This window comes from Canis lupus, chromosome 24, assembly GCF_011100685.1.
Source record: "Canis lupus familiaris isolate Mischka breed German Shepherd chromosome 24, alternate assembly UU_Cfam_GSD_1.0, whole genome shotgun sequence".
In the NCBI taxonomy this organism is placed as follows: domain Eukaryota; kingdom Metazoa; phylum Chordata; class Mammalia; order Carnivora; family Canidae; genus Canis; species Canis lupus.
This window is the reverse complement of record NC_049245.1, coordinates 16,822,843-16,966,086: the sequence shown is the minus strand read 5'-3', so window position 1 is coordinate 16,966,086 and position 143,244 is coordinate 16,822,843. Positions and strand designations below refer to the sequence as shown.

General features: G+C 44.0%; 3 protein-coding genes, 2 long non-coding RNA genes and 1 pseudogene across 11 annotated transcripts; 3 read left to right on the top strand and 3 right to left on the bottom strand.

Annotated features, from left to right (window-relative positions):
• Positions 1-18,856: 18,856 nt before the first annotated feature.
• On the bottom strand, positions 18,857-28,470 carry TMEM230 (transmembrane protein 230). Of its 7 annotated transcripts, XM_038571688.1 has the most exons (6): positions 28,159-28,320; positions 27,738-27,829; positions 26,139-26,259; positions 25,694-25,772; positions 24,689-24,811; positions 18,857-19,894 (listed from the first exon to the last, which is right to left on the bottom strand). In XM_038571688.1, the coding sequence occupies exons 3-6, from the start codon at positions 26,156-26,158 to the stop codon at positions 19,754-19,756; spliced, it is 363 nt and encodes a 120-aa protein (XP_038427616.1). In that variant the 5' UTR covers positions 26,159-26,259; positions 27,738-27,829; positions 28,159-28,320; the 3' UTR covers positions 18,857-19,753. The 7 variants fall into 7 exon arrangements, with proteins under 7 accessions (XP_038427616.1, XP_038427612.1, XP_038427615.1 ...); XM_038571684.1 differs by lacking the exons at positions 25,694-25,772; positions 28,159-28,320 and adding an exon at positions 28,336-28,460; XM_038571687.1 differs by lacking the exons at positions 25,694-25,772; positions 28,159-28,320 and adding an exon at positions 28,336-28,346 and having other exon boundaries at positions 27,818-27,829.
• LOC119865628 lies at positions 28,438-29,078 on the top strand. Its single transcript, XR_005377644.1, has 2 exons — positions 28,438-28,537; positions 28,741-29,078. It is a non-coding gene; the product is annotated as an uncharacterized LOC119865628 (long non-coding RNA).
• On the bottom strand, positions 29,010-36,191 carry PCNA (proliferating cell nuclear antigen). Its single transcript, XM_038571681.1, has 6 exons — positions 35,775-36,191; positions 34,617-34,714; positions 34,381-34,448; positions 33,297-33,491; positions 30,245-30,368; positions 29,010-30,161 (listed from the first exon to the last, which is right to left on the bottom strand). The coding sequence occupies exons 1-6, from the start codon at positions 35,993-35,995 to the stop codon at positions 30,082-30,084; spliced, it is 786 nt and encodes a 261-aa protein (XP_038427609.1). The 5' UTR covers positions 35,996-36,191; the 3' UTR covers positions 29,010-30,081.
• Positions 36,192-39,903: 3,712 nt separating this feature from the next.
• Positions 39,904-45,256, bottom strand: LOC106557696. The gene is made up of 3 exons (XR_005377643.1): positions 45,121-45,256; positions 44,304-44,783; positions 39,904-40,634 (listed from the first exon to the last, which is right to left on the bottom strand). It is a non-coding gene; the product is annotated as an uncharacterized LOC106557696 (long non-coding RNA).
• Positions 45,257-45,480: 224 nt separating this feature from the next.
• Positions 45,481-107,467, top strand: CDS2 (CDP-diacylglycerol synthase 2). The gene is given in 14 exon segments (XM_038571680.1): positions 45,481-45,666; positions 85,236-85,372; positions 86,611-86,707; positions 87,463-87,560; positions 89,894-90,033; positions 91,537-91,595; positions 92,394-92,476; positions 94,456-94,543; positions 95,092-95,160; positions 96,091-96,108; positions 96,110-96,244; positions 97,712-97,831; positions 99,174-99,277; positions 99,522-107,467. Coding segments are annotated over 14 exon segments (1,338 nt in total). The 5' UTR covers positions 45,481-45,609; the 3' UTR covers positions 99,655-107,467.
• Positions 63,564-64,435, top strand: LOC106557695 (annotated as a pseudogene).
• Positions 107,468-143,244: the final 35,777 nt, after the last annotated feature.

Here is a 143,244-nt window from a genome sequence, read left to right as displayed (position 1 = left end):
ATCCAATAATATATAATGATGTCAGTGATGACATCACAGTGTTGCCCCAGCATACATTCCCCCTTTTTCTTTTTTGTTTTTGTTTTTGTTTTTAGATTTTATTTATTTATTCACGAGAGACAGAGAGACAGGCAGAGACATGGCAGAAGGAGAAACAGGCTCTGTGCATGGAGCCCGACGTGGGACTCGATTCCGGGTCTCCAGGATCATGCCCTGGGCCGAAGGCGGTGCTAAACTGCTCAACCACCCGGGGTGCCCACATTCCCCCTTTTTCACCTGCACCAAATTTTCCTTGGTTAAATTGTCACTCTCTCATTCTCAGGCATGCAGCTTTGGGGGAATCAATCCCTATCTGAGCTCCCACATGGACCCCAATTAGTTTGAGATAATCAACCTACTCCATTTTCTAATTATAGAGATTAGTTTTGTTGTGGGCAGGAAACCCAAACTGATCCAATGGGGACCTGAGGAGGCATCTGCTTGGGTTGCCAGGAAGGAAGAGGCTCCTGTCCCAAGGCCCAGAAAAAGAGGGTGGGCTGGTGGTGCTCTTGCCTATCTAGGAAGGGACCCAACACCCAGGGACAGAGCTGAGAGGTGAAGGAAGAGAAGCTAGGTCAGGTCACATCATTAGAGCCCCCTGTAGAAGAATGTTCTGTTATGGAGTCTCCAAATTTCTTTTTACTATCTAGCCAATTTAAGTTGGATTGTTTTTCTTTTATTTGCATCCTTGAGAGCCCTTATTTGCACCTTAATGATTCATTGACTGTTTCTGGAAGTGGCCCTATTTTGAGATTTAGAAGTTCCTTACACATTCTGAAGGGTGAAGTAGAAGAAAACTTTCCCCTGGGGGAAGGAGGGAAATCGTGTTTAATGGGTCTAGAGTTTCAGTTTTGCAAGATGGTGGAAGTGTAATGTGAGGCAGAGCAAGGAGGAAATTGTTCCGGGAAGAAAGGGAGGATGCAGAAACATCAGTTACATAGGGCCAGGACAAGCTTCGTGGGTGTGCGATCTGTGCATGTGTAGCCACACAGAGACCCAGGCTCAGAAGGACCCCATGCATGCTTTAATGCTCTGCTGTCACCATCTTGACCATTTTTAATAGTTTTTCAATACAGGACCTGTGTTTTCCTGTATTTTCTTTTTTTTTTTTTTTTAAGATTTTATTTTTAAGTCATCTCTACACTCAACATGGGACTTGAACTCACAACTCTGAGGCCAAGAGTCACATGTTCTTCTGACTGAGCCAGCCAGGTGCTCCTTAAGGGGCCTGTATTTTCATTTTGCACTGGGGTGCACGGATTATGTAGCTGGCCCTGTATAGAGCACTTTATTTATTTATTTTTATTTTTATTTTTATTTTTTTAAATTTATTTATGATAGTCACAGAGAGAGAGAGAGAGAGAGAGAGAGAGAGGCAGAGACACAGGCAGAGAGAGAAGCAGGCTCCATGCACCGGGAGCCCGATGTGGGATTCGATCCCAGGTCTCCAGGATCGCGCCCTGGGCCAAAGGCAGGCGCCAAACCGCTGCACCACCCAGGGATCCCTATTTATTTATTTTTAAAGATTTTATTTATTTATCCATGAGAGACACAGACAGACAGAGAGAGAGAGAGGCAGAGACACAGGCAGAGGGAGAAGCAGGCTCCATGCAGGAACCCAACAGGAGCCCAGCAGGCTCCATGCAGGAATCCAACAGGAGAAGCAGGCTCCATGCGGGACTCGATCCCAGAACCCCAGGATCACGCCCTGGTCCAAAGGCGGACACTCAACCGCTGGGCCATCCATGTGTCCCTAAACAGCAAAGGTTTATTCCCCTCTCACACTATGTACTCCTCGTGGGTCAGCTGGGGAGCTGGGGGCTCTGCTGTGCGTCATCTTCACTCCCCGACTGGGGCAGAGGGAAAGTGAAGACATGGGAAAATATGTAATGGCTCTTAAAACTTCTTCTCAGAAGTGACACCCATCTTCTGAGATGGAGCCCCACATCCTCTCCCGGCTGGATGTGTATAGAGCCTGCTTAAGATTCTCTCTCTCTGCCCCTCCTCCTCCCCGCAAAAAGTGACACCCATCACTCAAACTCCCATTTCATTGGCCAATGCTGATCACATGACAACATCCAGCCTGAAGGGAAGAGGAAATCCAATCCAAACAGGGAGGGGCCCAGGAGAATTAGGCAGATTTGTTAATCTGTTGTTTGGACACCATTTATTAAATAATCCATCCTTTCTCTCTTAATTTTCATGGTCTATTTATCACATACTAAATTTTTTTGATCTTCAGGCCTCTTTTTGGATTGTCTTTCTGCTCCACTGATTTCCCTTTCCATGGCTGTGCAGAGTACTGTTTCAATTTCCATAGCTTTGTAATGCCATTGAATATTAAAGAGGGTAAGTACTTCTCCAAGGTTCTCCTTTGACATTTTTTCTGGCTATTGTCAACCTTTAATTTCTAGACTGAGTTGAGAATCCCTTTGTCAAGTCCTCTTTACCCCTCCTGTGTGATTTTGATTAGAAAGGGATTGCATTGGAGACAAATTTGCATCGCTTCACAACGTAGAGTTACTAGTAAGAAAATCTATCTCAGTAAGGTCTTAATGATGTTTCCCAAGAATATTCAGTCACTTTCCACTAATTTGACCTCTTAGCATTTTGTTCCATAGTTACTGTGAATGAGACCCTTGCTATATTGTTTTCTAATTATTATTCTAGCTCAGGTGAAGGGCTCTTGATCTTGATTTTCTTTGTAGCCATTTTATCCTATTGAACTTTATTACAAACGTTTTGTAGGTTGTAATCTGTTTATTTATAAATTATGATTAATCTCTCACTTCTTCATTAAAACACCAACAACAACCCAATCTTCCTTCTCATTTTGGCAGCAAGAGAGAAATATGCTGCATGAACTGATGCAATTTTCGTTTCCACTATTTTCTGTAACCTTATGAGCACTTCTCTCCAGCCTGGCAGCAGCTAGGGTGTTCTGTGCCCGTTGGCTTAGGGAAGGGGTGACATAGCAGAATGCACGGGAAAGGGAAGTCAAGTTCTTGGAATTTTTTTAAGACTTTATTTGAGAGAGAGAGAGAGAGAGAGAGAGACCGTGGGTACATGAGCGCATAAGTGCGGGAGGAGGAGCAGAGGGAGAGAGACAAGCAGACTCCCTGGAGCTCGATCCCATGACCCAGACCCCAAGATCATGACCTGAGCTGAATCCCAGAATTGAACCAACTGAGCCACCCAGGCGCCCCAAATTTTTGGAATTTTTGTTTTGAATGTCTTGACCAGATTTAGAAGAACAGAGGAGGAGGTTACTAAGCCTTTATACCAGGTTCCTCAGAGAGGCTTCTGAGCACTGCTGGCCCATGAGCTGGTTGACGCTGGCCCACAATGAATTAAGTACAGATCATTTAGAAACTTTTATTTTTATTTTTATTTTTTTTTTCATTTAGAAACTTTTAAAGCAATCTGATGTCATCACGATACCCAGATCCAGACCACTGGCTTCCTTGAGCGGTGTGTTGACAGCAAATACTGATCCATGACACCCAGAAGTAAAAAGAAAGATTCTTCAACATGAGTTGTTGCTCTTTAGATTTGCTTCTTTAGTTGATGTGCTATAGTTTAGTGCTTCTTTAACCAAAAGGCTCCAGATGGAGAGAAAAGAAGAGAGTTGGAGGGAAGCAAGTGGGTCTGGAGCCTCAGTGTGTGGCTGTATCTGACCCCCACCCCCAGAAGCACTGCCCCCCAGTAGAGGGGGTGGCGGGGTGGAAGAGGAAAGCTGCCAGCAGGAGAACAACGGAGATCCTTGACAGCCTGGGCAGCTGGAATTGGAAGGGGCCCCTGCCCTTTTCTAAGGAGGGCCTGAGAAGCAGCAAGATTCTATCATTTCTTTGAGCAATGAAAGGGCTCTCGGCAGAGCCAGACGGTTGGACTGGAGACAGCCCATACAGTTCCCACACACCCCAGCATGCCATGGGGAGCAGGGGAATAATTTACTGTAAGTCCAGAAGGAGCCCAAAGGCAGTGGAGAACCTTGAGCACTCCCACTAGGTAGGCACCAGGGCCGCCTCATGTCCTCATGTGCCCAAATGGGGTGCAGAAGGGGCTGAGCGAAGAGACCTTAAGAACATATGCAAGGGCACCTCAGTAGGTAGAGCGTGCAACTCTTGATCTCAGGGTTGTGAGTTCAAACCCCACGATAGGTGTAGAGATTACTTAAAAATAAGATCTTTGGGGTGCCTGGGTGGCTCAGTCACTTAAGCATCTGCCTTCGACTCATCGTTATCCTGGGGTCCTGGGATCGAGTCCCACAGGACGGTCCTGCTGGGAGCCTGCTTCTCCCTCTGACTATATCTCTGGCTCTCTCTGTGTCTATTATGATAAATAAATAAAGTCTTAAAAAAGAAAATATGCAGCTGCTACATTCACGGCAAGCATTGCATGATGCATAGAATTGTTGAATTGCTATGTTGTACAACTGAAACGTTGTGTGTCAACTACACCTCAGTTTAAAAAAGCAAGGAAATGTGCAGCTAAGAACAACGGACAACACCACAGCTACATGTAGAGACCAACACTTAATGACTAGACCAAAGTACATCTCGGCAAATCCTATGTTGAAACCCCGGCCACCTGCTTGCCCTCCCTGGAGACTTTGGCACTCTGGACACTCCCCTCCTGCAACTGAGATGGTAAACCCTGGCAGCAAGGAGGCTCCCGTAATGGCCAAGAGTAAACTTCAATTGCCTGGTGAAATGAGGACTCACTGCTAAAATTCAAGGGGATTATTTAAAAAGCAGAAAAAAATTGAGCATGCTACTTCCTGCAAACTTTAGTCAATGGATGGAGATCCATGCCCATGTTCGTTTTGTTTAACCACAATGACAGGTGTTAGTGGATACCTCTCCCTTGCTCCTGATTTTAATGGGAATAAATCTGGTATTTGATGGTTTGGCATTTGCTATTGGATTCTTCATGTCTTTAAAGATCTTTTCATTTTTAAAAAGATTTTATTTATTTATTTGAGAGAGGGCAAGAGATCATAAGCAGAGGGAGCAGCAGAGGGACAGAGAAGCAACCCCTCATCCCCCGAGCAGAGAGCCCAGGCTCGATCCTAGGATGCTGAGATCATGATTCGAGCCAAAGGCAGATGCTTAACCGACTGAGCCCACTCAGATGCCCCAAAGATCTTGTTTTTAAGTAATCTCTATGCCTATCATGGGGTTTGAACTCACAACCCCGCGATAAAGGGGTTGTGAGTTCTACCCACTGAGCTCTACCCACTGAGCCAGTTAGGTGCCTCCTCTTCAAAGTTTTTTGTAATGTTAAGGTTTATCTATTTGAAGATGGCTTTAGAGTTTTGTCATTAAGTCAGGAATAGATGCTGAAGTCAGGGACGCCTGGGTGGCTCAGCAGTTGAGAGTCTGCCTTTGGCTCAGGGTGTGATCCTGGAGTCCTGGGATTGAGTCTCGCATTGAACTTCCCACGGGGAGCCTACTTCTCCTCCCTCTACCTTTGTCTCTCCCTCTCTCTGTGTGTTGCCCATGAATAAATAAATAAAATCTTTAAAAGAAACATTCATTTGGGGACACCTGGGTGACTCAGTGGTTGAGTGTCTGCCTTCGGCTCAGGGATCCTGGGATTGAGTCCTACATTGGGCTCCCCCATAGGGAGTATCTTCTCCCTATGCTACTCTCTTTCTGTGTCTCTCATGAATAAATAGACAAAATCTTTTTAAAAAAATCATTCATTTGGACAAGCTGTGATAAGGGGGTTATACTAGGTTTTTTTTTTTTTTAAGATTTTAATTATTTATTCATGAGAGACAGAGAGAGAGGCAGAGACATAGGCAGAAGGAGAAGCAGGCTCCATGCAGGGAGCCTGACATGAGACTATCCCGGGACTCCAGGATCACACCCTGGGCCAAAGGCAGGTGCTAAACCGCTGAGACACCCAGGGATCCCTATACTAGGTTTATAACATTTTCTCATGCTCTAGATTCTAGAATGTAAAAATTATCAACAGCCTTTCTTGAAGATTAGCTACATTTCCATACTATTGTCCATCTGGGTCCAAAATTTGGGTAAATAAGACCTTTGAGGACCTTCCTCCTATCCTCTAGAGTTAGTGGGTTTATTCGGGTTTTCCATTTCCTTTTGAGTCAATTTTAGTAACTTAAAAAAAAAGATTTTTAGAAATGTTACCCATTTAAGAGAGAGAGCATGAGCAGGGGGAGGGGCAAAGGGAGAGGGAGGAAACTTCCCACTGAGCAGGGAACCCCACTCGAGGCTCTATCCCAGGACCCCAGGATCATGACCTGAGCCAAAGGCAGATGCTTAAGCAACTGAGCCACCCAAGTGCCCCCAATTTTAGTAACTTACATTTTATTCTAAAAGGACATTTCATTTTCATGTTTAAATCTCACATCAAGCTGTACCTAACATTCTTGGGGCACCTAGCTGGCTCAGTTGGTAGAACACATGACTCTTGACTTTGGGGTTGTGACTTCTTTAATAATTAAGAGACTAATTTTTTTTTTTTTATTAAGAGACTATTCTAAAAAATAAATTAAGGGATGCCTGGGTGGCTCACCGGTTGAGCTCAAGTCTGCTTTGGCTCAGGATGTGATCCCAGGATCCGGGATTGAGTCCCACATCGGGCTCCCTGCATGGAGCCTGCTTCTCCCTCTGCCTGTGTCTCTCCCTTTCTCTCTGTGTATCTCCCATGAATAAATACATCTTTAAAAAAATTAAAATAAAAAGTTATACCTAACATTCTCTTTCCTGAGTGCCTACCTCTGAGTCCTGAGTTCATCTGAAAGCAGTATTCCTGGACTCCAAGTGGCCCCTCTGATGTCCTCTCCAATCTCGCCACAAACATGAAACTCCTCTTGGCATACATTTCCCGTTACTGGAAGCAATGTTCCTCTCATTTTCTCGCTCCATTTTCTTTTGTGTTCCCAAATCTTTTCATCTTTACCTAAAAGAGTCTGTTTTTATCCAGTGTCAGGAGTTTTATGTGCTTGATCAAAAGCTGGGATTTTCTATTCTAATCTTCTAGCCTCAGAGAAGGAACATCATACTTTCTGTGGGTTATTTGCCAGATTTAGAAGATGAGCTGAGAGTGAAGAGGAGGGCTGGACCCCTATCTGGGGTCAGAGATGGGAGGCTCCCCTCTTTCCCCTGGCACAGAGGACTCTCCAAGATCTCACCTGCCTGCATCCCTTCTCAGGCCCCTCCTATTACAATGTACCAGCCATAACGGAGTCAGGTGGTTCTCAGGCAGCACCTGCTTTGCCGCCTCTCACCTTGCTGTCAGGGCTGCCCCCACTGCCCAGGATGCTGGTGTGGCTTCCTGACTTGACAGGTGCTTCCCTGAGTTTTTGATTTATGATTATCTAAGCCATACATTTATGTTTTGCGTGCTTTTCTGTACGTTATATTTCACAATGAAAAGAGTTGAAAAAGAATATTTATGTAGCTTTATATATGCACTTTTTTTCTAAAAGAATACAATGGCAAACTATTAATGGGGGGGGCGTTTTTTTATTTAATACAGCTCCATACTTAAATAAATTAGTTTTTCAAAGCCTGGGAAATGACCAGGTAGCCCAGAAACCCCAGGTTGACCCCAGATGACCAGAGACACTCTCACAGTCTTGGCTATGTCCAGACAGATTTCAACATGCAGCTGTCTCCTTCCTGGACTACAGACAACCTACAGACAAGCAGCCTTTGACCTGCTGCCTTCTACCCTCATTGCAGACTGTCAATTACTCACCATGTTTTGAACTTCAGGACCTAATCTTTGCCAGGTCTGGCTCTATAGGGCTTTCTAAGGATCTCAAAGAGCAACAAGACAGCCTTAGAAAAGAAAACCAAAAAAACCTTCAAATACAATTAGTTCTCATCCAATTTCCCTTAGAAAAGAAAAATGAGTCCTTTCCAGGGTAGAGATTTGAAAAGGAAGGAAGCTATTCTGTTTGAGAGTGTCATAACATATATTTATTGAGTACGTTTGCTAGACAAGTCAGTGAGGGAAGTGGTGCTCAGGTCTCCTGACTTGGCGAGGTCAGAAGTGTGAGCAAAGGCTGGACAACCGGGTCTAATAATAGCATGATTTTATGCAGGACCCCTCAAAACACATGGAATTGGTGATGCCAAGGACCTCTAAAAGTAGGGACAGGGATCCCTGGGTGGCGCAGCGGTTTGGCGCCTGCCTTTGGCCCAGGGCGCGATCCTGGAGACCCGGGATCGAATCCCACGTCGGGCTCCCGGTGCATGGAGCCTGCTTCTCCCTCTGCCTGTGTCTCTGCCTCTCTCTCTCTCTGTGACTATCATAAATAAATAAAATAAAAAATAAAAAATAAATAAAAGTAGGGACAGAGGTCAAGCGTACATGAGTGGACTGGCTAAAAATCTAGTTAAGAATTAGACTTTAGGGATCCCTGGGTGGCGCAGCGGTTTAGCGCCTGCCTTTGGCCCAGGGCATGATCCTGGAGACCCGGGATCGAATCCCATGTTGGGCTCCCGGTGCATGGAGCCTGCTTCTCCCTCTGCCTATGTCTCTGCCTCTCTCTCTTTCTGTGTGACTATCATAAATAAATAAAAATTAAAAAAAAAAAGAATTAGACTTTAGAAAAAAAATAAAAAAAAAAAAAAGAATTAGACTTTGGGGCAGCCCAGGTGGCTCGACGGTTTGGCACTGCCTTTGACCCAGGGTGTGATCCTGGAGACCTGGGATCAACTCCCACGTCAGGCTCCCTTCTTGATTCTTCCATAGCAAGTGTCGCTTTCTAACTTGCTGATTTTATTTATCTATTATGTGTTTTTTCATCATTCCATTCCACTCCGTCACTCCACCCTACTTAGAAGGGCAGACATTGGGACACCTGGGTGGCTCAGTGGTTGAGAGCCTGCCTTTGGCTCAGGGCATGATCCTGGAGTCCCGGGATAAAGTCCCACATCGGGCTCCTGCGAGGAGCCTGCTTTTCCTTCTGCCTGTGTTGTCTCTGCCTCTCTCTCTCTCTCTCATGAATAAATAAAATCTTTTACAAAAAAAGAATTAGACTTTATGTGTTTATGGAAATACAGCAAGCTTTTGACTTGTGTACTTTTCTGTATGTATATTATACTTCAATAAAAAGTAAAAAAAAAAAAAAATTAACCCTATCTCTCTCCTCCCTGGCCCTAAGCCACAGGGCAAAGATCACTCACTCCCAGTATTCTGGCGGAAATCTGGAAGCCTGAACTTTGGCGAGAGTTTGTGAAATCGGGCTTTTTGATGGAGAGGCAGGGAGATAACCACTCACAGCCGAGGTGGGAACAGCAAACTGAGAGCAGGGCGCTAAGTAGAGTCCACATACTGACTGTCCAGACTCAGACTCATGGCCTTTGTTGCCAAGTTGGTTCTCAGGCAGTGGTGGCCAACCCTCTCTGAGAAAGACCAGCCTCAGGGAAAGATCTGAAGCTACCGACCATGAGTATTCCCCAATGAATGGCCCACGTAGGTGACTCTCAGAGGATTCATCCCATAGTCAATAAGGCCATTCCATAGGCATAGAGTGGCACTGGGTTTTATGTCCTTAATCTTTAGTATGAGCTGACAGCCTAGATAACCTGAAAGATAGAGACTGAAGCAAAGAAGTAGAAAAAGCAACCTAGAGAAAAGACCAGCATGCAGGGAGAAGGAAAGTTCAAAATCAAACCATGAAAATTCTTTTTTTGTTGTTGTTTAAGATTTTATTTATTAATGAGAGACACAGAAAGAGAGAGAGAGAAGCAAGAGACACAGGCAGAGGGAGAAGCAAGCTCCGTGCAGGGAGCCCGATGTGGGACTTGATCCCAGGTCTTCAGGATCAGGTCCTGGGCTGAAGGCAGTGCTAAACCACTGAGCCACCCGGGCTACCCAAACCATGAAAATTCACAAAGACATTCATTCATTCATTCATTCATTCATTCATTCATTCATTCATCTTTTCACCTAACAAAGACTAATGCTGCTCTCTGTGCCAAGCATAGTTCTAAGTTGCTGGGAACATCGGTGAACAAAACAGATGCCTGCCCTTCTTTTTTTTTTTTTTTTAAGATTTTATTTATTTATTCATGAGAGAGAGGGGGAGAGAGAGAGAGAGAGAGGCAGAGACACAGGCAGAGGGAGAAGCAGGCTCCTCGCAGGAGCCCGATGTGGGACTTTATCCTGGGGTTCCAGGATCATGCCCTGAGCCAAAGGCAGGCGCTCAACCACTGAGCCACCCAGGTGTCCCAATGTCTGCCCTTCTAAGTAGGGTGGAGTGACGGAGTGGAATGGAATGATGAAAAACACATAATAGATAAATAAAATCAGCAAGTTAGAAAGCGACACTTGCTATGGAAGAGTCAAGAAGGAGGAGAGAGGAGGCCAGGAGAGCTGGTGCTCTAGGCATGGATGGGACATGGTCTTGAGCAAGCTGCAGTATTACACGTGGAGGCCGGGGCAGGCCTTACTGAGAAGATGCAAGCTGAGCAATGTCTTGAAGGAGAGGGGGATTCTGGGCAGAAGGAACAGTTATGGCCGAGGTGCTAGGGTGGGAGTTTGGGCCTGGAGAAGTCAGGGAGCACTGAGGGGCTGGTGTGGCTGAAGCAGAGTGAACAGGAGGTAGAACAGCTGATGCCAGGGAGGCCCAGGGGAGGAGAGATCACACTGGGCCACCGCAGCCACTGCAGGGACAAAGGCTTCTCCTGTTGAGTCAGATGCAGAACCACTGTGGTGTTTTTTTTTTTAATTTTTTAATTTATTTATGATAGGCACAGAGTGAGAGAGAGAGAGGCAGAGACATAGGCAGAAGGAGAAGCAGGCTCCATGCACCGGGAGCCCGACGTGGGATTCGATCCCGGGTCTCCAGGATAATGCCCTGGGCCAAAGGCAGGCGCTAAACTGCTGCGCCACCCAGGGATCCCACCACGGTGGTGTTTTGAGAGGAATGACAAGATAGGACGTATTTTTATTTTATTTTTTTTAAATATTTTATTTATTTGCTCATGAGAGACACAGAGAGACAGAGACATAGGCAGAGGAAGAAGGGGGGTCCCTGTAGGGAACCTGATGTGGGACTCAATCCCGGGACTCCAGGATCATGCCCTGAGCCAAAGGCTCAACTGCTGAGCCACCCAGGCATCCTAGGACATATTTTTAAAGGTCTATTCTGACTGCTTTGCTGATAAGTAAACACTTATCTCTCTCTCTCTCTCTTTCTTTTTAATAAGTTCTACAGACAATAAGGGGCTTGAACTCAGGACCTAAGGTCAAGAGTCACATGCTCTAATGACTGAGCCAGCCAGATACCCTGATTCAGTGAATACTTATGTTAATATATTGAGATAAGAAAATATGTTATGGCCCCAAAATTAAATTTTATTGCCATAAAAAGAACACCCAGAAGATTAAAAAGAGTCCTTGGATATTAAAACTATGACAGCAGAAACCCAAAAAGTACAACATTAGAGTTGGAAGACAGAGCTAAATAAGCCCTCCATAGAGAAGATCAAAAAGACACAATATGGAAAAAGGGCAAAAATGTGAAAAATAGGAGAGAAAAGATAAAGACCAACACCTAAAGAAATAATTCCAGAAACAAAAACCAGAGACCTTAGAGTGAAGGAAATTATCAAAGAAATTAATTTCAAGGGTAGTCTGGGTTGCTCAGCGGTTTAGTGCCACCTTCAGCCCAGGGCCTGATCCTGGAGACCCTGGTTGGAGTCCCACGTCGGGCTCCCTGCATGGAGCCTGCTTCTCCCTCTGCCTGTGTCTCTGCCTCTCTCTCTCTCTCTCTCTCTCTGTCTCTAATGAATAAAATAAATAAAATCTTTTAAAAAGACATGAGTTTCCAGAGTACTTGTGCTGGAGAAAAATAGGCCAACAACAAGACATGTCACCGTGAAATGTCAGAACACTGAATGCAATCCTACAGGCATCCAGAATGAAAAAATGGTAGCAAAGCGAAGAACCCAGAATCAGAGTGGCCCCAGACATCCCCACAAATGTCACATGGGAAAGGTGAAGGCTCTGCAGTCACATCCTCACCTCTGGGGGTACAAAAAGCAGGTAGAGGACAGGGCAACAGGCTCGAGAGAGAGTTCTCCATGACATGGACAGAATACCAGGGGATACATAAAGAAATGGCAGAATCTGAATGAGTGACAGTTGCAAAGAAAATCACAGAAACAAACAAAATAAGATTGTCAACTCCAGGGAAAACTAAAAGTTGTGCCAGAAGGGAGAAGTAAGTCATAATATGTCCTGGGTAAGCTGCAAATAGGGTTTATATATTCTTAGTCATTTCACAACGTTTAATATTGATCTAACCAAAATCACACAATTATATGGAGAAAACGGAGGGCCTGCGAGTATGTGAATAGGACAGGAGACAGAGAAGGCATGGAGCAAAATCACCATTTTCTAGCAGATAAAGTTCATTTAATTAGGCCTAGTACTGAAAAACTGTGAAGTGGTAATATGTCATGTGGAGATTCAGGGTCAATACAATGAGATTCAGCTGGAAGAACAAAAGGTTCTTGGTTTGTCCCTTGGGGAATGAGGGAGAAGGGGTTGCTAAGAACTACTAATTTTCATAATGAGTTTGATGTAACTAACTTTTATGATATGTGCACCGTTTCAAGAAAAATAAAACAAAATTTAAAAAGAAAACTACCACAGTTTCCCATTCCTTAGCTGGTCACAACCTAGGCCCATATAACCTAGCAACCTTAATTCCCAACTCTCCCCATGCCCTGCCTGGACACAGCCCCCATTACCAGTTGGGGGCCAGCCCAAGTTCAACCAATTTCCCTCCTGCCCGTCCTTGGTCTAGCTCAAGTCCTGTCTCTCCCAGACCTGTGCAGAGCCTGCTGAGCCTCCTTTCCTCCCCAATCCCCTTAGAGCAACAATTTTCTAAATTATTCATAGATGACTATCACTTACTACATTTAACTAGTTCAGATATGGGTCTCTTCTCCCTAAGTAAGTTGCAAATTTCGGGAGGAAATGGATGATTCCTTTTTGATGTCTGGCAAATGTCTATAGTAGGTGCCCAAAAAACATTTCATGAATAAACTTTTTTATTTTTTTCATGAATAAACTTAAAAGTAGAATGCAAGGTGAATTAACAGACAGATTTAAAACAAAGTCTGGAGATAAAACTAAGGTTAGATTAAAGCTGTAACTGGTAATAGTTAAGGCATCTAGCGGACCTAACTGTATCAAGATAGAGCTGCCTTCAAAGCGCTGTGGCCTACTTTTTTGGTTAATGTTTAAGTTGAGTTGTTTTAATAAAGAGATATTTTCCACCCAAAGTACTCTTCAAGTTTCAAGTTTTGGTGACCTGGGCCTTGGAAAGTAAATGTACTCTACCCTGCCAAAAACTTAAGTGACTTTGGAGACTTTGTGTCTGCCTTGTTTTTCTACAGTGCAAAATCCTAATCTCTGCGCTTTGAGAAGTTAACTTCTTTTACTGCCAATTGATGAGGCCTGGCCCCTTGCTGGAGGTGGGATGCAAACATCTGGGAGAGCAATATGGTGGAAGACTATCTTGGGTCATGTTCAGAATGAGCAGGAGTTCTTGATCTTGGGCCGGCACCATTCTATGCTCTTTGGTCCCACTGTGATTTCACTCCCATTAAATGGGGAAAATACCTGGCATTTTCTGATATCCCCAAGAAGGGGAACTTGGAGCTGTCTGCAAGTACCCTGTCAATATGCTCTTAAGTCTTTTTTTTTTTTTTTTTAAGATTTTATTTGTTTATTCATGAGAAGCACAGAGAGAGAGGCAGAGACATAGATAGAGGGAGAAGCAGGCTCCCTTTGGGGAGCCCAATGTGGGATCCAATCCCCTGACCTAGGATCACGCCCTGAACCGAAGGCAGATGCTCAACCGCTGAGCCACCCAGGGGTCCCCGACATGTTAATTCTTAAAATGTTCAAGGATGTCTGCCTTCGGCTCAGGTCATGATCCTGGGGTCCTGGAATCTATCCCCGCATCGGGCTCCCTGCTCAGCGGGGAGTCTGCTTCTCCCCCCCCAACCCACCATCTGCTGCTTCCTGTTTGTATGCTCTTTCTCTCTCTGTCAAATTCTTAAAAAACAAAACAAAACAAAAACACCAACTTAAAAGTTCAGATCATGGCTACAGTGACAGAAACCGTAGCTATATCCAGAGATCTGACTCAGCCCCAGCTCCTCATGCTTACAACTCTTGCCTGGTGCCAGTCGTCTTCCCCATTCTGCCAGGCCACAAACCCTCCTAGCTGTGTTGGTGATTCTATTGTCACCTTTTCAGTCGTAGGGGCATAGCGCGCCTGAGGATGATGGTCTCAGAGCCAACTCTGTGGATATTAATCCTAGAGAAAACCTTCTCAAAGGATTAGCACCTTAGCCAAGACTGGAGCATTTTCTAGTTGGCTCTTTTCCAGTTAGTGAGAAGAATGAAAGAATGGGGTGCTTAGGTCCTCTACCTTCCCCTCTTGCTCCACAGGACTAGAGCATACAGCATCCCAGCTGCATGCTGGCAAAGGGCCAGGGGCTGGAGATCTTCTTATCCCTCCATTCTGTCAGCGAAGGGGGCCCTGCCTTGGCTGGGGCTGACTGCCATGCTAGCTCTGGCCCCGCACTCCATGGTGGTTCCACCACGGACCAGCAGACTCTTCAGGTTGGCCCCAGGGATAACAGATGGGCTCTCTCCCCTCATAAACTTCACCCGAAGCACTAATCCCTGAAGCCAAAGGAATGACAGTCTTCACTTTCTCAAACAGCAGCTTTCATTTACTGAGCGTTTTCTAGGTGCTGGGCTCTGTGTGAAGCACACTTCCACAGTTTTATTTAATCTTCACATTTACCCTAGGAGGTAGAACTGGTTTACCCCCACTTTATAAGGAAATTGAAGCTCCAGATGTAATTTGCCCAATGCCTCAAGAGCTAACAGGACTCTACCTTTCCCACCCTGGCATGAAACCATAACTAGTTTACTTGAGGCCAGGAGGCTGTCTAGGAGATGGATCATGTCTAGGAGAGAAGCCTCAAGATAGTTTAGATGACACAAGACAACTAACTAAGGTGAGTTAATTTGGCTTATACCCCTTTGACGGTCAGCAAAAGGTCAAAACTGTTGTCTTTCCACCAGCTTCCCTCACTGAACCAGTAACAGAAGGCTCTTCCAGGCCAGCTGACTGGGACACTGGAAGACCCCGTAGGAGGGAACGTGCAGACGGTTGTGAATTAGGTGCAGTGGCCTCAGTAGAAGGTGCCAGGCAGAGACTGAACTCACCAGGTAGCCCCAAATCTGTTTGAAGGGGAGCAGCCTGCCAGGCAGCTGGCGGGAGGGTCATTTAGGAGCATCTAAATCAAACGGTACCAGCCCAACTGTCCATACCTCAAAGGAACAGAACTAGCATCCTGGGATAGAAACGTACTTTCAACTTTGGTTCTTCATCTAATAGCCTGAAGTGTCCACCAACACTGTGCTAGACTTTGTGGGACCCTAAAACACACTCTTGCCCTTAATGAAAACAATTAGCAGGTTAGGCACAAAGGTAAAGCAACAATAAGAACTTTGGTGAACTGGAGAATTCTGCTCCAGTTGGTTGTAGCCTCTCAGTAAGGAAGAAAAATATACTGAGTTTCCAAGAAAAGCCCCAAATCAGATCATTGAACTTTTCCATTTTTAAAAACAAAATGCAGGCCAACATCTGTGTCCACTAGTTTGCAACCTCTGCTACCCGCTGATCATGCTCAATTTTTCCTGTTATGCCTTTAGCACCTAACAAATCCTGGCAGAAAGGAAGCAGTCGATATGAGGCTGGCACAGACTGGGTGAAGCTTATCCAGGGGCAATGGGTCTGAATTTCCATCATAGGTAGAACAGCTGATTCAAGTGGGGATGATTTTTAGCCTTGAAATGACTATTGAAAGGTGTAACAGTTGTTGCAAATAAGAAAATCCTTATAAAGCTAGAGCACGTGGTTTGGCTAACAGTAAGGGCAGGGAGGGAAAAGGCTGCTTTTACATAAAATATACATTTGACAATTGACCTTGGTCCCCACCACAGTTTATGGCTCTGCCTACCCTCACCCTACTTCTTTACAAATGTCCAACCTAGGGTAGCCCGTGTGGCTCAGCAGTTTAGCACCGCCTTCAGCCCAGGGTGTGATCCTGAAGACCCGGATGGAGTCCCACATCGGGCTCCCTGCATGGAGCCTGTTCTCCCTCTGCCTGTGTCTCTCATGAATAAATACATAAAATATTTTTAAAAAACTTTACAAATATCCAACCTATTACCTAAGAATATCATCCAACTCGGTGTTTTTTCCAAGCATTAAAATGAAAGTTATGTAATAAAAGTGCTTGGTACATTTGACAGAGTTCAAGAAACATTCACTATTATGAAGGTTTGGGTGTTTTCTATAAAGAACCAAAATAAACATTTACTGGCAGTGTAGTTACAGGGAGTCTGATTTTGTCTTAATAAATAATACCTGAGGGGTGCCTGGGTGGATCAGTCTGTAAAACGTCCAACTCTTTTTTTTTTTTTTTTAAAGATTTAATTATTCATGAGACACAGAACAAGAGGCAGAGACATAGGCAGAGGGAGAAGCAGGGTCCATGCAGGGAGCCTGATGCAGGACCCAATCCTGGGACTCCAGGATCATGCCCTGGGCTGAAGGCAGGCACCAGGGATCCCCGGGTGGCGCAGCGGTTTGGCGCCTGCCTTTGGCCCGGGGCATGATCCTGGAGACCCGGGATCGAGTCCCACATCGGGCTCCCGGTGCATGGAGCCTGCTTCTCCCTCTGCCTGTGTCTCTGCCTCTCTGTCTCTCTCTGTGTGACTATCATGAATAAATAAATAAAATCTTAAAAAAAAAAAAAAAATGAAGGCAGGCACCAAACCGCTGAGCAACCCAGGGATCACCTAAATGTCCAACTCTTGACTTCAGTTCTGGTCAGGATCTCAGGTTCATGAGATTAAGCCCCACATTGGGCTCTGTGCTCAGTGTGGGTGTGCCGGAGATTCTCTCTCATTCTGCCTCTACCCCTTCCCCTGCCACTCTCTCAAAATAAATTTTTTTTTAAATAAATAAAATCTTAAAAAAAAAATCAAACAATTAATAACAATCCCACCTGGAATTAGATTGTAAGTGTGAATGTTCAAATAGAACAGCAAGGACCACTCATTAGGGGACATCAGAGAGGGAAGGATTAGAACTTTATGATCTCTGCTCTTAGAACCCTAAGACTACATGCACAACATGAAAACTATATTCTAGTGTAGATTTTTAAAAAGGCTGTGATCTTCATGTATATGGAAAGATACACCCAACAGAATAACTGGAAAAAAGGGAAATTATAGAACTATACAATGGGAACCTGAGTTTGTTTGTTTTTATTTATTTTTTTTAAAGATTTTATTTGTTTATTCATAGAGACAGAGAGAGAGAGAGTCAGAGACACAGGCAGAGGGAGAAGCAGGCTCCATGCAGGGAGCCTGACGTGGGACTCAATCCAGGGTCTCCAGGATCACGCCCTGGGCTGCAGGCGGCGCTAAACTGCTGCGCCACCCGGGCTGCCCGGAACCTGAGTTTTAAGAAGAAGGATATATATGTTTATGTGCTTACAACACTTCTGGATAGGTGTCTAAGAAACTTCATTAGACAACCTTAGAGACTGGATCAGGGAGTAAATGTTTACCTTCTACTGCAAAACGCCTACTTCTCATTTTATAACCATGTTCCATTTGAGTGTTTTCCCCTTACCAGGGACACGATTACCCTTATAAAAAGGACCAAATATGGGCAGTGCCTGGGTGAATGAGTCAGTTAAGTGTCTGACTTCGGCTCAGGTCATGATCTCGATCCTGGGATTAAGCAAAGTATTGGGGGGGGGGGTGTCCTTGCTCAGCGGGGAGTCTGGTTCCCCTCTTCCTCTGCTCCCTGCCCCCTAGCTTGTTCTCTCTCTCTCTCTCAAATAAAACCTTAAAAACAAACAAAAACAAAAAATTTGGTTTGGTTAAAGCCTTCTGGTCTGAGCTTTACTTTAAAAACAGTTCCCAGGGGATCCCTGGGTGGCTCAGTGGTTTAGCACCTGCCTTCGGGCCAGGGCATTATCCTGGGGTCCCAGGATGGAGTCCCACATTGGGTTCCCTGCATGGAGCCTGCTTCTCCCTCTGCCTATGTCTCTGCCTCTCTCTCTCTCTGTGTCTCTCTCATGAATAAATAAAATCTTAAATAAATAAATAAAAATAAAAACAGTTCCAAGGATAATGCTTTACAGATCTCTTTTACATAGGAACTTCAATAAGAGTACTGGGCTTCCCAGCCTGCTCTCCCATTACCAAATGAACTTAACTTTGGAGGTTGCTTCAGGTCAGCCCTCTCTGTCCCTCACTTCGTGAGTCCTAATTTTTTTCCCATATGCACTCACTCTGTGAGTGGTATCATCCAGTTTTTAGTTAGTGTCCCAACAATGACTCCCTAATTTCTATCTCGGGCCTAGACTCCCTCCTGAACTTTAGATCCATGCTTTGCAACTGCCTACTCAACAGTCCCATGTGGATGTAAAGTACAGATCTACAATTTAACACATCTGAAAGTGAACTCACCTTCCCCAATAAACCTGTTCCACCTACAGCCCTCCAAATCTCAGTTGATGACCCTTCCTGGCTTTTAGTCACCTAGGTCCATAAGCTCACAGTAAGAGGAGGATTGAAAAGCAGTCTGACCCATATGGTCAGTTATCTAAAAATGAAGTTGGTCCTGAGTATTGGGATCAAATATATCATATAATCATTAAAATGTTTTCTGAAATATACTTAAAATTAATTCACTTTAAGTCTAGGATTTAGATTTTGGCATTTTAATTTCTTTTGAATATGTCACTTTGTGCAAGCTAGGAAGCAGAATCAAATTAAGGCAGTCTGGTCCACCTAGGGATCCAGGCTGAGTCTTGCAATCTTCAGCAGAATGACATCATAATATAAGGTGCTAATAAGAGGTTTATAATCTCTAAGTAACAACCATTTATCTACATTTTTTCCTTAGGAAACAGCCAAAGTCCAGTCCTTAAAGGCATGATATACAGAACACCTTGATCTACAAAGAACAGAATGACCCAAATTAAACACTGGTCAACTTACTGGTGGACCAAATCAAAGCTGACCAAGGATTCCTGAGCAGAGAAAATGTTTACCTTTTGGAAACTTGCTCTGAGATTTAAAAAAGTCCTGGCTATTAATGAGAAAGCAAGTAAAAAATATTACAGATGCACCCACACTGACATTTGATTTTGCCAAGGTCTTCCACTAGAACACAAAGTTAGAGGATGAGTGTAGGGGTAAGATACTTAGATGTTTTCAAAATAAATTACTAGTAATATGAAATTTGACATATTGAATTCTTCCATTTGCCACCAAAACAAACTGACAATGAGGACTATTTAAAAGAAATGCTGAACTCTAAAAAGGGTGGCAGCAGTAACACCTTCCGCTATATAATAACCTCCTGCTTTCCCACACCATTAACATTGCTATTCTTCCAAGATAGATATTTGTGTGGAAAAAGTTGTCAGCTTTTGCCAGGGCCAGTTAATTTGTAATTGTATGCTCGGTTGACATCCTGAGGGTGGACCTTTAAATCTGGCCATTCTTTTGTTTAACTTCTGCAAACTACAGAATTCCTTAGCCAGTTTCTGTTCTCAGTCCCATCTGTGTTTCTTCTTCTCAGGGTTGAGGGTGGGCGCTAGTCATCAAAATCTGGAATGTCATCGTAGGAGTAACCCCGGTAGCCTTTGGAAGCATAGTAGGCAATGCGCAGGTGGTAAAATCCTGGCAGGAACACCAGAATGCCAATGATCAGGACAGGAACGGCTCGGTCTGCCCCCTGGTGGCAAAAGGAGGCAAACACATTAGTAAGATACAAATTATAAGTTGTAAAATAAAACACAGCCATACATCAGGGTTTTACAGTCTTTGGAGCATTTCCTTTGGGTAGTATGCTACCAAGGGAACAGGTTTACATCTCTTTTTCCCGATTATAAAATGCAGAAAAACTGCAAAGCACTAAAAATTAAAAAGTCAATTGTCCATCTTCACCCATATTTTGCTTATTTCCTTCCGTTTCGCCATTGTAGTTTCCAGTTGTGAACACACCATACCCTGTGCCTTGTTTTAGTCTCTTATTACAAAACAAGCAATTGCCAAAATACTATGAAAAGTTCTGCACTGGGGGGTGGGAGATAGGCAAAGGATGAAGACAGACAAAAGGTACAAACCTCCAGTTACAAAATAAGGAAGTTCTGGAGAAGCAATGTATAGCATGGGGACTATAGCTAATAATACTGTATTGGATTAGCAAGTTGCAGGGAGTGTATATCTTAAAAGTTCTCACCAGAGGGAAAAAACAATGTAACTATGTAGTGCTAACTGGACTTCATTTCCCAATATATACATATATTGAATCATGTTATACAATTGAAATTAACAGGTCATAGGTCAATTACACCCCCCTCCCTCACTGTTAGATACTTTGGTTGTCTCTCACTTTTTGTAACTGTACAGAATACCACAATAACCGTCACTGTTTTTCCTGGCCTTTCAGATTATTTCTTTAGTGTATATTCCCATGAGCACAATTCACAGGTCAAAGAGGAAGAAATGGTGTTTAATGTTTTTATCAGTAGGGCTTCAGGTATTTGGGGAGGTCCAGGAGGGCAGAGACTTTGTTCATCCCTATATCCCCAGCTGTGCCCAACATATAAATGTACTAAATAAATGAATCCACTTTTATAAAATTGCTCTGTCTTTAGGTAGAATTTTAAATGGTTATATAGTTAAACTTATCCTCCTTTTCTTTTGTGATTTTTCCCATTTTTTAAAAATGATTTTATTTATTTATTTGACAGAGAGAGTATAAACAGGGGAAGTGGCAGAGGGAGAGGGAGAAGCAGACTCCCTGCTGAGCAGGGAGCCTGATAGAGGGCTTGATCCCAGGGCCCTGGGAGCATGACCTAAGCCAAAGGCAGATGCTTAACCAACTGAGCCGCCCAGGCTCCCCTTTATCACAGGTTTTAAGCTTTTCCTCATCTAAAGATTTAAATCCAATCTAAAAATCTCCTTTTAACAGGGCTAGTTATACAGCGTACATTGTTAGGTTATCTTATGCTGTTTTGTTTTGTTTTGTTTTGTTTTTAAAGATTTATTTATTCATGAGACACAGAGACACAGAGATACAGGCAGAGGGAGAAGCAAGTTCCTCGAGGGGAGCCTGAAGTGGGACCTGATCCCAGGTCTCCGGGACCACACCCTGAGCTGAAGGCAGATGTTCAACCACTGAGCCGAGCCACCCAGGCAGCCTTATTGTTAGGTTATCTAACTCAGTATAATTTTGGCTGTTTCACTTACAAACATAAATCAAAAGAAATTAAGTTCTAATTAACTCTACTCTTAAATTTACACTGGAAATTGTTTTCTAAAAGATACCTATTTCCTGATTCCATCACAGAAAGGGCCTAGAAACAATGAAAACCAAAGCAGGAGCACCACTAATGCCCAGTCTGTGATCTCTCTAAATCTACTTCCTATAAAGAAACTAGGGCTCTTCAGAGAAATGGCTGTTTACAAGCTGGGAGACAGGAAATATATAGATGAGCCTGGGATAATTTGCTGTGCCAGAAAGCAAGAAAGCTATCAAAGGCTATATGGGTCACATTTAAAGTCACATTTAAAAGACATAGGAGTAACACGAAGGGGTCCTACTGATCAAATATGGAACAATTTAGGTATTAAAAAGAATATGGGGGGCACCTGGGTGGCTCAGTCAGTTAAGCATGTGACTCTTCATCTCAGCTCAGGTCTTGATCTCAGGATTGTGAATATAAGCCCTGCTTTGGGTTCCACGCCCAGCGTGGAACCTACTTAAAAAAAAAAAAAAAAAAAGAATATAGACTATGACTGAAACACAAATATGTGAAAGAAAAAATAGTTTACAATGATACTCACCATTCTCTGACCCCTTTTAAGATTGCTAGATATATTTTTATACAAGTTGTGAAACAGAAGTAAACATATTTCCTATTTTCACTATACACATTATATTTTGGGGTAACTAGATGGTAGATTTGAGAAAGTGCTTTATACTGGAATTTCAGCTAATGACTACAGAAAATGATAGAAATGCATTCATTAGTATAAACAGTGATGGGGGGGGGGGCATCCCTGGGTGGCTCAGCGGTCTAGCACCTGCCTTCGGCCCAAGGCATGGTCCTGGAGTCCCGGGATCGAGTCCTACGTTGGGCTCCCTGCATGGAGCCCGCCCACTTCTCCCTCTCCCTGTGTCTCTGCCTCTCTCTCTCTCTCTGTGTCTCTCATGAATAAATAAATTAAAAATCTTAAAAAAAAAAACAAACAGCGATGGGGAAGTTTATAATAAATGAATTAAGCTGAAGACACTTAAATCCAGCAATCTATCTTAGTATCAACTAAAAAAACCCTGAATCTAAGCAAGTCCCTAAATCTAAAAAAAAAAAAATATGAAGAACAAGGTCAAAAATATCAATACAGCACCCCTAAACTTAAGTAAAAACTGTTATAGATGCATACTGAAGATGCACACTTAAGAATACCAGCAAAACAGAGGTACCTGGGTGGCTCAGATAGTTAATATCAGACTCTTCATTTCAGCTCAGGTCACAAGCTCAGGGTTGTGAGACTGGACTCCGCATGGAACCTGCTTAAGATTCTTTCTTTTTTTTTTTAAATGTTTTTTTTTTTTTTTAAAGAATTATTTATTTATTTATTCATGAGAAACACACACAGAGAGAGAGAGAGAGGCAGAGACACAGGCAGAGGGAGAAGCAGGCTCCATGCAAGGAGCCTGATGTGGGACTCAATCCCAGGGCTCCAGGATCACACCTTGGGCTGCAGGTAGCACTAAACCGCTGCGCCACCAGGGCTGCCCAGATTCTTTCTCTCTCCCTTTCCCTCTGTCCTCCATCCCACCACTCTCTCTCAAAAAAAAAAAAAAAAAAAATAAATGAACATCAGCAAAATGTAAATTTGGTATTTGGCTTCATACACAGAAAAAACAGTTGGAATACACGAAACAAAATGTTTATAGCTGTTGATGATGAATGGTAAGACACACGGGGGTTTAAAATATTATTTCATTTACTTCTGTTTTGTTTCAAATACCTGTAATAAAAAGTAAAAAAACTTCACAAAACCCAAAACTTATTAGTGATTTTTAAAATTAACATATTTATCCTTATTTAAAGAGTAGTCTTTTAGGGGATCCCTGGGTGGCGCAGCGGTTTGGCGCCTGCCTTTGGCCCAGGGCGTGATCCTGGAGACCCGGGATCGAATCCCACGTCGGGTTCCCAGTGCATGGAGCCTGCTTCTCCCTCTGCCTATGTCTCTGCCTCTCTCTCTGTGACTATCATAAATAAATAAAAATTAAAAAAAAAAAAGTAGTCTTTTAGGGATGCCTGGATGGCTCAGTGGTTGAGCATCTGCTTTCGGCTCAGGGTGTGGTCCTGGGGTCCTGGGATGGAGTTTCAAATCAGGCTCCCAGAAGGGAGCCTGCTTCTCCCTCTGCCTATGTCTCTGCCTCTGTTTCTCATGAATAAATAAATAAAATCTTAAAAAAAAAAAAAGTAATGTTTTATAAACCACACAAAGTAAAATGGTTATTTGCTGCATGTGGATCTCACCTCTACTCTCAATTTTTAGAATATAATTAAGAGTCCTCTGGGATTGATACTGCAATGCTTCAATTAAGGTTAACCAAAGGCACAGTCCTGAAGTTAGGTGTTCAAACACAGACTATACCAAGTAAGTATCTGGTGACCATATAATACTTTTAAATAGATAGGGACCAAAGGCAAATCAGATTACTTCTTAAAAGCCATATACAACCATTTTATTATAACAGTGCTACTATTCCTAATTTCTGTCATGTCCACAGTTTTTCAGGTCGTGGCTGTGTTCTCTGTGTAGAACAATATGACCATCATCCCCTGACCTGGTGTGTGTTGAAGAACACACATGACTTAAGATCATCATTACTAGTTCAGATCAACATGGATGCTGTTTATTACTGTATGTATATAGCCTGAGAAAAAGAACCACCAAATACCACTTTAGGTTTTGAAGATAACACTTTGAAGCTCAACAAGAATTCCAACCAAACCTAATGTAAGAAGGATCAGACTCATGAGTCACAAGTCCTGGCTTAGTTGGTGGCTCCAGACCTATACAAACCTCACTGCTTCTCCCCAAACCTGGAATAGTATGTCTGTGGCACTGCGAAATTACAGTAACACATTCTACTCCAGTTACAGCCATTACCAATCAGGAATCCTCAATTTTAGGCTTGGCTTTGCTGTTTCAAACCATGACCGGGAAGGTTGCTCTACATCTTGGAGGGAAAATGTACCTACCTGTCCCCACCCACCTAGAAACTGTGGGACAAGCATGCTGTTACTCAGAAGAGGAAATGTATTTGTACAAAACGTAACAAAACGTATTTTGTCATCTGAGAACAAAATCTAAAAGAAAACTCTTTTCTTCTTTCTGCTAGAGTGTACAGGAATCATACTAGACATGAATATAAAACAATAGAGCCCAGACTCACACTTTAAAGATCTCATGGCACATTCCCACAAACCCTTCAGCTTACCCCTTTGCTGATATAGCCAGCCAGAAGGAGGGAGCCTATGATTATGAGAAAGGCACCAATCAAAAACAGCACTGTAGCAAGCGCAATGGCCTTATATGGGATCTTAGGAGGGCTCTTCTTAAACTGGAGGAGAAACAAACAAAGAAGGCAGAGCATTGTGAAAATACCAGGACTCAGATACTTTAAAACAAGGACAATAATAAGAACCAACCTAGATGCTTTGTGTGTCTTGAAGGAAGTCCTACTTACCCACGATAGTTCTGGGAGAGAAAGGAAAGGGACAAGCCGGAGGTGAAGCTCCAGTTATTGCTCTAACAGTCTCCAGAGGAGTCCCAGCAGAATGTTACTCTTTCTACTTCTAATCTCATTCCATACCATTCATTGTACCATAAGAAAACTTTTTTTTTTTTTTTTTTTTTACAAAAATAAAAGACACTTTATGGTCATTCATTGATTAGACATGTGTTTATTAAGTGCCTGGCACATGGAAGGTTGTACTAATCTACAGGAATTCAAGAGTGAACATCATGCTCTGGAGAAGAAAATATGTGATTTTTGGCATTCAAAGTTAAGCCAGCACATAGTCAAAGGTCTTAGAGATAGCTTTTTCTAAAGCATTAGTTGCCCACCCCCTGGATCAAGTAACCCGACTTGTTAATACGTTTGATTCAAAGTTAAGATTCAGAGACAAGCTTTCTAAGATTTGCCTCATTTCTGTATCTGACCTAACTGGCTGGAAGCTTCCCAGATGTACTTTCAAAAAAAAACCCCCAAACTTCTCTCCTTCAAATAGGAGTCCAAAGAACACAGAGTAATTGATTTGTTTATATTTAAAGGGACGGGTTCCTGCTTTTTCCTCCTTGGCCCTGGGTCCACCTAAACTATCCTAAGGGGAAGTGGGCAAAAGGAGATGCTACACCATTAAGAATTTTATAACTAATGATCAGGGTAGGATACAAACTTAACAAATATTCTGTTTTACTTACTGTTTGCCACAAAGAATACCTTTAATAAATTGGATCTCATGACATCAGGAAAGAAGGAAGATTCCCACAATTTGCTGGCTTTAGCAGTTAGTTTCTCCCTTAAAAGATGAACTGGCTTTGACTAAAGTGTAAACGAACCAATGACACAGTCCTTAAAAAAAAATTCTACTTAACAAAACACAATCTGAGTATTTTCCAGAAAAACCAAATATAATTTGTAATTACTGGGCTTTGGCATTACAACTAAAAACTCTTAGAAATGAACAGTATTTATATCGGTTTGAAACTGCTCTACCAAGGTCCCTCCTTCAGCAAACTATGGTTGAAAGGGTCTCAGAGCTTAGTTTCCTTCTTGTTCCTTCTAACCCCTAGGGACAGTTAGCAGAACCTCTGCCTGGAAGGTCTTCCTGCTAACTCAACAGAAACAGAGCCAGCCAGTCTCACCAGCTCCCTTCCGCATCTACCTGAAGGTCAATGTAGCCATCGTCTGTGCTGGAGAGCCTTGAGTATTTCACTTTACTACTGGGGATTCCAGTAGCCAGGTTGGTACGAGACGGCATCATAACACACTGACAGAGCTATAGCCTAAAGAAAAAGAAAACTGTTATTGTTGCAAGTGACAACAGTGTGCTACATATATTGGAGTTTTGAGCCTGAGATGTCATACTAAGCAACTGGCAATTAATGTTCCATTGCACTTGAAATATGGTATTTCTCTGACAGAGTGAAAACATTCTCATGTATCTACCTTGGTTTGTCCTTGTAGAATGAGAATCAAAACATTTGCCAAGAAACAGGCCTCATATTTGTCTTGTCACCAATGTTCCCTTGCCTCCTAATTTTTCCTGCTTTAGTACTGCCTGGCCCCAGTCCCTGCTTCGGGAAAAGGCATGAGGAGCATATGCTCAAATGATTCTTTTATTTGCCAGGGAGGAAGTTGGGTGGGATATGGAATACACTCACATCAGCATTTTGTTGATTCCCTCTAATGGCATCATTCTTTTAATGCAAAATATCTGTAGAGCTTCCTGTAAATTTGGCTGTCAGCACTATCAGTACTGGTTATCAGTCAGCACGGTACCAGTGCCAATCTGCCTGCCTCTCTGCCCCACCCCAAGCACTTAAAGTAGTGATTTCATTTTCCAGATTACTATTATGGTTTCCTTAAAAGAAAAAAAGAAAGGAATAAAACCTGTTTTTTGTTCAAAATAGTCAAAGTCAACTTCAGTAATCAAATCACAGTTATTTTGTCACCAGTTTAAGAGATAGTAGGGAAGATTAAAAAGCAGTGACATTTAAATCAGAAAACATTTGTAATTTGTGCACTTTTCCTCCATTAAATCACAAAATCATGATTAAAAAGTAAATCTATTTTGATTGTGAAGCTATTTCTAAAGGTGAAGTATAGGGGCAGCCCCGGTGGCTCAGCGGTTTAGCGCCGCCTGCAGCCCGGGGTGTGATCCTGGAGACCTGGGATCGAGTCCCACATCAGGCTCTCTGCATGGAGCCTGCTTCTCCCTCTGCCTGTGTGACACACTCTGCCTCTCTCTCTCTCTCTCTGTCTCAATAAATAAATAAAATCTTTAAAAAAAAATAAAGGTGAAGTGTATCTGTAAAAAGAGAAAATTACGTATTTTACAATAAGTGCAACATTAAAAAAACAAACTAACCAGAAACTATAAAGACTTTGCCTTCCTCTGGTATGACACTTTGGAAACACCATCATCATTATAATAACGTCAGTTAATAATTACCCAGTGTTGGTACCTACCAGGTACTATTATTCTAAGTGCTTTCTATATATTTTATCTATAATATTAATGAGCTGTTTCCAGTGGCCTGTAGTCAACCTCAAATAACTAGCATTATGATGGAATTGGTGCTAAATGCAAATGTCCCTTTTTAGCAATTATACACCAGTGCAGAAATCAAGTACTCAATCGAGTATGCTAATTTATATGCTTTTCTAAAGTTAGCTCAAACTGCATCTAATACTAGATTTTTAAGTGTTGCGATCTCGGTTTCATGATAATCTAAATTTAACTCTATAAAGTCCAAATTACCGGTATGTGGGAGTTTGAGGGCATTTAATCACTTCAGATTTGTATTCTTTTCAAAAAAAGTTTCCGTACTTTGCCATTACCTATTCCTACACCTGCATCAAAACATAAAAAAGCGCTGGGTGTAATAAGGAACAAGGGAGACGAAAGCTTACTGGTGTCAAAGAGTAAGAATTCTGCAAGAGAAAGGAAAAACGTAAATCGAGGTTTTCAAAGTAGCAGCCCAAGTTCCCAAAAGGCTTTTTTTTTTTTTTTTTTAACCGGTTGCACCACAACCTGCAAACTCCCTGCCCACGCCAATGTTGCAAGACCTTGAAAGCATCAGTGAAGCAGTCAGCGCAGAGCCTGGCATCACGTGCCTCCACACACACACTACCTTCCTGCCCATCTCCCGACCCAGCCAGGAAGACAAAGAAAAACCGACACGAATTTAGGCGGAAAACAAACAAAACCGGCTTCTGGGAAGAGGCCAGCATCGGCCGGTCTGGCGAACGCTCCACATCCCGGACGCGGAGCTAGATTTCGACGGGCAGCGCAGTCTCGGCCCCGCCGGCGCCTGAGGGGGGCGCTTCTGCTCCCGCCCGCCGCACGCACGCCTTACCGGAGCGCCGCGCCAGGCCGCCCGCGCGCCGACGGCTCACTCACGGTTGGCAGCGGAGGCGCCCGAGGCCTCATGGCACGCCTCGCCTAACTGTCACCCCGCCCCACCCGCCCAGCTCGACGCCGGAAGCGATGCGCCGAAAGGCAGCGCGCCGGAAGCGGCGTCACCGGGAGCGACGCCCCCTCCTTCCGCTCTCTGGAAGGTCCGGCTTTGGCCCTGCGCTCGGGGGAGCGTGCTGCGGAGGCTCCGGGAGCTGGGGCGGGGGAGGGGGGCGCCGGTGGAGTCTCGCCCTGTGAGGTCGCGGGAGTCGCTGCTGCGGCTGGGGCTGCGGCCCGGGCTTGCTGCCGGCCACTCCCGCTGGGTGTCTAAGGTGACCGGCCGCCCCGTTTCTTTCTCTGATCCCAGGCGCAGTGTTGGGAGCTCAAGCGGCACCCCTGGGAGACGGAAACCCCGACAGTGCAGCAACCACTGGAATGCCGAGCCGCCTATTCACTGCCCGGGCTGTAGGCCTTCCTCGCCCTTCCTCGCCGTGCCGCGTGGGCTCTGCTGGTCAGTACCCCACCACTACTGTCGTGGCCCCACATTCTAGTGCTGGTTTCCCTCTCTTCTCGATCAGGATGTCGATCCTTACCCAGATAAGAGGCCCGCCCACAAGGGACATTTTGCAGCACATGAAGCTTTGTAAATGTCAGATTTATTAAAGTATAATTTACATACAATAAAGCACAATTGGATGAGTTTGAGAAGTGCATACAGTCTTGGAACCATCACCAGTCATATAAGTTACATCACTCCCAAAACCCGTCAGGCCCCTCGGCAGCCAATGTCCTTCCCCACCCCCAGGCACACAGAAGGTCCAGTAACTAGAACTCAGTCCAGGTATTACAACAAAGAAACCTGTCATTTAAACCACCAGCACAAAATACACTGGGATAAAGGACTTTAATGAAGCAATTCTCAACGTGTACTATGCCAGTTTGTGACCCAATTAGTAACACTTCAACAGTCTGTTTCACAACTACTAGTCCCAAAAAAGGCTATTTATACTAGAAAAATCATTTTTGCACAAACCTATTGCTTGGGCCCTATCAAATCTACTAAATCTTTCAAGATTCTTTTAAAAGGCTCCCTAGGCTAAAGAAACACTGGCCTATAGCAATGCTAGTCTTCTAAAGCCCACAGCTTTGGATACAAAAAGCTTCTGAAAAAAGTGTTAGTTTTTGCTAAAAAAATATATAGGGTTTGGTCTACTCCCCTGTTCATTTCTTGAACTCAAGTTAGAATACCAAAATAAGTTTGACAAGTGAATCCCCAAAAATATCTTGTCACCTACTGTATTTGGAATACTTCATTTACATGAAATGGTAGCTTGAACTGAATTCCTTAGGATACTTGCAACAGTCCAAATGAAGGCACGGTCTTCTGATATTTGAAATTCAAAAAACCTTTATTTAAATTGAAAAAAATTATTTAAACTGCATTTAGAGTCAAAACCCTTTTGTTATGAAAATCACGAGAACTTTTTAGGTAAGGCAGAAATATTTCTAGGTTAACAAGTCCAGATTTGATTTTGTTCTTTAAACAAATTGTAAAGAATGAAGAAAAAATAGGTTATTTACAGAAAATATCTACATATGTACTCAGAGGTACAAATTTGATGACAGAAGAAACATAAGTACATGTTGGCATCTCAGAAGCAGTTCTTAAAGAGCTTAATTTTATTTTCTTGGATTTTAAGAAAAATATCTAAGATCCTTCTTCATCCTCAATCTTGGGAGCCAAGTAGTACTTTAAATGTCCCATATCAGCAATTTTATACTCTACAACTGAAAGAAGACAGGAACATAATTATTGAGAAGTACCACATATGCAATCTACAAAACAAGATTCAACAAACTGATTATCTTACCAAGGGGTACATCTGCAGACATACTGAGTGTTACTGTAGGAGAGAGCGGAGTGGCTTTTGTAAAGAAGTTCAAGTATCTCAGTGCAAAAGTTAGCTGAACTGGCTCATTCATCTCTATGGTAACCTGAAAGAGAAAACAAAAGATTAATCATATTGAAAAACATCAAGAAAGTTACAACTCATTAGTTTGGAATATACATTTATTTTTAAAGATTAGAGAGCAAGAGAGAGAGAGCGCATGCATGCAAGAGTGAGCAAGTGGAAGGTGTTAATATTCAAACACACTCCCAGCTAAGTAAAGAGCCCAAGCAGGGAGATCATGATCTGAGCCAAAACCAGGAGTTGGGAGCTTAACCGACTGAGCCACCCAGGCACCCCTAGAATATACATTTAAAAAACAAACAAAAAAACCATGTATTAGTTTCATATCATTCTTCAAAGTAGCCAATTTTGAGTAATGGTAAATAAAGCAAAAGACTCAGGTATTTAGTCTTTCCCATTTGAACTATATATAGCTCAGGTAAACAAATTACGTGATAAGAGAAAGCTCTTTATGGGAATGCTTTTAATAATTAAATCAGCTAATAAATGAATGAAATATATTATTATAACCCTAATGACCTAATGATTCTAAATGATTATTATGGCTAAGAAAATATATGTACACACCTCACACCTACTAGAGGTACACACACCACCATCTGTAGAGTATTCTTGCTCTCATTCCCAAAACAAAGAAAACACTGAATATCATCAAGCCTCCGGAGCTGTGGCTACCAGTTTATAGGAAATACAGGTTAGATAAACATATTAATTGACATAGGGATACAATGGGTAAAATCCAGACTTTGGGAAAACTCAGTGACAAAGGACTTGCTTCAACAATTGTAATGGGGGAGGGGGGCAGAATTGAATGGAGAACCAATGAATTAAAAGAAATCTGAGGGATGCCTGGGTGGCTCAGAGGTTGAGGGTCTGCTTTTGGCTCAGGGCGTGAATCCTGCAGTCCAAGGATCGAGTCCTGCATCGGGTTCCCTGCATGGAGCCTGCTCCTCCCTCTGCCTATGTCTCTACCGCTCTCTCTGTGTCTCTCATGAATAAGTAAAATCTTTTTTCTTTTAAAAGATTTATTTATTTATTTATTTATTCATTCATTCAGAGAGAGAGAGAGAGAGGGGCAGAGACACCGGCAGAGTGAGAAGCAGGCTCCATGCAGGAAGCCTGATGTGGGACTCGATCTGGGGTCTCCAGGATCACACCCCGGGCTGCAGGCGGCGCTAAACCGCTGCGCCACCGGGGCTGCCCAAATCTTAAAAAATAAAAGTAAAATAAATTAAAAAAGAATAGAGGGCAGCCTGGGTGGCTCAGTGGTTTAGCTTAAGCCCAGGGCGTGATCCTGGAGATGAGGGTTTGAGTCCCATATCAGGCTCCCTGCATGGAGCCTGCTTCTCCCTCTGCCTGTGTCTCTGCCTCTCTGTCTCTTGTGAATAAATAAATAAATAAAATCTTAAAAAAATTTTAAAAAATAAAGAAATCTGAGGGTCTATCAACAAACTAAAATGTATAGTGCCTATTAAAATCTTGATTCAAATTTCTGAAATAACCAAGAAAATAGGAAACACTGCTAAATTTCTTTTTCATTTTATATTTTTGCTAAATTTCTTAATATCAAATAATGAATGTCATTAAATGCTTATCCTTCAGATATAAGACTATTTAAAAAAGAATTAATTTGATTATAACAAAAAATCGGTTGGCAGGTGAATTACAATGTGATTTAGGAGACAGATAATGCAGAATTAGCCTCTGGACTTTTGCTACTAATATTTTTAAGTCTTTATTTAACCTGAGGGTTGACTACTTACGCAAGGGACAAGAATATCTAATATAGTTACCGTAAACTTAAAATGCCAGACACAATAAATAAATAAATAAATAAATAAATAAATAAATAAATAAATAAATTAAAATAAAATAAATAAATAAAATAAAATAAAATAAAATAAAATAAAATAAAATGCCAGACACTACGTTAGGCACTTTGAATATGTTACCACATATTTAATCCTAATAATCCTGTGAGGTTAAAACCATCAATTCACTTTCATTTACAAAATTAGCTGATTTTTAAAAAATTTTTATTTATTCATGACAGACACGAGAGGCAGGCTCCATACAGGGAGCCCTATGTGGGACTCAATCTGGGACTTTGGGATCACACCCTGAGCCAAAGGCAGACACTCAACTACTGAGCCATCCATGTGTCCCAGAATTAGCTGATGTTGGTTCAAAGGCTACAAACCTTTTAAAAAATGCAATTACAAAATATTAGCTTATAAATGAGGATCTGAAAAAAGCACTTGAGGAACACGTGGGTGGCTCAGCGGTTGAACATCTACCTTTGGCTCTGGGTGTGATCCTGGGGTCCTGGGATTGAGTCCCACATTGGGCTCCTTGCAGGGAGCCTACTTCTCCCTCTGCCTATGTCTCTGCGTCTCCCTGTGTCTCTCATGAATAAATAAAATCTTAAAAAATAAATTAATAAAGCACTTGATTATATTGGAAAACCTTAATTGCCCCCTACTGGGCATACAGTGTAGAAAGCTAATATAAAGATTTACCTAAGAGCTCCTAAATGGTAGGTTTTTACCTCCAACTAGATCCCTCTGTTGAGTTGCAATTATCTTGCTATAGACTGAATGTTTGTTTCCACAAAAACTCATGTTAAAACCAAATCTTCATGTGATGGTACTTGGGAGGTAGGGCTTGGGGGGTTGCTTAATGCTATACCCTTCTAAAAGAGACCCCAGAGAGCTTCTTTGACCCTACCTGTTGAGAAGCCCACTGTCTGTGAACCAAAAAGCAGGTCTTCATAGACCCTGACTCTGCCAGTTTCCCAGCCTCCACAACTGTGAGGAATAAACTTCAGTTGTTTCTAAGTCAGTGTCTATGGTATTTTGCTGTAGCAGGCCAAAAAAACTAAGGACAACCTAATGTTAAACAGGGTCAGAATTCTCTTCAAAGTATTTTGTTTACTTAACACACTACTTACAGCTTCCTCCTCCTTATCGACATTACTTGTTTGTGACAACTTGATATTTCCATTTCCTAGTTCTCCACTTGCAGAAAATTTCACTCCATCTTTTGCGCAGGAAATTACAACAGCATCTCCGATGTGACTCAGATCTCGGCATATACGTGCAAATTCTCCAGAAGGCATCTTTACCACACAGCTATATTCTTGTTCCTGTTAAAATGAAAAATTAGAGTTCACTTGCTGGAAACTAAATTTGGCATTCTCATTTTTCTGAAGCCTCAGCATTTAGACAAGAATTCAGAATTTAAGGTTTTCTGATTACTTTAAAATATCACTCATTGTGTATTTCCATAACATAATCTCTAACTCAAAAAATAAATGCAGATATAAAACAAGTATGGGGATCCCTGGGTGGCGCAGCAGTTTGGCGCCTGCCTTTGGCCCAGGGCGCGATCCTGGAGACCCGGGATCGAATCCCACATCAGGCTCCCGGTGCATGGAGCCTGCTTCTCCCTCTGCCTGTGTCTCTGCCTCTCTCTCTCTCTCTCTCTCTCTCTCTCTGTGACTATCATAAATAAATAAAAATTAAAAAAAAATTTTTAAAACAATATGTCATAAGAATAATCATACTAAGAAAACTAAAATTAAAGTTTAAATCTTTAATGATAAATGCACTATCCAGGAGAAAAGAGCCTCCCCCTAAATCCCCCTCCAGGGCTAAATCAAGAGGACATTAGGGTATGGCCTACAAATGATGATGCGTGTGCAAGCAGGCCCAACTGCTTACCAAAACAAAACAAGAAGATAAGATAGTAAGGATTTTAAACATCTCAACATTTCTTATGTTGATAAACCTCACCTGAATGAATTTCTGCTAACACAGCTTTATTTTTATTTTTAAGATTTTATTTATTTATTCATGAAAGACACAGAGACAGAGAGAGAGGCAGAGACACAAGAAGAGGGAGAAGCAAGCTCCATGCAGGGAGCCTCAATCCTGGGACTCCAGGATTATGCCCCTGGCGGAAGGCAGGTGCCAAACCGCTGAGCCACCCAGGGATCCCCTAACACTGCTTTAAAGTCTACTCTTAATACTCACTGGAATTCCAAGTTGTTCAACATCTAAATCCATTAACTTCATTTCATAGTCTGAAACTTTTTCTTGATCTACCAAAAGAAAGCAGATTGAAGAAAAGTATGTAAGTTTATAACTATGCCATTAATAAGCTTTACAATCATTAGGAACATTTTCTTAAGTTTTTCACAACTAAGAGAAATCTTTTACACTGCATTTAAATTTCCTCTAATATAATTTAGTAGAAGAGTATCACCTACTTGGAGCTTCAAATACTAGTGCCAAGGTGTCCGCATTATCTTCAGCCCTTAGTGTAATGATGTCTTCATTGCCAGCACATTTTAGTATTTTGGACATGCTAGAACACGGAAGACACAGGATTTAAAATTGCCACAACGTTCTCAGAATCGTTAAGATTTCTGACCCAATTAAAACAAGGAGTTACCATCTTTATTTACCAAGGTCGTCTGAGGAATTGGTGAGTGAGGTAAACTAATCCGGCCATTTTGTAACCCAATTTGGCAGTATTTATTCTTAAACAGGCACACAGCCTACCATGAGCAATTTCACTTCTAGATACAAATAAAAGAGCAGCATTTCACGCATTGCAAATTGCAAATCCCTTTGGTGCGCGAAGCAAATTATTGGGTCCTGACGGTCAAGAAAAATGAGCTAAGATACTTATTAATACACACTGCATGCAGTCGAGGTCAACTATTTCTCATAAGCCTCATATTTGAACATGTTTTTGGAAGGCGGGGTGGCTCAGTGGTTGAGCGCCTGCCTTTGGCTCACGTCGTGATCCCGGGGTCCTGGGATGGAGTCCCACATAGAGCTCCCTATGTGGAGCCTGAGGGAGCCTGCTTCTCCCTCTGCCTGCGTCTCTCACGAATAAATAAAATCTTTAAACATGTTCATGTACTAGACATGTAGTGATCAAAGAGTTGAAAGCCACTGCCCTGGAGAAATTTTAAGTCCAGGAACTTAGGGTGCTCACTGCAACTTCCTAATAATAAAGGACCAGAATCAACCGATGGTCCCTAGGTAGGGTGACGTAACTCGGGCACATTATAAAGCGGTTAAAGGCAGTCAAGCCAAAGGGTTCTCATCCAAGGCCGCCGGCACTTAGTGGCCAAGGTGCTGTGTAAGTCTTTTCCCGGCACCACGAAGAAGCCCGTCATTTTCCCGCCACCACCCGCTTTGTGACTTTGGCGCGGAAAACGCCGGTTCGCGCGGCTGCCAGCGCGGGCTTTCGGAACCGCGCGCTCCGCTAGATCCCGCCCCTGGGCGCCGCAGGCCAATGAGAAGGCGCGGGTCGCCCACGCCAGCCAATGAGGACCTAGCTCGCAGGCGCTCCCGCCAAGAGCCGGAGGTGGGGGTGCGAGAGAGCCCGGCCCTTGGCGACCCCAGGGGCTCACCTGGTGAGGTTCACACCCATGGCCAAGTTGCGGTCGCAGCGGTACGTGTCGAAGCCCTCGGAGCGCAGAGTGAGCTGCACCAGGGAGACGTGGGAGGAGTCCATGCTCTGCAGGTTTACGCCGCTCGAGCTGATGTCCCAGCAGGCCTCGTTGATGAGATCCTTAAGCGCCTCCAGCACCTTCTTCAGGATGGAGCCCTGGACCAGGCGCGCCTCGAACATGGTGGCAGAGTCACAACGACACAGCTGCAGGCGGAGACGAAGAGGAAGTTGTAGCCGGCTTGGCGTCACGGGGTACGAGCGAGCTGGCGAACGCAGCGGCGAGGGCCGGGGAGCCGGGACGATCACCGCCCGCCCGCTCCGCCTGCAACCGTTTAATAGCGCCGCGTCTGCTGGCGCGCGCGCTCCGCCTCTGCGCCGCGCGTGGCGCGTCACCACGTTGCCCCGCCCACTCCCTGGCGGACGGACTCCGGGGCCAATAGTGTCCTTGGCCTCCGCTCCAGCCCGTCCTCCCTGAACGTCCACTGAAGGGTCGGCCGCAGGGGCGGGGCAGGGGCGGGGCAGGAGCGGGGCGCCTCCGCCTCCCGCGGGACTGCCTTCTCCACCCCGCTCGCGACGCCGGGCGCTGAACAAGTCTGGGCTTGTGACGGCCAGACCCAGGTTGGGGTTCTTTGAGTTACAGCCTTGTGCTGCCTCCTCAACCTCCCGCTTCAGGACTAGAAAGGCTTTGGCCGTGAAAGTGAAAGGCAAATCCAGCCCACCGGGAGGAAGACGCCTGGCGGCCCGAGGAATACAGCTGTTTTAAAAGTGCATTTTATTTTTGCTATCGTAGAAGTGATGTGTTGATAAATGTTGCTAAGCTGACCACTGAAAGATTGCAATCTACAATATTTTCCTAAATACAGATATCAGCAATCTTGTTTTAAAAATCTAAGCTTATTTGCGTGAAAATTCTGATCTGCATATTAAAAACTTGTTACAGGGGGCACGTGGGTGGTTCAGTCAGTGGAGCCTCTGCCTTTGGCTCAGGTCATGACCCCAGGGTCCTGAGATCTAGATCCAAGGTTGGCTCCTGGCTCCGGGAGGAGTCTGCTTCTACCTCTCCTTCTCCCTCTGCCCCTCCCCAATATGTTTTCTCTCTCAAATAAATAAGATTTTAAATATTTTATTTACTCATGAGAGATACAGAGAGGCAGAGACGTAGGTAGAGGGAGAAGCAGGTTCCCTGCACAGAGCCTGATGCAGGACTCAATCCCAGGACCCCGGGATCAGGCCCTGAGCCAAAGGCAGATGTTCAACCACTGAGCCACTCAGGTGTCCCCATTTGTAAATTTTTTTTTTTTTTTTTTTAAGATATTCGTGAGAGACACACAGAGACAGAGAGAGGCAGAGACACAGGCAGAGGGAGAAGCAGGCTCCATGCAGGGAGCCCGACGTGGGACTCGATCCCGGGACTCCAGGATCACACCCTGGGCTGAAGGCGGCGCTAAACCGCTGAGCCACCTAGGCGTCCCCTCCCCCCACCTTTTTTCCCCCACCCCCCCCCCTTTTTTTTTTTTTAAACAGGTTCTTTTTTTTAATTTTATTTATGTATTTATTTATTTATTTATGATAGGCACACAGTGAGAGAGAGAGAGGCAGAGACATAGGCAGAGGGAGAAGCAGGCTCCATGCAGGGAGCCCGACATGGGATTCGATCCCGGGTCTCCAGGATCCCGCCCTGGGCCAAAGGCAGGCGCCAAACCGCTGTGCCACCCAGGGATCCCCCCCCACCCCCTTTTTAAAAAAGTTTTTAAAGTCACTTTGAACAAAAACAAGAAAGCAATTCACCCATTTCTCCCACTCCCACCTCTAGTAACCACCCATCTGTTCTCCATCTGTGAGCTCCGGTTTTTGTTTTTGCTTTTGTTTTAGGTTTCATATAGAGATCATATGGTATTTGTCTTTATCTGATTTATTCACTTAGCATAATGCCCTCAAGATCCAACCATATTGTTGCAAATGGCAAGATTCCATCCTTTTTTTGTGGGTGAATAATATTCTGATGTGTATATGTGTGCATATGACAATTTCTGTATCCATTAATTCATCAATGGATGCTCAGGTTGTCCCTATAGCTTGGCTGCTGTAAGCAATGCTGCAGTGAACATGCAGATATATTTATCTTTTCAAGTTAGTGTTTTCATTTTTTTAAAATTTGTTTTGGTTGTCAAATTCTTTTTTTTAAAAAAAGATTATTTATTTATTCATGAGAGACACACAGAGGAGACAGAGGCAGAAACACAGGCAGAAGAAGAAGCAGGCTCCATGGAGGGAGCCCGATGTAGGACTCCATCCTGAGTTTCCAGAATCACACCCTGGGCCGAAGGCGGCGCTAAACCGCTGAGCCACCAGGCCGCCCCTGTGTTTTAATTTTCTTCGGATTACTATCCCAAGGTAGAATTGCTGGATTACATCGTAGTTCTATTTTTAATATTTTGAGGAACTTTCATACTCCATCATGAACTTTCATACTTCCATCATGGGGGGCAACCATTTACATTCCCACCAAAGTGCACAAGGGTTCCCTTTATTCATCTCCTTGTCAACACTTATTTCTTGTTTATTTGATAATAGATGTGAGGTGATAGCTCATTGTGGTTTTGATTTGCATCTCTCTGATGGTTAATGATGTTGAGCATCTTTTATATGCCTGTTGGCTATATGCATGTCTTTGGAAAAATGTCTATTCAGATTTTTTGCCCAATTTTTAAATTGGATTGTTTGGTTTTTGCTATTGAGTTATGTAAGATTAGCCCCTTATATCCTTTATACGATTTGCAATTATTTCTTCCCACTTAGTAGGTTGCCTTTTCATTTTGTTGATGGTTTCCCATTGGTAAATTTTGATAGGGGGACCTTCATGTTTTATGTATGATCAACTATCCTTTGCATACATTTTAATATCAAAACATAATAGTTTTATCCATCTTTATTTTCCTTTCTTAGTTCTCTTGGAGTCTCCATTCCTTTGCAAAATGTGGAATCTGTTCATTCCAAGGAGGAACATTTGCTTCACTAATAATAAATGTATATTTGGCTACTCTATTTCTTGGTTTTTTGCTTACATAATTACATTTTGGTTTAATGCTAGATCTAAGTGTAATCAACTTGAAGACATTTTAAATGGTGATTAAACTCCACCCATATGGTACCCACATTGCACATGGTCAGTTGAAATGAGGATATATGAAGGGCAATGACTGTTGTAGAAGGCCCTCTTAGGTAGTAGGATTTTACCAGAAAAGCTAGCTGTCTGGAGAGTGGAAGAAAGAGTATTCTGGGCTGAAAGAATAATATGTTGAAAAAGGACAGCATGTTTAGAAGATGTGCAGATAGTACTTCATTTTAGAATTCGAAGATATTTTTTATGGGTAATTTCCCTCAGTTTTATTGAGATATAATTGACATATAATAGAACTCAAAGATTGATATGTCTGGAACACATTGGTAAAAGGGGTACTGGTGCAAGGTGAGGTTGCAAAGGGAAGTAGGAGAGCTTGTAGGACTTTGCAAGTGTGAGAGAAAATTATCAGAAGATCTTTGACATGATCTAATTTGTGTTTTAAAAGGATCACTTTAACATCTGGTAAAGGTGCTATTCCAGTCAGTGAGAAAAACAATGTATTAAGTGAATTATCAAAATTGATTAAATGTTTAGGAAATAATAAAGGTATAGACTCTTCCTAATAACTGTTCACCAAAATAAATTCCAGATAGATTAAAGAATTAAAACTCAAATAAATAAATTCAAAATTCAAATCCATACTGGCTCAGTCAATAGAGCATGTGACTCTTGACCTTGGGGTTGGTCCCTATGTTGAATGTAGAGTTTATTTATAAATAAAATCTTAAAATTTTTTTTCAAATAAATATAAACCCAATATAATGTGTGAAAGTCTTTTGGTAAATATCCATGAGATCTTGCTATGGGCTTCTAAACATAAAAGGAAAGCCTCCATAAAACTAAGGAATGACTACATACGTTTTATTTTATTTATTTATTTTTACTACATATTTTTTTTTAATTTATTTATTTACGATAGTCACAGAGAGAGAGAGAGGCAGAGACACACAGGCAGAGGGAGAAGCAGGCTCCATGCACCGGGAGCCCGATGTGGGACTCGATCCCGGGTCTCCAGGATCACGCCCTGGGCCAAAGGCAGGCACCAAACCACTGTGCCACCCAGGGATCCCCACTACATATGTTTTAAAACTCAGTATGGCTAAGAGCATTGTGTTGGTTAGTACAGTTTAAGTTTCATGACAGAGAAGCTAAGTCAAACTGATCAAGAAAAAAGAGGACTTTATGCATCAAACAAAAGCCAGAAGTAGCTAGCTTGCAGTGTCCAAAGCTCAGTCTTAGTAAGTATATGAACAAAATGGTTAGCCACATTAATATACAAAAGTAAGTTAATGGGAGACAGAATTTTAATCTACCAAATTAATGAAAATTGTGTCAACATTCATTGTTAGAAAAAAAAAAAAACATTCACTGTTAGGAAGAAATCAAGGAAGGGGACACTTTCATGCATTGAAGATTACAGTATAAATTGTAATTTTTCTGGTGGGAATTTGGTAATGTGTATGAAGCCTTCAAATTTTATTTATTCTTTGACACACAAATTCAACCTCTAGGATATTTTCTTAAATAAGTAATTAGAGATACTTACCAAGATGAAGCACGTTTAAGAATATTTCTTATAGGGGGGGATCTGTGTGGCTCAGTCAGTTAAGCATCCAACTCTTGATCTCCGTTCAGGTGTTGATCTCAGGGTTGTGAGTTCAAGCTCTGTGTTGGACTCCACGCTGGGCCTAGAGCCTACTCACAAACAAACAAACAAAAGAATGTTTCTTGTAGAATTATTAAAAATTCCTCTGAAATTGGAAATAACCCTGAGGTCTAACAAAATATTGGTAAATTATGTTAAATCTATAACATGGAATACTAAACAGCCTTTCAAATACCATTCTTAGGGCAGCCCGGGTGGCTCAGCGGTTTAGCGCCGCCTTCAGCCCAGGGCCTGATCCAGGAGACCGGAGACGGAGCCCCATGTCAGGCTCCCTGCATGGAGCCTGCTTCTCCATCTACCTGTGCCTCTTTCTCTCTCTGTCTCTCATGAATAAAAAAACAAATACCATTCTTAAAGGGCACTGAATGATAAACAGAAAAGTCAGGTTATGAAATGTTATAAATAGTAGTATTCCAATTTTCTAAAATTGTTATACTAGGTGCAAGTGCATGGAAAATAGAAGGAAAATGCAATAATGTAAATAGTAATTAATTACCTGTGGCTGATACTACCATGAATGATTTTAATGTTTTCCATTATGCTTTTCTGCATTTTCCAAATTTTCTTCGTGGGACATGTATTGATCAGAAAATGTTAATGAGGTACACCTGGGTGGCTTCTGCCTTTGGCTCAAGTGGAGATCTCCCCCGCACCCGCACCCGGATTGAGTCCCGCCTCACACTCCTTGTGGGGAGCTTGCTTCTCCCTCTGCCTATGTCTCTGTCTCTCTCTGTCTCTTGTGAGAGACATTTATTTATTTAATTTATTTAATTTATTAAATTTATTAAATTTAATTAATTTATTTTATTTATTTAATTTCTTTTATTTATTTATTCACAAGAGACAGAGAGAGGCAGAGACATAGGCAGAGGGAGGAGAAGCAGGCTCCATGCAGGGAGCCTGATGCAGGGATCACACCCTGAGCCAAAGGCAGATGCTCAACTGCTGAGCCACCCAGGCGTCCCAAAATAAAATCTTTTAAAAAAAGAAAATGTTAATGAATGTTTGGAGAGAAAATGCCGTAAACTATTTTATATGATTTCTGGCAACTTTCCTTATAAGGTGGTATCTGTTAGAGTGATTTTTTTTTTTTTCTTTTTATGATAGTCACAGAGAGAGAGAGGCAGAGACATAGGCAGAGGGAGAAGCAGGCTCCATGCACCGGGAGCCCGACGTGGCATTCGATCCCAGGTCTCCAGGATCGCACCCTGGGCCAAAGGCAGGCGCTAAACCGCGGCGCCACCCAGGGATCCATGTTAGAGTGATTCTTAAGTCTAGCTGCCCATTAGAAACACCTGGGGATGAGCCGGTGGGTGGCTTAGTCAGTTAAGTATCTGCCTTTGGCTCAGGTCATGATATCAGAGTCCTAGAATCCAGTCCTGTGTCGAGCTCCCTGCTCAGTGGGAAGTGTGCTTCTTTCTCTTCCTATGCTCTCCCCTATTAGTGCTCTGTCTCTTCAATAAATAAAATTTTAAAAAGAAAAAAAAAGAGAAACACCCAAGAAGATTAACAGCAAAAAAGCCTATTTTCTCTAGGCTCCATCTCTAGAAATTCTTATTTAGTTGGTCCATTACTATCTTTTAGAAACTCCCCAGATAATTCTGATAAATAATCAAGACTGAGTAGTACTGTTTCATGTGGGATCATGTGGGATCAATAGATGAATATTTGCTTAAAGCCACCTGCGCCCCTACATAGACTATTGGTTTGAAAAAATGAGACCTAGAGTTTTGCCGACATCTAGACTCTAGTTTAGATGGACTAATGATTGAGTACGTCTGTAAGTTTGTGGGAGGGCAGGATTTGCATTTTTGAAGCTTTAAGAAGTTTGACAATTCTGCAGAGCACACTCTCAATTCCATTTTGTATGTTGCCTCATTAAATTGAGGAAGTTTAGTTATCTGAGAACATCTGTCAAAGTAAATACTGAAAGGGCAATGTTGAAGGGCAAGATAAAAAGCAGATAGTCTGTTTATGTTTACTGACAATTTTTAAAAAAGATTTTATTTATTTATTGGAGAGAGCATGAGCACAAGAGCAGGGCCAGAGAAGCAGACTCCCCACTGAGCAGGGAGCCTGTTGTGGGGTTAGATCCCAGGACGCTGGGATCATGACCTGAGCTAAAGGAAGATGCTTAACGGAATGAGCCTTCCAGGCACACCTATTTATTGACAATTTTTATTTTTTTATATTTTTATTTTTATTTATTTTTATTTATTTATGATAGTCACACACAGAGAGAGAGAGAGAGAGAGAGAGGCAGAGACACAGGCAGAGGGAGAAGCAGGCTCCATGCACCGGGAGCCCGACGTGGGATTCGATTCCAGGTCTCCAGGATTGCGCCCTGGGCCAAAGGCAGGCGCCAAAACGCTGCGCCACCCAGGGATCCCGACAATTTTTAAAAGAAGTTGCTGTTTAAGGAATTGTTTATTGACAATTCTTCCCAGCTAAGAGATGAAAAACACTATTCAGGGAACTGAAGGATTTTCTTGTTGTTTGTACTAATACAGTTTTCAAATGTTTTTATTATAAAATAATTTTTATTATAGAATAATAATTACAACAATAGCTTTCCACTTATACTGAACTCACAGCCCAAACATTCTGGGGGACTTGAGAATTTCTTGCTAGTTATATCAAGTAATCAAAATAACGTCTAAAAATAATGGGAACTAATCAAGGAATGTAATGAAAAGAAGTCATTGTAAACAAGATAAGCCACAAGCCTGAAAGAAATGACGCTACATGAAGGAGCTAATATGAGGGCTAGAAGGGAAAACTCAGGGATAGAGGAGCAGGTGTAAGGTAATGTAAAGGATCAAAATTTTTCTTCAGGGTGGAGATGGGGGAGATCCTTACTTTTAATTTCTTTCTATAGTATATATATATCTACAGTATATATATATATATATATAGAGAGAGAGAGAGAGAGAGAGAGAACCTAATGCTTGCCTAAAGGTCTATTAGTATGACTTTCAGTGGTCTGAATACCTGCTCCTTGGTTCTCTACAGCACTTTAGATATGTACTTGGTTTAAGCTCAGTTAGCCTGGAAGGGCTTAGAGCAATGGCTGAGAAATTTGTTCAGGCCAAATTGTAGGGGTTTATCTACCCTAGTAATCATACCGTACACTCTGAAACTGATTGCTATGCACTGCTCTTCAGCCTCCTTTATATTAGGCTGGGTTTGAAAGTCAACAGCTGAGCTGGAAGGACTGATGCAATGCTTACTCAGTTGTACCTTTCATAATTACGTACCCTAACCGTGAGGATCTGGATACTAACACCTCTATGTCAGAGGATGACCTTTGTGGCTTTCTCTGTGTTGACATCCTTCTACATCTCTTAGGTAATAAACCTTGCTTCATTTACTCAAGAGGTGTCTGATCTTTAGATGAAGAAGCAATCACTGACATTGGTCATATGATGGTCACACAGTCCTCAACAGATTAAAAGAGCTTTAAAATGACCACTACTATGTTATTTATTTTTTATAAATAACATTGAAGCAAAAGACAAAATAAAATACAAAAGCAAAGCTTTCTAAAAATTATGGCCTGGAAGGAGCGGTCTGTTTGTTCTCCCACAAAAAGCCCGCCAAGATTTTGTGCAATGCTGTGGGTAGGAAACCAAGCACACCCCATACCTAGTCTACTGTCACTGTGAAGTACTGTTACAGAAACTTGGGGCTATACTTACAGAAATCAAGAAAATAGAATGCCTTTCTCAGAATTCTCACTACTTTATCCAGAAGCCACGGCTAAGGACAAAATCGCTGACATGAAATCGCCACTCCTACGTGTGCGCGTTTCTCTGGGTTCAGTGACGGTATGCTTACAGGAAGGGACCCCATCTCATGCTTGTTTCACACCCCTCGTAAAGCAGAGAATAAGAACCGCTGAAGGCGATGTTTGAACGAGGCAATATGGACAATGATTGTCGTGGGCTTTGGTAACTAACAGATCTGTGTTCTAATTCCTAGCGGGCAATGTCTTTGTAGTTACGAGACCTTGGTCGATCCTTTTCCTTTAGGAGAATCTTTAAATCCATTCAAGTACTAAGGATATGTCCGGTACACAGGGGGATCCCCTGTGAACGAGGCAGCCGGCATTCCTGTCCAAGAAAAGCTCTTTCAGCAGTCCAGGAGGCAGAAGTTTGAAAAACCGCGGAAGATCTTATCTGTAAAATAAACACCGTGTCTACTTCTCTCTTTATGAGATGAGGCGACTACTTAGCTCAGAGGCTAGCCTATCTAACACTCCGGAATTGCTAGAGACAGATTGGCAAAGCCAAAGCCAAGCCGACTGAAGTTTGGGCTTCGCTTCCTTATCACGTGAGTCTCTCCTCCTACACAGCGCGGCTCCCTCGGCTTTTCCACTCGAGGACCTAACGAGTGTCTCTCTGTACACGTGAGGGACGAGCCGCGGCCACGGAGGACCCCAAGCCGAGAGCAGCAAGCACCCAGCAGGGGAGAGCTCGGAGGATGCCGCCCCGCCCCCCGGGGCACCCGATTTACCTCTAGGACCCCGAGTGCCTGCGCCCCCAGTCCGCTGTCAGCCCGGCGCTCCCATTGGCTCGTCTGCTTCGGGAACGCCCGCCTCCTCGCGCAGCTGGCCCAATGCACGCCTCAGCGCGCCGCTCTGCTCCGCCTCCCGCGGCCCCGCCTCCCCGACGGATTCGCGTCATTGGTGGGTCGCTGGAGCCGCGGTGGCGGCGGTGCGCGTGCGCGCTCGCTCCGGGGTCCTGCTCCCTGGAGGGGAGAGCTGGCCGGTGCGGAGCGGGCCGACTGTGCTCCGCCCGGGTGAAAGGGCGGCGGCGGCGGCGGCGGCGGCGCTGGGCGGGGCCGAGCTCCACCGCCCGCGGCCCGGCTGCGGTGGGTCCTGCGAGCCGCTCGCGCGGGGCGGGGCAGGGCGGCCGAGCGGAGTCCGCGCGCGCCCGCGCTGAGCTGCACGCTCCGGCGGCTGCGCTGCTCCCCTGCAGCGACGTCGCGCCGGGGTCCCCAAGCATGACCGAGCTGAGGCAGAGGGCGGCCCGCGAGCCGGACGCGCCGCCGGAGGACAAGGTAGCGGCGGCGGCGGGGTTGGCGCCCCCGGATGTTGGCGGGTGGCGCGCGCGGAGCGCACGCTCGCTCTCTGACCCTTTGTCGGCCCGGGGCCTGGGCAGCGCCGCGGGTCTCTGGGTGAGCGCCCCGGCGGAGCGCGCGGGAGGGGGCGGCGGCCGGGACCGCGGCTGCGGGCTCTGCTTCGGGTGGCATCCCTCGGGCGCGGGAGGCAGCGCGCGGCGCCCGGCCTCGCAGGGTTGGCGGGGGTCCCCTGCCCGTCTGCCACCTCGCCCAGGCCTTCCTGGGGTGGAGGCAGCGGGACCCCGCAAAGCCTGGACTGGCAGGAGCCTCCTCTGAGCCTGCCTAGAGCTCTCTGCTCCCCCTTGGGAATATTTGGGCGGGGAGGCGGCGATTCAGAGAAGGCCGTTGGAATTTGCCTCTAAGGAGATTTAAATTCTTTCTTGAAAGTTCAATCTTTTCGCTTTAAAATAAGCAGATTTCTTGACTCACGTCCGCAGGTGTTGGAAGGGTTACTCCCAGGATGGGTTTCCTGCCTCGAGTGTGGGCATTGATGGAGCAGAGCAGGAGGGTAAATCAGAGGCCATCTTGGCGGGGACGCCGCTGGGGGGGGGGGGGGGGGGAGGAGACACCTTTCGTTGAAGTGAAGGGTTTGTGCAGGGGAGTTGGGGACGGCGGAGAGCGGCTCTGTGGACGTCGAGCGACAGCAGGAGGGTTGGGACTTGGCTTCAGGAGCCGTGTGTTGGGTAAGCTGAGCGGGCAGTGATGCGAAGGATGGATTGAGGGAGCCTGGACGGAATGGAAGACGCTGGTTAACTCGAGGGTTGCCAGCGGGTGGCCTGCACATGTGTTCTTTGGTTCATGCTGTTTTATTTTTTTCTTAAAATTTTTATTTATTTATTCATGAGAGACAGAGAGGGGCAGAGACCTAGGCGGAGGGAGAAGCCTGATGCGGGACTCGATCCCAGGACCCCAGGATCAGGCCCCGGGCTAAAATTAGACGCTCAACCACTGAGCCACCCAGGCATCCCTCGCATGCTATTTTAAAAACCAGAAGGTTTCTCCTAACAGCCTGAATTTCAGGTCAATGTGCATAATTGGAGGACCTGCCATCATAGTCCCGCCTGATTAACACGGGGCTGGGAGCTGAGGAACGGCTGTTGCCACCAATCCCTGTTGTCCGACACTGGGCCTCACAGCACCCACTTACGGATGCAGCTTGGAGGTTTTGATAACTGGAGGAAAGGGACATTAGGGAAACACCAGGAAGGGAGAAAGCACAAATTTTGGGGACAGGGTGTCAACAGAGTAGTTATACTAGGAGGCATGTTTTGGGGGAAGGATAATAGGGTGTTAAACAAGTTTTTTTGTTGCTGCTATTAATAGTGGATCTTTCAAGGAGAACTCTTCGTATTAATTTTTAGAATACATTTTGGAGAAAATTTAGGGTTTCAGCGCAAGTTTAGGAGTCATTTGTAGAGAAAGGTACTTTGAACTCTCTTAGCTTCCCATTAAATATCCTGGTTGGGCCTAAAAGAACTCTGCCCTACCCTGCATATACATGTTGGTGCGTGTTTAGAGATTTTAAAAATATTTTATTTATTCATGAGAGACAGAGACATAGGCAGAGGGAGAAGCAGGCTCCCCGCTGTGAGCCTGATGGGGGGCCCCCTGTGAATCTGCTAAGGGGGGGATATGGGACCCCTGGATCACAACCTAAGCCAAAGGCAGACGGTCAACCACTGAGCCACCCACCCAGGTGCCCCTTAGATATTTAGAGATTGCGTAGCCTTGTTTGAGACTTAATGTTAAGGAACTTTGGAGACAAAAGAAGGCATGGTAGCTAGTGGGATATATTTTTTTTGAAAAGCTGTTTGTCATAGACATACTTAGTGGTGAAAACAAAACCACCACCACCCCCCCCCCCCGCCCCCATGGGATTATGAGGTGAAAAGTTTTTACCCTTCCCACTCAACTCCTTGGATCCATCTCCCAGAGAAAAAGTGCCATTTGAGTCTTAATTACTTTCATATTCCGTGTTTTAGGTAGGGAGACCATGAGGAGCTGTCCAGCTGAAGGTACCTTAAATGTTTGCAACTGCATTTAAACCACTTATACAATGACAGAGTGACTGGGGTTGTGAGCTCTACTAAGTGCTTGTTCCCTAAAACACAGCGGCTACTGCATTCGGTTAAAAGCCTGATTGATGTAGTCCATTAGCCCACAACAAGGCAGTCAGCTCCTCACCCTGTCACTCAGTATTTCTGAACTACCGTGTATGGCATTTTTAATAATAAAGATACATTTTAAGAACTGTGAAATGCTTTATGTGCCTTTGATGAATGTATAGAGTCTTTAAAAATGTTTACTCTGTTTCATAGTTTAAAAAACCTATCTCCATGATTCTTGTTTTGCTGATGTTCTTGTGTTAAAACTTAAGGAAATTGGGATAAAACAAGGATATCTCTTTAAAGAAATGAATCGTGAGGGATGCCTGGGTGGCTCAGCTGTTGAGCATCCGCCTTCGGCTTAGGTCGTGATCCTGGAGTCTCCAAATTGAGTCCCACATTGGGCTTCCTGCATGGAGCCTGCTTCTCCCTCTGGCTAGGTCTCTGCCCCTCTCCGTGTTTCTCATGAATAAATAAATAAAATCTTAAAAAAAAAAAATGAATCGTGAAATGAGAACTTTCTTCTTTCATAGAAAAATTCAGAAAATATTATCAGGTCAGTTCATTAGAAGAACTGGAACAAACTTGAAGGATTCTTTAAAATGTTCCATTTGCTTAATGGTTGTGGCAAAATTGTTTTGTAAATAAGCAGACAATCATTAGTTTCAAAATAGTCTGGAGAATGTGTTTATTAGAAGTCAGAAGGTATTTTGTTATATTTAGCATCCTAGAATGGAATTTTCAAAGCCAATTGCTAATAAAGGAAATGTTTTCCTCTGGGAACCGTGCTTATAATTTTAAAGTCCCAAAGCACAGTATTGTTGCCAAATTTAAGAAGCTTGGAATTTAAGCTTTGAGAATGATCCTCCTTCTGCCCAACCATGTTTTTCCAATGGAGGTTAGGACAGAAAAGGATGAAACATGGGCCAAAAGATCGGCATCTTAAAATTTATGTCTGGGTTGGCATTTCAGGAGACTGTTTTGGAGGTTACAGTGAAGGCTCTGCTGTATTTAGGTGCTGGAGTGCTACTTAAATTAGAGCTCTGCTCGTCTCAAGGCTTCCTTTGTAGATAGATAGACCAGCCTGGGAAGGAAATAATGACATTGTTTAGAAAGAGGAGTTTAAATTTTAACAGGGGAAAAAAAAATTTTTTTAACTGGAGGTGGTCGTTAGGTGCAGGGACTGTGCCACTTACCAGCTGTGTAACTTTGAGCAAGGCACTTGTATAAAAGCCTCCGTTTGTCTATCCCTAAAATGGAGGTGATAGGATAGCATGTGTTTCAGAGGATACTCCTGTGGTTTAAATTAATATGAATGTTAAATAGGGCAGAAGCCATCACATTGTGATGGTGTATTAGCTAAGACTGTTTCTGGCTGAAATAAAGTTTTTTTTTTTTTTTTTAAGATTTATTTATTTATGATAGACATAGAGAGAGGCAGAGACACAGGAGGAGGGAGAAGCAGGCTCCATGCCGGGACCCCGACGCGGGACTCGATCCCAGGACTCCAGGATTGTGCCCTGGGCCAAAGGCAGGCGCTAAACTGCTGAGCCACCCAGGGATCCCAAGCCACCTAGGGTTCTTATAGAAAAAAATCACATTCACCTTCTCTCTCTCTCTTTTTTTTTTTTTTTTTAAGATTTATTTATTCATGAGAGACAGAGGCAGAGACATAGGCAGAGGGAGAAGCAGGCTCCCTGCTGTAAGCCTGATGCAGGACTCGACCCCAGGAGCATGCCCTGAGCCGAAGGCAGACACCCAACCACTGAGCCACCCAAGTGCCCCTCACCTTCCACTCTTGTAAGAGGATTAAATCACCAAGTTATGAATGTTTGGAATAGTCTTTCCCTATTCATCACTTTTTAAGGAAAGTGTTATAGACAGGGCTTGCACTCTGTGATGTATGTTTTCAGGCCAAATTTTTTAGTGTTCCAAAACACAGATAGAAGTAGCATTGCCATACACAATTATCTTCCCTTTATTGCACTGGTGATAATCTATTTTAGGATAGTGGTGAATAATTAAAAATGTTTTTCTGATTTTTAAGAGTAAATTACTGAAATAATGAAATCTTAGTTTAAGAGCTATAAAACTACAGATATAGGAGAAATGCTCTATTTCAACTCTTTTGTTTTTATATTGAGAAATACTTCAGGTATCGAAAAATTAGTAAACCTTGGCTATGGTTCTTAAATAGGGAGAGAAATTACAAGATTTTCTACATAATCCACCATTTTAAGTTTCTTATTTATGTTGATCATGGTGTATAATTTTATTTTAGTTTTTTAAAGTGTATAATTTTATAAACTCTCATTTTGTGACTACTTAAAATTAGGCTTTTTTATTCATTAGGTTTTTTAAAAAGCTAATTTTGGGGGTGCCTGGCTGGTTCACTTGGTAGAGCATGTAACTCTTGATTTTGGGATTATAAATTTGAGCCCCATGTTGGGTGTAGAGATTACTTAAAAATAAAATATTTTTTTAAAAACTGATTTGGTTTGAGATGTTTTGTGTTTGTACACATTTGTGATATTTCATTGGAAGAATTTGTATCTTTTAAAAATGTTAAATTGTTCTCATTGGTTATTAGAACTAGAAGGGTCTTAGAGGTCATTATTTGATAGAGGAGGATACCATATCCCAGAGAGTTTCTTTGCTCAAGGTCACACAGCTCCTTGGAGGGAGATACGGGTCATAGGGTATGAAGGTTTCCTAACTATTTTTTTTCTCATTATGTTGCATAATGCTGCCTGCAAAGGTACAGAATTAATTTACAGACTTTAAAAGCATGCCCACATATCACCTATTTTTCTTATGTGGCTACAAAAATCAGAAAAATAGCAAAGGTGTTCAAAATTTGTGTGCACATGTATATGTGCAAGTTGTCAGTAAATGTGGAGATTCTGAGGGGAAAAAAATTGGCAGAAAAAGCTGATTAGGTCCAATTTTCCCAGGTACTGGTGGTTTATGTATTTTGGAGTCTCCATCCCTGAGGGCCACCATTCGAGTATCCTTGAAAGAAAGTCCCAGTGTGGTGTGGGCTCCTCACACTGAGCTGCGTATGAGGTTGCTTTCCGGATGACTTTTAATATCAGAATTGTTTGTTCCAGCAGTAATCAGTCACTCAGTATTCAGCATACCTTCTCCTTAGAACCTTCACTGAATCCTGTGTCTGCTGTATACAGTCCCTTTAGCTCTGAAGAAGGGCTGGTGTCTGTGTTCATAAGAAAATGTTCAGGATTTTATACCAGTTTTGGCTTCAAATATTCCATTCTTTCTCCATTGATTTGAAGAAATAGAACTAAATGCACAAAAATGAATCTTGTAACTAATTTCATGTTGCAAAAGGATGCAAATAATTATCCTTTAAAGTATTTGAAAGAGGGATGTGTGAGTGGCCCGTGGTTGAGCGTCTGCCTTAGCTCAGGGCATGACCCTGGGGTTCCGGGATTGAGTCCTGTATCGGGCTCCCCACATGGAGCCTGCTTCTCCCTCTGCCTATGTCTCTGCCTCTGTCTCTCTGTATCTGTCATGAATAAATAAATAAAGTCTAAAAAAATAAAGTGTTTGAAAGAATGTGAACATCAATACAGTACCACCTCCCATCCCTTATCTGTAGAGGATTTGTTCCAAGACCCCAGTGGATGCCTGCAACTGCAGATCACTACTGAATCCTAGCTGTACTGTGTTTTTTTTTCCTATACATACATAAACCTGGGACGCCTGGGTGGCTCAGCGGTTAAGCATCTGCGTTGGCTCAGGGGGTGATCCTGGAGTTCTGGGATCAAGTCCCACATCGGGCTCCCTGCATGGAGCCTGCTTCTGCCTCTGCCTATATCTCAGCCTCTCTATCTGTGTCTCTCATAAATAAATAAATAAAATCTTTAAAATACATAAACCTATGAAAAAGCTTAATTTGTACATTAGCACAGTAAGAGATTAACAATATTAAAATAGAATAATTGCAACCATATCCTATAATAAAAGTTATGTGAGTGTGTTCTCTCTCTCAAAATATTGTTCTGTACTCACCCTTCTTGTGATGTGAGATGGTGAAATGCTTATGTGATGAGATGATGTGAGGTCAATTACATAGGCACTGTGACCTTTTGAGGATATCTCAGGAGGATCACCTGCTTCCAGACCCTGATTGACCTTGAAAAGCAAAACTGCTGCTAAGAGGACTCTTGTGTTTCTGATCTGTGCATTCTTCTTCTGTTCTCAGATCTATACCAGTGGAGTATATTAAACTTGTTTGCATTTCTAGTAGGCTTGCAGAGTAACTCTCCTGCACACGGTTTCTTATTTCCTGTGCTGTGACAGCCTCCCCGACTTTCCTGACTGGTGCTGGAGGCTACTGGGCATGAGAAAGCAGAGACTTTCATGTGCTATACTGCTTCTGATTTGTGAAAGAGACATAGAGACCCTGACTCTTGATTAGTGTTTTTGCCAGAGTCTTCTTGGAAAAATACCAAGTTGCTCTTGGTGTTGGGCAGAGTTCTTGCCTTACAAGCCTGGTGGCAGGGTGGTGCAGTGCCAGCAATGGTAGGCTGGTTCCATTAGGCAGCTTGCCGGTCCAGTCCCCAATCTTTGTTCTCATGCTCTTTGCCCCAACAGTAGGGATGGCATAGGGCCTACCAAGTTGAGTGACCTTTTCAAGAAAGTTAAACTTTATTGTGTCATTTTGACTAGGCAGTGCATGGTTCAGAATTTGAAAGGTGCAAAGTGTATGCTGTGAATTACCCCTTCCCTCCTCCCCAGTGCTCCACAGAGGCAGCCTCTTGAGCCAAGTTGCAGTGCTCATGAGTGCCTCTTGTTGCTGCAGGACCTGATATGTCCTTCCAAAGTTAGACATCTATTGTTACCTTTTGGCAGCAAGTCATTTGTATTAGGGTCTTGCAGGGCCAGCCTAGGGCTCCTCTGTGATGACTCTGCTGTGTTTTAATTTTTTTATTCATTTATGATAGTCACAGAGAGAGAGAGAGAGGCAGAGACACAGGCAGAGGGAGAAGCAGGCTCCATGCACTGGGAGCCGGACGTGGGATTCGATCCCGAGTCTCCAGGATCACGCCCTGGGCCAAAGGCAGGCGCTAAACCGCTGCACCACCCAGGGATCCCTCTGCTGTGTTTTTGAAAGAGCTGTTGAGATGTGGGATTTTCTTTTCTTTCTTTTTTTTTTTTTAAGATTTTATTTATTTATTCATGAGAGACAGAGAGAGAGAGAGAGAGAGGCACAGACACAGGCAGAGGAAGAAGCAGGCTCCATGCAGGGAGCCCGACGTGGGGCTCAATCTTGGGTCTCCAGGATCACGCCCTGAGCTGAAGGCAGCGCTAAACCGCTGAGCCACCCGGGCTGCCCAAGATGTGGGGTTTTCTGGCAATAGTCTTTGCTCCTGGGTCCCTGACATTGAGGGGATTTCTGTCATGGACTCCAGATTCTTTTTTTTTTTTTTTTTTTAAAGATTTTATTTATTTATTCATAGAGATGCGGAGAGAGAGAGGCAGAGACAGAGGCAGAGGGAGAAGCAGGCTCCATGCAGAGAGCCTGATGTGGGACTCAATCCAGGGTCTCCAGGATCACGCCCTGGGCTGCAGGCGGCGCTAAACCGCTGCGCCACCAGGGCTGCCCGACTCCAGATTCTTTAGTGGGCGATTCTCAGAGCCTCCTCCCCACAATCTGTGTCCTGCTAGTCCTGGTGGTTTCATGACATCCAGGACATTCCTTGGTGCATATCCCTCAATCAGTGACTATCTCAAATCTGACTTCTCTTGCTCTAGACATTGACCCTCCTGTCATTTGTCCAGTGATATTTTTCAATGTGTTTTCCTGTCCCTTGAATTTCCTGTAAACTAGTACATAAAACGGACATCTTGTTCAGGCTCAGGTATGATTTTTGGACAAGACTGCTCCATTGGTTGTATTGTGTACTTCCATCAGGAGATACATGATATCTGGCTGTCTGATGGTAGCATTGATGGTTATGGTCTCATTCTATCAATTCCCTGGGGAGTTGAATATATTAATATTGTATCACTCTTTTTCCATTTGTTCAATAAGGAAACACTTCTAGGGGCACCAGGGTGGATCAGAGGTTGAATATCTGTCTTTGGCTCAGGTTAGTGATCCCAGGGTCCTGGGATCGAGTCCCGTACCAGGTTCCCTGCAGGGAGTCTGCTTCTCCCTCTGCCTAGGTCTCTGCCTCCCTGTGTTTCTCATGAATAAATAATAAAATCTTTTTTTTATTTTTAAAAGATTTTATTTATTCATGAGACAGAGAAAGACACACACACACACACACACACACACACACACAGGCAGGAGAAGCAGGCTCCATGCAGGGAGCCCGACGTGGGACTCGATCCCAGGTCTCCAGGATCATGCCCCGGGCTGAAGGCAGCGCTAAACCGCTGAGCCACCCGGGCTGCCCCTAAAATCTTTTTAAAAAAAGAAAGAAATGTAAAACTTCTAATCAACTATTTGGTTACTCAAAGATACAGTTCCTATGCAAAAAACATAATAATGCCTCAGAATAACTTCATCCTAAGCCTCATTATTCAGAAGAGAAAACTGAGGCAAATTATTGGGGGGAGCCAGGTTATAAACCAACTAGTCCAACTAGGAGTCTGTGCTTGTAACTACTAGGCTGTAATGCCTCTTCTAAGATCAGGAAACAAGTGAATACTCAATATGTCTTTGTGGGGGAGGAGAAACCACAAAGATAGACACTCTCATGCAGTTAGGGTGGCTACAAATTTACTGCAGGAAGGAAATACATTAATTGTATCAAAAGTTTAGACAATGTACATCCCTTCTTAAAATCAGCAGTTCTAAACATAGAATTTCTCTAAGAACACCATGTGCAGAAAGGGGTTTTTGCATTTTGTTTTGTTTTAACAAGGGTATTTCCTGCAGCTTGCTTATAATAGCAAAAAATTTAAAACAACTTAAAACCCTGATTGAAAAAAAAAAAAAACCAAAAAAACCCTGATTGATTCAATAAGTTAAGGCACAGCCACACAATGAAACGACACATAGCCATTAAAAATGATGGTGGTTAAATGTTTACAGATTTGAACAATGTTTAGAGCATATTCTTAAGTAAAAAATGAGTTCTAAAACAGTAGTATACATAGTACAGGACTGTGCAGTGCATATAAAAAGAAAGGCTACACACCAAAACATCAATGACAGTGGTTATCTCTCATTGTCAGGCTTAAGGTGATTTCTTTTCTTTTTGGTGCTTCTACAATGAATATCTTTTATTTTCACCTGTTTCTTCGTAATAAGAAAAAGTTTGAAATACTGTTTATGAAGAACGAACCTTAATGATGTGGAGAATATGCTTCTGACAGCGTAAAAAGGCAAGCTATCAGATCATATGTGGTAACTACTATTACAGTCAGGTGCAGCCGCATGCATTTGAACAGCTCTGCATGATGGGATTATAGGTGGATTTCATTCTCATATGTATACATTTCTGTGATTTCTACAATAAATATATGCCTGATGAAATAATGAGATGGAGAAGAGCTAAAACAGATTTTGAGAAAATAAGATTTAAATAAGTAGAGGTAGGGAGAGGGGTGACAGACAAAGAGCACAACTCAGGAGTTGGAAATAGCAGGAGCCAAGATTGACACCACAGGGGCACCAAACAAGAGGAGAGACTGGTTAAGAGAGAAGACTGTATTGTCTTCTATGTCCAGAATTCTTTTTTTCTTTTTTTCCTTATCATTTATAGGGTGGTTTCAGAGCTGTTAGCAGATAGAAAGGACAGATGGACTAGAGGTGACTAGGTACAAATCCTAAAGGGATGGAACTCAATTAGAAGATTTCACAATAGTGCTGAACACGTGAAATATTCAGGAGCAACAGATAAGGAATACAGGTAACACCTGGCTAGAATCTGTGACCTGGACGGGATGAGAGAGAAGACATAGAGAACAATGTACTCTAAAGCTAAAGCAACTTAGAGATCTGATTCTACTTGCAGAGACAGGAGGGTCAATGTCTAGAGCAAGAGAAGTCAGATTTGAGATAGTCACTGATTGAGGGATATGCACCAAGGAATGTCCTGGATGTCATGAAACCACCAGGACTAGCAGGACACAGATTGTGGGGAGGAGGCTCTGAGAATCGCCCACTAAAGAATCTGGAGTCGGGCAGCCCTGGTGGCGCAGCGGTTTAGCGCCGCCTGCAGCCCAGGGCGTGATCCTGGAGACCCTGGATCGAGTCCCACATCAGGCTCTCTGCATGGAGCCTGCTTCTCCCTCTGCCTCTGTCTCTGCCTCTCTCTCTCCGCATCTCTATGAATAAATAAATAAAATCTTAAAAAAAAAAAAAAAAAAAGAATCTGGAGTCCATGACAGAAATCCCCTCAATGTCAGGGACCCAGGAGCAAAGACTATTGCCAGAAAATCCCACATCTTGGGCAGCCTGGGTGGCTCAGCGGTTTAGCGCTGCCTTCAGCTCAGGGCGTGATCCTGGAGACCCAAGATTGAGCCCCATGTCGGGCTCCCTGCATGGAGCCTGCTTCTTCCTCTGCCTGTGTCTGTGCCTCTCTCTCTCTCTCTCTGTCTCTCATGAATAAATAAATAAAATCTTAAAAAAAAAAAGAAAAGAAAATCCCACATCTCAACAGCTCTTTCAAAAACACAGTAGAGTCATCACAGAGGAGCCCTAGGCTGGCCCTGCAAGACCCTAATACAAATGACTTGCTGCCAAAAGGTAACAATAGATGTCTAACTTTGGAAGGACATATCAGGTCCTGCACCAACAGGAGGCACTCATGAGCACTGCAACTTGGCTCAAGAGGCTGCCTCTGTGGAGCACTGGGGAGGAGGGAGGGGGAATTCACAGCGTACACTTTGCACCTTTCAAATTGTCCAGTACTTTAGAAAATACATGACAAGGAGACATTTTGCCCCACTATAAAAAAAGGGGGAGCAAGAGATATAAAACTTGCACATTAAAAGATATAAGGTGTATTAATGATTTCTGGACCTTATTTGGGTCCTCATTCAAACTGCTATGAAAAGAAAAAAACTAGAAAATTTTGGATAAATTCAAATCCTGGAGATTGATTGATTGATTTTAATATTCCATCCATTTACTCATGAGAGACACAGAGAAAGAGAGAGAGAGGCAGAGACACAGGCAGAGGGAGAAGCAGGCTCCATGCAGGGAGCCTGAGGTGGGACTCAATCCTGGGACTCGATTCCAGGTCTCCAGGATCAGGCCCTGGGCCAAAGGCAGCACCAAACTGCTGAGCCACCAGGGCTGCCCAAATCCTGGAGATTTAATGTGAAGGAATTGTTAATTTTTATAGGTGTGATAATGGTATAGTGATATTTAAGAACTCTTAATAAAAATGCTAACTATAAAGGAAACCATTGGTAAATAGAGCTAAATTAAAATCAAGAACTTATGTTTTTTGAACTAAATGAAGAACTCTACAGATGAGAAGATAATAAAAAATATGACATAAGACTGATATCCAGAATCTATGGAAAGCCTACAAACTAAATATATGAAAAAGAGAACTAAAAAAATGTGCTCTTCAAATGGTCAATAAATATATGAAAATGTGCTTGACATCATTAGTCATTAGAGAAGTGAAAAAAAAATTTTTTTTTGAGAAGTGAAAATTAAAACCTCCAGTGAGATTCCACTGTACACTCACCAGCATGGCTAAGATTCAGAAGACTGAAAATACTAAGAGATAGCAAATATATGGAGTTCACATACTGTTTGTGGGAGTATGAACTGGTATTACCACTCTGGAAAACTGTTTGGTAAATATTTACTGAAGGCTGTGTATAGGGGTGTCAGTGTCTCCATCCTTTGGGTGTCCAACTCTTGCTTTCAGTTCAGATCATGATCAGGGTCGTGAGATTGAGCCCCCTGTTGGGCTGAGTTCTGTGCTCAGCTTGGAGTCTGCTTGAGATTCTCTTTCCCTTTCTATCTGTTCTCCCCTACCCCCTCATGTGTGCACTCTTTCTCTCAAAATCTTTTTTATTTTATTTTTATTTTTATTTTTATTTATTTATAATAGTCACACACAGAGAGAGAGAGAGAGAAAGAAGCAGAGACACAGGCAGAGGGAGAAGCAGGCTCCATGCACCAGGAGCCCGACGTGGGACTCGATCCCGGGTCTCCAGGATCGCGCCCTGGGCCAAAGACAGGCGCTAAACCACTGCGCCACCCAGGGATCCCTCTCAAATAAAATCTTAACAGAAAATAAAACCTACTTTACACAAATCCTATGAACATTCATAGGTGATTACCTGATAGAAATCTGTACACAATGTTCATAATGGTCACTAGAAAACAAGTTATAGAATATTGAAAGCAGTGTTCTCTATAGTAGCCACAACCTGCAAATGACCCAAATTGTGAATAGTGCTGCCATGAACATGGGTGTACAAATATCTGTTGGGATCTGTGCTTTCAGTTATTTTGGGCATGGACCCCAAAGTGGAATTGCTGGATCATATGGTAATTTTATGTTTAATTTCCTGAGGAACTACCACACTTGTGTATTCTGGGAATTTCTGTTTTAATATCTAATAATGGCAAGTATTGATTGATGTAATCTACATAGACCACTCTTGTCTTCAATAATTAAGAGTGTAAAGAGGTCTTGACATTTATTTACTTATTTATTTTTAAAGGTTTTATTTATTTATTCGAGAGACAGAGAGAGAGGCAGAGACACAGGTAGAGGGAGAAGCAGGTTCCATGCAGGGAGCCCGACGTCGGATTCGATCCTGGGTCTCCAGGATCACACCCTGGGCTGAAGGTGGCGCTAAACTGCTGGGCCACTGGGGCTGCCCAGGTCTTGAGATTTAAAAAAAAAAAAAAAAAAAAAAAAAAAAATGGCAAGACCTGCAGCTTTAATGAACTGTGTTATTCACCAAGGAGGAGAAAGGTTGAAGCAGTCATTGCCAATGGATGTGGATTAGGTGGGTGATACTCTCCTTTGATCTCTAATGTCCCAATTTGGAGGATACTTTATATGGTCACCCTAATAATGGGATCCATTATCAGGTAGATCATCAGACTGGGTAACCCAGTCGCCTTTGCTTGGTGTTGTAGTAGAGCTTCCTGAACTGGCAAGCTTTCATCTTCTTGTAGACCATGCTTTAGGATGAAAAAAAACTACAGAATATAGTTTTATTACACCCCTGATTGTTACATTAAAAATTTCTTTGTACGGTGCTATAAGACATCAGATCTTTTTTATTCTCTAAAATAAAGCCTCTTATCATATGTTCATAAAACATATGTTGCCAATGTGACTCTCAAATACCAGTAATTTTAGAGACTGTACATTCCTTTTGAATTTTGACTAATGATTTGAAATCTAATGATTCTGACCTCCTCCCACTGTTGTTTGAAATGTAACTCAAAAATTTCCCCACTCACTGTTTTGTTTAGAATGTCAAATGGGGATCTCTGGCTGGCTCAGTCAGTTAAGTATCTCTTGATTTTGGCTCAGGTTGTGATCTCACGGTCATGAGGTCAAGCCACATGTTTGGCTCCATGCTCAGTGGCGAGTCTGCTTGGGACTCTCTATCCTCCTCTCTCTCTGCCCCTCCCCCCAAACATCTTTCACTCTCTCTTCCTAAAAATAAATAAGTCTGTAAAAAAAATGTCAAATGGATTTTTGAGACACAGATGCTTCCTATGTAAACATTGACTAAAAACATCACGTTGAGAAACGTGCATTTTACGAAGTTTGCATTTTAACAATCTGTGTGTGTCTTCCCAGGAAAACACTAACTGGGGAGGGTTTGTAGGGTGTGCTTGCTTAATCCAGTCTTTTCTTCTGGTCTGCAGAACACATCACTTCCTCCCAAGGCAGGTGACACCAAGCCTATTTAGTTGCAAGTCCTTGTAGGTGGCCCAGGGTTTTGTATTACAATTTGATGTCCAGTAGTCTTACTGAGTCAGGGGACTATGTACTAAAGATTATCTTCTGTCCCTCTTCTCTTCAAGGACAATTGTGGATGAGGGACAGGATGGAGGGGGCAGGATAACCCAAATAAGCTTTCCCGTTTGGACAAGGAAAGAATGAGTAGCAGTGTCTTGCCTTGCCTTTCTCCTGACTGGGAATTTGTCTGAGACCTCTTTGTGCTTAGATGGGACCTGGTGCTTGATAGGCTTCATTTTAGGTTGAGTGGATAGGGAGCTGAACCTCCTAAATCTCATCCACATCTCATATATCAGATCTCAGTCCAGAGACAACTCCAGGGGGTAGCAGAGGACAGAGGGCTTTACTTTCTCTGGAGCCTTCTTCAAGTATATACTCTTGGCTACACTTTCTGTTTTATTTCCTCCATCTTAGTTCTTTTTTTTTTTTTTTTTTTTTATTTATGATAGTCACAGAGAGAGAGAGAGAGAGGCGGAGACACAGGCAGAGGGAGAAGCAGGCTCCATGCACCGGGAGCCCGATGTGGGATTCGATCCCGGGTCTCCAGGATCGCGCCCTGGGCCAAAGGCAGGCGCCAAACCGCTGCGCCACCCAGGGATCCCCTCCATCTTAGTTTTTTAGTCTACTTTGTTATCCAGAAATTTGTTGAAATCTCATCTGTGGTTGGTCCCTGTCCCTACTATTTCTGCCTAAAAGATCATGGTTTTATTCCTTACTGTGCTTATTGACATTCATTATCAGGGGGATATGAGGCATGCTCTCTGTCTGCTTTCATCAACAGGAAGTTTTCAGTTTTGAGAGACTGAGCTGATCTTACATTAGAAGCAACTCATTGCAACACTTTTGTTGTTCCGTGTTTGGGGTGAAGGATAAACATGGTTCCTCCTGACTCATGGCACCTCTGAATTCTGGGCTTCTTTACATTAAGAAGGACAAGAACTGACACTTGACCATGATAAGTGCCTGTGTTTGATTGGAATTGGCTGATGGAGGGGAGGACACTGGGTAGGAGACCAAGGAAGAGTCAGAAGAGGGTGGTGTGAGACCAAATTCTGAAATAACAAGTGTTTGAGAAGAAAGAAAAGCTGTGTTGAATACCATGGAGAGGTCAAGTGGAAGGAGCAGACAAGGTTTTACCTGGCCAACATTATTTCCCACACAATGGTCCAAAAATTCCTTCATGAAAGATGGTATCTCAGAAGGTGATAGGACCTAAGTTTTTCCGAACAGTAAACCTTTATATATTTCCCATTTTATGGATTTTGCTAAGCTTTTTTTTTTTTTTTTTTTTTTTAATTTATTTATGATAGTCACACAGAGAGAGAGAGAGGCAGAGACACAGGCAGAGGGAGAAGCAGGCTCCATGCACCAGGAGCCCGACGTGGGATTCGATCCCGGGTCTCCAGGATCGCACCCTGGGCCAAAGGCAGGCGCTAAACCTCTGCGCCACCCAGGGATCCCTTTGCTAAGCTTTTATGATACTTTTAAGCCCCTGTTGGGCAGCCCGGGTGGTGCAGAGGTTTAGCGCCGCCTATAGCCCAGGGCGTGATCCTGGAGATCTGGGATCGAGTCCCACGTCGGGCTCCCTGCATGGAGCCTGTTTCTCCCTCTGCCTGTGTCTCTGCCTCTCTCACTCCCGCTCTGTATCTCTCATGAGTAAATAAAATAAAAAATCTTAAAAAAAAAAAAAAAAGCCCGTTATCTTATGAAATAACCAGTACTTGTGTGTGTTTATAACCTATTTCTTTAAACATTACCACGAAGTATCAGGTTTCCATACCAAAAACTAGTTGCTGTCCTGTTAAGCTGCAAGTGACTGAAAACTAAAAATGATAGTGGATGAAACAAGACAGAAGTATAAGTACACTTCTTCCTCACACAGAAGTCTGGAGGTAGGCATTCCAGCACCTTCACAGTGTCAAGGATTCAGGTTCCTTCTCTCTTGCTGTTCCACCATCCTGAGTGTGTGACTTCCACACCTAGTGCAGAATGGCTGCTGGAATTCCAGCTATCACATCCATATTTCAGGAAACAGGAAGAAGGGAAGGAGAGAGAAAAAGCCTGTTCCTTTCCTGTAAGGACTCCTAGAAAATGCATGGTTTTTGCATCTACCCCATTGGCTAGAACTCTGTCACATGTCCTTGCCTGGCTGCAAGGGAAGCTGGGAAATGCCCTTTCTAGGTGGCCATGTGCTTGACTGAGCCCTGGGGTTCCTATTACAATGGAAGAAAAAGAGGATAGATGTTGAGACAAGACAGAAACTTTGAGTACTTCAGAGGCCTGAAGATGCCTATGAAAAATTGGCAGGCATTCTACAAAGCCACTGCACAGAAGCAAAGCTGTGGGAAGATGAGGGCAGAGAGTAGAAGAGTCCAGTTGTGGTCTCCTTTGGTGGTGGAGGTGGTGGTACCTCCTCAGCCAGGTCACTGACAGCCAGACAAGGAGAAAAGCGGGACTGTTTTGCAGGTGTGAGAATGGGAAAGAATGGTGGGGACCAAGCACAGATAGTTGCCTGTGGCTTAGAGAAAGAACCCTCAAGGCACAGGCCTTGAGGATCTGTTGCTGAGTGGTCTGTAAATGTCTAGTAAACAAAGGAATAATATCTAGAAAACTCCCTGCATCCCAGTAGCTCCCAAGACCCTGAGATCATGACCTGAGCCAAAACCAAGAGCTGGACACTTAACCTTCTGAGCCACCCAGGCACCCTACCCCCACTTTTTAAAGTAATCTTTACCCCCAAAATGAGGCTCAAACTCACAACCCCAAGATCAAGAGTTGCATGGTCTACCGATTGAGCCAGCCAGATGCCCCTAAAATGATGATCTTAAGTCTTATGAAATTGTATGGAAATGACCTGTTAAAGATAGCCAGCAATTATGCTGCCTTAACAAGATGACTTTATTTTATTTATTTATTCATGAGAGACACAGAGAGAGAAGCAGGCTCCATGCAGGAAGCCCGATGTAGGACTCGATCCTGGGACTGCGGGACCACGCCCTGAGCCAAAGGCAGATGCTCAACCGCTGAGCCACCCAGGTGCCCAACAAGATGACTTTAGATAAAAATTATTATCACGCATGCAGCCTCTTTCCATCATTGCAACAGAAATGTACATTCCCTAGATGTTGAAACAGTCACTTGCCAGAGGTGGTGCAAGTCCTGGCAGGGTTCTCTTGCTGCCTGAAGGGCCTAACAAGGATGCCATGATTAGGTTCTTAGTGTAATGTGGCAGTTCTCTTTGGAGAAATGAATCAGTTACTGATAAATTTAGGCTTCAAAATAATAATAGTCGTCTAAACAAGAGGTCATTGGTGGAAAAATAATCAGTTGAGAAATGGTCCCATTATGTCATATATGGAAGTGGGCTCGGAGGGACTGACCAGCCAATCTGCATTCTGATCACCTTTAGCCAGTTTTTCCAGGGACTTCCCTCTGAAGGCATAAATCATAAATCTTCTGTATTCCCTTCAACTATAGGTGGGTAGTGTCCCATCCTACTTTGAATATGAGGGTAGTTTGTGGAAGCCCAAACACCTCCTTTACTGGCTACTTTAAATAGAATCTTCCACTACAGTCTGGTCTATGCCATGTTGAGGCTGATGTCTGTCACCCCCTATAGTTTTGGGAGAGCAAGGGCCACATAGGCTTTGTTTTTTTACAGGGATGTCAGCCAGACTCAGTTTTCTCTTGAACGGTTGCCATTTCTATCTTCTGTCTGTTCCACAGAGAATTCTGTACAGAGAATTTTCAATTTTCACATAGTGGTCTGTTGAAAACACTTTGGGACAGTAACTATTTTGAGCACTTCTGTCAAAGAACCATTTCTTCTAAAGATATCAGCCTTTCCTAGAGGCTTTTTATCAGACAAGTGACATCTCATAATTCTAGAGGATCCTGCTTGAGTCCTGAAACTGGTTAGATATCTTGTTTCCTAGATCTCAAGGAAAAATTACCTCGATAATGGGCTTTGGTGTTGTAACACATGGCTCTTATATTTCTCATTGGTTTTAAAATACCCAAAATACAAGCTCTCTGTCTTCTCTGCACTGGGAACAGCTCTCCTGCCACAACTGCTCATCCCCTGAAAATGTACACCTGTGCAAAGTTTGTCTCCAACCCCTTGGGCAGGAGCACCTCTCAGCTGTTGAGCCGATCAATGTCTGCAGCGATGTTAAAAGCAACGGGAGACACTGACAGATGAGAGCCTCGACAGCTTGGCAGCCCCATGTTCCCTGACCTCACTTATTCCCAGCCATAGCTTCTGAACCACAGCCATTTCAAGAGACATCAACACAGCAGCCAAGTTCATTGGGGCTGGGGCTGCCACGGTAGGGGTGGCTGGCTCTGGGGCTGGAATTGGGACTGTGTTTGTGAATTTCATCATTGGTCATGTTAGGAATCTGTCTCTGAAGCAGTAGCTCTTCTTTTACGCCATTCTGGGCTTTGCCCTCTCGGAGGCCATGGGGCTCTTTTGCCCGATGGTGGTCTTTGTCATCTTCACCATGTGAAGGAGCTGTGTCTCATCTCCCATAGGTCTTTATCCTGTGTCTCGCCCTGTATGTTCCTTTTTCTATACCTCTACAAGCAGCCTGGGGAAAGTGGTTGGCTCAGGATTTGACAGAGGGAAGACAAATAAATACTGTATTAATAAAAGAAAATCTAAAATACAAGAAGGAGCCATTATATGAAGTTGAAAAAACATTTTGGTATCTAGGGGATCAAGAAAGGGATGGAAAACCAGGATGGTTTGAGATTTTTCAGCCCCCCCCCCTTTTTTTTCCAGGGAAAGTTAGCCCAGGATTTCCATCTTCATTCATCACAAATCTGTCTTAGCTTTGATGAGTTCAGTATAGATATGGAAGCTGACCTCAGGGGCTGGTGGTTTTGGTTACTTTGAAGAATATCATATTGTCTCCTATGGTCATCCATGTGGGACTCTAGGGCTTGCTCATCATTCTGACTTGTTTAGCACTGCCTGGGTGAGGGCAGGGGAAGGGCTTATGGGGGGTGGTGACAGTTTAGCTGGAGGAACAGGAGTGCGTCTGGAAAGATGGACGAAGAATAAGTTAGGGGTCCCAGGGGGAAGGCCCTGAAAGCCAGGCCAGAGAATTTAGGGGGAAGCCAGCAAAGGTGGCTCAGCACCTCAGCACAGAGGAGTTGAGAAGCTTAGATCTATCCATTTGGTGCATTTTTAAAGTATGGAAGCAATCAATACTTGTTTGGTGGAAAATGTGGAGGTGATGGGAAAATATTTAAACATTTAAAATTACCTTTAATTTTACTACCTAGAATGTAACTGCTGCTATCATTTATATTGTGCCCTGGTAATCTTTTTTTCTGTGGCTGCTTGGTGTTTTCCCTATCTTTTTTTTTTTTTTAAGATTTTATTTATTTATTTATTTATGAGAGACACAGAGAGAGAGAGGCAGAGACACAGGCAGAGGAAAAAGCAGGCTCCATGCAGGGAGCCCAACGTGGGACTCAATCCCGGGTCTCCAGGATCATGCCCTGGGCTAAAGGTGGCGCTAAACCGCTGAGCCACCCGGGCGGCCCTCCCTATCTTTGTTAAGTAGGTCGTCATGTAAATGGTTTCTTCTCATAATGGCATGATGAACATCCTCCTGTAAATGAGGTATTTCTCTAGATACTCACTTTGGGTATATTTCTCACCAAGGAATGACTAGATCAGAGGAGATGTGAGCCATTTAAAGGTGCTTTTTTTTTTTTTTAAGATTTTATTTATTCATGAGAGAGACAGAGACATAGGCAGAGAGAGATACAGTCTCCTCACAGGGAACCTGATATGGGACTCAACCCCAGGACCCCAGGATCATTACCTGAGCCAGAGTCAGATGCTCAACCACTGAGCCACCCAGGTGCCCCTAAAGGTTCTTAATACATATTTCCAACTTGCCTTTCATAAAGTGGTGGTAATTTACATTTGCATGAGTACTATATGAGCATATTGGTTTTCTCTGAGCCTGGTCCAGTCCACTGTGAATGTTCTTTTTATCTATTCAGTTTGATGTGAGAAAATGGCTTCTATGGCCATTTTATTTATTTACTTATTTTTAAAGGTTTTATTTATTTATGGGAGAGACAGAGAGAGGCAGAGACATAAGCAGAGGGAGAAGCAGGCTCCATGCAAGAAGCCTGATGTGGGACTCGATCCTGGGACTCCGGGATCACATCTGAGCCAAAGGCAGACACTCAACTGCTGAGCCACCCAGGTGTCCCTGTCCATTTTATTTTTGATGTCATTGATTATTAGTGAGGTTAGATAAATATACAGGTTATTTGACAAATTGTTTCTCGCTGATTTTTTTTCTGTTGGCATGACCACATTTTATTGATTTGCAAGAGTTTTTTGTTCTTATTTTGAATAGTTAAGGAACCTGAAAGATCTCATTTTTCACAGACATGCTTCAGTGATCACCTGTTCAGCAGGGCTGTGAAGTTCTTGTAAGGCCTGATCATGCTGTGACCCATGGCTACTTGTATATCTATAACTAGAGGCAGGCTTCCTGGATTATCAGAATATTGACTCCCATTTTACAGGGATGAGCAAAAAGATCTAAAACACAAGTTAGACTTTGAACCCAGGTAGGCTGAGTCTGAGTTCCATGCTGTTTGCTTTAGCCATTCTGCTTTCTTGATCTCCCTAGTCATGATTTGATTTTCCATGATTTGGCCAAAGAGCTCCTAACACAAGAGGACCAGGACCTGTGAGCATCTCAGGGTTAGCCAACAGGGCCATGGGAGTTGGAGAGCACTTGCCTCACTCTGTACTTGTCTTGGAGAGAGGAGGTGGGGTAGTGGCACCAGAGTTCCTTGGGGCCTGTATGCTGGAAGCAGGGGCATCTCCGCACAGGCCCTGGAGGCTGCACCAATGTGAGGCCTGCGTGCCAGGGAGCCCATACCCCCTGATGCCTACCTCAGCTCCTCTGTGAAACCTTCTCTATTCCTGCATCCCATTTCTTCATCTTCCTTTCTTCTCCAGTCTTCTATGGAAATTGTTCAAATTCTGGTTAGGTGTTGTCTCTCAGCAATAAAATGTTTGGATTTGGGCTCTTTGTCTTGGAGTTCTGTAGCTCCCACGAGATTCAGTAAAGGCGTGTTGATCTGTTATGATGGTTTCTGACAGGGAGGCAAAACTAACTGTCCCTGGGAGAAGCAAGCTTGAAAGCACAGCCATCCTGTCGACATGGTCATAAGCTCCTGGTTGCTGTCAGACTTGGCTGTTCCTAGCACATATGGTTGTCAGAAGGTAGAGGGGTGCTAAGTCAGCTGTGAAGATTAACAACAGGCTGGGCAGTGAGAACTAGGCCTCTGGTTTCGGGAGGAATTTGTTGAGCTTAGTAACTAGAGTTATAGAACAAAAAGAAAATATTGGCATGTCAGTATTTATTTCTGGTATTGAAGTACCACATTATGTTAACATGGTATGTACCCCTTTTAGGAGTAGCGTGACTTCTGGCACTATATATATATATATATATATATATATATATATATATATATATATTTTTTTTTTTTTTTTTAAATCAGATTCTAGTTAGTTTCTTTTCTTTTCTTTCTTTCCTTTCCTTTCCTTTCCTTTCCTTTCCTTTCCTTTCCTTTCCTTTCCTTTCCTTTCCTTTCCTTTCCTTTTCTATCTTTTTTTTTTTTTAAGATTTTATTTATGTATTAGAGACAGAGAGAGAGGCAGGCTCCACACAGGGAGCCTGACGTGGGACTCGATCCCAGGTCTCCAGGATCACTCCCTGGGCTGAAGGCGGCCTAAATTGCTGAGCCACAGGGGCTGCCCTCTGGCACTATATTTTATTTTTTGATAGTTGTGATATACTGAACTGATTTAAAAAAATTTTTTTTTAAATTTTTATTTATTTATGATAGTCACAGAGAGAGAGAGAGAGAGGCAGAGACACAGGCAGAGGGAGAAGCAGGCTCCATGCACCGCGAGCCCGATGTGGGATTCGATCCCGGGTCTCCAGGATCACGCCCTGGGCCAAAGGCAGGCGCCAAACCGCTGCGCCACCCAGGGATCCCCTGAACTGATTTTAAGATCCAGTACGTTTCAATCCACAACTTGAAAAACTTAGCCTTACCTTACTTTATCTCCCTAATACCTCTGAGATAGGAATTGTTTCTGTCTTGAAAAAGCTGAGGCCTGAGGGTGACACAATCACTCCTAAGATCACACAGTTGGTACTGGTTCCCCTTTTCCCCATGCCTCTTAGATACTCTTCTCATTGAGATAGACTTGCTTCTTTGGAAAATCGGTTGCAACCTTTTCTTTTTTGTTTTTTTGCCTAGTTTATCACTTCTTACTTGTGTTTATAGGATTGATTTCCTTATTAATGTAGCTTTAGTGAATTCCAGTATTATTATTCTTTTTTTTTTTTTTTTTTTAGTATTATTATTCTTAAGTACTGAGAATGTTTTTGTGAAAATTAGTAGTACACATTTGCTCATTGTTTTGGAAGTTTTGTAGTTTGGAGGCTTTCATGGCATTCATCCTCTGCCTCTCCCTAATAGAATGAAACACTACAGGTGCATAGATGACGTGCAGGTGTGACAGATGAATTTGGGTGTTTACAGGTCCTCACTGTCACCAGCCGCAAAGCATGCTGACTTGCGTTTCCTTCTCTGTGTGTCAAGCTTATGGATAGATTTCTTCTCGCCCCGTGTCTCCCTCAGGCTGCAGAATACCTATCTGCAGGGCCTAAGAGTCTTGTCGGTCCTGTCAGCCTCAAGCGTTTCTGATTGAGAGGTTATTGCTCCCAGCCAGGACCTCTTGAAGTAAATGCTTTGAGAACAGCAGGGGTTGAGGTCTAACAGTGCGCACCTAGAAGCCTGTGTTGGGCACTGTGCCCGAGGACCCTCTCAGACTGTGAATTGCTCACTGACTGTATTCATTTTTAGGGCAGGCCTAGTTCTGAGAGCCTGGGCCATCTGAGTTCTCCATCCTTGTTAGAGTTCTTTGGGAGAGAGGCAGCTTTGGAAACACTTTGAAGACAAGTCTGCAGATAGCCAGTGTCCTGATAATGAGGGAGGATTCAAACTTGAGCACTGAAGCACAGAGTCTGTACTATTGGGGTAGATAGCACCTTCACTCATTAGCCCCTGAGTCCTGCCTAGGCAGAAGAACAGTAGAGATTTCAGGCGTTGAAAACAAGATAGCAGACCCCAAAGTGACTTCACTTATGCTAAGCCTTACATCACCAAACTGAAACTTTGGCTCTCCCACAAATGGAATCTTAAACTAGTCAGAAGTTATCTGACAGCACTAGTTAGATAATCTGCCTGATGCACCCCTATCTTTCCCTAAGGGAATTCCCTAAAGGAGAATGACCTCACAGTAACCAGTCTGCTTTGGCCTAGCATGACTTCCTTATTCCTACCCCTTTCTGCCTATATAAGTCTTTTATTTTGTACAGATCTTTAGAGCTCCTTTCTGTCTGCTAGGTGGGATGTTGCCCTATTCATGAATCATTGAATAAAGCCGATAAAACCTTTAAAATTTACTCGGCTGAATTTTTTTTTTTTTTAAGATTTTATTTATTCATGTGAAACACAGAGAGAGAGGCAGAGACACAGGCAGAGGGAGAAGCAGGCTTCATGCAGGGAGCCCAATGTGGGACTCAATCCCAGGACCCCGGGATCACGACCTGAGCTGAAGGCAGACGCTTAACTGCTGAGTCACCCAGGCGTCCCATGAATTTTGTTTTGTTTTAACAAAGGAAACCTAGGATGATGTCATTAAGCGTCCTCATTGTAGAGGTGCATAATAATCTTTAGGTAGAGGATTTGCAACCTCAAACATTTATAAGAAAACCATTTTTTTTTTAATTGATGAAGCAGGTACATTTTGGTTATCTAGAAATTTCACTGTGAATTAGTGGATTTTTCCTTATTACCAGAAAAGTGAGGTGTTAGTTTATTCTATTCATCAAACCTCAACTTCTCAGCTGAGAATGGAGTTGGGTGGGGACAACAGCCAGCCTGTCCACAGTGTGAAGACTGCAGTGGCTTATACAACTGTGCTTGTTACAAAGATGGTGAGTAATTTTTTCAGTTGATGCATCTGTCTGTCTTTACTCAGAGTGACAACCAGTTTGGCAGGGGCTTAGCTTCTGGAAGTCCAAGCTTGCAGGAAGCAGGTATTTTCCTTTTGCAAGGTTGTTGGACAGAAAGCAGTCAGCAGCTGCTGGAGATTATTTTCTCATTGTACTACTCATTTTAGTCTCCTAGATGTTTGAGGTCTCATCCTTAGGACATTTAAAAAAAAATTTTTTTTTTAAATTTATTTATGATAGTCACAGAGAGAGAGAGAGGCAGAGACACAGGCAGAGAGAGAAGCAGGCTCCATGCACCGGGAGCCCGACGTGGGACTCGATCCCGGGTCTCCAGGATCGCGCCCTGGGCCAAAGGCAGGAGCCAAACCGCTGCGCCACCCAGGGATCCCCCCTTAGGACATTCTTAAGAATTTCTCATTCATTTCACTTATGGAATCTGCAAATCTGGGTGAACACCGTGAGCTTGGCACCATTTTGTGCAGAGTGGCTGGCTATGTGAGAAATTATGCTTGCCATTTTAACCTACAGACTCAGGAGTGGAGAAACTCCTTTGTTATTCCTTAACCTGTCATCTTCTCTCTCTTCTTCCCTTTGTGAAGAAACCTGTATTGGGGACCTTGTATATATCAGTCATTGTTATAGGCCATTGGGGATGTAGCAGTGAATAACCAAAGTCCCACATGGAGTTGCTTTCTGGAGGTGGGGGGGCAAATGTTTTATTTTTTTATTTTTTTATTTTTTTTTCAAATGTTTAATAATATCAGTTTAAAATGTTAATAATATCAGGTGGTAGTGATGTTATGAAGAACAAAGCAGGTATTTTTTAATATGATGGAAGCATTTTGAAGTGTTAATGTTGGAAAGGCCCTTCTGCTAATGAATCTGATTGGCTCAAAGAACAGATGTGTTTTTATTCTTTCTGGAGCATTTTCCATTATTCAGGGGAAATGCGCAGAGATATATACCTTTTGTAGGGTAGGACTGAACCATTTAGGGCTCTGAAAAGTTTTACTCTGCACATATAATCATTACCCCTGGCAATATCAGGTATTTGTCTGCAAATACAGTTTATGACCACTCTGGGTTTTATGTGTGCTCCCTGAGGACTCCCTCACCAGCCTCCCCAACCCCAGTCATTTTAACCGTTGAGAAGGGCTGAAAATGCAGCCTTTTTAGTCACTAGTTGGATTTGTAAAGCTGTAGCTTTAGGGTGGTCTTCTCCACACAAATACTGGCATACCATTATTTTAGGCATTTCATAGATAAAGGTTAATGAATTTGATTAAAATTCAATGAGTCTTGGGGCAACAAGGTGGTTCAGTTAGTTAGGCATCCTACTTGATTTCAGTTCAGGTCATGATCTTGGGGTCGTGAGAGGGAGCCCCGCCTCGGACTCTACCCTGGGTGTGGAGCCTGCTTAAGATTCCCGCCCCCCCCCCCCCAAAAAAAAAAAAAAAAAAAGATTCTCTCTCCCTGGGCAGCCTGGGTGGCTCAGCGGTTTAGCACCGCCTTCAGCCCAGGGCGTGATCCTGGAGACCCTGGATCAAGTCCCACATCGGGCTCCCTGCATGGAGCCTGCTTCTCCCTCTGCCTGTGTCTCTACCTCTCTCTCTGTGTCTCTCATGAATAAATAAATAAAATCTTAAAAAAAAAATAAGATGGGACTTGAAGGATGAGCAAGGAAGAGAAAAGGCAAGGAGCAAAGGAGGAGAAGAAGGAAGAGTGGGATGTAATCAGAATCAACGAGTAGTTTTGCTTGGATGAAGTATGTGGTGTGTGGAGGGTGTGGAGGGCCTGGAATAGAGGTAGTTTGTCTTTAATTCACTAGGCAAAAATGAGTAGAGGAGAGGTGTGATCAGAGCTGTGCTTTACGAAGATTAATCTGGGAATATGTGCAGAATAAATTAGAGAAGGGAGGAATTGGTGGAGAAACCAGTTGGGAGGCCAGCGTAGTAGAGAAAGGTTGATGTGCAGACTTCAGCAATAGTACTAGCAGTGAGATTAGGAATAAGGAAGGACCCTGTAGGGAGAAGATCACATAGTTTGAGAACTGATGAGAGGTGTGTGTGTGTGTAGGGAGGTGTTAACAGTTGGACTAAATCAATTTTTAAAAGATTTCGTTGGCTTTTATTAAATGATTTGTAAATCAGGCAGCATCCCATCTAGCAAGTGGAGGGGACTTCTGAGGAGTTGTATGGAATGGAAGGTTTTTATGGGGGGAAAGAAAGTTACCAGCAAAGGGATTGTTCCAGACAAAGGAAGAGAAGTTGGGGGTCTTCTCATGCAGATTACCTTATCTTCCTTTGGGGGTTAGAAAGGGCCCATGTGGCAGACTTACTGGTACTGATCAAAAATTCCTGACTGACCCGTTAAGACTGCATTTCTGGAGGAGTTTGAAACTGCAGTTAGATTAAGTATTAGGCTCTGGTTTGGGAAGTTGGTATAAGTGATGCCATTTGGGGCCTGTGGTTTTCAACAGGGGGTGGAGATAATGGTGAGGATCAGTGTTCCCCATGGAGCATATGGAGCATATTTCAAGTAAATTAGGGTCTTGAAGTAAAACAGAATGAAGAGCCTTTGTGGGTTGGGAAGGAGATGATGGGTTTGGACCCATTGAGTTTGAGGTGCTGGTTGGACATTGGAGGTGTCTTGTTGGCAGGTTGAAATGTAGTGCTATAGCTTGGGGGAGAGGAAATAACTAGTGTTATGGAGGATGAGTCCATAGAAGAGAAGCTGATGACAGTGGCTCACTTGCTGAGGATACAACATACAAACACAACCTGCATTTAGGAAGTGTGGGGAAGAACAACAGAAAGGATATGATTGGAAAGGGAAAAAAAAAATAAGACTGTTTTAGTTATAAATGCAGGAAGCCACTCAAATTTGATGAAAAAAGAATTTATTGGCTCGTGTAACTTAAACACCGCAGGAATTCCAGCTTTAGGCCTAATTTAATCTAGGGTCTCAAAAAAAGAAAAAAAATTCTAGGGGATCAAATGTCACCAAGCCTTGGTTGCTCTCTTTCACAAGGTTGCAGGATTTTCTAGCAAATGAAAGTTCCATGGACAAGGTCATGTCTTCAGGGAATCACTGTGATTAGTTTGTGCAGTGAAAACATACAAACTGTGACTAAACATATTTATCCGTATTATCAAAACATATTGGTTCTTGAATGCAATCATTTTGTCAGTAGACTAATGGTTTAAGGCATGTACAGTGGTAAGTATTAGGGATTTAAAAATTCTGATAGGGCTGGATTGTAATGTCATCCAAACCAGGGAATTAGGAGGACGTAGGTAACTGGCTAGAGGGCTTAAGGCTTCTGGAATGCTTAATTTTGTTTTTTTGTTTGTTTGTTTGATTTTTTTAAAGATTTTGTTTTTTAAATTTTTTAATTTTTATTTATTTATGATAGTCACACACACACACACACACAGAGAGGCAGAGACACAGGCAGAGGGAGAAGCAGGCTCCCTGCACCAGGAGCCCGATGTGGGATTCGATCCTGGGTCTCCAGGATCACGCCCTGGGCCAAAGGCAGGCGCCAAACCGCTGAGCCACCCAGGGATCCCTGGAATGCTTAATTTTGTAACAGTCTTTTTTCCCAGTGCCCTGGCCCTTTGCACCAATAACAGAAACCAGGGAGTTTTACTCTGTTGAGGGACCTTTATTTGCCCCGTTTGAAAATTGAGACTTTTAGTGGTCTTTGTTGCAGGTGACCCCTACTAGGCTGTGAATGAGCTGGCTTGCAAAACTAGCTAAATGTGGAGTGAACAGTTTTCCATTCCATGCTGGTCCTTCAACTAAAAGATCCTGGTTCATTCAGCCTGTTAGTAAACGTAGAACTAAATGCTACCCAGAAGGTTTCAGCCTCTAGAGGAAGATCAGAATCTTCTTTAAAGACAGTTTGGAGTTGATAATAGGATGACCAGGTTCATTAGGTTTTTGTGTGTAAGCCAGAATTTTGTTCCAATCAATAGGCTTAGGAAAAGCTACTGTGGTTGCCACATGGAGATTTCCAGTGAGTGTTGTAGGATCTTGCCAAAAGTTAGGGGTTTGTTTCACTAAATCTTTTAGGGTGTTTTCGTGGAGCAAGTTTTATCCGGTGTTTGGGCTGGTCCTCACTAACAAGCACACGGCCTGGCTGATACAAGTCTGAGAAACTGGGATAGTAAGTTGGAATAAGTATGTTAACGTCTTTAGTAGGGCTCCTGGGTGGGTCAGTGGTTGAGTGTCTGCCTTGGGCTCAGGTCAAGATCCCAGGGTCCTGGGATGGAGTGCCGCTTTTCCCTCTGACTGTGTCTCTACCTCTCTCTCTGTGTCTCTCATCAATCAATAAATAAAATCTTAAAAAGAAATTCTTTAATAAACGTGAATTAAAAAAATATTTATTATTTATTCATGAGAGACACACACACAGAGAGAGAGAGAGAGAGAGAGAGAGAGAGGCAGAGACACAGGCAGAGAGAGAAGCAGGCTCCATGCAGGGAGCCCGATGCAGGACTTGATCCCAGGACTCCAGGATCACATCCTGGGCCTAAGGGAGACACTCAACTGCTGAGCCACCCAGGTGTCCCAGTTAACATGAATTCTGAGTCACTTTAGGAAACTCTTTAACTCTGGCTCACAGTCTGGCCTTGGTCCAGGGAACATAAGAAATTTGGGGTTTATTCAGATCCTCAGATGACATAACTTTAAAGGGGTAGGTTTTATTAGGTTCAGGAAAGGCGAGAATTGGGAGAGATTCAGAGGAAACGGGAAGTTCAATGAAAAGGTTAGTAGAATGGTGATGTAGAGAAGTTGGGGACTGCACACCAGATACATCCTGAGACAGAAGACAGGAAAGGAAAAAAGAGGCCTCTGAAGCCCCTTTTATCTCCTTTGCTTGCTTCCATTAGTCCAGGAGAGGCAACTTTAGATTCCTGGTAATGTTTGGAAGCTTCAAAATCCCCAAATCTCAAAATTTTATTCAGTTTTGACATCTTAGAGCCATGGCTGTCTAATTCAGTTTTGAGAAAATAAGTTTGGGGAGATTGAAAGTTCTCTATAATGGCCATTGAAGTTCTAAATTACTTTTAAGTTGCTCCATTTAGTTAGGAAAACAAGACTCAGAAGCCATTTAGACTTCTTTCCATGATTTGATTGCCTCAGTTAATTTAGAAATAGTATTTTGCACAGAGGCAAATAGAATCCTGAAAATGTTTGGAGGCCTCAAGGTATCAACTAAAATGGGCATCTCATTCAGTTCTCTCCCTCTCTCTCTCATTTAAGGAGCCATAGCTTTCTAATTTAATTTGAGAAAACAAATTTAGGGAGATCGAAAGTTCTCCATAATGGCCATTGGTGCTCAAATTAGTTTTCATTAAGTCAGTCCATTTGGTTATAAATGTGCATGTGGAAGGACCATAGTTTTTATTTTTATTTATTTATTTATTTTTTGGGACCATAGTTTTTAAACATAAAACTGGCTGGGGTCCCAGAAAGGGGGCACCCTCAAAGCATTTTGATGACTAGAATCCTATATCATAGAGGTTTTTCTCTAGAATAAGGAGAAAAAATCCTAAAAGCGCAGTTTCAACAGGACCAGCCTGGTTCTAGAGGAATCAGGTCGAAGGCCAGGAGGGTTCCAACAGGAAGTCTGACTCTGAAAAGGAGTCAGACTAAAGGCCAAAAGAATACTCTCATAAGAAACAAGGCCTTAAGACATCTCAAATAAAGCCTGAAGAGCTTGGACACAAAGTGGAGCTCGGAATCCAGGAGAAAAACTTACCTTCACACTCCAAAGTTGGTGAGAAAGCAGTGAGTCCATTTGGTCTTGTGAATACTGGCACCTGTTTGCCCACCAGCTTTGGAGTTAGGGCGGATCTTTCCTGGATCCCATTTCTTATCACAAGTAATGTTAACATTAAAAATAAAAGTCAGGATGCCTGGGTGGCTCAGCGGTTGGCTTCCTGCCTCTGGCTCAGGTCGTGATCCCGGGATCCAGGATCAAGTCCCATGTCGGGCTCCCTGTGAGGAGCCTGCTTCTCCCTCTGCCTGTCTCTCTGCCCATCTCTCTCTCTCAGTCTGTGTCTCTCATGAATGAATGAATGAATGAATGAATGAATAAATAAATAAATAAATAAATAAATATTTAAAAAAATTTTTTTTAAGATTTTATTTATTCATGAGAGACAGAGGCAGAGACACAGGCAGAAGGAGAAGCAGGTGCCCGCATGGAGCATGATGTGGGACTTGATCCCAGGACCCTGGGATCATGCCCTGAGCCAAAGGCAGATGCTCAACCACTAAGCTATCCAAGCGCCTCTCTTAGCCAATATTTGAAGGATAAATTAAAATTGACCAGAAAGAAGAGATATGGGTGTCCATGGGTGATTTGCAAAAAGTGTTCTAGGTAGGAACAGAATGAACAAAAGCCCTAAAGGTGAGAAAGTACAACCTGTTCTAGGAACTGACTATACTTCAGAATGGCTGTTAGGAATGACAGTGGAAGGGTCAATAAGACCCTGATCTCAAAGTGGTTGGTACACCATTTAAAAAAGTGTAGGTCTATCCTTTAGATTACTAGAGGTAGAAAATTGCCTCCATTTAGATTGGAGTGCTCCAGAAGGAGTTCGGGACAGTGAGTGACATCAGATTTTCTTTCTGGAAAGGTCCTTCTTGGTGCAGTGTTAACAGTAAAGGGAAGGTAGGAGTGTACTCAAGACTGGAGTGAGGTGGCCAGTTGGGCTGCTGCAGGTTCCCAGAGCAGAGATGGTGTTGGCTTAGATTAAAGGGAGTTCCAGAAATGACAGGAAGGAGTAGATGGAGTGGAAAGCTTTTTGGAACTATTAACAGCCTGAGTGATAGATAGTTCTAGGGGTGGAGGGAGGAGCCACCGAAGATGATGGTCACATTTCTCACTTGAGAATTCAGGGGAAAGGACATAATTTGGTTTTGGACACATGGAGGATTTTAGGCATCTGTGGGACACCCAAGGGGAAACATCTAGTACATTTGGATGAATGGGCCTGCAGCCCAAGGAGAGGCAGTTGGAGGCATCAGAAGGAATGAGATTACTTGAGGAGAGTGGGTAGTAAAGAATAGGAGCCTCAGAAGAAACCCTGTGGAACCCCCAAATTAAGATGCTGGAAGAGGAAGCTGCCAAGGACAAGGCTGACTAAAGAAGGCCCTGCTGAAGAGGCAGCTGGGAAGGATGTGCTGCCTGGAAGCAAAGGAAGGGTGTGTCTTTTGCATTGCCTGAGCAAAGGGAGGTGCGGAGGACAGAGTGCTGTGGGCTTAGTGATTAGGTCATTCATTGGTGAGGGGAGAGTGCTGCAGCAGAGTGGCTGGGCAGGCAGGTGGCTTGCTGTGGTTGAGGACTGATGCAGTCAGAGAGGGGAATGGGTGGCCATAGCTCTTGCCAAAGATTCTCCTGTGAAGTAGGGAAGGAAGTGCATCGGGTGGATGAGCTGTCAAAAGCTTTTTATTCTTGAGCCTGTTTACCTGGTTGTAAGGGCCTGTGATGAGGGGGAGGGGAGGATCCAGATGGGAAAGAGGATGATCAATGGTGTGAGGACTCAGAGGAGGTGGTAGCAAAGGTGCGAGCTTGGGCCTGTGTATCCCAGTGCAGCTGGGACTGTCCTTCCAAGGGAGCCGTGTGTTGGCCTGTGGCTATCAGTGGTATATTTTCTGCAAAGGCCCCAGTAGCCCCCTGGTAATAGTGTTGTCTGGAGGTAAAATGGTTCATAGCCAGAGTCATAGCTGTCTCCCATGCATGCATCTTTTCATGTCCTTTCTTCGGAGCTCTTTGGTGTGGAGTGGAGTCACCTGTGGAAGTACTTTAGGTGAAACAGTCCATCTCGAGTAGCTGAACGTGTTTTCTGTAGATCATATTCATATGAGGCTTTTGGAGGACATTGTATGGCTGTATTGGGGATGATTGTGACTTTCAGAGTAGAACTCTTCTTTCTTGATCTTTTGTTTAAACAAGTGAACTTGTTAAATGGCATTAATATCAGAAAAACTGGAAATATTTGCTCTTCCTAACACTAGACACACACACACACACACACCCCTACTTGACTTTCTTAGTAAGAGGGACATATGGGTCCCTGATACTCTTATGTATAAATCTATTTCTGGCAATTTCTCTCCTGGGGATGTGTCTATAAGTAGGGTAGTGGATTGCCCAGCAGCTGCCACAGGGTTTAAGGAGATGGCAAGCCCAATATTTAGCAGAAACGTTAGGCTCAGCCTGATGACTTTCTTCTTGGATAAGTTTTGTGATATGCATCTAAAGCAGCATGAAACATAGTTTGTGTGAGTTATGGAGTCACCGAGTAAATGAAACTTATGAATTTGAAAGCATTGCCATTGGAAAGGACAGAGTTGTTGGAAGCAGAACCAGCCAGTGCCCTGAGCACTACCTTGTAATGAAATTTCCCTGAAAATGGAAAAGAGAAGAAAGAGCCTAGTAGATGGAACCATTTATTTTCTTTTCCTAGTTTTATACTCCTCACCGGCAAACACGAACAGAATATTAATATGTTTTCTTTAGCAAGGTACAAGACTGAGTTGCATCTGGTAAAGAAATGTGTTGTGGGGTGAGTACCCTCTGCCAGAAGCCTGCTTGATACAATGCCAAGGGCTCCTGTTCAGCCTGGCCACAGCCACACCGTTTTTGGTCAAGCTCTGACCATCACCACTTGTGGGTGTCACCATAGAGTCTTGAGAAACAACAAGTTCAGAGGGTGGGCCCTGACACTAGCTGGTAACCAAAAGGGAGCCTCAAAAGAATGCTGCCTCATAAGTTTTTATAAGTCCAAGGCAGTCCTTCAACAAACACTGGGAATTAAGAGGGAGTAGGAAGAGGCAAGTTTTCTACCTAGAGAATAACAGTGAAAATGAGTTCTTTGAGTGCAGGTCCCTCCCCAGGCCAGGAAAAGCCAGGCCTCAACCATAGACAGCTTCCCCTCCCATCCCGCAGCTCCCCTGGCCCTCCCTCACTGCCTTCTCTTGCTTCCATAGAAGCAACACTTATGTTCTGTGTTGTTTTGAGCCTCTCAGGTCAGGGCTGGGCTTGGCTTCTGGGCAGTGTGGGGGTAGAGAGGCCCTGGAAGGCTGGTAGGGAAAGCCTGTCTGAGCTTGAGCTTCTCCAAAAATGTCAATAGGTCTTAGCTGAGCTCTTAGTACCCAGGACATTCTGTCCTCAGACTGACTTTCTGCTTTCTCTTCATGGTCTAAGTGAACCAGAAGGGCCTTGGAGAGAGCTTTTTTTCTTTCTTTTTGAAATATCTTTTGTTTCCTGTTTACACCAGCATCACAAGCCCCTTGGGGAATGGCTAAGGGATTGTGGAGAATGGCTGTTGATTGAGATAGAATTTCAGAGGTAGGCTCTGCTCCACTTAGCCTCTGATCGGGGGCCCTTGGGTTGAAAAGGGAGGAGGAGCTGCCTGGGAGCTGGGCTGCAGCAAAGCAGCTTTCCTGTGCTGTCCTCCCAGCAGGGAGGGGGCCAGAGTGGGACTAGTCTGGTCTTGCTGTGAGGGCCACTGGGAGGCAGAGGCGTGGGTCTTGGCACGTGAGCTGGAAATCACAGTGGGTTCTGTCACACTCAGGGCGGTCTGGATTCTTTGGTCTGCAGTAAAATTCTCACTAGCCCCTTAGGTCAAATCTTTGGGTGCCTGTTGTGTTCCAGGCATTGCTCAGCACAGTGAGAAACAAGGAGCCCACGGCCACTGAGACACCGCCGTGCCTGGCATGTATGTGATATTTTAGCCTTGTGCCCCAGCTTGCACAGAGTTATATATGTGTATTGGTAGTTCCATTATAAAGCATGCACAGGAAAGAAAATGCGAAAGAGATAAATAGGAGTAAGTTCTAATATTTCTTCCTACACTTCAGTAGATTGTGTTGCATGCATCCCACTCCAGAGCACTAGGATATACTGCGGCCTTTGTGTGTCACACCACCCCATTCCACAGTAGCTTTGGGAAGTAGATTTTTATTGAATTGGGGGGCTGTCTATTGGATGAATGAAAGGCATGAGAAAGGAAGCAGGGCAGGCCAATGCTGAGCTCACATAATTGGTGAGCACATGGGCCCCAGAAAGTCCTGATGGCTGCCATTTTTTCCATTCCACGCTCCGGCAGGTGTGGCCATGTTGCTTTTTAGCTCCTTTATAGTTTTCACAGACTTGCATTGGTGTGGCATTTGATCATTCCAGAAGCTGTCCAGGATAAGGGATCCTTTCTTCACTGGCAAGACCAGAGATCGGAGGCCGATGGGGAGCATAATGAGCATCAGAGCTGGGTCCTGGGCCCTGCTCTCCCTGACTGGCTACTGCCTCCTTCTGCAGGAGGTCATCTCTACCTCTGCCTATCTTGCAGAGGTATCCCTTGGAGGAGCAAACCAGCATACCTCTCAGTACCTCTGACTCTAGGTCCAGCACATGTCACTTTTCTTTTGGGCAAGAACTTGGGCTCTAGGTCCCTGCCTCCTCAGCATCCCTGCCCACCATGGAAACTGCCACTAGCACTTGGCTTCTTGTACGCAGCATAAGAGCCAAAGAGGAAGTCCTGGTGATCCAGGTGAAAGGCCTTTTCCCATGGGGTGGAGAGGAGTCAGAACACGATAAGCCTCCAGGTTCTTTCAAGTTTGTGTTCCTTTGACCTGCTCTCTTGTGACATCTACACCTGGGGGTGGGGGTGGGTGGAGACTGGCATCAGGAACCCAGAGCCAGCTGTCTTGCCCCCTTGTCCATGTTTTCTGGGCTATGCCCTTGAGCCTTGCACAGGGATTTGCCCTTCTGCCTTGTTGGGTCCTGTTGCAGCTTGTGAGGGAGTGGTTGTCCAGATGCTGGCCTCCTACCTAGAGGGTGCCACCAGGTGAGGGATCTGATGGTACTTATTCAGTGTCCTGGCGTCAGGCTCAGGACCCTGGGGTTATTTGGTTAAGAGACAAGTAAAACCTAGAAATCTCTTTCAGGCTTGTTCCTTTAGGGCGGTAACTTCATTTCTTAGTTCATCTCAAGCCCCCTGACATCTTAGTAATAATAGTTATAGGGATTTATTTACTTATTTATTTATTATTTTAAAAGATTTTATTTATTTATTCATGAGAGACACAGAACGAGAGAGAGGCAGAGACACAGGCAGAGGGAGAAGCAGGCTCCATGCAGGGAGCCCGACATGGGACCCGATCCCGGGTCTCCAGGGTCATGCCCTGGGCCAAAGGTGGTGCCAAACCCCTGAGCCACCCGGGCTGCGATATATATATATATTTTAAAGATTTTACTTATTTGAGAGAGAGTGTACACAAGCTGGGGGAGGGGCAGAGGGAGAGGGAGAAGCGGAATCCCCGCTGAGTAGGGAGCCCGACGTGAGGCTCGATCCCAGGACCCTGAGATCATGACCTGAGCCAAAAGCAGACACTTCATTGAGCCACCCAGGCACCCCAGTTATAGGGTCTTTTTAAGAAAGATTGATTTACTTATTTGAGAGAGAGGGAGGCAGAGGGAGAGGGAGAGAAGCAGACTACCCCCTTGAGTGTGGAGCCCGATGCAGGGCTCAATCCCAGGACCTCGTGTGACTGGAGCTGAGATGGAGTCAGCCACTTACCCGACTGAACCACCCAAGTGCCCCTTATAGTATCTAGAACTATAGATAGTTCTCCCTCTCAACTATTTTCTATCTCAGGACACCTTTCTGCCCCTCACCCCATCTAGCAAGGAAAGATAGGAATCAGGTAGGGTGATATTGCAGGACACAGTGCTGCGCTAATGCTCATCAAAAGTTGTGGAAGGTCCAGAGAGACTCCGCACCAAGCTGGAGCTCCCTGCCCTTCCCCTGCAGGCGCTCTGCCTCGGCTCCTTCCTGCCTTCCCCTCCTGGGGAAACCAGCAGCCTTTGTGAGTCTCCTTGACAACAGGATGGAAGTTAAAAATAACCTTGTGCTGGGACATGTGTGTGTGCGTGCACATGTGCTTGTGCCTAGATACATGCCCTCTCCCCTGCTGGGCTCTGCTCAGTCCCTGTGGCTTCCAGATGCTCCTGGTGAGCATCTGTGGGAGGCTTTGGTGGGGCCCAGGTGGTCACATGCTGGAGCTCCTTGGTTTAGGGGTTGGATCTAGATAATACTGCAGCATTGTTACTTCATATCGCTGATGGTTGCCGCTAGGGTGTGGGTGTTAATGTTCACATAAAGAATGGGAGGTCTTTCTGAATGCCTCAGTCTTCATTTAGTCTAACTGGAGAGTGATTAATCCCAGTGGCATTGCTGTATTTCACAACCTCTCAGGGTGCTGGAGTAGGTAGGACATAGCCCTGGGTGGGAGTTTTGCTGTATCTCTTTAGGGAACTCCCGCAAGTAAGGAGGACTCTTTCTGGGCGCGTTTTATAAGGTGAGGACACTGAAGTACAGAGGCACTTGTGTGACTTGTCCAGAGTTACCTGGCTGAGCTGTGGCAGAGTAAGGAAGAGTGACCCTGTCATCAGAAGCTACAGCTCTTCCCTCAGATCCTACTGATGAGGTCATCTTCACAGGTCCTTTACCAAAGCCAGCTGTCTTACATCAGCAGCCTCACACTAGTTAAAGCCCCGTTTTGTGGTGTTATCACAGTTAGTTTAAAAAGAGCGGTTTCCCTGAGAGCAGGGGCTGGGTAACTCTTTACCACACTTGGGATTAATTCCTGGCTTTCTCTTCCCATTTTTCCATCCATTAGTAAGTATTTTGCTCTGTACCAGGCATGGGTAGGTCGTGAGAAAAAGGTGGTCCTTATCTTAAGGGAGCAACAGTTAGAAAAATCTTCCCATCAGTTCTCAATGGGGCCAGTGCCCAAAGGGAGGAGGGTAGGAAAAGGAATGACTGGGATGGAGGTGGGGTTGGAGAAGGCTGGGAGAACATGTCGGTGTACTTAAGGCTGGGATGTATCAGATGCTCCTATGAATCCAAAGGAAGGCAGAAAACTTGGTAGAAAAATGGTCAACGACTTGATAGACGCTTTACAAAAGAAGATACCCAAATAAACATGAAATGGTGCTTGATTTCATATACTTATTAGAGAAATTCAAATTATTCAACTTATTAAAAAATGTGACTGGGGCACCTGAGTGATTCAGTGGTTGAGCATCTGCCTTTGGCTTAGGTCATGATCCCGGAGTCCTGGGATCGAGTCCCGCATCTGGCTCCCCCCAGGAAGCCTGTTACTCCCTCTGCCTATGTCTCTGCCTCTCTGTCTCTCATGAATGAATAAAAATCTTAAAAAAAAAAAACAAAAAAAGTGACTCTTTGTGTTCACACACATATATAATGAAGTCTTTGAAGGTGTGGTGAAACATCCTTTTACCATTTCTAGTTTACTTCATCCTGAATGTCTTACTGAAAAAATAAGATGAGGTCTCCGTCCTAAGCTCCGCACTCCCATGCTCCAGCTCCGTGTCTGCCCTCTCTGTGTGCACTGGCCAGTGGGGAGCCCGTGAGCCTGGATGCCCTGCAGCTCCCTGTGGACTAAGGTGCCCCTCATTGAGAACGTGGCATTGTTCTGAGGCACAGTGGTCTGTAACGCCACTCAGATGAATGTGCTGCAGCAGCTTCTCGTGGAGCCAGTTCAGGCATCAGGAAAATGCCAGGAATGAAGAGATCCTCAATTCCCTCAAGTACATCTGACCCAGCGGTGGGCTTGAGTCCACCTTTGTGCCTCTGGAGAAGTGCGAGGTGGAGGGTGCACAGGTGCACCCTCTCTTCACCTTCCCATGGGAGGCTCTGCCTGGCCCCAGTGACAACACCACTGTGCTCGTGACCAACACCCAAGCTCATCATCTGGCCTCCAGGTTGCCACACCCGTGTTGCCTGGTGTGTCCAGATGGTGTGCCTGTGCGCAGTGCAGCTCCCACTTTTCCAACCAACGACATTGAGCCTGACATCAAAGCCCTGCTGTCCCAGGGCCTGAGCTGTGCTAGGGTGCCCCTCTTCTCTCTGCTACCTGGAAATCACAGCACTGCCCCTTGGGGATTTCATCCATGATGAGGTTTCCTAGAAATTTGCATGGAGGAATGCCTGATGTCCAGGAAAATCCCCTGAGCTGGGCACTTCTTGTCCATCCCAGCCCACCCCTTCTCCACATCAAGGCTCCTCACAAAGTGTTGGGTGTCAGAAAAACAATGGATTCCAAGATGCTTAAAGGAAATTTAGTGGGATGAACACCTGGAAGTCAGAAGACCTTTGTTAATAGATTTGGGACCCACCACTGAACTTCTCAGAGCCTCTGTCTCTTCATTTGTAGAGATCTCCGGTCTCCTTTCCCTTCCTTCCAAAACTTCTCTGAGGTTCACAACAGGTATGGGAAACATTCTTACAGCTGTTGAGAGCTCTGCAAATACGAAGCAGTATTGTTAGACTCTAATTTGAAGCGATTTGATTTCTCTCTCCTCTCCCCAACAGCAGTAATTTTAAATTCCTGGAAGAGATAAATGCTCTGAGTAGTAGGGTCCCTAGGATTCAGAGCAGCCTGTCCTTGGTACTTTGGATAGAGAGCCTATTGCTGGCATGACTCTGGTCCCCTCATCGGGATTGGCAAGCAGGGTGAGTTTCTGATGTAGCCAGAGCCCATATGGCAATTCTGAGTGACATTGCACTGAGCTGCATGGCAGGGAAAGGACAGTGGCATACCACTCCTGCTGAAGCCTTGACTCTAGTAAGCAGTACTATGTGGCTTCCACACTGACTGGGGCTGGCCTCCCCATGGGGTGCTCTTGTGGAGTCTGGAAGTAGCACTGTGGACTTTGGGGGGGTCCAGTGCGGGACAGCCTGCACCCCCAGCTTTTCTCTAAGAGCTTTGCCAGAGCCGTGGGCCACCCTGGTGGCACTAGGAGTCCTCCTCATATAGCAGAGCAGGGACTGTTTCCTCCATGATATAGGTGTTGGTGGAGAGGGGTTTTTTTAGAGGTGGATGTGTCTTCCTGGGTGCCAGCGGCCAAACCCTTAATAGGTAGTAAACCTGGCAGCAAGGGCAGGGTCAGGAATGAGGTCCTGATGAAATCAGGCCTGCCTCTCCTTTGGCTTTGGATATAAAAGAGCCCCTTTCTCCCTTGTCTGGACTGTTTCCTCTCCTGCCCCTGGCCAGGCAAGGGGGATTGAGCAGATTGTGGCTGTAACTCATTTCCTCATGGTACAGATGCGTGCCTCACTTCCAGCAGAGAGTTGGCCATCTTGGCACATGTCACAACAGTGTTGGGATCACTGTGTGTCCCATCTGTTTTGTCACTTGATTGTGCTAGGTCCTTGAGCCTTGTTGGGGCGGGAGTGGGTGGGGGGTAGTGTCTTTTCCCACAGATCTCCTATGACAGGCATGTATTCATCACTATCCTGCTAAGCATTTTTGACCTTTTCCTCATCTGTTTTTCTGCCATGTAGGAATCAGAGACAGAAGCAAAGGTAGATGGAGAGACTGCATCGGACAGTGAGAGCCGAGCAGAAGCTGCTCCTTTATCAGCCTCTACAGATGATACACCAGAGGTCCTCAACAGGGCTCTTTCCAACTTGTCTTCAAGGTAACCTGGCTTCATGAGCAGATGCTTGTGGGGTCCTTGCTCCAGGTCCAGGTGCCAGGGGAGACCCAGAGCCCTCAGACAGCCTGCAGTCTTAGGACATGAGCCCCCACAGCCATGACAGTATGTGGGTAAGGGGCCTGCCTAGCAGCAGTGGCCACGGTCTCCCCGCTTCTGCTTGGGTCTCCGCTAAATGTGATCTAGTGCTTACTGGCTACTATGGGCACAGTCTAGAAGGATCTGGCCCTTGAAGGGTGCTGTAGGCTGGGCTGGAAGGTACAATCGTCCAAGGAAGGTGGGGAATGTGTGGACAAAGGGGTGGTGGTGGGCAAAGTTGCTGACACAACATGCAAAGGGGCTTGTGTCTAATAGACAGGCTGCTTTTCACAGAGGAGCCCAACTTATCTAGGTCAGAGTTTAGTTTTCCCTGACCCACACACATGCATTGTGGACGTTCCTTAAATTCTCCCAGAAGAATTGAGAAATCTCAACTCAAGTGAATCCAGGGTTAAAATGTTAGTCCCTTGAAACTCTGATTCTCCAACACTGGCTATGTGGTCAGATGAAAAACACAAACTTTAAGACCCCAAAACATCATCTGAAGGTGGCTGTATGTGTGTCTCCCATACGCATGTCTCTTTGAAAGTTGGTATTGTGCAGTTGTCGAGGACATGGGTTCTGGTGCCAGACTCCCAGGATTCAAATCTCAGTTTGACCACATCCCAGCTGTCTGATTTGCGCATCCTTTTCCTTTTCTGTAAAAGTTACTAGTGTTGAGGGTTAAATGCATTAATATACACAGAGGCCCTATAAAAGTGCCAAATGCATCTTTCTGATCATTATTATCGTCAGTTAGTGTTGTTCTCACCATAAAGATGCAGGGGCAGAGTGATGTAGGATTCTGCTGCTGGAAATATATACATTGTTTTTTCTTTGGACTGAGAGCCATAGAAACCATCCAAGTAGGTACAGAAGTAGGCACCACATTTCCCTTGGGACTTTTGCCTGATTGCTTTGTTAAGAAAAAAGCTGGGTATGTTTTTCTGTAGGCTTTGGAGCACCTGCTGAGTTTGGTATGGGTGAAGTGATGACTCTGTTTGCCCTTCTTCTGCCTGCCTGTGGCTAGTGTCTCCGTTGAGGTGAAAGGATTGACTTCTCCTTCCACAAAGAGCCATCCCCCTTGGGTTTGTGCTGCACTTCTTTCTGGGCTCCTAACATGCTTTCTCCTTCCCCTCTTTTAGATGGAAGAACTGGTGGGTGAGAGGCATCCTGACTTTGGCCATGATTGCATTTTTCTTCATCATCATTTACCTGGGACCAATGGTTTTAATGATCATTGTAAGTGTCATTTGCATACTATTTTAGTTTTGCCTTCATTTTTTTCCCACAGGATCAGTCATCTGAAGTGTAGGGCATTGGGTTGGTTTCTGGGCATCAGTGGGAGTTCCGGCTCCTTAGACCACATCTGCCTTAGAATATCTGACCTCTCCCTTTTTAGGAGCCAACTGGAGGGTGTTGGCACAGGCCAGTTGTGTGTGGTTAAAGATATCTCTTCATTTTAAAAGTTGATACTATTATTTCAGCTGTTTGATTAGCCTGTGACCCTGGCTATGACTCTGTGTGATTCTGATTTTTGTTTCTTGTTTTCCTGGGGCCTCACTGTGGGGCTTAGGACTTTGATTTAAAAATCCCAGTCCACAGCACTGCTGTCTTAGTTTTCCTGCTGTCATGGACAGGGTCAGATGACTAGTGGCTGACTGCTGAGCAAAGCAGTTGGGGCTTTTCAGGTATTTCTATTCAAAGTCAAAAGGAGAAGAGATTAATTGAGTCCAGGGAGGTACAACAATAAAAAGTTAATTGAAGCTTCAGTGGTATGTATTTATTGGATCTCCTATGTGAGACATAAAGGACTGCACTGCCAAGGGGGGCGGTGTGAGTGAGAAAGGAGAAGGAGAGCAGAATCACTGTAGGATTGACATTCTTAAATATGATAGTTTCTCTCCAAGACCCATGACCCATGTGTGGGTTTTTGCTTCCCAAGATGGTTAAGAACTGGGAATTAGCAGGTGTTCTGATTCTTTAATGTCTTGCAGGTGATGTGTGTTCAGATTAAGTGTTTCCATGAGATTATCACTATTGGCTACAATGTCTACCACTCCTATGACCTGCCCTGGTTCAGAACCCTCAGCTGGTAAGCCCGCTAACCCCACAGGGGCCCTTAATGGAATTGGACGAAAAGCATTTTTTGGTAGGTATTTACAGTCATGGTGGATAGGTGGGGAGTGATGGCCACCAACTCACATGGCACCTTTAAGACCCAAGTATTTTGGGTAGCCCCGGTGGCTCAGCAGTTTAGCGCCTGCCTTTGTCCCAGGGCCTGATCCTGGAGACCCGGGATCGAGTCCCACATCAGGCTCCCTGCATGGAGCCTGCTTCTCCCTCTGCTTGTGTTTCTGCCTCTCTCTCTCCCTCTTAATCTCTCTCTCTCTGTGTCTCTAATAAATAAATTTTAAAAAAATCTAAAGAAAAAAAAAGACCCAAGTATTTTATGTGGCTGGCATGTGAGGAGTGTTGAATACTTACCTGGGGCCTGGAATCTCCCATACTGGCTACATCTTGAGCACGTTTGCCTTGGTGTTTGGATTCATCAGACTTTGCACAGTGGCCCCCAATTCTAGACCAGCATGTTTTAAATGCTCTGCTATCTGAGCATCCCATAAGAGTCATCTGTAGGTTGTCAGTGCTGGTGTTGCTATTTCTGGAACTTGGTTTCCTCGTCCTTGAGACAGTTGGTTGAGACTGAGTCAGTCAACTTTGGACACCCCACCCCCACACCCCCACCCCACCCCGTTCCTCAGGATGGAGGCACCTAATGGGCCAGAGTGCGCAGGATCCAAATGTAGAGGATCTGGGCTCCTCTGAGAAACTCTGCTCCCTTTGTCCTAGGAAAGGGCTCGACTGCCTTCAGGCAGAAACACAGTTAAAACCTGTAGCACAGGTGATGTCTGAGATCCTGTCCTGATCTGAAACTCTGTTTTATTGGCTTCAGTATCCTCAGGGAACACAAGAACAGATCTCTTGTGTGGTGCTGAGAGGAGTTGGGACAAATACAGAATCTTCTCACCTGCTGTGCTGGGACTCAGGGATTGGTTCCATGACTTAGCAGCCCAAGATGAGGGCTTCTGGCCAAGGGAGCTGAAGTGCTCAGACTTGGGCCAGACATATCCTTCCCAGAGATGCTTCCTTACCACCCAGCCGTGCAGCCTGCCTCATGGTCTCCGCATGGGCCTGTGCCTGTCACCTGGGTTAAGATGTAGGTCTCTCTTGTGACTGTCCTATAGCTGAGAAGCAGTATTTTAAATTTTGTTAAACACATTCAGGATCTCTGACCTTCTGTTGTGGTCACTGACCTAAGGGAGTGTTTTTCATGTAACAGAAAACAAATCCAATACGAGAGTTCTTGAACTTCCACAATTAAAAAAAAGAAGAAGAAAGAAAATAGAGGAGAGAAGCTCTCTACTCTCTTTCCTACCTCAGGATCCTGATTGAGTATTTGGAGTAGGTCTGTGTGCGCCCATACTCCAAAGCATCACTAAGACTGCCAGGGTATATGAGCCATGGCCTCTCCCTTCCCAGAGGTCCAGTGGAGGAGGCAGGTTATAAACAAATGAATTAATGCCAGTGAAAGGTTTATGTGTCAGAGAGGCTTCAGAGACGGAGATACTCAGAGCACAATTAATTGCTTAGTGAAATGGCCAAATACTACATACTATAGAAATAAACATGGAGGAGGCAGAACCATGCTAGGTTGTGCAAGCTTTTTTTTTTTAAAGATTTATTTATTTATGATAGACATAGAGAGAGAGAGAGGGGCAGAGACAGGAGGAGGGAGAAGCAGGCTTCATGCCGGGACCACGATGCGGGACTCGATCCCGGGACTCCAGGATCGCGCCCTGGGCCAAAGGCAGGCACTAAACCGCTGAGCCACCCAGGGATCCCCTTTTCTTTCTTTTTTTTTTTTTTTTTTGGTTGTACAAGTTTTTATGAAGAAAATGGTATTTGAGTAACGAGTGACAAAATGGTAAGTGAAGAGGATGTCCCAGGGTGGGGGAGATAGGAGTGAAGCAGATGGTGGCAAAGCCAGAGTAAACCACTGTGATAGGTGTGCAGGGTTCCCAGAAGAGTGGGAACAGGATGGGGAGGCAGGATGAGGCAGGCTCTGGAAGGTCATATGTTGGAGTATTCTTAGGTTAGGCATGGTGACTTTATAAAAGGGGCAAAACTGAGTCTCAGGTTTGTGATGAATGGAGAGTGAGTGAAAACTGCCATGGACTTCCAGATAAAACTTCTCACCCACAGGGTCTCCAGTGAACAGGAAATTGTGGTTGGTTTGTCCCTCTGGGAGCTGCCACGGGAGGGTTCGGGTGGACTGCTGCTCTGATCCTCAGAGCTTCCTGTCAGCCTCACTGTGAAGGAGAGGCTACATGTGTGCTCCCCATGGTGGTGACCTGTCTTCATTTACAGGTACTTTCTCCTGTGTGTCAATTACTTCTTCTATGGCGAGACAGTGACAGATTACTTCTTCACTCTGGTCCAGAGAGAGGAGCCTTTGCGGATTCTCAGTAAATACCACCGCTTCATTTCCTTTACTCTCTATCTAATAGGTAGGCATTTAGTGGTTTACCAGTTCTTGTGTTTGTCTTGTTTTTGTACATTTGCTGAGTAGAAGTTGGGGAACTTCTTGGTTAATGCACAGGTTGGATGATGTTAAGTCTGTGTGGGACAGCAGAGCTGAGGGCTCTGCCTTAAATGTGAGTCATAGCAGCTTTTGACTAAGAAATGGGACTGAGGGCCTTGTGTGGTTTTAGGGACTATAGTTTGTGCCACCTGTCCCTGTGTCCCAGCCTCCTATGGAGGACAGCATAACACGGTCCATTCCTGACTCTGCTATTGGCAGAGATTCTGTGCTGTGATCAAAACAAAAACCACCTAGGAGTTTGGGTATAAAAACAAGCAGCTGCCTTTAGGGGAGTCACCTGAGGAGCTGCACGAGGGCCATTACAGTGTGGTAGAAATTTTACCTATCTGGGTTTAAAAAGAGCGTGACTTCATAGGAGCTGGGAGCTTAATCTCTGAGACTCTTTTGTAGTCTGGAGCTAAAACAGCAGAGGTATTGTGAAGATTTAATCAGATACATTAAAAGTTGACAAACAGTAAGGTGCTGTGTCAGTCTAAACTCACTCCTACCTGAGTGTTAAGTGTTAATGCTAGTGTTTTTCGTAGTTACTCTCAAAGCCAGTTTGAGGCACAGGAGAAATTTGTTCTGACCTAAATTTCAGTCTGACCTATTTTTGATCAGCTTGATAGCAATACTGGGCTCTGTGAATAATACCTGGCCATTAAACCAGAAAATCCATTGCCAAGGAGTCTGTTGCTGTTGAGCATAGTCAAAGAGCATGCCTCAGACACTGAAAGTAGCCTCCACAGTGGGAGGTCAGGAGTCTGGAATAGCCACATGAGGGGCCAAGCCACTCTTGTGGGTAAAAGTCTCTTTCCTTCCTGGAGGAGTGTGTGGGCCTGCAGATTTTTTTTTTTCTTTTTTTGTGAGAAATGCAAGGCCCTGACTCCATACTAGGTAGATCCTCCCTTAGCCAAACCTATAATTTAGGATAGGGTCAGCAAACTTTTTCATAAAGGTCCAGATAGTATTTTAGGCTTTGGGGACCATTGAGTCTTTGTTGCAACTCTTCCTGCCCTTGAGCACGAAAGGAGAACCCCAGATAATATATAAACAAATGGGCATGGCTGTGTTTCAATAAAATTTTATTTATAAAATAAATAGGCAAACAGGCAGCTGGCCTGACCTTTGTTGGTTGACCCCTGCTCTAGGATCAAAACATTCCTATCTGGTGAACAGTGTTCTAAATCAAGTGTAGTCTGCAAGATTTAAAAATATTGCCTTCCTTTGATTGTCTTGAAGGAGTGCAGTTTTGTTCCTAACTCTTACTGGAATAACTAGGTTTATTCCCCTGGGCTTTGGAATTGTGTGCTGGTTAACTTCTGCCAGGAAATTGGCCAAAGGACCATTTAACACATCTAAAGGAAATGACTAGGACAGAGATAATGCTGGGTGTGATTCATTTTGCCCTTTCTCCTCCTCAAACTAGGATTCTGCATGTTTGTACTGAGTCTGGTCAAGAAGCATTATCGACTGCAGTTCTACATGGTAAGGGAAATATATGTATGTGTGTCAGAATTCTTGACTTAAGTGAAGTTCTGCAGAAACTCAACAAGACTCTGCTTTCTGTGACAAATCGGAACTCTGGAATGCAGTCTGTTTTGTGTGCATCTAGAACCTAGAACATGAAGGGGTGTCTCTGTTTAAGTTAGGTGGCTCTGCATTCACATAGACCCAATCATTTTTACTTAATTTATACTCCAGGCAGTCTTTCCACTAGGACCTGGAGGTGGCTTTCAAGTAAGGCTCAAGGTGAAGCTTCAGGCCCTGCTACCTCTCTCTTTCAACTTGAAAACAACCCCTGACTGAGTGTACCAAGCACTCAAGTAACATTTTTTACAAAGATTCTATTTACTTAGAGAATGCACGCACACAAAAGGAGAAGTAGACTCTTCCCACCAAGCAGGAAGCCTGACACAGGGCTTGATCCCAGGACCCTGAGATCATGACCTGTGCTGAAGGCAGACGCTTAACTGACTGAGCCACTCCAAATGCCCCAGCACTCAACATTTATTGAGAAAATGAGATGAAACCTAGGCTTTCAGAGCGGAGAAAGACTTGCTCATCTGTGGTCCCTAATTGTAGCTGGGGGCAAAGTTCATACCAAATGCCTGTTCTGTACCTTTTTACTTATAGTAAGACAAGTACAGACATCTATTCTACCTGTTTTTGTTTTTTGTCTTTTTTTTTTTTTTTTAAGCTATTTTCTATTTGTTATTGGCTGTTATTTGAAGTTCCTTTCAGGGTAACATATAGGTCAAATGTATTTTTGATCATCTTTTGCAGTTTGGCTGGACCCATGTAACATTATTGATTGTTGTGACTCAGTCACATCTCGTTATTCACAACCTGTTTGAAGGAATGATCTGGTGAGTGATGTCAGTGAGGGAGATTTTCCCTTTTATTTTGTGGGTTTTCTCATGTCCAGTAGGCTGAGAACTCAAGCTTACCTTCTAAGCCAAGGAGTTCTTACCTTGAGCTACATCAAAATCCCCTGCAGGGCTAGTTACATACAACATACATCACTGGGCCTCCCTCCTGAGTTTCTACTTCAATAGATTCAGTAATGAGAATTTCTAGTATATTCCCGGGTGATGCTGCTGCTGCTGCCAGTACCTATACTTTGAGAACCTATATTCTAGACTAACAAATACATGGATAATTAAAGAATCAAAGACAATGCAACTGTATGGCAACAGGTTGGAAAAACTAAAGGAAACTTTCATGATCTGGGAAAATGTAAACTCCCAAAAGTCATGAAGAAGAAAACTTGAAAAGATCAAGAACTATAGAAGAACTTTGAAAATCGCCTAAGAATCCACACATGGGAAAAAGCAACCGATGATGATAGCAGAGTTTTATCTACCCCTTCATATGAAAGCTAATAAGCTGAGGGAGGTAGAAAGAAGAATGTTACACTGATTTCTTTAATGATTACAGGTAACCATTATAAATAAACTATTAGCAAATAGAATCTGGCAATGTGTCAAAAGAACCATATAGTAGTCATTACTTAGTAGATTTTTTTCCAGAAGTACAATGGTTTCAGCAAGAAATCTGTCAGGATTTACAGAAATCAGGAGGTTGACTGAGGAAGCTGGATGATCTTGGAGAGAAGATGAAGGCATATCCTAATTTATATGAGGTACTCAAGTGTGATTAAGACTCCAGATTGTGCCTCTGTTTTCAGATCTCAGAATGAGGTTATAGTAATACCTACCTCCTGAGGAATAAATTAGTAACTATAGTAAAGTGCTTAGAACAGAGACATAAATGTTGGCCTTGGGCACTATAACGTTTAAAACAATGATAATAATGGCCTAAGGAGGCACACAATCTTTCCCTTTCTTTCAGAGTTTTTGTTAGATAATTCTAAGGAATGGCCCATGATAAGTCCTTATCTTTAGGGCCAAACATACCACTTGGTTGTATGTGAATCATAGTAAAATTTCTGGTTATTGGTTTTCACTCAACCTATAGGATTTAATTATAGATGTAGAAAATATGAAGAGCAGAGAATATGTGCTAGAAGCCTCGACAAAGTAGAACTTTGACATTGTATGGGTTTGGGACGATACAGATGCTCTCTTAACAAACAGAAAATGTTGCCTCTAATTGATGAGTCAAGAAATCAGAGATTTATGTATATCATGTTAAATAAGGCAATTTAAATAGAGGACATTTTTAAAAAGTGATAATGGAGAGTGAGGAGAGCAGAACGATGGTACAGGTGTGAAGCTGTACGGCTCCTTTTTCGTGGTGGCGATCAGCAGGCCAGGGGTGATGGGTCAAGAAGATAGCTAGCTGTGTGGGGTGTGGGATGTGGTTCTGCGCTCAGCATAGCCCTAGGGAAATGTAGTGCTCGCTAGAGTTAGTCATAAACCATTTACAAAAAAAGTAGGTAAGTTATGAAATAAACATGAAATACACTGCATAGAATTATGTAGGTAACCACTAGAAGGAGAGAAGTCAGGAATGAGTACAAGTAATTATTTTGGGGGAATAGAGATAGGGATGAGGGAAACCGGGTAAACGTTTTCTTCTTTACAGTTCAAATTTGTATTACCACGTTTACACTGTGCATATATTACTTTTGTAAAAGAAAAAGCAAATGGCACTTTATAGAACACCATCATTTATTCAGGAGTTATTCAGAAAACATGTGAACGTCTGCTTTGTCCCTGGTACTAGGTATAGTTTGTCTGTTTTTTATTTCTTTCTAGCTTCTTTCATGGATAAGTACTTACAGGTTTTGTTGGTATTGGAATTGATGAACGGCATTGTTTTGTAGACATCTGAGGTATTGCCATCTTGGGAAAGTTGATTTTTACTTTGGTTTGTTCCCTAGGTTCATTGTCCCTATCTCTTGTGTGATCTGTAATGACATTATGGCCTATATGTTTGGCTTCTTCTTCGGTCGGACCCCTCTCATTAAGGTAAGTGGGTCATCCTAACATGAAGTACTGCCATGAGGGAAGGGTGGTGCTTTCAGTACAAGCAGAGCAGCTTGGGAACAAAAGAAATCTAGCCTATGTATGTGTGTGTATCTTCAGTCATCCCAAAGAAAGTCTAGCTGGCAAGGACTTAGTTTTGAGAGAAAAGCCAAAGGAAGACATTTGACAACTATTCATAGAGAGGAAAAGAGCTAATAGAATGTTTATAGACAAAATAGGCACATTTTGGGGGCTTTGGTCTGAATATGAGTGTTGTCATTAAATTAGTATACCCTTTCCTAATTATCTGACTTGAATGACTAATTGGGACAGAAAGGAAACTGAGGGGTATGAGGCTGGGAGTGGAGTAAGGAGATCCAGTATAGGGTTATTTTAGAAGGGGAGGTGGTTAACAGAATGAGGTGGGGCTTTTTGTTTTCTTTTGTTTTTTGTTTTTTTTTTTATAGTAGAAAGATTTTAAACAAGTAATCATTGTTTCCAAAGCCAGTTGTCAAAATGCCCTTTGTTAAGAATTTGTTCTTTGTCCCTAGCTGTCCCCGAAGAAGACCTGGGAAGGCTTCATTGGAGGATTCTTTGCTACAGTGGTGTTTGGCCTGCTGGTAAGTGGTGGTTCCCTGCTGCTTGGGGGAATGGACAGAGACCTCACACCTACCATCAAAGCTTGCCGAGGGCTAGAGAGCTGGTTTCCTGAGGCCAAGGACTCTGTCCCACTGAGTGATTACCTCACCCCGTGAGGGGCATGAGCATGGCCTGCTCTGTCACTGGCTCAGCAGAGTCAGCTGTCCTTCATCTGCCAGTTTTCAAACAGGGTCTTGGTAGTTGAGGAGCAGGGGGCCAGATGCACCTGTACTCCTCTCATGCCAAGGCGTGGTGACACTCAGCAGGTAATGTCCTTATCTACACATTTGGTATTTCAAGGTTGAGTGCTTGGTAGCTGAGAGTAGGAGGTGAGGTGAGTTATGTCACTCCAGCCCAGGTTCTCTCCCATGTGTGCCCTGTGGGAGGAGGATGATCTTCCCACCCTTTCTGGAGCATTCCCTGCTTCTGACCATCAGGCCAGCTTCTCTTTTCAGAAGTGCCAGCCGTCCTCCAGTACTGGTTCCTTTACTTCCTTGCTCTTCTATATTCTTCCTCTAGGCTGGCTGTCTCTCACTATACCACTCCCTGACAACATGCCTCCAGTTCAAATTAAATTAAGAGATCTTGAGAAAAAGGGACCATTGCTCCCCTAAATGGGGAGAAGCTTCTTGTAGTCCTTTGCCCAAATTCCTTCAGGTCTTTCCTGGATTTCGATCTGGGTGTTTGGGCAACTATGTGTAAAGCCTCAGTGGGCCATGAACCTCTTTTTCAATTCTTTTCCAAACTCAGGCAAAATACTTGTGGGGAAGCATGAACCTCTGATTTAGTGCACAGCTCACAGTTAGCAGGGTCCTAGGCGCTGTGAGAGATGCAGTGAAACCCCATGCGAGCTGCTCAGGCAGGATGGCTGGGACTTGTATCTTCTGCCCAACTCTGCTCTTTATCTTCAGCTGTCCTATGTGATGTCCTGGGTACAGATGCTTTGTCTGCCCTGTGGAATACAACAATGACACCAACAGCTTTACTGTGGACTGCGAGCCCTCCGACCTCTTTCGTCTGCAGGAGTACAACATTCCTGAGGTGATCCAGTCAGTCATTGGCTTGGTATGTGCCACTCACGTTGGGCAAACTATCCCTGGTTAGCTAGTGACTGCAGAGAGCGAACCCTCTCTCCACCATGGCAACTCCCTCAAGAAAAAACCTTGCTTCCTCCCTCCACAGTGCTGCAGATCCCAGCGTGGAGGAGACTTGTTCAAGTCAGATAAGGGTGAGAACAGAAGGAAACACTTCAGCTCACTTCAATTCATTTAGACCAGTGGTTCTCAAACTGTGGTCTGGGGAGTCCCTGAGATCCTTTTAGGGAATCTCTGAGGTCACAGTTATTTTCATAATGATATAATAACATTATTTGCCTTTTTTAACCTTGTTGACATTTGCTGTGAAAGGTGAAAAGCAGTTGTGGGTAAACTTGCTGATACTCTAGCATGAGTGAAGGCAGTGGCACCTAACTGAACTAAGACATTGGATTCTTCATGCCACACACTTGCTGTAAGAATAAGGTAGTTCCTCTTAAGAGTGTCTTTGGTGAAACCATAAAATGATTCATTTTATTAAATCCTGACCCTTGAATACATACCTATCTAGTACTCTTACACACACAAATAGAAAGTATTCATTTCCTTTACCTAAAGAAAAGCAGACATGTACCTGTTTGAATTATGAGCTGAGCTAGCTGCTTTTTTATAGGGACATAATTTTTACTTGAACTGACTAGTTTTTCAACTTTGCATATTTGACAAACATTTTCTTTGAAAACGGATGAAGTCAGCCTGTCACTTCAAGGAAAACACCTGACAGTGATTGTTACCAATGATAGAATTTGGCTTCCTAGTGAAAATTAGTATTTTGGAAAGCATATACCTGTCACTGGAGCTTGACAGCTTCCTAATACTTCAAAGCTTTGTGGATGTGAGCTGCAATGATTTTTGTGTGTGGGATTTATAATGATTTTAACATAATGATTATTTTGACATGTGTTTTGACATTGTTTATAGCAAAATGTGTCTACATTTGGAAGATTTATATAACTTAGTGAACTGTCATTTTCTAAATGGCCAATGCATGGTGTTTAAACTGTCAGGTGGGGTAAAAGATTCATTCAAAGTGTAAGACAGACCCATGGATTTCAATGTTAAGAGTATTATAAGTTCATTCATTGGATTTCAAATTCCACACTGCACCAAATTTTTAAGAAACTACCACTTGTCCAGTTCTGGTGTAGTGTCAGAGAAGAATACCTATAATTATCTGAAAAGACAATGCTAAAATACTCTTCCTTCTTTCAGCTACTGTGTAAGGCTGGATTTTTTCCACATGCTTCAACTAAAACATCATATTGCAACAGACTGAATGCATAAATGTTCTCTATTAAGCCAGGCATTAGAGATTTATAAACAAACAAAATCTAGTTTTCTTACTAATTTTGTTTTTGGGGGAGAAAATATAGTTCATTTCATAAAGAGTTATTTATGTTAACAAGGCATCTTGACTGATTTCATTTATTCTTCTCAGACAACAGTCTGGATGTACCCCTTCCAGATTCACAGCATTGCCCTGTCCACTTTTGCCTCGCTCATCGGCCCCTTTGGAGGTTTCTTCGCAAGTGGATTCAAACGAGCCTTTAAAATCAAAGTAGGAAAACTCTCTTCTCTGTTGTTCTTGTTGTCTCTCAGCCTGATATCCTCCTTTCCCTCCCCATCAACCACCACCTCCTTCAAAATACCAAGCTGTAAACTGACTAATATGTGTGCTCTTCTTCACTTATGGGTGGAATTTAGGCTGGTTAATTTAAAAGTACATTGTTTCTGGGGCTCCTGAGTGGCTCAGTTGGTTAAGTGTCCAACTGTTTATTTCAGCTCATGTCATGACTCTCAGGGTCGTGAGATTGAGCCCCATGGGTGGAGCCTGCTTAAGATTCTTTCTCTCTGTCCCTCTGCACATCTACCCCCACCCCCTGCCCACTGCCTTATGTTCTCTAAAAAACAACAACAACAACAACAACAACAACAAAACAAGAGTAACATTGTTTCCAAGAAAATTCAGTATAGTTGACCCTTGAACATGCAGGGGTTAGAAGCACTGCTCCCTTCCACCATCCCCATTCTCCCACACAGTAGAAAATTCACATATAACTGTTTACTGGAAGAATTACTGATAAACAGTTGATTAACACATATTTTGTATGTTATATGTATTATAGACTGTATTCTTACAATAAAGTAAGCTAGAGAAAAGAAAATGTGATTAAGAAAATTAGAAAGAGGGACACGTGGGTGGCTCAGTGAGTGAGCATCTACCTTCAGCCCAGGTCATGATCCCGGGGTCCTGGGATCGAGTCCTGCATCAGACTTCCTGCATGGAGCCTGCTTCTCCCTCTGCCTGTGTCTCTGCCTCTCTCTCTGTGTCTCTCATGAATAAATAAATAAAATCTTTAAAAAAAATTGTGAGAGAAAACACATTTACATTACTGTATTTACTGAAAAAAATTCAAGTATAAGTAGACCCATGTAGTTCAAACCCCTGTTGTTCAAGGGTCAACTGTAGTTGGATTTTCAGTTTATTTGTTAATATATGTTGTATCTTTCTTCAGAAGAAACCTTTTACCATAAGATTGTGTTCTATAATACACTCAGCATTTGAATCAACACTTCTGGTTTTTTTTTTTTTTTTAAGATTTTATTTATTTATTCATGAGAGACACAGAGAGAGAGAGGCAGAGACAGGCAGAGGGAGAAGCAGGCTCCATGCAAGGGGCCCGACTTGGGACTCGATCCCGGGACTCCAGGATCACTCCCTGGGCCAAAGGCAGGCGTTAAACCGCTGAGCCACCCAGGGATCCCCCTGAACCAACACTTCTTACTTTCTATTGCCCTTAGCTACTCAGGACATTAGTGGGGCATTGACAAGGGACCATAGGCCAGGGTTTGGTGTTGGCCTAGCCCAGGCTCACCAGTCCTTCCTCTGCCTCAAACAGGACTTCGCCAACACCATTCCTGGCCATGGAGGCATCATGGATCGCTTTGACTGCCAGTACCTGATGGCCACCTTTGTCAACGTGTACATTGCCAGTTTTATCAGGTACTGTGCCATTCCATCTGAACCATGTTGGTGGAATTTTGAATGTGGTGAAATTCTAGAATTTGAGCTACAAATCAGTTGGAGTGAAAAGCGTCCCAAACACGAATGCAGTTTTTAGTTGTACTCTGTCTGGATTCTCTAAGGGCCCCCCATCCTGCCCTCCATGAGTAGAGAATCCAGAGAGAACAGCAACCATTTGGGTAATCAGGCTGATGGGCTCCTGTTTCCTCACATTCTCTTCCAGGGGCCCCAACCCAAGCAAGCTGATTCAGCAGTTCCTGACCTTGCGTCCAGATCAACAGCTTCACATCTTCAACACACTCAGATCTCACCTGGCTGACAAGGGGATGCTGACAGTTGCCACGGAGGATGAATAGGGGCCCTGGGGCTGAGACAGCAGGAGCAAACGGAGCAAGGGGCCAGGTTCCAAGGCAAGCCCCACTGATGTGATTCAGACAATGACGAGGCTTCAACTCACTGTTTTTCTTTTTTTTTTTTTTTGGGGGGGGGGGTTAGAGTGTTTTTTATTTGTGGGTTTTAAAAACAATCTGTATATACTGTCTTTGTGCTTATGATTTGGGTCGTGGATAAACTACAGCTTTGAGTTGGAAAGAAGTCACGGGGGTAAGACCATTTGGGTTTTTTAAAAAAAGTTTTAACCTGAAAGACAGTGTTGTCCAACCAGGGTGCATCTGCTTGTGCTTCTTGCTCCCAAGCTAGAGCCTCTGTTTCTGGGCTCGATCAGAAAGTGGATGTTCATCTGTGTCTGATCAGTTCAGGGGGTCCCCTGGCCTGTCGTCTTTGTAGCTGCTCCCAGCTGGGAAGAGGTGCATAGCTTGGATGTCTTTGCTACTGGAGAGCTTTCACCTGGGCTTCTCAAGAATTCCTGCCCTGGAATGATGGGACAATTGCCTTCTGTACGCCGGAGGGACAAAAGTTTGTTAATTAGATAAGCATTCTACCCACAAAGTCCTGCGGAGTGTGAGCTCTGCTTTGATATGGGTTCACCTTACTTCATCATAGACCGAGAGGCGGCTTCAATATTTTTTTCTTCAGGAAGCACGAGAAATTATTTATAATAGTCTGAAAAAATACACTGTAATATTTCAAGTGTATGCAGTAGAATGTACTGTAACCGAGCCCTTTTCCACAGGTTATAGACTCAAGTGGCTCCTCTTGGGTAGTACAGCTATGTCTTTTCAGGGACGCTACTGTTCACGTTTGTGCTGTAGACTTGTTGCTGCTGAATCCTTTCTGGGGGCTTTCCTGTTAGGCAGGGAGCAGGGGGCTTCTTGTTCACTCACCCTTTGCCTGACCGACCACCCTAATAGCTGCTGTGTTGTATATATACTACCCTTACGGCAAGTGTGTATCTGTGTGTTTTAAAAAATCACTTCTTTCTTACAGTGATTTCAATTGTACCATGACTTCTTCACTGAAACCACAAAATCCTGCTTACAACTCTGGAAAACCTAACCTGATTAGAGGTGTGACTATTCTGAAGATTACATGCACATTTATATATATATATATATATATATATATATATATATAATATTATATATATATAATGTGACCAGTTTAGATGTAGTTTGTATTTTATTGAGGGACCTTTTTTTCTTTTAAACTGTGATTTTTTTTTTTTCCCCCTGCCTGATTATAGGAGTGAGGTTGACTTTGGGGCAACAAGTTCTTTGTCAGGACAAGAAGGGAGGTTAGGAGAGAGAACTTGGTGCCCAGGTGTTCGGTTATTCTGTGCCATGGTGGTTCTCATTGCCAAATGAGGGTGCAGTGACTTGCTTCAGCACCTTGGTCTGCTATTGGTTCATTCTGTTTCTGTTTAAATCAGCCTTCCCTGGATGTTCACAGTCAGCTTAGGTCACTGATATGTCTGGCGCAGGGCAGCCGGCCCCTCTCAACATTGCAGCTCATGATCACTGCGTGGCTTTCTCCACGTTTGCAGCACTGAAGCCACTTTCCCCCCTCTGAGCTTGTACTTCCATTTCAGTACATGGCTTTTCTGGTTCAGGGCCGAGGCCCCTTAAAAACAAAATGGGTTTTTACATGGGGTTTCCGTTCTGGCTGTGTGATCCTGATGTGACCATCTGGCAGGACACAGCACTTTCTTGGTCCTCATCTTGAGTGCTCCCCTAATTCCAGTGTTCTGTGATTCTGGCTGAGCAAGTTCATGTCACCAGAGGCTAATTGTGGGTATCGAGTTGTGGCCTGGGCACCCAAACAGCAAGAGATTTCAGGCCATTACTAAATGCCTGACCTTGAGATGAGTCAGTAGCTCACTGATAAATCTTAAACAGTGAAGGTCATTAGTAACAAATCTAGTTTTCACATTGAAGAATGAACTTGGTTTCTGAAACCAGAGACACAAGGGGTTGGTTGTTTCTGTTGCCTTAGTGTGGGCATATGGTGGGGGCCTTGGTGGCTGGAGCCCAGCAGCCCTTGCAGAAGACTGTCTTTGGGATCAGGGTGCCTGGCACCTTCCTCTGTGGAAGTGGTCACCGAGGGGGCCTCTGGGGTCCTAGGAAACTGAAGCTGGATTCTCACTAGAGCTCTCAGCAAGAAGCCCAGAAGGTCAGCTTGGGTTTTATCTTCTGTTTTCCCCACCTGCTTTCTGGTCAGAGAAGAGGAATTTCCTAGAGCCTAGTAGCCAGGAAAGCAAAGCCACCTTGTGTCTCTGAATATGCACAGTGTTTTTCCTTCTCCCATTTGTTAGGATATTTCACCGTATGGTCAAGATGTAGGAGACTATTTTAACATACTCCTGGACTGATCTTCATGAATGGCATAACTTGCTTCAGATCCATTTTTTTGTGTGTGTGAGAAATAAAATGTGACCGAAACTGTGTGCTCTCCCTTGTTGTGACTTCAGTTTCTCCCTCCCATGTGTGGTTTTCCATTCCCCACTTGTTTCTGCATCATTATTATCTTGCAGTCCTAATTTAGAAACCTTTGTTTTTTGCTCAGAATCTAGTGATTTCTGGAGGCACCTCAGGTCGGAGTCCTGAGCACCTTACTAGTGAGGTCACTGAGGGTCAGAGCAGCGAGAGTGCTTCTCCAGGGTCACCGGGCAGAGGCAAGCCTCATTCCACCTTGCACTGCCCCGCTCACCAGGATAGGGATGATCCCTGGCCCCACTTGCTTTTGTGAGATGGTGTTAAGTGTGCCTGGAATTCTGCAGCATTGGTTCTTCAAGCCGAGGAGGCCCAGCACCAGGTTGGCACTTACAGAGGGAGCTGATGAGCAAGGGTGTCCTGGAAACCTGGAGGTGGGGAGGGGTTCTGCAGAGGGCTGGGCCTGAGCATCCTCCCTGGTGAGCCCAACTCGTGACTGCTCATGAGATGCCTGAGTCTTTTCCCCTTCACCACCCTCAGCATTGAGAAAGTGTACATGTATGTTTTGCTTCTGAGAGTGAAATCCCTAAGGCAACCTGGATCTTATTTGTGCTTATTATTTTTTGCCTGTTTCATATTCTGAGCATATTAGTAGCTACAGTATAATTATATTTTAAGTTATTTACTCTTAGTGTTTTTTTATATTTTGTATCTCTAATTCTATAATGTATGTCTGAAATTAGTGTCTCACTTTTAGAAGGGGTGGAATGTAACATTTAATCTTATACAGGTGGACTTTGGAGCCATTTTCATAGTATTTGTTTTTTCCCACTGGGCCGCTTCTCCTGTAACTTATATTTTTGGAATCTTCCTGCATAACACATTTTAAAGATTAAACAGACCCTGAATTGAATCTAAGCTACTTGCTGAGTTGGCTGGAAGATGATCCTAATGGTTTCCTGAGTTCAGATCTTCAAACTGTCCACGAGTCCCCAGCAGGCTCAGCGGCACCCCCATGTCGATGGAGGTGGTCGGGAGGATGTAAATGACTCAGGGCAAAGAGTGTTACTGCTCAGAAAACTCAACAATGGCCTTTCTCTATTAGGAACCTGCCCTAGGTCAATTTCTAAGTAAGTAGATTTCCATTACTCTATGCAATGTGATCCGTCATTCTGGAACCTCTTCCTGTGTCCATAATATTTTAGGCACCGTCACTGGCTTCCAGAGTAACTCCATCTGGGCCTACCTTCCTTTCCCATTGTGATGATGTGCTGAGTATCAGGTGGAGTAGCGAGGGGGTGGTTTTACTTTTCCCAGGGTTCCCATTCTTCCAGAGTCAGGGAGGGGAGGAACGGCTAGGAGGAGGATGTCCAGGTGGCTGTTTAGACATCACAAGACAGTGAACCATGGGCATACTCACTGTGCTTGTGTGCAGCAGGGACTCTGAAGAAGCAGCTATAACAAATCCTCAGCTTCTTCCCTAGAGGGGCTGATTCTTGGCCAGAGTCTCATTGTTCTGTCCTTGTCTTGGTCAAAAGGAACTTCTCTTTCCCTTGATCACTCTCCACACAGTTGTCCATTTTCCAGTTTTTGAAAGACATTTGACACTCCCATTGTCTGATTTGGTTTCCCTTGTTGGGTAAGGGCCTGATGGCCTGATCTGCAGAGGGTGCTGCTCTTGGCCCATATGATCAAGAGTGAACAGTCTCTTCTAGGCCCACCTCATCTTGGTCCTGGACTCTGCTCATCCACATCTCTGCAGCAGGCAGGCATTCTCAGTGAGGAATGGAGTCCCAGCTGCTGACTGCTTGTACCACTGTCCAGTGTTCCTGTCTTTCTGTTCCTCCTGGCTCTGCCCTGTCACCGCCTTTCAGGTTGACTAGTAGGGACCTTACTACCTGGGCTCTCAGGTGGCTAGAAGTTATTCTTACCTGGGGCTGTCTCTTAATGGAGTAAGACTTTCACCTGTTTGTAGGTGGACTGTGTTTTCAAGAGCGAAGAGCTCACAGCTATGAGGGCAATTTGGGAGATATACTTTGGATGTTGGGGTTCGTAGAATATTTGAGTAATTTATGAGACTAGAGGGCAGAATATGTGGCATCTTAAGATTTTATGGGTAGTGGGTTTCAAATCTCTTGGCCTTTTGAAGACCCTGTCCCATCTCCTTCCCCTCTCCACCAAATGCCTATCTGCTGAGGCTCCTTTTTATTCTTGAGCAAATAAGATACCAGCAGTGTATTATTATTATTAATAATAATAGTTGCAATAATAGTCATAGCGCTTAATATGTGCCAGGTATAATGCTAAGGGTTTATATACATTATCCCTTTTAATCCAGAAAACAGCCTTTGATTAGATATTATTGTCCTCATTTTATAAATAAGGAAACCAAGGCACCATGACAGGCTGATCTCACTGGTTAAGAAGATAGACTTCGGGCTCGAATAGCCCTAGGTTTAGGCAGGTTACTAAATCTGATGGGGTCTGACAGTCACCTCCCACAAGGGGTTATTCTGAGGATTTTATGAGCTAATGCATGTAAGCATTTAGCACGGTGCCTGGCACTTAGTAAGCACTCAATAAATGGTAGTTCTTGTCAAATTCAATAAGTAATTTGAACCGAAGTTAGTGTAATGCCAGAGACTGGGTTCTTAGTCACTACACTGTTACTTGCCCTGCACACAGCCTGGGTGTTCACAGTCTAGAAGATTTTGAGAGAGGCAGGCCAACTTTAACACCCACCTACAGTGTGTGGGTGCATCAGACTTCATTTAGAAGGCTAGCCTGACAAAGGGAAAGAAGACATGATGATGGGCAGCAATTCTTCACTCTTAGTTAGAGTGGTTTCCGTGAGGTCTTGCCCACTTTCTGTTGCCCATGGCCTGGGCTCTCCTTGGAGAAGGTTCTTACCTCTTGCCTGATGCTGCCTCCACTCCATGAGAGGTGAGGTCTTGTGACTCACTCTGGACCCCATTTTCCTTTGTACACAGCTCAGTGGCCTGAGCAGTATCCTGTATGGGTGGGCCTCTCAAGGGCCAAGGAGAATGGGGAAAAGAGAAACCTATGTGGCAGATTATAGTACTGATGGAAATCTTAGAAGTTCTGCCCATACCCTCACAACATAAGTCAGGGGCCTTGTGTTTCGTGCTTTCTTAAAAGTATTAATGGGCAAGGGGTGCCTAGATGGCTCAGTTGCTTAGGTGTCTGCCTTCAGCTCAGGCCATGGTCCCAAGGGTCTTGGGATTGAGCCCCGTGTCAGGCTCCCTGCTCGGCGGGGAGCCTGCTTCTTCCTCTTCCTCTGCTGTTCCTCCTGCTTGTGCTCTCTCTCTATCTCAAATAAATCAAATCTCTTAAAAAAAAAAAAGGTATTAATGGGCTAGAAGCAGATGACCTCTTGAGAGGCTAGATGGCATGGAGTATTTGTTTCTGGTGGAGTCTCGTTTAGCTAGAATCAAGGTTAGTTTAAAGGATCAGATAGGTGTGTGATGAATGAACGGAAAACAAGCACTGGGATTGCGTGAACAATATTTCACTTAGTTTTCCAAATGGAGATGGGGACTTGAGGGAGGGCATGTGTTTGAGGTGGAGGGTTCTTTGCTTTGAAGGAATCTTGCTGACAGAATCCATGAGAGTCTCAAGCCAATGGAATAATCATAACTACCAATTGACCGTGGACTGTTTCCTGGGTGTTGTTGGGGAATGAAGACTAGACTCAAAGCCCCGTTGTATTTAAAGAATGGTCTCTTCCCTTCAGTTAAATAATGAAGTAATGACTATGAATGGAATCAGGAGAAGGTTGTAGAAGTGTTCAGTAAGCATCTGCTCTGACAGGCTGATCTTAGTTTGCCCTCACGCCCTCCTGGACTCATATTTGCCAGGCCTGGCACTTCTTCCCTAATTATTGCATCTGATGGACACAGGTTGCCGTCTGTCTGTGAAGAAATGGGCTCTCAACTGGGGACAGGGGCCCTCTGGACATCGGGGCGACAATGCCCTGTGTTGGTCTCCTGGGCACAGGGCAGGGCCTACCTAGCTCCTTGCAGCCTCCCTAGGGCTTTACCTAAGTAACACTCACAGGGTGTAAGTGGACTTAGCCACCTGGTGATTCTGTCCCAAGTGAAATTGTGTCTCTGATACTGTTTTTGTCCTTGGCTCCCGGAACACATCTGCTTCTCCCCTTCATTCAGTTTATGGACTGGGCTTGCTGCCTTTGTGCCTAGAAATGCCAGAATAGGAAGGGAATTCTAGTTGGCAGAATGAATATCCATATTCTTCTAAGAATGTCCTTCATGTGCTGCTTTGTTTTCATTCACAGAGTGTCGTGTCACTCCTTAGGTCATCCTGGCTGGGTATCTGGGGAACTGGTTAGAAAGGGGAAGAGATGAGTGGACATCATGGCCAATAAAAGCAAAGGACTTGGAGCTGCAAGAACAAGTCAGGACAGAATGCAGAGATTTGTTGCCCTCCACCCAGAAGACGGGTGAGAAGCCACAGGAGGCAAAGGAGAGGCCAGGCAGGAGTCCTGTGGCTGAGGGCAGACTAACGGGGGGCCAGCCCTGTGTTTTGTGGGTGCAGGGACCAGAAACAGAGCTCAGAAGCCTATCCAGGAAGATTCAAAGCTCACGGAATATGGACTATCCTCTGGAGCTGATGCTGATAGCAAATTTTTATTGATGCTTCATACTTTCCTAAAGGGAAGGGGAAAACCAAAGTGGGTGAGGTAGGGGGCCCCTCTGTGGAAGCCCCAGGAGCTCTGGGGTGTTGGGGGAGCTGGGCACAGCTGTGGAGCTGCTCCTCAATTCTGTCTTGCTCTGAGGATCGATTTAACCCGAAAGCTCCCCCAGACAGAAACACCTCCCTGCCCCATTGGGGAGTGCCAGGCAGTCACCTGTGGCCCATCCCAGCTGTGTCTGTGCCACCCAGAGGTTAGCCTGTGTGTACCCTGCCTCCTCAAGGTCAGTGTCTCTGCTCCTCCCCTCGTGCGGTGTGATTCAGTCACGTCAGACGGGTAAACTGGTACTAACACTTGCTTTTCCTGCGCTCACACACTGGTAGCCTTGGAGCAGCTCTTGGGGGTGTATGGAGCCCACCTGACAGTCCTTAGGGCCTCCCCAGATAGGTGTGCTGCGGCTGTGCCCTTTACCTGACCTGGGGGTTTGCGGAATCCATGTGTATTAGCCACAGCTGACCTTTCTCTGTGTTCTGATCTGTGTTGGAACAGTACATGTAGATTCTTTTTCAGTGCAGTTCCAGAACATCATGTATTGTACATTGGGAAATATTTACCTTATTTATATACCTGAATGTTCCTGTTACACAAATAAACATCTATTAAGTTCTGTATTGTTTGTGGTTTCTGATGGGGGAGGAGTGCCTTGTGAAGGGTATGGGTGCGTGGGACTTGGCTCGAAATGGGGCGGGGGGGATGCGGTGTGGAACCAGCATCCTTTCCCAGAATGCTGCCACCCCTGCCAGCTTCTAAAGACATTCTGCCCTTGGCCTTTGCAACCTGCTCTCTTGGCTTTGGTCCGGCTTCCCTAACTCTTCCTCCTCAGCCACTTTTCTGAGTATCCTTTTCCACCTGTCTGTCCCTGAGATTGTGGCACTCTGCCTGAGGCTTTCTCCACCCCCCACAACTGAACTCTGTCCTGGGTGTATTGACCCACTCCCAGGGCTCTGATTACCACACTCACCTCCACGATTCCCAAGTCCACACCCCTAACCCACATGGGCTGCGAGGCCTCTTCATGTGGAGTTTGCATGACCAAACCCAGACCCTGGCCCTTTACCCACACGTGCCCTAGCCCAGTGTTTTGTTCCACAGCCAGTACTTAGGAGCGATCTCATCAGTAAACACAGCCTGCCCATTCTTTTTGTTTTTTTCTTAAAGATTTCATTTATTTATTCATGAGAGAGAGAGAGAGAGAGAAGCAGAGACATAGGCAGAGAGAGAAGCAGGCTCCCTGAAGGGAGCCTGATGCGGGACTTGATCCCAGCATCGCGGGATCCTGACCTGAGCCAAAGGCAGACGCTAAACCACCCAGGTGCCCTGACAGCCTGACCATTCTACGTTCATCCTGCCCACCGGAGAAACGGTGGGGCCCCAGTCCTCTGTCCATGTGCTGAAGGCTCTTGTCCTGGCTTGTGAGGTCCATCTGCTGGCTCTGAGGAGGCCCCAGTCAATGGCATCAGGGCCCATCTCCTGTGGGCACCTCTGCAATTGACTGCATCTGGTGACCTTCCACCTCAGAGCCTCTATGCTTAGGTCTTGATGATCTCCATGCATTCGGCAAACGTTCCTGGAGGGCCTGCTCTGTGCTTGACCCATCTGGTTGCTGGGAATGCAGCAACAAAGTCCCTGTTCTCATGGAATTCATTTTAAGAGAGGGTGGCAGACACGTGAAAAAGGTAGTATGTTAGTTGGAGAAAATGTAGCCAGGGGGAGGAGAATGCCAATGGGGAGAGATTATTTTAAATAGGGTAATTGGGGAAGGCCTTGCTACCAAGGTGAAGTTTAGGCCACTGGATGCATTGAAGGGTAGGGGGAGGGTGTTGGGGCAGGTGTGCAGCAAAATGCAAAATGTCCTCAAGGAGCTACAGTGATGGAGCAGGGTGAGTGGAGAGGGGCAGTGGTAGGAAATGAGGTCCCAGAGATAGGATGTTATTATGCAGGGTGAAGCCATTGGCTTTTACTTTGTGCGAGATGAGAGCTGTTGGAGAGTTTGGAACCAAGGAGTGACTTGATCTGATGTTTGTTTTCAAACTCACTTGGCTGCTGTGTTAAGAACAGATTTCAGAGGGGTGGAAGCAGGAGGACCAGAGCGAGGGACACAACAATCGAGACAGCAGAAGACAGTGACTCAGCATGAGAGGTGGTATAGTGAGAAACAGAATCATCAGAATTTGCTGAATGATTTTATATAGCATGGGAGAGGAGTGAAAGATGGCTATGATGCTGTTGGCCTGGGCAACTGGAAGAGTGGTGGCACCATTTTGGGGGGCCGAAGAAGGCTGCAGGAGAACAGGTTTGGGGTAGGAGGTGGGGCAGAGAGGGAAGATCAGGAGTTTGGTTTTGGATACAGTAGGTCTGATGTGCCTTGAAATATCCATGTGGGGATGTCCAATCCAGGGGATGTGGATATTATTCTGTACCAGGAGCCAGGAGACTAGGTGAGACAATTGATGGGAAGGAGTTCAGATCCAAAGCCAAGCCCTCTGTTCATTGTTCTGGACTTAGGGATCTACTTCTTTTCACCTGGGGCCCTTCCCCTCATGCCTTCTATGAGATGGTCTCATGCCTCAGACAATCCAGCATTTGAGCCAAGACAAAGACCTGTATGGAGTTTGTCTTCGGATGGCCCCCTCCCACCTGATAACAGAAGTGGCTGCTAACTTCCTCCTGGGGAAGAGGGCCAGAATTTTAGAGGCCCTTTCCTCAAGAAGGAGGGGTGCCATTACTTTTTTGGCCTCTTGGGGGAAAGTGGCAGAGGGAAACAAAGCAAGAATGACTTCTGTATTCTGATGTTCAGAGGACAGGCAGTTGGGATAGAAAGCCCAGAGAATGGACTGATGGCCTGACCGTGACATAATCACAAGCCATTACCTCCCCATAAAAGCCATTGCTAGTTCCAAAATCAAAGCCCAGGTTGCTGTCAAATGGAATAAAACCATGTTGCCATTCCCTTAATTCCTGCCTCTTCTCAATTTTAACAAGAAAGCCCAGCACATTTTCAGGGTCAAATGTACGTGCGTTGGAGACTAGGTTCAGGGTTAAGTCTGATTTCTATTTGAGGGTGTTTGAAGTTGTTATTCCTACAGTGAAGATGGGCCCTCCAATCTTATTCATGTGGTCCTGATTTCTCTGAGATTCCAAGAGTCTTAGAGGTAGTGCTTGCTTTTTTTCTTTTCTTTTCTTTTCTTTTCTTTTCTTTTCTTTTCTTTTCTTTTCTTTTCTTTTCTTTTCTTTTCTTTTCTTTTCTTTTCTTTTCTTTTCTTTTCTTTTCTTTTCTTTTCTTCATGAGAGAGAGAGAGAGGGGCAGAGACACAGGCAGAGGGAGAAGCAGGCCCCATGCAGGGAGCCTGACGTGGGACTCGATCCCGAGTCTCCAGGATCAGGACCTGAGGCGAAGGCGGTGCTGAGCCACCTGGGCTGCCCAAGGTAGTGCTTTCTAAGCCAGTGATTCTCAAGCTTGGCTGCACATTAGAATCACCTGAGGAAATTGAAAAAAAATCTCCATGCCCAGGCAGCACCACAAGCCAATTACCTCAGAATCTCTGGGGCTGGGACCCTGGCATGGGTGTTTGAAAGAAATTCTCTGGCTGATTCCAATGTGTAGCCAAGATTGAGAACTGGTGGTTGAAACTCCCTCCAGTGAGTTGATTCCCTCCCAGACATCCCCTCGCCCTCTTGGGGGAGTGTCTCCAGTCGCTAGTCCCAGGGTCCCTGAGGTGAGCTTTCTGGATTAATCCCTGGAATGGTGTTGCCCACCATGGCTACAGTGTGGAATGACATGCCTCCACCTAGTGCTCATTCCTTTTCCCTGTATCTCAGAGACTGAGTCTTCATCTATTTCGCTTCACAAATGCCTGTAATATTTGCCGGGTACTCCCAGGTGGCTCCTGCCCTTGCCACCCAGGCTGCTCTTCTGTAGCTGTCCCATCTTATGCCCTTCTTTCTCCTATGAGAAATGCCTTCTGCTCCTTCACTGTGCTGACCAGTGCCAGTGTCTGGGCACAGACAGGCCTATGGTTTTTGAGGGTCTCTACTTGTTGCCTGTAGTTGTAAATAGGTATGTGCATTGGTGGGGCGGCACATGGGGTGCTATGAGAACTGAAGTCCCCTAGCCACTACTGCCTCAGAGGCAGCTTCTTCCTCTACTCATCTCAAGGGTCCCTGTACTCTGTACCTACGGTGATTGTGATCATCGTCATCAAGAGGAGCCGAGGATGGAGCCCTGTGGATCATAAATTTGTCTCCTACAGACTTCATCAGTTGCCAGATACCATCTCAGGAGAGATGTAGTTGGTGGCTTATTGAAGGTACAATTACTTAACTTTTTATTTGAAATAATTTCAGATGTACAAAAAAATAAGAATAGTGTAAAGAATTCCGCCCCCCCAGACTTCACCCAGATTCCTCAAATATTAGCATTTTGCCAATTATTCCCTTTCTCTCTCCACACACACTTTTTCAAATTGTTTGAAATTACAGACATTATGCTCCTTTACTGTTCTGTAACCTTATTCAAATTTCAGCAATTATCCCAATAATGTTCTTCATAGCAAAATAATACATATAGTTTTGACTGATGCAATTTGTCATTGTCACTGGTTCTGACAGTAGCTTTGAGGATGAGAAATACCATCCCTGCCCTTCTCAGGTCCCGCCACCGCTGCCATCACTTCCTGGTCAGATGCAATCACTCCAGAGGCATGGGCATCACGCGGGGCAGTGCTGCCGTAAGCCCAGCAGAGGGCAGCAGTGGGTCATAAGCGAGGCACAGGGCTTTGGTGTGAGATCCCTCTGGGTGGAATCCTGGTCCAATGGTCCGCAGCTTTGTGACTTGAAGGAAACTCAACCATTCAGCTTCCTCCTCTACAAAATGGAGATAATTGAGCAAACCTGCAAAGCACTTGTCTGGCACCTAGCACCTACTACTCATCCATCAGAAATTGATTTGTGACTTACCCCTTGATCTGAGAAGTGAATTTCTGGGGGAAGCAGAGGAAAGGCACCCATGCTCCAGTGAAGGGAGGAGCAGGGTGGGACACTGAAGCTGATGCACAGACGAGGAAGGAGGCTCTTGGGGTGCCTGGGTGGCTCAACTGGTTAAGCATCTGCCTTTGTTTGGCTCAGGTTGTGGTCCCGGAATCCTGGGATAGAGCCCCACATGGGGCACCCTGCTCAGCTGGAAGCCTGTTTCTCCCTCTCCCTCTGCCTGCTGTTCCCCCTGCTTGTTCTCTCTCTCTCTTTCTCTGTCAAATAAATACACTCTTTAAAAAATAAAAGGAAGGAGGCTCTTGGGAAGGAAGGCAGGGGGAACTAAAATTATAACGGAGCATCCCAAAGTCAGTTAGATCTGAATTCTCACTGGGGTGCTAACTGAGCATGTCAGGGCATTGTGCAGAGTCCCACCCGGTGCTGCGACCACCCCTCCCCCTCCATGGAGTCCTTCACAGATCCACAAAGGAGGAATGGCTGGTCTTCCTTTTCATTGTGGCCAGGAGAGTGAGCAACTTTTTCTCCTAACTCCATCATTTCCTGATGTGACCTGGTGGCTTTGGGCAAATCCTTTAACCTTTCTTTGCTCATTTCCTCATCTGTGAAATGGGGGTGATGAGAGCCCCCACCCCATGGTATTGTTGGGAGGGTGACATGAGTTAGGAGTTGGAAAGAGTCCTGACTGAAACATCATCAATTATGTTTTATATGTTAATTATGTTTAAATACTTGGGAAGTATCAGCATGATACTTACACTCAATGGATCACCACTGAAAGATGCTAGTCAATGAAATCTATTTCTGGAACTTGTAAACAAAGGGGCAGAATCCAGCATTGATCCTGCCTTTTCTAAATAAACTGTATACCAATGCAATCAAATACCTGCTGCATGAAGATGAATCAACTAGCACCCTAGGTAGTAATTTTGAAATTGGTAAATAAAGTGAAAGGATGAAGAACAAGGAAACAGGGATCCCTGGGTGGCGCAGCGGTTTGGCGCCTGCCTTTGGCCCAGGGAGCGATCCTGGAGACCCGGGATCGAATCCCACGTCGGGCTCCCGGTGCATGGAGCTTCTCCCTCTGTTATGTCTCTGCCTCTCTCTCTCTCTCTCTCTCTCTCTCTCTCTGTGACTATCATAAATAAATAAAAAAAAATTAAAAAAAAAAAAAAAAAAAAAAACAAGGAAACAGGGCAGCCCTGGTGGCGCAGCGGTTTGGCGCCGCTTGCAGCCCAGGGTGTGATCCTGGAGTCCCGGGATCAAGTCCCAAGTTGGGCTCCCCTGCATGGAGCCTGCTTCTCCCTCTGCCTGTGTCTCTGCCTCTCTTTCTCTCTCTGTGTATGTCTCTATGAATAAATAAAATCTTAAAAAAAAAGAGCAAGGAAACAGACCTGTATACTCAGGATCACTTGATTTATGACCAAGGTTAGTGCGGTGGGGAAAGGATGGTCTTTCCCATAATTGTGGACCCGGTTCCATTGTTTCCTGGTAAAAGTCTCGCTATTTAGCATAGGACAGAGGTGGTCATGGGGAGCAGGAGAGATCCAAGGGAGTGGGCACATAACTGGGTAAAGGGTGTGAAGGATGTTTCAGAGGAGAAACCCTTGAGATGGTTCCACTTTCCCTCCCCCACCTTTGCAAATCAGAACTTCTTATGGTGAAGTCTCTTGGTCTCCTCTGGGAGTTGAGAGCATGGACCAGGGCTGGCTGTTTTGGTGCATTTGTTTCTGTTATCTTTGTTTTAACAGCCTCTCTCTTTCTGGCATTGGTGGGCGTTGGCATAATTAGGTTTGCAGAAATAGCCATACTTCTTATTCTCCCCACTGAGTGTGATTGATTTGCCTGTCATTTGCATGTGTTCAATTCCACTGTGAAAATTATTCCCCGTCTACACTGGAGCCTGAAGGACTAGAAGGTCTGAAGGAAGAATCAACTTAGCTAGTCCTTTAAGCAGCTGCTGTAGGTTGGGCTTCTCCAGAGCAGACCCTGAGAGCGGGGAGGTCATCGGGGGGCATGTTCAGGACAAACCCACGGTGGTGGGGGAGGCAGACAGAGAAGCACGTATCTATGAGAAGGTCCTGCCAGGGGGGCAGCTGGGACTCAATCCTCCTGGAGGAATCCATGAGACTACAAGAAGCACAGTCTTCAGGGTTGGCACTGCTAAGAGGTGAGGAGGTTCCTCCAACCTGTTTTGTCACCAGTTGAGGAGAGCTTCTGGGGGAATCGAATCCTCCAGCATACTGTACCCACTGTGCAGTGGGCTAAGAACATCACTGCAGCCAGAGGCAGCTCTCGAGCAATGAGTTGAAAGCTCTTGTGTAGGAAGCCATTGCATGCTGGGAATGGTGAGGGCCAAGGGGGTAAGGGTGGGCCCTGGTGTCCTGGGCTACAACAGCTTTCAGGGAAGATTAGGGCTGCTGGACCTCAGGCCATGACTGGCAGGGCAGACAGTCTTTCCCGGCATGACACAAAAGATACCATCGTTGCCTGTGGCAGTTTCATGGTTTGAGATCCTCACAACAGATTATAAACAGTAGCAAGATAATTTCCATGACAGTTCCATCTCAAAACAGTCCACTAATTTTTTTGTGTTTCATTCAACTTCTTTGTTCTTTGAAATAGCCACCTTGTGTGTAGCCCAGGCAACTCTTGCAGCAGGTATGGGTTGGGTGTGGCAGATCTTTCCCAGGAATTCATGAATGCAATATCTAGAATAATTAGCTGGCTTTAATTCACTGATACCTGACTCATGTGGGCTCGGTCCGCTGGATACTATAGAGTAGACTGCATGCTTCACAAGGATGCTGGGTGATGGGGGTCAAAAGGCAGAACAGCTACATTCACCTAATCTCCAACATCCAGCAAGGAGTTGCATCCAGTCTGGATACACCTGGACACAAATCTGTAACCTGCCTGGAGGATGTATCTTCTAATTTGTACAAAGTTGCCATATGAGTTAACGGAGGCACCATAGAGGAAAAGTGAGTTTAGAAAAGAGTGATTTACATCCACAGTATGTCATTAAGGCAACCGTTGGGCAGAATGAAGGCACTGTATTGGTTGGTGTTCAGTGTGGATGTGAAGTTGAGTCGTAATGGTTCTGGGACCTGCCATATTTCTTCCCACATTAGTCCAAAGGACACTGACGCTTGGCCCGACATTTAACTGTTAACTCGAGAAGGACTGAGTGGAAAGTTACATCAGCTGTCTTAAGAACCCTTTTTACTTCAAAACAATAGTAATAACAAATACCAAATAACCACTTACTCCTCCACTTTACAAAAAAAAAGGCAGAAAGAAACACAGGAGCCTACCACACATCCATAGTTTTTTTGTTTTTGTCCTTTTAAAAAGATTTTATTTATTTATTCATGAGAGACAGAGAGGCAGAGACCCAGGCAGAGGGAGAAGCAGGCTCCATGCAGGGAGCCTGATGTGGGACTCAATCCCTGCACCCTGGGATCATAACCTGAGCCTAAGGCACACGCTTAACCACTAAGCCACCCAGGCGTCCCAAAAGTCCACAGTATTAACCAGCTTCAGGAGGTGTGTGGAAGTAACAAGTCCATGCCGACTTCAGAGTCCCCTGCGGTTCAATATCAAGAGTGAGCTAGTTGCCTTAAATAATGTAACAGGAAAGTTGCAGTCTGAACTCTCACTCTGGGTGCCTTATGGGTGGGCCTTCTGTAGGGAAAATAGTGAAAATTCAAAGACGGTCTTTGCCATGAGGAAAGGAGGAAGGAGGGAAGCGCTGGCTGAATGATTGGATGCCACCCCGCGCCTCTCAGCCCATACCTTACATAGGCAGTGTCCCTGTCTGGCTCTTTTCTTGCCATTTAGGTTTTTATGGCATGGGTATCTAGGACATCACTTCTGGCACAAATGCATGTTTTACCTCTACTTTCTCTTAAAAATGATGTACTTTGCATCCAATCTCTTCTTGCCCCTTGCTATCACTGTGGAATGAGCCACCCTCCTAACTGATTTCCCTTTCTCTGTCCCTTTCTTCACTCTAGTATCAACACAGCTGCCAGAGTGACCTGGCCCACTCAGATCCTATCCCTCCTCTGCCTAGAACCCTACAGGAGCTTTCTTCTCATTCAGTAAAAGCAGAAGTCCTTACAATGCCTGTATGATCTGGCTTCATTTCCTCCTTGTGTCCTCTGTACACTCTGTACCAGCCATACCGGCCCCCCAGAATAGCATGTCCCTCCACAGGTCCTTTGTACTTGCTGTTCCCTCTGTTTAGATTGCCCTCACCCCAGATGTTCACATGGCTCCTTCAGATCTTTATACAAATGTCTCCTCCTTAGTGGGCTTCATCAGGCCACCTGTCTAGCCACACACACACCTACATCAGACCACCCCCTTCTTCTTTCCTAATTTATTTTTTTCCATAGTGCTCATCACGAACATATTGTATATTTTACTTATTTATTATCTATCTCTCCTTCTCAAGGGTGAGATTCCTGAAGGCAAATATTTTTGCCTATTTTGTTCACTGTTGTGTCCTAATCTCCTAGAACAGTGCTGGGCCATAGTAAGTGTCCTGCAATACAGATAGATGTGAACAATGGGAAGCTAGCAGTGCTTATTCTATGAATTGATCAGCAACCATCCCAGCTGGCCCCTGGGATTACTTCCCTCCTGGATTCCCAGGTGTGTAAAAAGTTAGATGTTTTGGCCTCTCTTCCTAATCCCCTGCTTCTATCTTGCTGTATGGACAAGAAATGCCAGGAAATCCTTTGAGCTATGCTTTCCTGTAAAATAATGGGTTTGAGCTCAATGATCCTGGGGCTCCTAAATCCTAAATTTAGTTTCCTAAATCTTAGACTTTTTTTCCCTTCCATTTCTACCTTTCTGTGGCCAGCCTTCAACAAAACTGTTAGGGTATTTAGTGACTCCTACTGGTGAGTCTCAATCTCAGCTGCCTACAGTAGACCCCACCAGTGACCAACCCAACTCTTGGCACTCACCAGTGCAGGACATGCTGACTGCATTCTACTGCAGGCCCCTGTACCTTTTTGCATAAGGCTTTTCTTTCCACAGTGAGGAGGCTGGAAGCTCTGAGGAGGAAGTGTTCCCCAGGATGGCCTTCAGCTGATGATGTATAAGAGTTGGCAGATAAACAGCCCATCCCCTTTGTCCTGCCACTGGGCTAACTCTGAGGTGTGTTCTGTGCTCTCTCCTGGAGCTGCCTAGCAAGACTGAGTCCTGGTTGTGCAGGGGGTGTCCTGTTTCTTGCTACTTCCTGCCACCTCTATTTCTCTCACCCTACTCCTCTAACCAGCGTTTCGGAGGAATCACCTCCCTAATCATCTACTTGCACTCAGGTCCTGTCTCAGGTCAGTTTCCGGGGGACCACCCAAGACACTGCTCTCTGACTTCTGCTCAGTCACTCATTATGCCTGCTGCCTCTGTGGGTCCTCCTTTCTCTGGGACTGATGTCAGGACTGGCCTCATCATCCTATCTCTGGTCCCTTCCTTCCACCATATTGCTGGGACCCCTTTGGTCCCATTTCCCCTTCCATAGTCTCTACCCTGTTTTACAGGCCCAGCAGGTGAATCCCAAATTATTATGCAGAATGATTTGATTATTTTTTATCCTTCTCTCTCTCTCACCTAAGCAATGCCCACAGGGATCTTGACTTTCTCTACCAACCCTACGTAACAAGATGCTTGGCTAAACAAAACAATAAGTCTCACCCTGCACATTTTGCTTACTTCTCTGGCTGTTAGCTGTTACTCACACTACAAACAGTCTAAAAACTGTATTTTCCTCATTATATCTGGCACGATGAGAAAAAGTGAGCTCAAGGTACACCAAGGAGACTTAAAGCCACAGCTGGAAAGTCCTGTTTGTTCACAGTGTTCAGGGTAAGGCATATTCTCTATTGGTCACATGAATGACAAGCAGAGATACAAATTGTACAAGAAGATAATGTTCCTTCTTCCTGGAATCTCTCTAAAAGAGGAATGATGAGGACTCTGGGTAGTATTATTTTAGAAATTGGCATATAGCCTCAAATTGCCAATCAACCTCAAGCACGCACTTGAGCCTATAATTTTTCTTGAATATCTGGCTTCCATGTCCTAGACCAGCAGTATGGACACACTGAAAATACTGAATTGCCTTACCTGGAGGCAAGGTGGATTTGAAAATAAATAATGCATTCCACAATCCCACGCAACATCATGCTTCGTGGAGCCTTAGAGATGTAATGTGCTACCCTCACTCTGTACACCCCCAAGCATTTTTAATTAACTCAAGGACTGTGGGCCCCTGTGTGGGACTGCAGGAGAAGGAGGCGTGGGGAGAGAGCACAGACCAGAGAGGTTTTTGCCTTCCTTCTCACCCTTATCTCCATTTGGCCACCCCAGATGTCTTTGTCTCAATGCTAAGGGGCAAAACAAAACAAAACAAAATCCCAAACTCAACTAATTGCAGATCTGTCCATCTAAACAACCAACCCTGAGATCCAGTGAGATGGTCAAGTTATGACCATACATCATAGCCCTTACAGTCATATTTTAGAGAATATCGACATGCAGGGGTAAATGCTCACAATAGATTGCAAGCTGCAAGGCAGAATGTACAGAAAGTCCTCATTTTGATAAATTATATAGGCAAATACAAATTATAGAGATGTTTGTGAATTATTCCCATTCACACAACACGGGCTTGTATTATACATGTAAATTACTTACACATATAAACTACATATACAAAACATGGGGAGAGTAGACATGACCGTATTCATAATGGGTACATTGGAAGGAGGGGGGATTTGGCATATAGGGGAAGATACTATCGGTGTATTTTCACAGCATTTTTAATTGACCATATTCTTTTGGTAAACAGAAAAATACATCAAGAAAAAGAATATTGTCTTCGCCCTTGTTGATGCAGATTGAGTAAGACTACTCCTTTTCCCAGTTGCTTTTCTTTCAACCCCAGATGTGACTCTGTCATTCATCCTAACATAGTTTACCTGGGCTGAGGTGCTGGTCAAGGTCAGCGGACCTGAAAGTAGGCTACTCACCGATGGGGTCTCTATCCCCATGAAGAAACAGCAATGTGCCCTCTAAGTCTTGTCAGAACACATCGCTGACCATGGTTATAAGCTCTTCACTGTCCTGTGTGTCAGCTTAGACAATGGGGAAATTGCTCTTAGTACAGAGATGACCCCAGCTAACTATAGCATCGCCCCTGGAGACAGAGCCACCTACTGCTTCAACAAAGGCTCAGCCTGTTTTTATAATGATCCTGTTACACTGAGATATAACTTGGCTTAACACCAGAAAAAGCTGGATTTAACTCCTACATTAGAGTTTTAACGCTATGTGCTGTGTGATTTTGGGCAAGTTACTTAACTTCTCTGAGCTTCACTTTACCCATCTACAAAATAGGATCCATGAGGGGGTTGTTGTGAGGGTGAAGAAAGTCTGTGGCCCAGTGCCCGACAGCTGCTGGTTGGTCACCACATCGTGGTCATTACTCTAGTCTACTTTTGTCACTTACTAGCCTTTGACCTTAGGCTAGAACTCTGTCTTTCTGAGACTTAAATTTTGCACTTATAAAGTAAAAACAGAAACAACAGAAACCAAACTTGTTTGGCCAACCCACATGGGATTAGGGTGAGGATTAAGTGAAGTGAAAATGAGAAATGGTATTAACCCAAACCAATGGGAAGAACTCAGTATTTGGTCTTGGAGAGGCACCAGAGAAAAAGATTAATAATGAGTCACTCTCATTGCAAAACTGATTGCAAAATAGCTCCACTTCTTCCTCTCCTTTTATCTACACCCCCTGGCAGTGTAACTTTGTAGCTCCTCCCATGAAGAGGTGGAGCTTATTTCTTACTCCTGGAAATTGGGCTGGGCCACTGGGCTTGCTCTGTGTTGCAAACAGAGCACTTCCAAAGCCCTTGCAACAGGGGAGCTCACCCTTTCATGGTGCTCTCGGAAACCCTACTACTACGCCATGTGAATGAGCCTGCTGCTGCATGAGCAACACATGCTCTGATAAACAGACCTTTAAGGCCCCTGCTGGCAGACACCCAGCAGACATGTGAGTGAGGTCATCGACCACGGGCTGACTGCAGTGCACGAGGGAGCCCAGCCAGCACCATGGTGCCCAGCCATCCCCCATCTGTCCCACACAACATTCCTCCATATCTACAAGTCAAATCACTCTCTGAATTATTGCCCTCATTAGTTACCGAGCTACAGTTGAAAACTTTATCCTTCTGGTTCCATGTGTCCATGTGTGTTTGAAAGCAAATGGTATAATTCCAGGCGTAGACAAGGAACATGCTGAGTGTTTATAGACCAAATGATAGCTGCATAGGTGGATGATGTAGGTCAAGGCAGGATACAAGGCTAGAGCAGGGGGTTCTGATGAAAAGTAGTTAGAACAGGGTTTCTTCAGACTTAGCACTGTTGACATTTTGGTCCAGATAATTCTTTTTTATATGTGTGTGTGTGTGTGTGTGTGTGTGTGTGTGTATGTTGGGTGGGGGTGGGGAGTACTGTCCAGTGCGTTGGATACTTAGAGCACCCCTGGCCTCGACACACTAAATACTAGTAGCGATCCCTCTTTTCCTCACAGTGTGACAGCCAGTGATGCCTCCACATATTGTCACATGTCCCCTGGGGAGTGAAGCTACCATCCCCCCAGCCCCCAGAGTTCAAGAAGAAGATTTTTTTTTTGTCTTTGTTTTTTTTTAAATAATAAATTTATTTTTTATTGGTGTTCAATTTGCCAACATACAGAATAACACCCAGTGCTCATCCTGTCAAGTGTCCACCTCAGTGCCCGCCACCCAGTCACCCCACCTCCCGCCCACCTCCCCTTCCACCACCCCTAGTTCGTTTCCCAGAGTTAGGAGTCTTCCATGTTCTGTCTCAGGGAGAAGATTCTGAGCAGCTGTTGGGGTTACCTCTGGGCAGTGGTGAGCAGCTGCCTCAGATAGAGGGCTTTATCCAAGGACCCATGAACAACACTGAGAGGTGAGGAAGGCTGGCTGGGGTTTCTGGGGGTGAATGCCAGAGTCATTGGGCCACTGGGCCTAATGGAGCTCCAAAGCTGAGGTCTAGAGTAAAATGAGAATTGAATGATTTGTGATATGCATCTCTCTCTCCTGCCTCCTTGAGCCTGCCACCTCACTTCTTCATTGGTATTTCCACCAGTTACCACTAACTGATAGTAACAGAGAAAATAAAGACTGAAGAGACTCTAGGGAGGCAACATTGTTGTTTGCTTTAAGGGTGTGGGGAAGGGAGAGGAAAGGAACAAAAATTGCCTTTGTGGAAATTTCATCTTGGCCTTTGTCACCCTTATGGAAAAGGTCATTAAGAAGTAGCTTTAGGGGCAACTGGGTGGCTCAGTTGAATAAGCATCTGACTCTTGGTTTCTGCTCAGTTCATGATCTCAGGGTCATGGAATTGAGCCCCGTGTTGGGCTCCACATGCGGTGGGGAGTCTGCTTGGGATTCTCTCTCTCCCTCTGCCCCTCCCTGCACCCTGTGCTCCCTCCCTCCCTCTCTCTCTCTATAAAATAAATAAATCTTTTTTAAAAAGTTACTTTATTTCCAAATAGTGACATATACCCAAACTCAGCAATCCTTACCAAAAAGCAGCTCATTGGCAATTGTTTAGGAGAAGATGGTAAAATCAGAGCACTAAATGTTTTTCCCCATACAACAACACAGCAGAGATCAATAGCTTTTTGAGTACTTCTCCATCGTAATCCAACAATCCATAAGCCTCTGCGTAAGATGGTATTGTTACAAAGCCTTTGTCCATCGATGACGTTTTAATATCCCCTGACACCGTTACAGAGTGAAGATGTTCTATAAACAGAAGACAGCAAGCATGCCTGGGCTAATAGCTTTTCTCTCTCACTGTTATTCAAACCACCCTAATGCAGCAGCTCTCACATTTATAATTCCTAGCAAAACAAAGCCTGCTTCCTGGCTGTATAAACTGCCTGTAGGGGTATGGGAAAATACACTGAGGAGATGCCTGAATGTAAGTATGTTTCCACAGAGGGAGAGCTTAGATGAATTTGTTTTTATTGGTGGCCTCTGGGCACTGGGGAAAATGAAACCCTATGGTCAGGGTTTTCTAGCAGTATTGGGAGGTGAGATTTCCCAGTGAACCAAACATCCTGGCCTTTGGAGAGCTAATGAATATCAGTGGCTGTTTTTGCCATATTAGACTATTAGTTTGCCATAACAAAGTACCACAGACTGGGTGGCTTAACCAACAGAAATTTATTTTTTCACAGTTCTGGGGTTAGAAGTCGAAGATCAAAGTGTCAGCAGAGCTTATTCTGAAACCTCTGTCCCTGACTTGCAGATGGCCATCTTCTTCCTGTGACTTCACATGGCCCTCCCTCTGTGCATCTGTGTCCTAATTTCCTCTTATAAGGATGCCAGTTATATCAGATTAAGGACCATACAATAACCTCATTTAACCTTAATTACCTTTTTATGTATTTATTTTTACTTTTAAAAAAAGATTTATTTATTTGAGAGAGAAAGAAAGAGAGCAAGCATGCACAAGCAGGAGGAGCAGGGAGAGGGAGAGAGAACCTCAACCAGACCCCATGCTGAGCAAGGAGCTGAGTGCAGAGGCTGACGCGGGGGTCTATCTCATGACTTTGAGATCATGATAGGAGCCGAAACCAAGAGTCAGATGCTTAATTGCACCACCCAGGTGCCCCTTAATTACCTTTTTAAAGAGCCTATCTCCAAATCCAGTTACTCTGAGGTGCTGGAGCCTAGGACCTCAACATAGAAATTTGATGGTGGTGGTGGTGTTGGGAACACAGTTCAGCCCACAACAGTGACTCTAGCCAGGCACCCACCCTTTCTCTTTCCAATGCACATCACCAAGAGCACAGAAGTGCTGGGCTCCCTTTCCTGGCTGGTATAGCTCTCTCTCACTTGCTGGTACTGTTGGCAACTGGTAGTTCACAGTTGACCCTTTCCATGCAGAACTTTCTTTGTCCAGGAACTTCCCTGGGAGATGTTATACCCCCTCTCTGACAGCCCACAGCTAATGATGACTGATACTGGGTACCAAAGTCCAGCCTCCTTGCTTCAATACGGGACTGACCATGTGGTGCAGTTCATACTCTAGAGCTCCCTATGGACCAGGCTGACGCAACGCTCCAGCTGAGACCACATCCCTGCTTGGCAGCTTCCCCTGCTGCCTCCTACTTCTTTCTCTCCCCTTCTCCAGAGAGTCCCCCTCAATAAATTGTGTACCTGAATCCTGTGTCCATCTCTGCTTTTAAGGAACTTACCCTGAGACTGAATTTCAATGAAATCACTCAAATGCATTTAGCAGAAACATTCTTCAGAAGACAATTTCATCATACTGAAGTATCATTCATAAGATACTTCCTGACCATGCAGGGCCATGGACTCTTATTACGAACATCAGTTGCTTCTACAGGTGGGAGGAAATATCCCTGCATGGAGCACTCCTCTGGCTAGAGAGTGCAGTTACACATTTTGATTTAACAGCAGCCAGAACCCAGTCTGGCTAGATCCCAATAATTATGCTGAGTGAAATGAATCAGTCGGAGAAAGACAATTATCATGTGGTTTCACTTGTATATGGAATATAAGAAATAGGGAAAGGGACCATCAGAGAAGGAGGGGAAACTGAGTGGGGAAAAATCAGAGAGGAAGACAAACCATGAGAGACTCCTAATTCTGGGAAATAAACAAAAGAGTTGGTTGCAGGAGGGGAAGTGGGTATGGGGAGAGGGTAACTGGGTGATGGGCACTAAGGAGGGCACGTGATGTGATGAGAACTGGGTGTTATGCTATATGTTGGCAAATGCAATTTAAATTTTAAAAAAATTAAAAAACAAAACCTTTACTAACAGGAAAAAAAAAAAAAAAAGAAAGAAAGAAAGAAAGCCAAATCTGGTGACAGAGCCAGAGATCACAATGACATCTCTGGTTGACATAACCCGTACCAACTGTAACAAATCATAGTCATTGTGCTCTCCCATGTGTAGCTTCTTGCTTTGACAACACTTCCCATAGTCATTGTGTTCTCTCCAAGTATAGCTTCTTGCTTTGAAAACACTTCATCTCATTTCTCGATACATAAGATGTTAGTGCTCAGAGGGATCTGCAGTTATTCCTCTAACAACTATTTAGAGCTCTGTGATGGATTGGATTGTGTTCCCCCCAAAGATATGTTGAAGTCATAACCCCTGGAACCTCAGAAGATGGCCTTACCTGGAAATAGGGTCTTTGCAGATGTAATTAGGGTGAAGTAACACTGAAATAAGATAGGGCCCTAATCCAAAATGATCTACTTTTTCATTGTTTTGTTATTGAAATCATGGGAAACAGGACTCAGAACTTAACAAAATGTTATGAAATTTCACGGCAAATAGCCACTTTTAATATTTCCTATTTAAGAGTTTAGAGATGGAAAGCACTATGCCATTGTGTAAAAACATCTCATCCTAAATAAAATGATTAAAAGAATACATGAAACCAATGTGGTAGCAAAATTAAAATGCAGTTCTTGGTCAAAAAATATGTGGAGGACACTTGGAAAATACTCCTGGAGATTTGGAAAATGTTAAAACAAATGACACAGGTGGGAAGTTTGCAATGTAGTTTGATACAAGTACAGAGAGCTGTTCCTTATGTGTCCCAGGGTATAGTGGTTATTAGATTCTGTCAGTAATAAAATGCAAGAGGTGTCTTTTAATGAGCAGGAAAGGAAAGATGAACTAGACAAATAGTCTCAGCAGTAATGACTTTTTGAATAAAACCAGTATTTGATGAAAAGGAAAGCCCTCAAAACCTGTAGCCACCAAGGATCATCTGCTTTGATTTGAGAGGGGAACAGGAAGGATTTTGGCGTGAGGATCTTGAACACCTCTTAAAGAATGCATTCACCATTGTTTCAGAGGCTAGGTGTTGCAGCGAAGAGGTGCAAATAGGAAGTGCTCCATTGACATAGCTTGCTGAATAAGGAGGTTTTTTGTTTTTTTTTTTAAGATTTTATTTATTTATTCATGAGAGATAGAGATTGGCAGAGACACAGGCAGAGGCAGGCTCCACGCAGGAAGCCCGAGGTGGGACTTGATCCCGGGTCTCCAGAATCAGGCCCTGGGCTGAAGGTGGCGCTAAACTGCTGAGCCACCAGGGCTGCCCTGAATAAAGAGGATTTTTAAGAGGATGAGCATGAAAAGCATGTAACTACATGAGAATTCATGGGTTATCTGGTGGCAAAGTATGTTAAAGATCTTCTCACTTAAAGATAAATTGCACAGTTTTCCTTGAAAACAAGACAAATGTCTCAAATCTGGGAGCCTATTCTTGGAAGACAAGTAACCATCAATCAATTGAATTGACAAATGACATGGGAGGGCTCAGCCTGGCAGAAAGCCAAGAAACAATCATGGACGGGTAAATCAGCAAGGCTCACTCATCTCATGGATGGAGAAGGGAGTTGGTATAGTCAGAATTCACTGCAAAGAGGTTAGGAACATTAACTGAGCCACACGGAGGTGTAAACTTGTGCACTAAATCTTCTCCCAGGCTACACAATGTCAGATGACAAAATCTGATCAAGTAAGGATTCCAACAGACATTCTGGAAGCCTGTCTCTTTGGCTCCAGACTTGCACAGTAAATTTTATACTGGAGCCAGAAGCACCTCATCACTCTTGGAGTTTATGATATGAAATATTATTATAGGTCCCAGTACCCTCAGCCATGAACACAGCCTTCTGTTGTCCCCTTTGGATCCTAAGCTAACAGCCTTGTCCAGACACATTCCAGAATTTAGTGCTGTCCAGCTGTCTTTGGATTAAGAGGGACTTCAGAGACCTACGAAGCAGATGCAATGTGTGGTCCTTGTGTGGATCTTGGCTCAGACAGACCAACTGCAAAAGACGTTATGGTGATAATTAGAGAAATCTGAATATGGACTGGGTACTAAGTGACGTAAAATAATTATTGCACATTTTGTTAGGTACAGTAGTATAGGTTTATGTAGGAAAGTCCTTATTTTTAAAGATGCACATGAGAGTATTATGAGGTAAAATGTCACAGTCTGTAATTTATTATAAATACTTTGGCAAAAAGTATGAAGCAAATCTGGCAAAATGTTAACAGTCGTTAAGTTTAGGTAATGCATATATAGAAGATTGTTGCACTATTTTTTCTATTTTTCCATACATTTGAAAATGTTCATAATAAAAATTTTTATAACAAACAGGATTGGGGAACCTGAGTGGCTCAGTGGTTGAGCGTCTGCCTTTGGCTCAAGTCATTGATCCCGGGGTCCTGGTATCAAGTTTTGCATTAGGCTCCCCTCAGGGAGGCTGCTTCTCCCTCTGCCTGTGTCTTTGCCTCTCTCATGAATAAATAAATAAAATCTTAAAAAAGAAAATAACTTCATTTATAATAGCAATAAAAAGAAGAAAATACTTTGGAATAAACTTAACCAGGGAGGTGAAAGACTCCTATCCTTAAAACTATAAAACATTATTGAAAGAAACTAAAGAAGACAAATAAATGCAAAGAGCTCTTGTATTATGGATAGGAAGACTTACTATCATTAAGATATCAATTCTAGGGGTGCCTGAGTGGCGCAACTGGTTAAGCTTACAACTCTTGGGTTCGACTCACGGTTGTGAGATCAAGCCCTGTGTCGGGGTCCGCGCTCAGCCAGAGTCTGCTTGGAATTTTCTCTCCCTCTCCCTCTGCCTGTCCCACTTATTCTCTCTCCCCCTCTAAAAATAAATAAATAAATAAATAAATAAATAAATAAATAAATAAATAATAAATCTTTTAAAAAAAGATATCAATTCTACCCAAAGCAGGCTACAAATTCAGTGCACTCCCTATCAAAATCCCAAAGACATTTTTTTATAGAAATAGCAAAATACATTCTAAATTCATATAGAATCTCAAGGAGCCCTGACTAGTCAAAACAATTTTGAAAAGGAACACAGTTGGAGGGCTCACACTTCTTGATTTCAAAACATATTACAAAGCCACAATAATTGAAACAATATGGCATTGGCATAAACACAAATAGAACAATGGAATAGAATAGAAAGCCCAGAAATAAACCTTTGTGTATATGGTCAAATGATGTTTAACAAAGATGCCAAGACCACTCAATGGGGAAAGGACAGTCTTCTGAACAAATGGTGCTGGAAAAACTGGATATCCACATGCAAAAGAATGATGTTGGACCTTTATCTTACATCATATATGAAAATTAAAATTGATTAAAGATCTAAACTTAAGGCTTAAAACTGTCAAACTCCTAGAAGAAAACATAGGGGAAAGGCTCCTGACATTGACAATGATTTCTTGGGTATGACACCAAAAGCAAACAACAAAAGCAAACACAGACAAATGGGACTACATTAAACTTAAAAACTTTTGTGCATCAAAGGACACAATCAACAGAGTGATAAGGTGAGCTATGGAACAGGAAAAAAATATCTGCAAATCATATACCTGATGAGGGATTAATATCCAGAACATATAAAGACCTCTTCCAACTCAAAAACAAAAATTTAAATAACCCAATTTAAAAGTGGGGAAAGGACTTGAATAGATATTTCTCTAAAGATGATATAGAGATGGCCAACAGGCATATTAAAAGATGCTCAACATCATGAATCAGCCGGGAAATCAAAACATGATGAAGGGGGACCCGGGTGGCTCATTCAGTTGAGCATCTGACTTTTGGTTTCAGCTGAGGTCATGATCTCCTGGGTTGTGAGATTGTGCCCCACATTGGGCTTCATGTTCAGTGAGGAGTCTGCTTGAAGATTCTCTCCCTCTGCCCCTCCCCCCACTTGCATGCACATGCTCTCTCTTTCACAAATAAATAAATAAATCATTAAAAAAAACCATAACGAGGGATCCCTGGGTGGCGCAGTGGTTTGGCGCCTGCCTTTGGCCCAGGGCGTGATCCTGGAGACCCCGGGGTCGAATCCCACATCAGGCTCCCGGTGCATGGAGCCTGCTTCTCCCTCTGCCTGTGTCTCTGCCTCTCTCTCTCTCTGTGTGACTATCATAAATAAATAAAAAAAAATTAAAAAAATAAAATAAAATAAAGATACCCAGTTTCTAAGTTGTCCCTGCTTTAAAAAAAAAAAAAAAACCATAATGAAATATCTCCTCAAACTCAATAGTATGACTACTATAAGAAACAACAACGATAGAAAACAGTAGAGCTAGGTGAGGTAAGTTGGGGAGGATGTGGAGAAATTAGAACCGTAGTGCACAGGTGGTAGGATCATGAACTGGTGCAATTTCTATGGAAAGCAATGTGGAGGTTCCTCAAAAAATTAAAAACAACTATCATATGATGCCACAATCCCATTTCTGAGTGTACATCCAAAATAATGGAAAGCAGAATCTTGAAGAGGTATTTGCACACTTCTGTTCACAGCAGCACTGTTCACAGTAGCTAAGAGACAGAAGCAACCCAAGCACCTACCAACCGTTGAATGGATAAACAGAATGTGATAACCACCCACCCACCCACACACACATTACTCAGCCTTAAAAAGGAAAGAAATCCTATCACATGCCACCACATGAATAAACTTTGAGGACTTTATGCTAGGTGAAATAAGCAAGTCACAAAAAGATAAATACGCTTGAGTCCACTTACACAGGACATCTAAAATAGTCAAGTTCAGAGACAGAGTGGAAAGGTGGCTCCCAGGAGCAGGGGAGAGGGAAAAAAAGGAGTTAATGGCTGTGGAATTTCATATTTACAAGATAAAAAAAAATCCTGGAGATCCCTTTGCAACAATGTGAATGTACTTAACACCACTGAACTATACACTTAAAAACGGTTAAAATGAGAAGTTTTATGTGTTTTTTTACACAAGAAAAAGCGGAGGAAAAGATGGGAACAGAATAGTTGAGCTGTTTAAAAGCTTCCACATGAAGTATTTCAGTAGGTTTTGAACTGAAACATTTTGTTAATACATAAGAACACAACACCCTCTCTTTAGTCTCCAAGAACCTCAGGGAACAGAGTGATTTACTTGCAGAGTGTCGACAAGAGTCTCTGCATAATTGATGGTGGAAGAGAGAAAAAATAAGCATGGCAATTTAGGAGAGCACATCCAATGATGTCCTTACGACATTTACTTCTTGTGAGGAAACTTTTTCGGTTACAATGGATATCAAAAACATGTTGAAAGAGATAGACCTACCTTCAAATTATATTACACAGAATGTTAAGTCATTACCAAAAATAATTAAGGTGAATCAGGTTATGTTTAATTCGAAATAATAATAAACATTTTAATGAGAACTATTGGCCTATTCATAAATTTCTAAAAACATTTATTAAGTATTGATTTCCTGTTTAGTTCATTCTTTTAAAATTTCTCTTGGTTCCAGCTCCAGTATTTTTACTGATGTATAACAACTTTGAGGTCATTGCTGGAAAGTTTATTCATGCTCACAAACCCTGGAGAATCCTGTTCAATCTCTTCCAGGAATTCTGAACCAGATGTAGGAAGAGGCTATGGTAGAAAAGGAAGGAAAGGGGGAGGAGGAGAGGAGTCTGGGAGGAAAGAGAGACTTTTATTTTAATTTGATTTTCAAATTCTTCCAATTACCAAGAACAACTGTACCATAGAGTTTTCCATGATGAAGAGAATGTTCTCTATCTGTGCCATCTGACCCTGGTCACATGTAGCTACTGAGCACTTGAAATGTCACTATTGTGACTCAGGAACTGAATTTTAAATTTTGTTTAAATCAATTAAAATTTAAATGGTCACAGGTGGCTAATGACTACTGTATTGAGACATTGCAGTGTTAGAAAGGACCCACAGCCAAACATGCCTAAAATATTTAGTGACCACAGGGAAAGAAGAAATACAGGAGCCTGGCAATGGAGAACTGCACATGTGTCAATGTGAAGAAGTAAGCGAGTACAGGGATGTAGAGATGGGATAATCTGAACGATGTAGGTGGCTGAGTTATACCAAGGTGCTCTTACATTTTCTTTTTTACCTTAAAGAAAGATTTAACATTTCTGGGCTGTTGCAGAATGGAAATATAACTTATGTGTCACAACTTACCACCTACAAAAGGTGTATGCAAGATACTTTTTTGACAGTTTAATCATATTTCATAGTTTCACATTATTTTTCCTTTGAGAAGTTTTAGGCAGGGGGAGATGCACCCCTCCCCTTTTTAAAAAGTCTCATATTCTAGAAGTATAATTTCATCACTGCAAGCAGGGCAACTTGTCTTTTTTTCTTCAGGGCTGTATATGGCCTCTAGATTTCAAGTTCTATCTTCCCCTTTGTTAAATCCCCTCCTACAAAAAAATTGCCTTCCATGCTGACATAAAATTCCTTTAACAGGGGTGCCTGGATGACTCAGTCTGTTAAATGTCTGCCTTCAGCTCAGGTCATGATCCCAGGGTCCTGGGATAGGCTTCCTGCTTGGTGGGGTTCTGCTTGTCTCTCTGCCCCTCCCCTGCTTGTGTTATCTCTTTCTCTTGCTCAAATAAATAAATAAAATCTAAAAAAAAAAAAAAATCCTTTAACAGCAAGCAAAGTCTTTTGTTCCCCAATTAGAGATAAAGGCTGGTGATAGAAACACTACCTGACATAGTACAAGAAAGACACATACTAAGAAAAAAATTCAGTCCATGAATTGAGGGGACCACTGGCTCCTTCTCTATGAAGGAGAGGCAAACCAGTAGTTCCATTTTTTTTAAATGTACATTGTGGGGATAAAGAAGAACCATATTTTTAGGCATCATCATCACTTTGCCTTCGGCCAAATGAGAAGAACAAACAAATCAATGTTTGGGATGCTTGAAGCTCTGGGCTGTGGGGTTAAGAACAGCTCAGAGGTGACTTGTCTCTATAGGGACATTATAAATTCTGGGAGAACAGGAAGGAAACCAATATATTTGGTTTCCACAATATATTTCCCACCTGCATCTTGGTAGCATGGTGCCAAGCACATGGAGTGTAAGTGTCTGTTGGAAAAATGAAAGGATATAACTTTTAAAAACCTACTTAAGTCCTGGAGCACTGCCTAAGCAGTGAACATTTTCTTTCCCTTGAACAAGTGGATGAGAAAATTAACTAATTAAGAATCTCCTAGGAATGGTGTCCCCACCCAGCCTTTGCTTCTCACTGATGAGAACTCAGATTGAAGAGCTCCTCTCAAAGTTCTTTAGCAGCAGCCAATTTACTAATGAAAATCAGTGTTAACTAGATGAGCATTTTGGAAATTTTTTTTTTATGATAGTCACACACACAGAGAGAGAGGCAGAGACACAGGCAGAGGGAGAAGCAGGCTCCATGCACCGGGAGCCCGACGTGGGATTCGATCCCGGGTCTCCAGGATTGCACCCTGGGCTAAAGGCAGGCGCTAAACCGCTGCGCCACCCAGGGATCCCAAGCAGTATGGAAGTTAAGACAAGGAAGCTTTCTGTATAAACTCAGATTTTTCATTTGTCAAAGCAAGATTTATGATGAGAAAGATAAAATTTTATTGAAAGATGTTAAGGAATATCTAAGTGATTGCTAAAAATGCCATGTTTATGACTAGGGAGATGCAGTGCCACACGTGCCTCAATCTCCTCAGAACTGAGCTATAAATACAATGTAATTCCAAAAAAAAAAAAAAAAAAGATTTGAAATTTTACATGGAGAAGTAAAGAGCCAAGAATAGTCAAAACACTCTTGACAGAGAAGAACAAGGTAGTGTGAGGTCCGGCTCTACTACATATCGCAACATTGAAAGTTCAGAGCCGTTAAGGCAGTGCGATATTGTCATGGAAGAGTTAACTGGAGTGATGAAGCCTGATAGAAGAGCCAGAAACAGAAACACAGGGCCCTGGAAACTGAAGATGTGTCACTGGGGGCCATTGCAAGAGGAGGAAGGGATGGATTGGTTGGCACATGGCTCCATGATCCTACAAAAGGCTTGGTGTTCGGGCAGCTCGGATGGTTCAGTGGTTTAGTGCCGCTTTCAGCCCAGGGGGTGATCCTGGAGACCCGGGATCGAGTCCCACTTAGGGCTCCCTGCATGGAGCCTGCTCCTTCCTCTGCCTGTGTCTCTGCCTCTCTCTCTCATGAATAAATAAATAAATAATTAAAAAAAAGACTTGGTGTTCTATGCTTTCACTTCTACTTGTAATAGCACTCCAACCCATGTTAGGGGTTAGCTAACTTCAAGCTACACACTCCCTGTTGCTGACCTAAGTCCTTTGATCTGTAGTAGGACTAACTTACTCTGAGATTTGCAGACCACCGGCCTTGAGGAGCAAAGGCCCAGACTTTCCCAGAAGGTAAGGCCTGACCACATTCGAACAAGGCTGCCCCGGATGCCACCAAGTCTGTGCAGGGTCATGTCAACATCGGACTAACTGCCCAAACACCTCCTCCTGCATGCAGCCCCCCTCCTTCCTCATGCCTTCCCCTTTAAAGCCCTCTGGCTCCCCATGGACAGGAAAGTTGGTCTTTGAGACATTAGTCCACCACCTTCCCAGGGTGCTGGCTTCATGAATAAAGCAATATTTCCTTTCCCACCATCACTTGTCTCTCAAAGTGTTGATTTTCAAGCTTTGAACAGGTGACCTTAGTTTGGAACAGGGTCTCTGTCTGGTAACACGCTTACCCATCACTCTGGATGATCACTGCTTTGTTTTCTCTCTCTCTTTTAATTAATTAATTAATTAATTTATTGAAGATTTTATTTATTTATTCATGAGAGACACAGAGAGAGAGAGAGGCAGAGACATAGGCAGAGGAACAAGCAGGCTCCCTATGGGGAGCCTGATGTGGGACTTGATCCCAGGACCCCAGGATCATGACTTGAGCCAAAGGCAGATGCTCAACCACTGAGCCACCCAGGTGCCCCCCTCCTTTCTAAAAGATTTATTTATTTGAGGAGAGAGAGAGAGAGAGAGAGCGAGCATATGAGTAGGAGCAAGAGGGGCAGAGGGAGAGGCAGAGAGAATCCCAAGCAGGCTCTGTGCTAAGCGTGGAGCCTGATGTGAGGCTTGATTTCATGATCCTGAGATCATGACCAGAGCCAAATTGAAGAGTTAGATGCCTAACTGACTGTGCCACCCAGGTGCCCCACTGCTTTGTTCTCTTACTGTCTCTTCCACAAATTTGTCAACACTGAAAGTGTCTTATTCCCCCTCTTTGCATCACCTGACACCATGTCTAGCACATAGAAGGTGTCCCCTGGTGATATTTTACTATAGTTTTGCAAAATGTTATTATTGGGGTAAACAGGATAAAGGGTATTTTGAACCTGTATAATTTCTTGCAATTGCATAAAGCTCCCTGCATGGAGCCTGCTTCTCCCGCTGCCTATGTCTCTGCCTCTCTCTGTGTGTCTCTCATGAGTAAATAAATAAAATATTTAAAAAAATAAAGAAAAGCAGTATCACTATGTCTTTTAAAAATATTTTTATCTCTGTATTTAATTTCTTTAAACTTATACATAATTTTATATAAATGCACAGGGTTTATTTCAAATGCAGTCTTTTTTTTTTCCCCTTTTCACTTGTCCCTTCCCTCTTCCTTCTTGTGTGTTTATATACTGCCCCTCCCCTTAATTGTTAATAGGCTTCTATGGAAAAAAAAAAACAACCATTGAAAATGTTAGTAGATAAATGATAGATTAAAAAATATCAATAATGCGCATGACATAATTAAAACTGTTAATATTCAAAAACGCTTTATTAAATCCACAAGGATAAGATCAAGCACCCAAAGGGAAAAAAGACGGGCAATGGATCATAAGAGATGATTCACAGAATAGCAAATTCAAGTGGTCAACTTACATGGGACAAGATGCTGAAACTCACCAGCAACCAGTGAAATACAGTTTAATGTAATAAGTGTCACTTTGTACCCAACAGACTGGATAAAACAGGGAGGGATGTGAGGGCAAAAGGCACTTTCCCTCACTGCTGTGGACATGTGAATTAAAAACAGCAACGTGGCAACATCTATTACAATTAAAAAATATTTCTACTTTAAAAATTTCTTGAGTCAGGCACTCAAGAAACTGTGTGCTTTACTGAAATACATGTACTTTTGCCAAGTAATACTCTCCTAGAATTCTATCCCATGAACTAAAACCACCAGTCTGTATAAAACAAGGTGCTTATCACAATATTGTTTGTTGTGCCCAAAGAAACTGGGAATAAAGTAAATGCCCACAAATGGAGGCATGCTTGACTATGGTGTGGTTGTGCTGGGGAATATTGTGCCATCATTAAAAGGAGTCTATCAGAGTTATGCAGGTGGTTTGGAGGTATCTCCCCAAGGTCCTGATGAATGAGAAAAATTAGATGTAGAAAAGCATATATATAAGGTGATCTTGTTTTAATAAAGTAATTGTCAATGAACCCTGTATGTATGTATATGTGTCTGTTTGTGTATGCACATTCTTGTATATATTCTTCCCACACTTATAATTTTTAAAATTGAGAGGGTTACAAAGTTGAAAAATATATTAATTAATTAATTAATTGATTGATTGATTGATTAATTTATTCATGAGGGACACACAGGGAGAGGCAGAGACATAGGCAAAGGGAGAAGCAAGCTCCCCTCGGGGAGCCTAATGCGGGGACTCCATCCCAGGACCCCGGGATCACGACCAGAGCCGAAGGCAGATGCTCAACCTCTGAGCCACCAGGTGCCCACCAAGTTGAAAATTTATGCAAACTTGCTGCCGTTTCTTTTACTGTGCATATACACATCCAGCAGCGGTTGAGGAGCTGGTGATTTAGCCCCTTGACCTGCCAGTGAACTCTCCAGGCTTTTCAGATCACAAACCAGGGAGGCGTCCTTGGGAGCACACGAATGCCTGCATTAACACTGCTCACTTGCTGGTGGATCAAATGCAGTTTCAATAACTTGATGTCACCCACAAACAGCAGAGGACTCTGGAATGGAATCATGTTGCTAAATTGTCTACCGGGCACTTTCTCCCGATGAGCATCTGTTTTCACTGTCTCCTTATGGAGCCACTTAAAATACATTGAGTTTCTATTTAGAGTTGTTTTCAAATGTTTTGCAATGTTCTGGGATAATAATATAATCGTGATACTTAACATCTGTTGGATCTGGTGTATGGTAACTGTTCTATAAATGTTAGCCTCTGAGTGGCAGTTGGAGGAGGGAAGGCAGAGGGAGGGTGAAGCCAAAAGGTGGAACCAGCTGTTCTGTGGGGAGGGCATGCCTCCTGCCCTCTCCTATAACCCCTCAGGCTTAGGGTGCCCTTCTTACATTTAATTATTTTGTTGAAGATTTTTATTTATTTATTGGTAAGAGACAGAGAAAGAAGCAGGCGCCCTTTGGGTAGCCTGATGTGGCACTTGATCCTAGGACCCCGGATCACAACCTGAGCAGATGCTCAACCACTGAGCCATCCAGGTGCCCCCTTACATTTAATTCTTATGTGGAGGACAGAGGCCAGCTTTCTCCTTCACTTAAGGAGGAGACATTTAATGCCCGGAAATATTTTTAAAAATTTAAATTACATTAACGATTAAATTGAAAATTAGTATGAAATAACTAAAATGCAACTGCACAACTATTAGAATGGCCCAAATCCAGAACACCGACAAGAGGAAATGCTGGCAAAGTTGTGGGGTGACAGAAACTCTAATTTCTTTGCTGGTGGAAATGTAAAATGGTACAGACACTTGGGAAGACGGTATGGCATCTTCCCACAAAACTAAACATATTCTTACCATACAAGCCGGCAATCATGCTCCTTGGCATTTACCCAAAGGAGCTGCAAACATACATCCACACAAAAATCTGCACATGGATGTTCGCAGCAGCTTTATTCATTCACTCATTGTCCAAATTCAGAAGTACCCAGGGTGTTCCTGTAGTAGGTGAGAGGATAAACTGTGGTCCACCCAGACAATGGAATCTTACTGAAATGAACTCTCAGGCCAGGAAAAGACATGGGGAAAGACAGGCCAGGAAAAAGACATTTTTAAAAAATTCTTATTTATTAAAAAAATTTACTAAATGCATATTACTGAGTGAAAGAAGCCAATCTGAAAAGACTGCATCTTGTAGTGATTCCAACTACATGACACCCTTGGAAAAGGCAGACGTATGGGGATTGTAAAAGGATCAGCAGTTGCCAGGGGCCTGGGGGGAGGGAGAGATGAGTAAACAGAGCACAGAAGCTTTTTAGGGCAGCGAAACCATCCTGTGGTGGTGGATATGTGGCTTATACGTTTGTCTAAACTCACAGAATATACAACATCAAGAGTGAATGCTGATATAAACTATGCCCTTTGGGTGGCAGTGATGTGTCCAGGTGGGTTCATCAGCTGTAACAAGAGGACAATTCTGGGTTGACAATGGGGGAGACTGGGCATGCGCGGGGGCTCGAGGTATATGGGAACTCTGTCCTTTCTGTTGATTTTGCTGTGAACCTGAAACTATATTTCGAGGCCACAGAACTCAGGAGTGCAAAATTGAAATTTCCTTTGTTTTCTAACGATGAACTCAGTCATTTGGGGCCTCTGTAGCAGACACTGTTGATGCCCACTCCCACATGCCACCTCACATTCATTGTTCTAGTGCCAGCTAACCCTACAGCTTCCTACACCTTCTCCCCTGGGGATATTCTCTGGCTACTCCTGTTGGACAGCATCGGCTGGTAGATCCAAGGAGCTGGCCTGAGGGAAGACTCAACCATCGACTGGCCCACTTTCCTCATTCTCACTGATGATGGGCATCTGCTCATTGACACATTCTTTGTGAGCCACTCTCTCTTTGCTGTCTCCTTCCCCACTCTCCTACGGGGATCTTCTGACACCACCCCTAAATAAGCCACCTTGCGGTCTGCTTCTAGAAGAGGCCAAGCCAACACAGCCTCACTTCCCACCTGAATACGTAAAATTTAATCTAGTCATTTTTCAGGTAAATAAAGTTACTTGAAAAAAATTTTAAAGATTTTATTTATTCATGAAGACACACAGAGAGAGGCAGAGACATAGGCAGAGGGAGAAGCAGGCTCCTCTCAGGGAGCCCAGTGTGGGACTCAATCCCTGGACCAGAGATCACACCCCGAGCTGAAGGCAGATACTCAATTACTGAGCCACCCAGGCATCCCACTTGAAAAGTTTTGATCATTTCAGATTTCAACTTGGTCAATTCAGGATTCCCTCCTTCACCCCTACCATCACCCAATGTTCCTCCAACTGTGTGCATCTGGGTTCCTGGGAGTGGTAGGGGTGGGGATGATGTAGTGCTGATGTGGTGTCACAGCACTGTCCAGGGCAGCGAGGGTGGGATGTCCTCCTGCCTGGGCCAGGCACAGACCACAGGTACACAGAGAGAAAGGGGCAGGGGAATTAATTATTGTCCTGCCATATGCCTACAGAAGGAATGGCTGCCTTTTTTTTTTTAAGATTTTATTTATGTATTTATGAGAGACAGAGAGAGAGAGAGGCAGAGACATAAGCAGAGAGAGAAGCAGGCTCCCTGCAGGGAGCAAGATGTGGGACTTGATCCCAGGACACTGGGATCATGACCTGAGCCGAAGGCAGACAACCACTGAGCCACCCAGGCATCCCTGCCTTTTAGTATCTAAAGGTCATGACAGGGTGGAAAAAACATCGTGAAAGACTTGGTATAAATAAACACCCTAAGAGTGGAATTCTGGATTAAACCCCTGGTTTTGTGTTTGGGAACAGAGTTGAACCCTGTCGTGAGAAGTTTCTAGGTGCTCCTTTAACAAGCTGGCTTGAAGAGCTTCCCTCTCTAGCTTCTTCTTTTTTGTGGCCAAATGGCTAAGCCCCGGAAATCGGTGGTGAGAGATTTCCCAAAGCCATATCAGACAGAAACACGAAGTGAAGGGTCAGACCTGGAAAATTATATTTCTTCCAGGCAGAGGAACTCGCCGGGGAGATTTATAGGTGAAATGTGTGTCCCTTTGTGACTCATTTCTTTTAGTCAATATTGATTTTGAGATTTCTTTTTTTTATTATTTTGAGATCTGCCCAGTGATATATATAACTGAGCTCCAATCATTTTCCTGCTGGATATTCCAAACTACACATATAACAAAAAATTTAAATCCTTGATCTATGGTATTCCATTTTATGAATATAACCACAATTCTTGGATCCATTCTCCTGTCAATGGACATTCAAATTGTATCTGGCCTCCCCACTTTATAAAATTGGAAATAATTTTACTTTGAATATTCTGTCTCCTAGTGCACATGTATAGGAAGGATGGAATTGCCATTGACATTTTATTATATTTATACATGTAGAATATTATATATTTAACTTACATTGCATGTTTATATAAATAATATATTTTAATATGTAATATATTTATATATATTATGTATATGTATACATACATGTCCCCTCTTAGTCACTTTCTTCTAACTATTATTTCTGTCTCTGTCCATGGCTTTCCTCAGATATTTGGTTATCTGCTCACCTTGAAGTGTATGTCTCTAAGAATGATGGGAGAAGTCTGTGCTCATGGGTAACACTTGTTGACTTTGTGTCTCACTATAGAGTGATGTGGCTGGGCCATTTTGTTAGGGAAATTCCATGTCAGTATCTTTAGGTCTTTCCTCTTTAGGTGACCCTCTTTGGGTTGAGCCAATTTCCAGAGGAGAAAACTTCTCATCCCACTTCGGGGATGTGACACCAGTTGCTGGAATGCAGGGGATAAGTGGAGGAAGACAGTTGGGGCTTAAAGTCGATAGGTAGACACATTTTTGCTGGTGTTCCCTTTTTCAATATGGTACTTGCTGCCCTCTGATGTGCCTGGTGTTTCCACTTTGTTCTCTCTGGGGGGAATGGAGGGGATGGAATCCTTTAGTCTTTGGATGGCACCAAGGAGGAGAATCTAGGTGTCTATTTGCTTTGCCCTTAGACTCTCAACCTCATTCTGTTTTCAGCATTGCCCTTAACCCTGCCCTTGATAACATTGGAAACTTTGGCGGGTTTTTCTGAGCAAAGTGGGTTGCTTCTTGAATTTTCCCACTGTTGATTTTCAATTCTCATATCTACTAACTCAGTTACCACATCTCCTACTGCTGCCCACCTTCCAAAACGTGATGCCTGTCATTTCCTATCCTGTCTTTATTTTTGTGGTTTATGCTTTTATAAGCATTTATGTTATTTTTCTGGTAGGATTTGGGGAGGATCAGGAGATAATTTGTGTGTTCAATTCCTAGTTATTTGCATTTAATTTTAATTTTTATGATTTAAAGCCCAACATGGGGCTTGAACTCATGACCCTGAGATCAAGAGTCACATGCTCTATTGACTGAGCCAGCCAGGCACCATAGTCTTTATATTAAGTCAGAACACCCCAATCTACTTCTTACCAAATATTTCTTCAAATTATCTCAGCTGGGAATCAGCAATGGCCATAGGTGGCTCCCCACCCTGCAGAGGACTTGTTATGAGTCCTGACTGGCCCTTCAAAATCCTCTGTGGAGCAAATGGAAACACACAGTCCCCTGGGCTTTGCTCCAGAGGTCCTGATTTCCAGCCTGGAGGTAGGCCCAGGAACCTGTATTTTGACATGTTCTACAAATGCGGCCTGAAGACCATTGCAGTAGAGACACTTTCTGGCAGATGGTCCAGCAGATCTTAGTCTACACCTCCACTGGCACACTGTGCAAATAATCTGGTGACTTAGAAAGCAATTTATTTATTTAAAAATTTTATTTATTTATTTATTCATGAGAGATACACGGAGAAAGGCAGAGACATAGGCAGAGAGAGAAGCAGGTTTCTCAAGGAGAGCCTGATGTGGGACTCAATCCCAGGACCCCGGGATCATGACCTGAGCTGAAGGCAGGTGCTCAACCACTGAGCCATGCAGGCATCCCTAGAAAGTGATTTAATACACACAACTCAATCTGCATTCTGGGAAGCTTCTGTCATTGTAGTTTGACTCTTTGAGATTGCTCCCTTCATGCCTGGTTACTATTCAAATATCAAAGGCAGATACTGTTCATTTCTCCCTTTGGGCTCCTCTTTTCTTGGGTGAACTCACCTACCCCTTCTTCCTAGGGTATGGCTGTCAGGTTCCTCACTATCCCATGCAGCCACATCTGGCAACCGACTCCAGTTTGTCAACACACTTCTTTCTTCAAGGAAACGTGGGATTCCAGATGGAACCTGGACTGAGTGTGTTAGTGCAGAGAGAAGGATGGTTGTTATGTCCATGGAGTCAGACTTCACATATATATTATTGTGGCCTTTGATTACACTGCTTTGTTTCATTTTTTTATTTTAAAGCCCATTATTACTGGTGGTTTGGTGTGATTTTGGAATCAGATGCTTTCTCTCAGTGAAATCTTCCATCTAGATTCCTTCTGTCAGGAATCTGCCATACTCAAAACTGGACTCTGACAATGTGTTGGATTAAGAAAGAGATGGAGGAGTGAATGAGTAAATAGACTTCCACAGGAAGTTGAAAGGGCTTTTCCTCATATGAAGTTTTGGTGAATCCCTGAAAGGGAGAATAGTAGGTGAAAGTTACCCTCACTTCCCAATGAGAGGTACTAGGCTGAGTGATGCAAGATGTATTTACCTACATTACCAAGAGAGGCACTAGACATACCTATGCCAGACTTACTGGAAATATTAGAATACATTCCTTGGCCATCAACCCCATCCTACCTCTGGTTATTTCTTTTTTAAGATTTTATTTATTTATTCAGGAGAGACACACAGAGAGAGTCAGAGACCATAGGCAGAGGGAGAAGCAGGCTCCCCATGGGGATCCTGCTGTGGGACTCGATTCCAGGACCCCAAGATCACAACCTGAGCCAAAGGCAGTGGCTCAACCACTGAGCCACCCAGGTACCCCCTACCTCTAGTCATTATGAGAAAACTATCTACTTGAAATATATCATGTGGAGGCTCTTGCAAAAGTACTTCCAAAGGACTCCCCCAGTGTGCCCCACCAGGAGCAAGGTTGAGAGCCTTCCACATACAGAAGACTTTTACAATCAAGGCACACCCACAAACAGCACTAGCTAAGTGCATTGATGCTTCCCTATTTTCTCTAATCTCTCCTTCTCCTGCTTTGTTCCATTGGAGGGAAGAAGTGGAGGAAGGCAAGGACAGCTGACAGCACTCTTCCTTGTTACAGGGTCTTGAGCCACAGTTTAGGGATGAGCTACAAGGAGAATTGATGCTTAGAATTGTATACGAGACTGGAGTTTTGACTTGGACTGGACCAGACTTGGCTTTCAATAGCTTAGCGGTGAGTCAGTATCAAACTGAGACTGTTCTTATTGTTGAAAGGGGTCAATTAGGCTGAGATGTTTTCTAGGGGAAGGGGTTGAGCAATTTTGAAGGCAAATGGATAAATGAAGTTATTTCCTGCTTAGACCTCAATAAGCTCAGCATATTTAGTATTGAATGAAAGGGTGAATTCAGGATTGGTGATAATGGATTCCTCTCATTGTGCACTTCAAATCCTAGAAAGCTGCTAATTTCTTGAACTCCTGAGGTCCTTGTGGTCAGATCTGCCATTCTTTCATTCATTCAACTTTTAATTGGCTTCATGCTTTGTGTCTAGCATTAGGATAGGCCCTAGGGGTCCTGGATGAGTGAGCCAGACGCCTGACATCCAGGAACACCTTGTTCTTAGAGAAGGAGGGGATTCCATTGAGCCCTGAAAGATAGCTCAGGCCTGGTTTCATTCATTCATTCATTCATTCATTCATTCATGAAATATGTGAAGGAGCATCTGCTTAATTTCAGGGTCATCTGCACAGCATCTTTCTTAGAGTAGCATCCTTTACAGTAGCATGACATGTCTATTTCTCATTTTCTGAGAAATTCAGAAAAGCAAAGAGGTAGCGTGGTTTAAAAGTTTTGGAATCTGTCTTTTTTTTTACTTCCCCAGTTAATACTCTGATATTTCCAGTTGCTTCCTGGTGCTCTGTTGACTTCAGACCATAACTAAAGCTAGAAAACAGGACAGATTCATTTCGCTATAGTCAGAACACTGACAGCCTCAGGGAAAGGATGAAGGCTCTGTGGCAGTTATAGTGTTCCTGCCCTCCATCCAAACCTTGGGAATAGGATTGCCAGATGGAGTTACAATATTTGAACACGCTTATTCCCAAAAATTCATTTCTTATCTGAAATTCAAATTTACCTGGACACTCTGTATTTTAATTTGTGAATCTGGCAGCCCTACCTGGGAAGAGTTCTCTCTTCCCTGAGAAAGATGATGAGACTCGTTTCTCACTTTTTAAGAGCCTCTTCCCCTACAAATCTTCTCTCACCCCAGCTGGCTGGGCCCAGCTGTACACCGCTGTTGACTCTCCACAATTAGCCCTCATGTGACTCTCTACAATTAGCCCTCCACCTTAGACCGTGGACCAGACCTGGGTTTTAGGTCATGGTCTGCCCCCAACAGGTTCTGGGACTTTGCATAGGACAGTTTGCCTTTCTAGATCTGATTTCCCTGTTATGAAGTGAGGAGGCTGAGGGTTTTATGGACCACTCAGGCATTACACGCAAGCTTCCCAGTACAACCAGGATAGGAGCATGTGGTCATTTGTTCACTCTGTACCCAGCCAGGGCTGTGTGTGTGTGTGTGTTGTGTGTGTGAGATGAAGGATGAATGCGAGATCCCAAACTGCTCTAGATAATGCAGGAAATCGCTTGTTAAGTGCTAACAGCCATGCTTTTGCAATTTTGTAGTGTGGAAATGACTCTTGTACTGACAGAGATAGTGAGTGGGTGTGGAGCAGTTAGAGGTCCTGCCCCATTTCTGTCTCAATTTACTCTCTCAGAATAACCTCACCTCCATCCCTCCTCACTCCCTGGAGAAAACAAAAGTTTCTTTTTTTCTGCTCTTAGAATCAAAGGGAATGGAGATACAATGGCAGACTGTTGAGCTGAGCTTGAAAAGGCCCAACCACAGGACCCCAGTTCCCCCTGGAGCTACCCAGGACTCAGGTCTCCCCATTTGGGAGGCTGCTTCTGACAGCCCTGGCTATTCATTCATTCAATCTTGCTCTGAAACATAAGGTAGAGATGAGGGGCAGATGTATACAGAATCTGTGGGGAAGCCAGAGAACTAGCAGCAATGAGAGGAGAGAAAAGTGCCTTTCATCAAAATGCTGCTTTTATCCCTCACCCTTGGATCATGCACACTCAGCGACATAGGGAACTGATTCACTGGAGTTGGACAAAACTCGTACTAGGGCCGGAAACCCAACCAATGCATCCTCAGAACTGCCTGGATGACAGTGATGGCAGCGGGAAGGTGGGGCTGACTGTCGCCCTGGAGTAGAACAGTATTGGCTCTTGGTTTTAGGAGAGGAG

Coding starts and splice junctions, on each gene's coding strand:
- TMEM230 (XM_038571682.1), bottom strand. CDS start 26,237: ATGATGCCGTCTCGTACCAACCTGGCTACTGGAATCCCCAGTAGTAAA. Junction 24,812..26,138: donor ATGGCTACATTGACCTTCAG/GTAGATGCGGAA, acceptor TTTCTCCTCCAG/TTTAAGAAGAGCCCTCCTAA. Junction 19,895..24,688: donor CTGGCTATATCAGCAAAGGG/GTAAGCTGAAGG, acceptor TTTTGCCACCAG/GGGGCAGACCGAGCCGTTCC.
- PCNA (XM_038571681.1), bottom strand. CDS start 35,995: ATGTTCGAGGCGCGCCTGGTCCAGGGCTCCATCCTGAAGAAGGTGCTG. Junction 34,715..35,774: donor ATGGGTGTGAACCTCACCAG/GTGAGCCCCTGG, acceptor TCCGTGTTCTAG/CATGTCCAAAATACTAAAAT. Junction 30,162..30,244: donor GTCTGCAGATGTACCCCTTG/GTAAGATAATCA, acceptor GTCTTCTTTCAG/TTGTAGAGTATAAAATTGCT.